General features: G+C 40.7%; 2 protein-coding genes across 4 annotated transcripts; one reads left to right on the forward strand and one right to left on the reverse strand.

The window, feature by feature from the left end:
• Positions 1-4,963: 4,963 nt before the first annotated feature.
• On the reverse strand, positions 4,964-105,984 carry hlcs (holocarboxylase synthetase). 3 transcript variants are annotated; one of them, XM_033032444.1, is made up of 12 exons: positions 105,712-105,842; positions 103,524-103,776; positions 99,906-100,052; positions 95,964-96,126; positions 93,226-94,226; positions 90,779-90,961; positions 80,360-80,631; positions 23,201-23,268; positions 21,465-21,625; positions 19,923-20,037; positions 16,235-16,448; positions 4,964-7,175 (listed from the first exon to the last, which is right to left on the reverse strand). In XM_033032444.1, exons 2-12 carry the CDS (start codon positions 103,596-103,598, stop codon positions 7,001-7,003), a joined length of 2,574 nt encoding a protein of 857 aa, XP_032888335.1. In that variant the 5' UTR covers positions 103,599-103,776; positions 105,712-105,842; the 3' UTR covers positions 4,964-7,000. The 3 variants fall into 3 exon arrangements, with proteins under 3 accessions (XP_032888335.1, XP_032888337.1, XP_032888334.1); XM_033032446.1 differs by lacking the exon at positions 105,712-105,842 and adding an exon at positions 103,896-104,170; XM_033032443.1 differs by lacking the exon at positions 103,524-103,776 and having other exon boundaries at positions 105,712-105,984.
• Positions 105,985-115,225: 9,241 nt separating this feature from the next.
• ripply3 (ripply transcriptional repressor 3) lies at positions 115,226-120,994 on the forward strand. Its single transcript, XM_033032448.1, has 4 exons — positions 115,226-115,495; positions 115,870-115,936; positions 119,142-119,203; positions 120,490-120,994. Exons 1-4 carry the CDS (start codon positions 115,395-115,397, stop codon positions 120,707-120,709), a joined length of 450 nt encoding a protein of 149 aa, XP_032888339.1. The 5' UTR covers positions 115,226-115,394; the 3' UTR covers positions 120,710-120,994.
• The last annotated feature ends 8,414 nt before the right edge of the window (positions 120,995-129,408 follow it).

Here is a 129,408-nt window from a genome sequence, read left to right on the forward strand (position 1 = left end):
ACAAAGGCTGTAGAGAAAGTAATCTAATGCCCCTGTCCCACATAGGAAACCTGAACGGAAACCTCGGAAGACTTTGCGCCCCACCCAAGGTTTCCGTGCGGTTCCCAGAGGTTGCAGGTGGTTGCCGGAGGTTGCAGGTAGTGGAAGCAGGTAGGGAGACTGACAAAAATTGACTGCATTTCGTTGTCTCTGTACTGTACACTGACATTTAAAGTTGAATCTGAATCTGAATCTGAAAGTCTCCAGAGGTTTCCGTTCAGGTTTCCTAAGTGGGACAGGGGCATAACCATTCATGGTCCAACACCACTTATTTTGCAAACAAATTTACCTTTTAATATTTTTTGTACATCCCATGGCTCAATTTCATCTAGTTTTCAAGGGTGAAAAACCAATGGATTTGCCTGTGAATGGTATTAATGTGTTTTTTTTCTCCTCTAACTAATGTCATTGTTTTTTTTCCTTTGGACATGAGATTTTGATAATCATCTTGAAACATACAGATTTGTGTGATGAATATTTTACTTATTTGCATTTTTCAGCCATATTAATAACCTGTGGTTTATTAAATTGTCGACCAGTATTAAACCATTATTGCATATCTTTATGCTTCGTAAAGAAACACAAGGTAGAATACATATTTTGACCAGCACCTGATGTTAAGACATTATCAATCTTTGAAGAATAACCATTTTATGATCACAAACATGCCTTCTATACAGTTGGATATAGCCATTTTGAACGGTAAAACATTCAAGCACAATAAATATAATATAATAATACATAAGTGCGTGGTATTGGAGGTAATTTATCAATACTGTTTGAGGTCTTTTAAGAGAGTAGAAATAAACAGGTAATTTTCAAGTCTAATGAAATGCTGGGGATTTAGCTGTTCAGTCTGGATAAAGGGATCAAATGTAATACATCCTTTTTGAGTAATTTTTTGAATAGTGAGAGATTAAAAGGTGTTTTAATCTGAGTATCCTGGATCTTGTACAAAGTCACCAAAAATGAGTCTGAAGGTGCAGCAAGTCATCAGAATTGCAAACACATGGGCCTTTATTACAACATTTCTGAAGCCTTGCCCCAGTTAAATAAAGTTCTGGTGAGACCACATCTGGAATAATGTGCACGGCGGGTCTGCTCTTCCTACCTAATGTACGATGCACTTGCAATGGGATTGCAGCAAATGTTCACCACATTGATTCCTGGGATGATGAGTTTGTTGTACCTGGCCAGAATAAGCTGCTTAGATCAGTCATGATCCTATCAAATGGCAGTGCCAGCTTGTGAGACAAGGTGACTGACTGCTGGTCCAACCTCCTTGTGTCTGAGAATAAATCTCTCCTTGTGAGTTTAGACACTCTCAATGAAATGTACAACATCCTTTTGGGACTTGATGGGAGAATGATATTTCACGTGGCTAGGCTGTCTATGAATAAGGAGTCACAGAGTCAAAATAAAGGGACAGCCATTTGGATAAAATAGGAAGTGTCTTCACCTCCAGAGCAGTGAATCTTTGGCACATTCTCCCCAACACCATCTCTCATTGGTTTATTTAATTTCCATTTTTACTTTTAGATACAGTATGGAAACAGGCCCTTTGACCCGCCGAGTTCACGCCAACCGCCAATCACTTGTACACACCAGATCAATGTTATCCCACTTTCACATCCACTCCCTACAAACTAGGGGTCATTTACAGAGGCCAATTATCCTACAAACCAGCAGGTCTATGGGATGTGGGAGGAAACAGGAGCATCCGGAGGAAGCCCACACAGTCACAGGGAGAACCAGCAAATTTCAGACAGCCAGCACATGAGGCCTAGTTCTCTGGTGCAGTGATGATGTAAGTCTACAAAAAGTAAGAGACTCATGGGTGTGGGGTTAGTGCAGGACAGTGGCATTGAGGTAAAATACTTGCCATGAACTAATCGAATGGTGGAATAGGCATGAGTGGCCAAATGGCCTACACCTGCTTCTATTTCTTATGCCATGTTCTTAGACAGAAATTGGATATAAATGTGTTTGTTCAGTAAAACTTAAAAGTGCTTCGAAGATGAAATGTTTCTAAGAGTTAACAATATTAAAGTGTACAGTATTTTACAGCTCAGATGTAAAGAAGAAACATATTTCTAATGACTTCATTTAGTTCCCTCCACCCCCAACATCTCCTTCAGGTCTGTTAAATAACATAACAGTAGGGTTCCTATGTTCTGTGTGGAAGGATTTGGTTGGATAGTGGGTAATGAAGCATATACAGGTCAGTGACAAATGATGTGTTTCAATGTAAAACTGCCTGCTGTCAAGACAATGAAAGGTCATGCACACAAGAAAGGAACCCATACATAGAGGAAACTAAGTTATTCCCACAAGTTCCACCTGTGCACTGACTTGTCCACACTTCATTAGCTTCCATCTGTTAGAGATTCAAACAGGAAATGAAATAATAATGCATTTTACATTGAAGAAAATTCTTATATTACAATTGTATCAGCATTTGTTTTTTGTTTAAAAACTGTCAAAATAAAATTGAGGAGGAGAAACAGTTGCTTTTCCCCAATTAGCTGAAACTATTAGGGCAGCCTCGCATACAACATTTTTCGTGACGCATTATCCTGTGGCAATTAATGTTTCTTTCTTTCCCCCATTATTTGTTCCTAATTTTTAAACTGGAGCCCGAAACTAATCAACGCCTTCATTTTGTTTTGTATAGTTTAGAGATACAGCCCGGCCAACTGAGTCCGCACTGACCAGCAATCCCCACACACTAACACCATCCTACACACACTAGAGACAATAAGCGAGTTCGGTATTTCAACTGCGCATGCCCAGGTCATAGGTCACTCGAGATAAACATTCTCGGCAGCTGAGCTGCTGAATGTATACAGACCTGCGTTTCATCCATAGTCAGGATCGAACCCGGGTCTCCGTCACTTCAAGCGCTGTTGAATTGGAATGTCCCCGCCCCCTCCCGAGTGTCCCATCCCTGCCGGGGTGATCCTGGACTAACGGGACACCAGCCCGGAGCAGTGGCGGCCCCAGACTTACAGCCAGCGTGGAGAAGAGCTAACTCCAGCTCAACCCTGCTCCAACTCCCGAGGAACTCGTTCCCCGACGGGCCGAGGTCCGTCAGCTGCACCTCTCGCCTTATCCAGTGGCTGCTGGTTAACCCCCTCGGTGCCGGCGAAAAAGCAGAGCACGAGTCATCAACGGGGATACACACAAAATGCTGCAGTAACTCAGCGGGTCAGGCAACATCTCTGCAGGAGGGTCTCGACCCGAAACGTCACCTATTTCTCCAAAGATGCTGCCAGGTTCAATCCTGATTACGGATAAAACGCAGATCTGTTCACACGCAGCAGCTCAGCTACCGAGAATGTTTCTCTGCCTGTCCAGTCTCTCCCCCTGTCTCCCACTCACATCTGCCCTCTCTTTCTCGCTGTTACACCCCGCTCTCCCGCTTCCTGGCACCCCCGTTCCTCAGATTAAATATATTTTTACACATAAATTATGAATAAAGATAAGAATGTTTACACAGTTTGTACAGCCAGCACTTCGGTCGCTTTTTCTTTATCGCGAATGCCCTTTGACAAATCCCATGATTCCTTGCGTTTTTCGGAATACCGAACTCGCTTATTTACATTTATACCAAGCCAATTAACCTACAAACCTGTACGTCTTTGGAGTGTGGGAGGAAACTGAACATTCTGGAAAGAAAAACCACACAGTTCTCAGGGAGAACATACAAACTCCGTACAGACAAGCACAGGTGGTCAGGATCGATCCCGGGGCTCTGGTGCGGTAAGGCAGTAGCTCTGCGTCTATGTCACCTTGCCGACACACATCTGAAGTGTAATAATTTAATTGTTGTCATCTAAGGGGAGAGCATCACCTATTCAAAAATAAATGGTGTTTGGTTGAAGGTATACCCATTCTTGCTCTTGCAAAATTTTATAATTCAGTGTCTGTACAAAGCCACTGAGATATGCACAGTAAACTTAGATGTTGCTTAGCATGTGTTTTGTCAGTTGCAAAGAAATATCAGTCATGGAAAAGTGTGCATCTCCCTTAATCATAAAACAGCCAATGATCACAAAAGAAAAAATTAAGGATAACAATCAGTGAACAGCTGTGAAGAATAAACTAAACAGTAATTTAGTTCCAAAAAATTAAGCACCAAAATTGTGTGGCAATTTAAAAAAATGGCCAATTGATCAACTGTTATGAATAGAGACGCAAGGAATTGCAGATGCTGATTTACAAAAAAGCCATAAATGCTGGAGTAACTCAGCAGTTAGTCATCATCTCTGAAGAAGGATCCCGACTCAAAATGTCGCCTATGTTCTGAAGAAGGGTCCCAACCTGAAACGTCACTTATCCATGTTCTCCGGTGAGTTGAGTTACTCCAGCACTTTGTGTCCTTTTGTATAAACCAATATCTGCAGTGCCTTGTTTCTACATCTCCAAAGGATGCTGCCTGACCCACAGAGATACTACAGAACTGTTAAAAATATCTGTTGGTCTCTAACTGTACAAAAGAATGACCATCTCATGAGAAGAACATTATATAGAAACCTAAAACAAATATCCAGGAAAGTTAAACTTGCCTACACAATTGATTTTTTTTGTGAATGGAAGGCTTACACATTTTCCAGTGGAAACTACATGAGAGACCCATTTTTTGAGAATGTTCTTGTGTACTTATCAGCTGAGTTCCATCATCGGAGTTCCATCATCCTGGCGAGAGGGCCTGAGCATCGGGCCACCCGTAGCGGCGACTGCGGAGGGCTGGGGAGGCCCCGAACAAGGGTGTACATCAAAGAACATCAACGAGGAGGATGACTGAACTTTGGGCTTTCCCTCACAGTAGGAAACGTTGATTCCGCTGTGCAGGGGATGTTTATGTTAAAATACTATTGTGTTTTGTTCTTTTTTATTCGTATGGCTGTATGGTGACCCCAAATTTCACTGTACCAATTGGTGCATGTGACAATAAATGTCTCTTGTCTCTTGTCTTGTCTTGAGTTAGCAGAACAGCATGAACCCAAACTTTGGGGGAAGAGTTAACACGTGAGTCAAATTGGTCACTTAAAGCATTTCACAGACACTGAGAAATCAGGAGTCTGAGGAAGGGTCTCGACCCGAAACATCACCCATTTCTCACCAGAGATGCTGCCTGTCCTGCTGAGTTACTCCAGCATGTTATGTCTACCTGAGAAATCATCTCCAGGTCAGTTATAAAAAATCGATTTATTTTTGTATAAACATCAAAAATAACACATTAAATTAACTTCAGAAGTAATTTTTCTATCAAACAAGTTAAAACCAAGACCTGTATTTTCAACATGTTACATATTTTACATATGAACATAGAAAAGATAACATTTCAATTGGAATATTTCCTTGTTGAATAAATACTAGTTTTTGTTTTTGAGGTTATTATTTTTCATTGAAAACTCAAAAATAATCATTCAGTGCAAACTTGTAGGAGTGTTTCCATGTTGAAGTAAAATTCTGAATGAAAGTCCTACCAAAACGATATCAACATAAGTTTCTATTATGCGCAATCAGGACAAGAAAATCTTGTTATAAAAACTTCCTAGCCTGTACTAACAAAGACTCTGAATATACAAGCTGCAATCAGCTGTATAAAGGCACAGTTATTGCTGTAATGATGGTATTCATCTACCTGTTGTGAGGAAAACATTAGGATAAATCATCAAGTATCAGACCACAGATGTGAATGAAGTGGGCAGCATATCTGAAGAGATTGGTGGGAAATTCCTGCTCAGAGCTCATTCCCATAAAACCTGCCAGATGTTCTCGGTGATCAGTACTCTTGTGTAATTTGCTCATTGGGTTTAGACTGATATTTGCCTGTTCAGACGTCAGTAGTGGCCTTCAGGCAGGTCCTGAGGAGTAGTTGCAAATAGGTAGAGCATTTAGAGGTTTACCAACCTGTTATGTAGCTACAAGTAAGAATTTCATTGTTCCATTGTTGGTACATACTGCAATTAAAAGGTTTTGACTCTCACATCAAAATAAGGGATAAATAGATAATTCTCTGCTGCGCTGAGAGCTAGGATTTTAAGTTAGGAGGTTGTGATGCTAGAAAAACAGTCAATCAGAGCATGTGTAAGTAAGAGGGTATTTCTTAATGCACCCCTGCATTAATCTTTCTTTATTGAAAACTGTCGCTAGTAATGTTTGGGTACCTTCTTGGTCTTAGTGTAGGGGATATCATTGAAACTTACTGAATAATGAAAGGCCCAGATAGAGTGGATGTGGAGAGGATGTTTCCACTAGTAAGAGAGGCTAAGACCAGTAGGGCACACTCAGTATAAAAGGACGCACCTTTACAATGGAGAGGAGGAGGAATTTATTTAGACAGAGGGTGGTGAATCTGTGGAATTTATTGCCACAGGCAGTATTGGAGGCCAAGTCATTGAGTATTTTAAAATCGGAGATCGATAGGTTTTTAATTTGTAAGAGTGTCAAGGGTTAAGGGGAGAAGGCAGGAGAATGGGGTTGAGAGGGAAAAATAGATTAGCCATGATCGAATGGCAAGCATACTAGATGGGCTGAATGGCCTTATTCTGCTCATATGTCTTATGGTTTTATGATGATATGAACCCTCAGGCACAGGAGATTACTTGTGAAATTGGTCCTATTTCCCTCCCATTTGAAGTGAAACAAGATACAATTTTTGGTTTTATTTACTTTACAAAACATAAAGATTGCTTCCTGTATGTGGGACAACTTTTACAAGCATCTTAACTAACTTTTTACCTGAACATATTTTACCAATACCCAAACCTCAGCAACTTTATATTCCCTCTGGCAAAAGACTGACCTCTCCATTACCAAGCAGAGTGCCCTGAAACGTCTGAAATTATGGCACTGCTGGTATAAAAGACTCACAGCATAAGTGAATTAAAAGGAACATATAATCTATCCAGCTGTTTTGGGACAGCAAATGCTCCACACATCCTGGTCCACTCTAATGCTGCTTGGTGATGATAAGATTACGAAGCATGTCAAACGAGTTCCCGTCAGGTTGCACTGTAACAATATTATTATCACCTTCCTGAAACACCTGAAGGAAGCCAGAATCATCCAGCCCAATAATCCACGCTGCAGGACCGTCCTCCTTCCATAATCGCACCTGTGTGCCACTTTAAAAAACAAACAGCAATTAGTAAAACCATCAAAGATCCGCATGTCTGCTGCAGACAATAATATCACAGTCTAAATCATTCAATCAGATGAATTCCTTTCCCATTCTGTAATATTTGGAGGGAAATTCTTACAAAATTCTTAAGGTGTTGGACAGGCTAGATGCAGGAAGATTGTTCCCGATGTTGGGGAAGTCCAGGACAAGGGGTCACAGTTTAAGGATAAAGGGGAAATCCTTTAGGACCGAGATGAGAAAAACATTTTTCACACAGAGAGTGGTGAATCTCTGGAACTCTCTGCCACAGAAGGTAGTTGAGGCCAGTTCATTGGCTATATTTAAGAGGGAGTTAGATGTGGCCCTTGTGGCTAAAGGGATCAGGGGGTATGGAGAGAAGGCAGGTACAGGATACTGAGTTGGATGATCAGCCATGATCACATTGAATTGCGGTGTAAGCTCAAAGGGCCGAATGGCCTACTCCTGCACCTATTTTCTATGTATCTATGTTTCTATGAAATGAGTAATAGAGTCACCGAGTAATACAACATGGCAACAGGCGCTTCGGCCCAACTTGCCCACACCGGCCAACATTAGAACCACCTACCCGCGTTTGGTCCATGTCCCTTTAAACCTGTCCTATCCATGTACCTGTCTAACTGTTTCTTAAACTTTAGGATAGTCCAGCCTCAACTACCTCCTCTGGCAGCTTGTTCCATTCACCCACCACCCTTTGTGTGTAAAAATTACCCCTCAGATTCACATTAAATCTTTTCCCCTTCACCTTAAACCTATGTTCTCGATTCACTTACTCTGGGCAAGAGACTCTGTGTATCTACCCCATCTATTCCTCTCATGATTTTATACACCTCTATAAGATCGCTCCTCATTCTCTTGCACTCCAAGGATTAGAGGCCCAGCCTACTCAACCTCTCCCTTAAGCTAAGACCTTGCAAAATTCTCGTAGTAGTGGGCTATATTATTGCTAGCTAGGTTCCGCACTGTCTAATTCCCTTAATAAATCACCACCTCGCCAATGCACTCCCTTTCTTAAAATCTATGGCTGAATCTTCCAACCCACCAAGTGATAGTTACAGGAGTTTATTTCCATTCAGAATGTAGTTGGATCAGTGTAGTTGCTTGGCATTTGCTGAAGGGCCAATCTTCTTCCTGCTGTCAAATTGGACCACTTGATGCTGGGAGCTTAACAACTAAGCCATGTGTCAATGAGTAGACTCCCTTCTAGATTCGACAGAGATTTTAACCTTACACCTGGTTGGGTGGGTGGCAAGAGGCTGAAGGAAGAGCATCTCTGGCTCAGTCAAGGATCTGGCGAGCTGGCGAGTATGGATGGGCGTGGTTGAACTTTGTCAAAGGCTTATTGAAAATGCAAGTATACCACATCTTCTGATTCTACCTTATCTATTTTAGCAGTTATATCCTTAAGAACACATGATCTGTCAGACATGATTTCCATTTCATAAATCCACGCCGACTGTCTAATTCCATTGATATTTTCTTAGTATCCTGTTCTCACATCATTTAAAATGGACTCGTATTTTTCTCCACTATTGACTTTTGACTAATTGACACGTAGTTCCCTTTTCACACTCTCCCTTTATTTTTAATAACCACTAAAAACCTCAGTCTTCGGGGTAGCACCTGTTTTAGTGTTCTCTATGAACCTTGTGTAAGTCAGGAGTATTGCTATTTTACATATTTCCGCATCACCAAACCATCCACGCAAAATGCCAGCAACACACCTCTGACCTGCCATGCTTTATCCATCCCCCACTCCCAGGGAGCGTTCCGACCCAAAACGTCACCCATCCATGTTCTCCAGGGATGCTGCCTAATCTCCTGAGTTGCCACACTTTGTGTCTTTCCTAAATTATGGCCTGTGGTCTTGGTGTTCTGACCTTAAAATAGGCCTCCAAGGCTGAAATGCTTAGGCACTCCTGATCTATACCGACAGAGCCAAATCAGCTATTTGATTCTACACGCCCCATGTCAGCTGCTTTGCAATGAGGACGGGAATGAGTGAAAGCTATTTTATTGAACAAAATAAAAAAGGAAAATTTAGGAAGTGAAAATAAAAGATAAACTGGATTCCAAACCAGCCCTGCATCATCTCCAGCCTAATTCACACCAACAGGTCAGTCAGACCATCTATTGTTGCTTCACATATACTAACTACAATTTCAATGACTGGATTAATTAGCTTTTAAAATAGGAAGGTTCAGAGTGCACAGCAAAGAAAAAAAGAATAAATCATTTGGTGCTTGTAGGCTCATTTACTCAGGCAGCTCTGTTCTCAACTGGTCACAAGAATTAATTTGGATGCAAATTTGTCAGCTCGTCAGCTAAACCACTGCGCTGCTGTCTGCTGAATTCACGCAGTGCCGTACCAACTGCAGGTAACTGGAAATGTTCAAATATCCTTGTATCATTTCTCAATCTTCACAGAAATTCTAAACGTTGCAGTCACTATGCATTACATTCACAGAAGTCCCATTGTGTTCCCGCACCGTACATCGAGGACAACATTGATTATTACATTCCAAAGCTGAAGAAAAGCCCAACCAGCAAACCGAGTTGCTTGGCAAGCAGATTTTCTGAGTAGATATCCAAGACTATATAAGGATATTTTGTGGGTCTTTTGAGGCATTGAAAGCTTGTAAAAATCTTCCTAACGTATATGGATTATGATGTAAAAATCAGATGCCAAAGGAAAACAAAATGAAATAAAACTGCAAGCATGTTTTTTAAAACGGTAAGACACATTGCCACCTCACAATTTCCCCTTGGCCTGTCTTTCCGCTGGATTGAAATTCAATACAAAACAAACTTAGTTTTATTTTCAGTTCCAACATCTGAATCTTTCCCTATTAAATCAAGTGTTTGCTTTCAACGTGAGTGCAGCCCAATGTTGTTTCTTCAGCACTCACTGTCCTTGGTCTCTAGTAAAATGCACTGCCAAATCATACTTTGTTCAGGCAGCTTTTCAATGTGGTCTTTGCAAACAGCTTACTCCAACATAGAACTGGTCGCCTTTTGTAGGGGACAGGAATTTCAAACAACACTGGGAGCATCTGTGTGCAAAGGCAGACCATGGACGTGAGCGGCTCGAAAGCCCTACTTTGTGCAATTCGTTCTTCAAATATTCTGCCCCGACCTCTGTTGCCAGTGTAAAACTTCAATGAGGCAGAGAAATGAAGAGAGGCAGTAAGGCAGATGGAATGGGAGGGAGATTCTGAAGGGATCAACTGAGGAAGCTAATCATATTACTTCACAGTGGTTGGTTTGAGATGTAGAAAGTTGTATTGAAGAGATTTTTTTTTAATCCAGAAAATGATCCTCGCCATAACGCTTGCCTAGAAAGTAGTTTCCTCCAGCCCCAGTTTCTTCACTATGTTAAAGTTTCAGAAACACACATCAGACCTGGATAGCTTGAATGTGGAGAGGATTTTGCCACTAGTGGGAGAGTCCAGGACCAGAGGCCATAGCCTCAGAATAAAAGAACGTACCTTTAGAAACGAGATGAGAAATAATTTCTTCAGTCGGAGGGTGGTGAATCTGTAGAATTAATTGCCACAGACCGCTGTTGGGGCCAAGTCAATGGATTGTTAAAAGGAAGTAATTGACAGATTCTTGCTTCGTAAGGGTGTCAGGGGTTATGCAGAGAAGGCAGAAGAATAGGGTTGACTGGGAATAGATAGAACAGCCATGATAGCATGGCAGAGTGGACTTGATGGGTGGAATGGCCAAATTCTTAGAGCCTATGAAACTGGGCTTAATTATCTGTTTTTAGATGACAAATGAGCCCCTGCATCCTAAAATGTCAACCAGGCTGCACATGTGTCTTTATGGATCAAATCATTAAATCAGAACATGAAGATGTTACCATACATAACAATGATCTGAAGCCACCCCCGTCGCCACTTCACACAGCTGAACATGGGTTCGGCAGTGGGAGAAGAACACATACCTGTGAGAAGATGGTCATTCTCTACTTAAAGTTAAGTCACAGATTGCCTCTGCTTGTTGGTGCGATTCTACAAGTGTCTGGTGCTTTGTACAGGTGTAAAGTTGGAAGCACCTGCATGGTATAGACTGGCAGGTGATGAAGGACATTTCACTCACTTTTTGGCTTTTGTGCAAACCAGTTGCTTCTAAACACAGGTGTAATAGCAGACGTTCCCCTAAAGAAAAATGCGGCGTGACTGGAAAAATGAGCAGAACAAGCTGTGGACAGTTGGAGGAGGCAAGAACAAAGAGAAAGATAAAGGGCCACATGAATTGTAGTTGAGGCCAGTTCATTGGCTATATTTAAGAGGGAGTTAGATGTGGCCCTTGTGGCTAAAGGGATTAGGGGGTATGGAGAGAAGGCAGGTACAGGATACTGAGTTGGATGATCAGCCATGATCATATTGAATGGCGGTGCAGGCTTGAAGGGCCGAATGGCCTACCCCTGCACCTAGTTTCTATGTTTCTATGAACTCACTTCGCAGGAAGCAATTTCTGACCTTCAGCATGGAGCAGCAGTTGTGAATTAATGATTGTGCCAAGGAAGCATCCCCGCCCACCATCATTACACCATGAAATTATCAGTTCATGTTTAGACTGCGCCCATGTACAGTTAAACTTGGAATGCATTTCCAGCAGTAATTCCCTACTTCTTTACAGATTGCCTCATCTCTGACATAACCTTCATAGGCAGCACAGTGGCGCAGCGGTAGAATTGCTGCCTTACAGCACCAGAGATCCATATTCGATCCCGACTACGGGTGCTGTCAATACGGAATTTGTACGTTCTCTCGGTGAGCACATGGATTTTTTTCTGGGTGCTCCAGGTTTCCTCCCACATTCCAAAGACTTAGAAGTTTGTAGGTTAATTGGCTTCTGTAAATTTCCCCCGAGTGTGTAGGATGCAAAAGTGGGACAACATGGAACTAGTATACAGGTGATCTTTGGTAGCGAGGTCTTGGTGGGCTGAAGGGCTAGTTTCTACAATGTATCTCTAAACTAAATCAATGATCAGACAACAACTCGAAGAATTTTTATGAAATTATTGTCTGTAAAACACTCTGAAAATTATGCTTTGTTGTACGAGGTGAGCATTTAATGAGATACTGAATTGTGCCAAGTAATTTATCTTCTATGAGAAAACTAATTTTACATCTATAATTCTCTCTAACAAATATTTCAACATGTAATGCATATTAAAGTAGTTACCTTTAATTAAAAAAGTTCCTGGTGTTTCAGCTTCTATCTTAATCTCTTGTTCAAATCTTTATTTTACATTCTAAGCTAAGCTAATATCTAAGCTATTAATTACAAATTATGATTTTTATGTTCAGGTTTGCAGTGTAAGAATTTGTCACAATGATTGACTGTGTTGCCAATTACATCACTATAGCTTTGTGCAAGGCACTGGAGAATTTGATGGCTCTGGGCCCATACTCACTGGTGTTTTGAAGGACGAGTGGAGAATCTCATTTAAATAGAATAGAATAGAATAGAATAGCCTTTTATTGTCATCCAGACCGAAGTCTGAACGAAATTTAAGCAGTCTTACATATAATACAATACAATAAAAAACAACAATAAACACATATTAACATCCACCACAGTGAGTCCACCCAACATCTCCTCACTGTGATGGAGGCAAAAGTCTTAGGGCTGCAGTCTCTTCCCTCCTCTTCTCCTTCTGCGCTGAGGCGATACCCCCCGGGCGATGTTAAAACCTGTCCTCGCGGCTCAAACACCGCGGCCCGGGGTAGTCGAAGCTGCCGCTCACCAGACCTGCTGACGCAGCCGCTGGCCCGCGGCCGAACCCCCGGTCTCAGGCCACCGCCGCCAGAACTGCCGTCCCAGCCCCCGGAGCCGTCCCAGCCCCCCGAGCCGGATCGCCCTCACGTGAGTACTGCCACCGTCTCAGCCTCGCGCCAGGCCGCCGCTCCTCCCTCGGGCCAGGCCGCCCCGACCGGGCACCGCTCCTCCCTCAGGCTGGGCCGCCCCGACCGGGCACCGCTCCTCCCTCAGGCTGGGCCGCCCCGACTGGGCGCCGCTCCTCCCTCAGGCTGGGCCGCCCCGACCGGGCACCGCTCCTCCCTCAGGCTGGGCCGCCCCGACCGGGCACCGCTCCTCCCTCAGGCTGGGCCGCCCCGACCGGGCACCGCTCCTCCCTCAGGCTGGGCCGCCCCGACCGGGCACCGCTCCTCCCTCAGGCTGGGAACGCCGTACCTCCCCGAGCTCGGCTACTCCGACGGGAGCACCGTTCCTTCCTCGGGCCGGCCGTCACAGCCCCTCACGAAAGCCCTGTTCCAGCCCCGAGCCGGGCCGCCCTCACGGGAGCGAGCTCAGTGCGAGTCCTGGCGGGCTCTGCCTCCTGAGCCTCGAGGTCGCCAGCTCCGCCATTAGGCCTCAGCGCAGACGGAGGCAGAGAAGGGGAATACGACAAAAAAGTCGCATTCCCCCGCAGGGAGTGACAGCAAGCCCCGTTTCAACCCCCCCCCCCCCCAAAACACAACTAAAAACCAAAACTAGACTAACCAAAACGAAAATAAACAACCCAAAAAACACAAAACAAACAGGACTGCCGGAGAGCCGCTGCAGCCAGAGCCGCGCCGCCACTAGCCAAACAATGAAGGGCCTGGGTAGAGTGGACGTGAAAAGGATGTTTCCAGTAATGGGAGAGTCTAGAATTAGAGGGCACAGCCTCAGAATAAAGGACGTACCTTTAGAATGGAGACGAGAAGGAATCTCTTTAGCTAGAGGGCGGTGAACCTGTGGAATTCAGTGTCCAAGGCCAAGTCATTGGGTATTTTTAAAGCAGAGAATGATTGGTTCTTGATTAGTAAGGGCGTCAAAAGTGATAGTGAGAAGGCAAGAGAATAGAGTTGGCTGGGAAAAATAGATTAGCCATGATTGAATAACAGAGTAGACTTGATGGGTCCAATGACCTAATCTGCTCCAATGTCTTATGAGGTCTATTCAGGTCTTAAATGATGCCTCACTGCAAACCAACATTGCAACAGAGGGGTCATCAGTGCACAGCACATTAGTTTTCAATGAAATTAGCTGCAGATGCTGCTATTTCTCAGCTAAATGCAATTCTCAAATGTGAAAGCAAAGTCCACGTATAGGATTTGTGCTGCAATAAGGATATCTTCATAAAAATCTGCAGCCATAGTTGAGAGCTCAGAGCAGAAGCATTGCTCTGTCTCTCGTGGATAATGGTTACACAGGAAGTTACTAATCACTCGAGAAACTGACAGTTCTCAGTGTCGGTAATAAGGAAGGAAGGCGTTAATCTATGAAGGGTTTTTGACTTGAAACATTCACCTTGTCTCTCTCACTGTGCTGCCAATCTACTGAGCATTTCCAGCACTTTGTTTTTATTTTACTTTCTCAGCATCTGCAGCTTTTCAATTCTCAGTGTCGGAAATACTTAGTGTACTGTGCTTGCAAAAGTGGTTGTGGACGTGAAGTCTATTTCGCAAGCGATTTTTTTTAAAGCGGCAAAAGGCAGGGAAAAAATACACTAGCTGAAGGGAACTGAAACAGGACATAAGAACAGGAACACAACCGTTTAGAAATACTGCCGCCATTTCAGATTTGCAATGAAACAGAAGTACATGGTCAGAAAACTGACCACAGTGCACCAGAGTCAAGCAGTTCAAAAACCATTTCTGCAAGAAGAAATTACATTGATGAATTTCTGGCATGAAAGCAAAATGGCTGATGCTACCAAATTCCAAAGAAGGACACATTGTGCTGAAGTAACTCAGCGGGTCAGGCAGCATCGCTGGAGAAAAAGGTACTGGTGATGTTTTGGGTGGAGATCCTACTGAAATTACGTCTTCAGTCTGAAGAAGGGTCCCAACCCAAAACATCACCAGTCCTTTTTCCTCCAGATATGTTGCCTGACCTGCTGAATTACTCCAGCACTTTGTGTCTATATTTAATTCAAACCAGCATCTGCAGTTCTTTGTTTCTGCCACCAAATTCTATGCTGATATACGCATATTTCATCAAGTTATAATCATGTTCTTAATATTAATAAACTGTAGTAATTAATTATTGGTTAATGGTGCTTGTATCAAGATGGCAAGAAGTATTTTCTTGACTTCATATAACTCAAGTCTACTAAAGGATTTGGCACGAGACTCATAGCAGCACTAAAACTGCAGTTCTGCATGTGCTTTGGAAAGAACTACATTGAATCTCCAGGAGGATGAGATTAATCTGTGAAATTAGCTTTGGACTAATGGACTTCAAAGGCATGGCAGCAGAGGGTTGCATGGGGAATTATGCGAACCTGACGAGGGAATCACATTATGAGCACAGGGTGAATCATTCAGGGAAGTGCTCAGTCAAAATTCCAGAGATGCAGAACTACTTCGCAAAGATTATTATGTTTCATGGCAGGCAAAGTTAATTTTCAATCTCATAACACTAAAAATTAACAACATCGATGGAATTTCTTGGCCAATGTTTTGGAAATTGTCCTGATCTTGGGAATTCGTCTGAAAGAGCTCATTTAAGTTGGAAGAAAAGCGTTTTGACAGACAAACAGACATCTATAAAGAATAGCATAATGTAATAAAAAGGATAGGCTCACACTAGTCTATATTCAACAATCGAAATATCAAGGAACCTCCTTGCCCGAGGTCATCTGCTGCCGGCCCTAAGTTGTCAAGATTTTTTTGCATTCAGTTGTATTTCTCCACTCTCCCGACTACAATCAGTCTGAAGAAGGGTCCCGACCCAAAACGTTACCTATCCATTTGCTACCTGGTCCGGAGTTACTCCAGCATTTTGTGCCTATCTTTATCTGTAAAGAATAACTGACCAACATGCTTTTAAAAGCATAATCACCCTATTAATAACCACGATCTCCCTTTGCACATCAAACCAGGACAGTGCATAGAGGAGGCTCCAGCGATCACCCTATTATTTTCAATTACATGTCTTCTATTGCAAGCAAGATACAATGGAATTGGATCCATTCTAGAGAATGCATACTTGCATTTTCTACAATTGGTTGATTTAACTAACCTGTGCACCCATCTCTTATAATAAAGTGGCAAAACTCCATTTGCCCCTTCGGTTTGGAAAGTGCTGATCAGATTTTCAAGGACCGTGACCGTTCTAGCCATCAACTGGTCTGTTCGCAGCAGCTGCAGATGTGTTCCGTGCACTTTGTTATGTTGTTGAATTATATCATTGATGCATATAGTTGGGTTACTGTTAGTTACGTTGAATCCACAGCCTTTTGAAGAAAAGTTAGCAAAGATCACAATTTGTTTCAGAATATGAAGTGGCAATCATGCTTAAGCGGATAAATATTATTTAGCAGTAATAATACTGGTTGTTACTGTTTCAGTAACTGCTAGCTTACTGTAACACATAGAAACATAGAAAATAGGTGCAGGAGTAGGCCATTCGGCCCTTCGAGCCTGCACCGCCATTCAATATGATCATGGCTGATCATCCAACTCAGTATCCTGTACCTGCCTTCTCTCCATACCCCCTGATCCCTTTAGCCACAAGGGCCACATCTAACTCCCTCTTAAATATAGACAATGAACAGGCCTCAACTACTTTCTGTGGCAGAGAATTCCACAGATTCACCACTCTCTGTGTGAAAAAAACGTTTCTCATCTCGGTCCTAAAAGACTTCCCCCTTATCCTTAAACTGTGACCCCTTGTTCTGGACTTCCCCAACATCGGGAACAATCTTCTTGCATCTAGCCTGGCCAACTCCTTAAGAATTTTGTAAGCTTCTATAAGATCCCCCCTCAATCTTCTAAATTCTAGCGAGTACAAGCCGAGTCTATCTAGTCTTTCTTCATATGAAAGTCCTGCCATCCCAGGAATCAGTCTGGTGAACCTTCTCTGCACTCCCTCTATGGCAAGAATGTATTTTTTCAGATTAGGAGACCAAAACTGTACGCAATACTCCAGGTGTGGTCTCACCAAGGCCCTGTACAACTGCAGTAGAACCTCCCTGCTCCTATACTAGAACCTTTTGCTATGAATGCTAACATACCATTCGCTTTTTTCACTGCCTGCTGCACCTGCATGCCTACTTTCAATGACTGGTGTACCATGACACCCAGGTCTCATTGCATCTCTCTTTTTCCTAATCGGCCACCATTCAGGTAATAGTCTACTTTCCTGTTCTTGCCACCAAAGTGGATAACCTCACATTTATCCGCATTATACTGCATCTGCCATGCATTTTCCCACTCACCCAACATATCCAAGCCACCTTGCAGCCTCCTAGCATCCTCCTCACAGCTAACACAGCCCCCCAGCTTTGTGTCATCCGCAAACTTGGAGATGTTGCATTCAATTCCCTCGTCCAAATCATTAATATATATTGTAAATAGCTGGGGTCCCAGCACTGAGCCTTGCGGTACACCACTAGTCGCTGCCTGCCATTCTGAAAAGGATCAGTTTACTACTACTCTTTGCTTCCTGTCTGCCAGCCAGTTCTCTATCCACATCAATACTGAATCCCCAATACCGTGTGCTTTAAGTTTGCATACTAATCTCTTATGTGGGACCTTGTCGAAAGCCTTCTGAAAGTCCAGATATAACTCTAATAGGTAAACATGGAAACATAGGTGCATAAGTAGGCCTGCATTTTCCCCATATCCTTTGATTCCTTTAGCACTAAGAGCTACTGTAAATCTAGCTCCCTCTTGAAAACATCCAGCTAATTGGCCTCCACTGCCTTTTGTGGCATAGAATTCCACAAATTCACAACTCTCTGGGTGAAAAAGGTCTTCCTCATCTCAGTCCTAAATGGCCTACCATTCGTAAACGGTGACCCCTGGTTCTGGACCCCCCAACATCCGGAACATTTTTCCTGCATCTAGCCTGTCCAATTCTGTAAGGATTGGACAGTTGGATAGTTATATGGATGGGAAAGGAATGGAGGGTTATGGTCTGAGCGCAGGTATATGGGACTAGGGGAGATTATGTGTTCGGCACGGACTAGAAGGGTCGAGATGGCCTGTTTCCGTGCTGTAATTGTTATATGGTTATATGGTTATATGATCTTACATGTTTCTAGAAGAGCTCCTCGCATCCTTCTAAATTCCAGTGAATACATGCCCAGTCGACCCATTCTTTCATCATATGTCAGTCCCACCATCCTGGGAATTAACCTGGTGAACCTAAACTGCACTCCCTCAATAGCAATAATGTTGTTGCTCAAATTAGGAGACCAAAATTGCACACAAAAAGTTGTGGTCTCACCAGCAAATGCAATTGGACCTCCTTGCTCCTAAACTCAAATCCTCTCGCAATGAAAGCCATTCTTAGCTTTCTTCACTGCCTGCTGTACCTGCAAGTTTACTTTCAGTGACTGATGTACAAGCACACCCAGGTCTCGTTGCACCTCCACTTTTCCAAATTTGACACTATTCAGATAACAAACTGCCTTCCTGTTCTTGCCACCAAAGTGGATAACCTCACATTCATCCACATTATATTGCATCTGCCATGCATCTGTCCATTCACCCAACCTATCCGAATCACCGTGCAGCCTCATAGCATCCTCCTTGCAGCTCACAACGTCACCCAGCTTTGAGTCATCTGCAAACTTGGAGATATCACGTGTAATTCCCTTGTCTAAATCGTTAATATATATATTGTAAATAACTGGGTCCCAGCACCGAGCCTTGCGGCACCCCACGAGTCCCTGCCTGCCATTCTGAAAAGGACCCGTTAATTCCTACTCTTTGCTTCCTGTCTGCCAACCAGTTCTCAATCCATGTCAATACCCTACCCCCAATACCATGTGCTCTAATTTTGCACACTAATCTCCTGTGTGGGACCTTGTCAAAGGCTTTTTGAAAGTCCAGATACACCACATCCACTGGCTTTCTCTTATCCATTCTACTTGTTACATCCTCAAAAAATTTCAGAAGTTTGGACAAGCATGATTTCCCCTTCATAAATCCATGCTGACTTTGACCGATCCTGTCACTGCTTTCTAAATGCACTGCTTTATTATCTTTAATAATCGACTCCAGCATCTTCCCCACTACCGATGTAAGGATAACTGGTCTATAATTCCCCATTTTCTCTCTCCTTTCTTAAAAAGTGGGGTTATATTGGCTACCCTCCAGTCCACAGGAACTGATCCAGAGTCGAGAGAACATTGGAAAATTATCACCAATGCATCCGCGATTTCTAGGGCCACCTACTTGAGTACTTTGGGATGCAGACCATCAGACCCTGGGGATTTATCTCAGTGAAGACAGAACCAAAGTACTTGTTTAACTGTTCTACCATTTCTTTGTTTCCCCATTATAAATTCACCTGTCTCTGACTGTAAGGGACCTAAATTTGTCTTCAATTTGAGATTCGCACTAAGGTTTTATGAATGGTCCATTGTTATATTTCTTTTCAATTTCCAAACAACATTCCCTCGCTCGTTTTACTATAAATAAACATATTATCAATGACAGAAAGAAGAACATTTTCTACTGTTATTTGTTCAATTTATAGCATATCCTTTGTAGAATTATCTGAATCACAAAAAATATCGAAAACACAAATTTATTCTCTAGAAGCATACCACTTCTGAAATAGTCAACTGATTTATATTCATTAAGAATTAAAAACGTTTAAAACGACATGAGTGGCAAACAAATGCAAGTTTAGTGAAACGACTTAGTTTTTAAAGAACATAAACTCTTCTCTCTTCATATTTCGATCTTGTACATACCAACAAGCATGTGAAAAGTTGTTCCCATCAAAGTAGAATTGACCAGGACACCACCCAGCTTCATGAGATTACTGAAGTAAATGTCATTTGGCCATTTAACCTTCAAGTCAATGTCCTAAACAAATGTGCATTACACAATATGTTAGTTTTTCATTAACAGAATACAATGCCGAAATAACAAACCAAGAAATAAAATATTAAATTTTAAAACGTGTAATTAAATACACCTCTGCAGATGCTCATGGCAATAATTTGAATTCAGGATGAAACCATCTAACCGCAACTATAATTATTAACCCTTCAAATTCTTGATAAAACGTTCCTTCCTTTCCCATCTTGCTTGATGTTGGCAATCATAAGATCATAAAAGATAGGAAAAGAATTAGAACATTCAGCCCATCAAGTTGACTCTGCCATTCAATCATGGCTGATCTATCTCTCCCTCCTAACCCCATTCTCCTGCCTTCTCCCCATAACCTCTGACACCTCTACTAATCAAGAATCTATCTATCTCAACCTTAAAAATATCCACTGACTTTGCCTCCACAGCCTTCTGTGGCAAAGAATTCCACAGATTCTCCACCTGCTGACTAAAGAAATTCCTCCTCCTCTCCTTCCTAAAAGAATGTCCTTTAATTTTGAGGCTTTGACCTCTAGTCCTAGACTCTCCCTCTAGTGGAAACATCCTCTCCACATCCACTCTCTCCAAGCCTATCACTATTCTGTATGTTTCAATGAGGTCCCCTCTCATTCTTCTAAACTCCAGCGAGTAGAGGCCCAGTGCCGTCAACGTATGTTAACTCATCGTATGTTAACCTGCTCATTCCTGGGATCATTCCAGTAAAATTCTTCTGGACCCTCTCCAGAGCCAGCATATCCTTCCTCAGATATGTTGCCCAACAATGCTCACAATTCAATTCAATATGATGTTGAAAAATAATGGGCGAGCTGGGTCATGCTGACAAATAGATTTCTCTATTATTTTGTTACATCAGCCTGGATCTTATTAAATAGAGGTTCAGTCTCAAAGTGCCATGTAAATTTCCCCAATTTTTCGCATGATGTTCATATAGTACTCTTCCACTGTTCTCCATTTTATACTGTTCATCTTCACTTCCCATTTTCTTATCTCTCTCCAATTCCATTTTCTTCCCAGCTTTCACATCTCACCGTGATTGATGTATCCAACATTTCCCCCAGCATTGTGCATATCTACCTCATCTCCCCTTCCATTTAACCTTCCCTCCAATTCCTTACCAACCTCCTCCTCCTATCTACCTTTCCTCATTCACTTCCTCTTCTCCCATTCCCTTTAATTTCCCTACTTTGCCATCTCCCTCCTCCGCTCCCTATGCTTTCTTACCTTCTCCATTCACCATCCACAATACATCAGACTTCCCACCTCTCCCCCCTGTGAATACAATTATCTCCCTCTCTTTATCTCTACTTGATTTGAATGTTCCATTGAACTGCAAGGGATATTTCTACAAGAAACTAAACATGGAACTTTTACATTGTGAAATAGCCGTAGGTTTAACAAACCTCATAACCTGGAATGGATAAGACAGACTCCACAGCAGCCAGTGCAACTAAATGCTGTAGGAATGAAATGTTCTGTCCAAGCTGAGAGTTCAATTGAATCCGAACTTGGATTGTGAACATGGCGCTGCCAATGGGACTAATCCATATATTTTGTCCACGACCTGAAAGATAAACCCAAATCACTATTAAAATAGATGCATCTAAAACATTTTGAGACAGGCCGGGCATATAAATATTCTGCATTTAAAATTGATCCTTTCATCGGTTTGACCCAAATCTGAATTCATCCCAAGATATTGGAATTCAATTTTCCCATTCTTTCGACATAACCATCCTTCTTGTCAGTGTTAACCCTTTCATTTGTGCTCTTTCCTGAGTAAGATAACTGTACATTAAAGCCAAACTAAAATCTTAAGTGCATTTCTAATGTAACAATGCCCCTGTCCCACTTAGGAAACCAAAACGGAAACCTCTGGAGACTTTGTGCCCCACCCAAGGTTTCCGTGCGGTTCCCGGAGGTTTTTGTCAGTCTCCCTACCTGCTTCCACTACCTGCAACCTCCGGCAACCACCTGCAACCTCCAGGAACCGCACGGAAACCTTGGGTGGGGCGCAAAGTCTCCAGAGGTTTCCGTTCAGGTTTTCTAAGTGGGACAGGGGAATTATTCAAAAGCATAGAACCAGCCTTTCCAAATTGATGTTTCTTCAATGTTTCTTCAGAGAATAATAGGTGCCTGGAACACGCTGCCAGGGAGTTGGTGGAAGTAGATCCAACGGTGATGTTTAAGAGGCATTTAGACAAACACTTGAACATGCAGGAAATGGAGGGATAAAGATCATGAGTAGGCAGAGAGGGTACAGACATCATAGGCCAAACAACCTGTTCTTGTGTTGTACTGATTTACATTCTAATATCACAATCACACAGCAATGAAACATATCTTTCAGTCCATTGTTCCATCATTTACTGGCCTGTCCAACTGTACGAGGTAATTCAAGAGTTCCCCCGAGTTACCCCTCATTCGAACTCGGAGAATTACAGTAATAGCCGCTCGTACGTACTCGGGGCTCTCGTGGACATTTTTCAACATGTTGAAATATAATTGTTGACTTAACCAGAAGTGTAAAGGGCCTGTCCCATGTACTTGTTGAAAAATCTTCACGAGTCTTCACGAGCTTAACGCGTTTCCCAAGTACCTGCCGTTAGCGTTACGAGCCGCTAAGAGACATCCCGAGCTCCGACGTACCCGCTACGTGTTTACCACGAGTTTGATTTTTTTTTAAACTCGGGAGAGCTCTTGAATTACCAAGTACATGGGACAGGCCCTTTACACTTCTGGTTAAGTCAACAATTATATTTTTGTTTTGAATTTAAAATACTCCATTTATATGTAAACTCCACGTCTCTTGAAAATTACTATTTAATTTGATTCCACCATTCTGATTTGCATTCCAAATTGTAATAACTGACTGGGCTAATACAATTTCAACACCCAAATGAATTCCCAACTTTTTGGAAAAAATCACAATTTTTATGCCACTAGAAACATTTTCTCTTTAACTCATCTATCAAATCCGTACAATATTCCAAACGGTTTATTGAATCTTCTGTCGACCTTCTCTGCTTTAAGATGAATAATTGTAGTTAACCTCCAAAGGCTTCAATTGTACTGTATTTTGCTTAAAAAAAAGTGATGTCTGAGGGTTGAAAGGAAAAAGGAATGAAAAACAACTGACCTTTGCCTTGTGTTTGTCGAACTGCAATAGCAATTAGCCCTACTTCCTCTGGCAACTGAAGCATCAACCTGTGAATTAAAGATGAAAAAGTGGTCAGCTGAAACAGGGAATGGATAATTGGAAACTCATTGTAACTGTTAAAGTATCTCGCAATTTAAGCCTAAAGTGAAAATCTATTGGGATTACGGCAAAGTCAACAATTAACAAGATCACAATTACTTCTTCCTTACATTTAATAGGACCCTTGGAACACATATTACTTCAATTTCAAAACACTTACTAAGTCAATTCTGGCCAAAAACATCTCTTCTTGCTTAATGACACATTACAGCCTAATAAATTTCAAATGTAATATCGTTACCAGCCTTCCCAACTCAAAGCTCAACCCTCATTATCAGGCACCGTAGCTCTCAAAGCAGGTTTGATACCTTTGCTGGAAAAAGGCTGGCCCATACCTGAACATTATACCCCAATATAACCAATGGAAAATACTGAACAATTTCATGGCTAAAATTACTTTCTGTTGGAGACAGAGACACCATCAGACTTAAATCCCAGAACGGTGACGAAATGGGGTGATGTCCAAGATTCCATTTACTCGATGTAATATTTGATTGAGAAAAATTACTTCAGCATAACGCCAGGATGCAAAATAAATTCACACAATAAATTTGTTGAAGTACTGCGACATTATTCTGGCAAATGTGGAACTACACTATCCAAACATCAGAGAAAAGAATGGCTGATTAAAATATTTTTGTTTTTTACACAAATGGGTATATTGACGAGGCATATTTTATGGGGCACAAATATACCGGTCCTCCTTTCCTAAGGTCAGGCTCTTGAGCTCGTCATTCATACCCTCATGTTTTATTGTTGTTTTATTGCTGTTTTGTTGCTAGGGTGCAAGAGGATTAGAGCCCATCAGCCTGAAGAAGGGTTTGACCAGAAACATTGTCAGTCCATTCCCTCCGCAAATGCTGCCTGACCTGCTAGGTTTCTCCATCACTTTGTGCTTTGCATTATGGGGTAAGGATTCGTGATTGAGTAGGGGTGGAAGGGCAGTGGTGGTTGGTAAAAAAAAAGTGGTTGTGTTTGTAGAAACGGATAGGAAGTGGCGGAAGGACTGGCATTTAATATTTAAGGCGAGAAGACAAATAGTTGGTGTTTGAGGATTGTTAACCATATGACCATATAACAATTACAGCACGGAAACAGGCCATCTCGGCCCTTCTAGTCCGTGCCAAACACTTATTTTCCCCTAGTCCCATCTACCTGCACTCAGACCATAACCCTCCATTTCTTTCCCGTCCATACATCTATCCAATATATTTTTAAATGATAAAATCGAACCTGCCTCCACCACTTCCACTGGAAGCTCATTCCACACAGCTACCACTCTCTGAGTAAAGAAGTTCCCCCTCATGTTATCCCTAAACTTCTGTCCCTTAATTCTCAAATCATGTCCTCTTGTTTGAATCTTCCCTACTCTCAATGGAAAAAGCTTATCCACATCAACTCTGTCTATCCCCCTCATCATTTTAAAGACCTCTATCAAGTCTCCCCTTAACCTTCTGCGCTCCAAAGAATAGAGACCTAACTTGTTTAACCTTTCTCTGTAACTTAGTTGCTGAAACCCAGACAACATTCTAGTAAATCTCCTCTGTACTCTCTCTATTTTGTTGATATCTTTCCTATAGTTAAGAGTGAGGATCAGCAGTTGTTGCTTGGGTATCAAACAAAAAGCCCTTCGGACTCAACCTCACACTGCAGAGAACATCTATATCTCGAACTATATTGTCCCGTACCAATACCTGTTTACTCCCCAACTTGAACAGGCCTTCATCTTATCCATTGAAACTGCATATTGGACATGTGGTCCTCTAATGCTATCTTCTGGATTCCCATACCTGCCCCACTCAAAGTAATTCCCAAATCTACATGTAAATTACCTAGTCCAACATGAGTAAACTGTCCACTCGAACAAAATGTTCTGGAGGCGAGAAAAAGGGAGAACAATTTGGGACTGCAACAAATGTCCACAGGAAGAGTGGAGTCCATAATAGCCCATTGTTGGCCGGGGAAGGTTATGATAACATGGATACAAGAATGAGAACAGTGGAACTGGTTCGACGACTAGATTGGGGGAGGGAGGGAGAGAGGAGAGAAAGCAGGTGTTACTTAAAATTAGAGAAATCAATATTCATACCGCTGGGTTGTAAATTGCACAAGCGAAATATGAGGTGCTGTTCCTCCAATTCCTCACTGAGATGTTGAGGCAGGGCAAAGTACAAACAATGGCTGTTACAAAGAGGAAGTGAGCCTTGGGATTGTTGAGAAATTGGACATTTGGTCAAAAACCTGGAGGTCATGAGTTCTTCACCAATTAAAATTATGGATGATTTACATTTTGGAGGGCTATGGCAAAAACAGGGGGAAAATGGTGTTACATTATATTTTCTGGAATGTAGCTGTACATGGCATTATCTTGCCCGCTGGTCATATTCCAGGCAATTTTAGGATTTTCAGTGATGTGGATTAGCTCTAACACTTAATATAAATCCTCATGGTTGACAAGAGGTTGTAATTTGAACTTCCTGCTCCGAGAAATGATGTAGAGCGAGTTACATTTGAGTAACTTAACCCTGACCACTTTATTTCCAATGGGAAATTGACAGCGTTCAACACCTATTCTTTATCAGGAGCCAGCACCCTCCCTTTTATCCTTTCTTGAATTTTCATTAGGCTAAAAGTGGCTTTTTCATCTGAAGAGCAAACAAAAGTGGGGTTATGGTGTGAATACAAAATCAGGCTTGCATCATTCCACGGCATGAAATATCAATATTCTCATAGAGCATAAAATACAGTATATTGCATTGTAGCTCATTTGTAACCAGCCTTTACTTGGTAATTTGATAATCATTGATATTCTTTTATTTAAGTTGATGCAAATCCTTTTGACAGCCTATTTCGTAAATCAGGCATGGATGATTCAGGAAAAGGCTGTCACCGTTATTCTCCAATGATGTCAGTGTGTATGGGTTTGCAACTGAGAATTTATATGACTGGCGAGCCAAATATCACTTCCATTTTCACATTAGTTGTTCATTATACCTCGTTTCAATTTCCTTTCAATATAAATTCATATTTTGTGAAATACGTATTTATTTTCCGCTGTCATTAAATGTGAAGCAGTCCCTCAACAAAACTTCAGAATTGTTCAGAGCTTTCCACCTGTGCGGTGAAAATCTAAAAAATAATGCTAACCTATATTGTACCCAAAAAAGAATTCTCAATCATTAAATATTTTCATGCAATGGGCAATATTGCGTCAAACATTGAAAATTGGAAGTGGAAATTTAGCTCGTGCTTTGATGCACTTGATCAGGTAGGGGAGTGGAGAAAAAAAGGAAACTCATATGATGGATGTATGTTTTGGGCTGCAGGCTAATAGGATATTGTTAAAAAGTTTGATAATAACCAATTGTGGCATTTGGACCATGACACACAGTTAGATGAAAAAAGACACACTCTAGAAAATTTGTGCAGAAAAATCAAAATTGCATGCAATATATATCTACATGCAACTTCCTTTCTTTTATACACAAGGAATAACACAAGGAATATACACAAGAAACAGGCCCTTCGGCCCAACTTGACCACGCCGACCAACATGCCCCATCAACACTATTCCCACCTGCCCACGATTGCCCCATAACCATCTAAACCTATCCTATTCATGTACCTGCCCAAATGTCTCTTAAACGTTATGATAATACCTGCCACAACTACCTCCTCTGGTAGCTCATTCCATATACTGACCACCTTATGTGTAAAAAAGTTACCCCTCAGGTTCCAATTAAATCTACCCCCTTCCCCCACTATAAATTCTACTTCTTCAATTTACATCCCCTATTGATTTTTCATTTTCCCCTTAAACTCTTCTTTCTTGCATTGTCATCTCATTTAATTAAGCTCCCTTGTCTTCAATCCCCTTTAAAACCCTTTATTTTTGATTCTTTCCTTTCTCATCTTTCAAATCTGCCTTTAAAACATGTCTTACTTACTGTTCTCCTATTTCTCAACATCTTAAAACTTGTTTCAACTCTAACTTTTTACTGTTCTGATGAAAGATTATACGAAGCTTTAATTTTGTTTCGCTCTTCTCAGATGCTGCCTGACCTATTGAGTACGTTGTAGCGGCACCAAACATGGTGAATAAAGGTGAAAAATCAGGTCGGTTCAAAGAGTCGTTTATTCAGTGGTGACACGTTAGGTTGATGCGCTAACTATATTACGTTGTTGCTGTAGCTGAGCGAGGTTGTTCTCTCGGGCTCAGCTACCGGTTGACTCCTCAAGGTCTCGAGGTGAGAGACCTTAAGTACCAGGACACTCCCTCTAGCCCATGACGCCACGTGCCCGCCCTCGTATCTCCTGACGAGGGTTCGAGCACGAGTGGCCCGTGATTAGGCTGACGCCACAACGTCCAGTTTTTTTCTGGATATGATAACTGCAATTTATAAGCTAAGCAAAAGAGCAACGTTATCAGTTACTCCATATGACACAATGGTGTCTGTGCTAAAGAGTAGTTATAATCTTGTGACAATCTTACAATCTTGAAAACAGCTTGAGTTTGCCTAGTGTTAATAATGAGAATGAGTTAATATTATGGAACTTCAGAGAACAAAATGCACTGATATGTCTCTTGGTAGTAGATTAAATAAATGGAGAGACAGTTTCTTCCCAGCTGTTATCAGGCAACTGAATCAAAGAGCGGTCCTGAACTCTTATCTACCATTGAAGACCCTCGGACTATCTTTAATCGGACGTTATTGGTTTTTATCTTGCACTAAATGTTATTCCTTTCATCATGTATCTGTACATTGTGGACGGCTGAATTGTAATCATGTATAGTCTTTCCGCTGACTGGTTAGCATGCAACAAAAACCTTTTCACTGTACTGTGGTACAAGTGACAATAAGTGAAGAGTAACAAAACTGAAGCTTCCAAATCATAGAATGTATTAAACCATTATCTCACATTGAACACTTAGCTGGTCAAATATTTTAGGTGTGTTTACAGTATCCAAAAATACTCACTTTATATTTTCCTTGGTTATGCCAGGAAAATGAAACAAATATGAGTGATACTTAAAAAGCTAATTATGTGCCATTTGGTGGCATTGTGAGGAATTGTATTGCATTTCAGTGCCACAGTTATTGCAGTGTGGGCGCTTCTTGCTGGAGGTACTTTGACGTGGGATTAACTTCCAGAGGAATGCATTAGTCATGCTAAACAGCAGCAAGCTTAGGCTAGCCTGATAGATTGCACCACACTTCAAATCAGAAAACCCTTTTATTGACAGCTTCTCATTGAGCGTCTAAGAGCATTAGTGTATTTAGGGGCTAGATGTTTTTTACCGTCTGAAGCTGATCTCATAATCATGGTATAAAATTAATTCAATGCTGCTTTACATGTTAATCCTTACAGGATTGATTTTGGGGTCACGGCAGTGCAGGATTGGAAAATGGAAAAATAGCACTTAAAATGACTCATTTCAGGCCTCATTCTCCACACTGACTAAAGTGCTGCTGTCCTTTCTTTCTGCATGGGACAATCCTCACTGTCCTATAGAAAAGATATACTCAATCACAGGATACTAAGTAAATGTAATCAAAATGAATGCCTCAGCCAAAAAAAAAGTTACAACAATATCCACGTATTTTAAATGATAAAACCTTCACTCAATCTCTGCAACCTCCTTCAGTTACACAAGCCTCCAAAATCTACAAGGATAGAATAAGCTAAATACACGTGAGACTCCGTAGATTCATAAAGATACAAGGAAACAACTAAAGGGAAGGAAATGGCATGATAAAAGAGAATTCAAAGAAATTAGGAGATAAAGGAAAAGAGGACCTTGAAATTAAATTATCAAGAAACATAACACAAATAATAAAATATTTCACAAACAGATCAATAGGTTTAGGTTTATTATTGTCACGTGTAATGAGGTACACTGAAAAGCTTTGTTTTGCACGCTGTCCAAACATATCAGATCAGATATATTATACATAAATACCATCAAGTAAAATTCAAGTACGATAAAATAAAGGTTAGATGTCGTGACCATGCCATAGGCAGAACACTTCCACAAAGAACAGAAAAAGCTAAAATATAAAATCATTGTTTTACTTCAGAAGTTAGCAAGGAAATTAAACAGATGGACATGACATTGGACAATAAGTGAATGAGCTAAGTGCATTTAAGATACAAAAAATAGTTTGATTAAACAAACTCAATATCAAAGCAAATAAAATTACAACTTTTGATGGATTGAATTTATGCATTCTATAGGAAACTAGGGAAGAGGTGGCAGTCATGACTACTCATATTTAATAATTTAGCTAAAAAAAAATGTGATATTAGAGGACTTGCAGATGGCAGTTGTAATGCCAATATTTATGATAGTGGATAAACCATTTCCAAGGAATTAAGGAACCGCCAGCTTGAAATCGGTTATAAGAACAAAGATTCAATCCCTTCTAAAGGAGAATAAAATATTCAGCAATGAAAAGTATAATTAGGATCAATCAGCATAGATTCTCAAAGGGCAAATATGGTTCGATCAACCTTCAATAAATGTTTGAAGAGGTAGCAGAGAGACTGGATAATGATACTGCAGTAGAGATTATTTATTTATATTTTCAACACACCTTCATCTAACCCATAACAGATGAATGAAGAAGTTCAGAAAATGTGGTGTTCGGGGCAAGTTGAAACTAGATGGGTTCCAGACAGAAAGCAGTATGTGGCCATAAAGTGTTCCTATTCACTGTGGAAGATGTGTTTTGGAGAGGTAACCAGAGGATTTATAAGGACAGGATAGTAGAAGTTGTCTAGCAATAAGTCCAGAAGTTTAGATCACATGTGATTGAAGGTGAGCTAGTATTATGGATCTTGGATACAAAATTGGCTTGGTGATACGAGGCAGAGAGCGGTAATGAAGGTCTGTAGCCAGTGGTGTGCCATGGGAATCTCATGCTAGGTCCAATGTTTTTTTGTCATCTACATTAACAATTTGGATGAGAATATAGGTACACTATCAGCAGGTTTGCAGATGACACCAAAGCTGGTGGTTCGGTGGACAATGATGAAGGTTGATTAAGATTAAAAGAGAATCCAGACCATCTGAAAAAGTGGACCAAGGAATGGCAGATGGAATTCAACTCAGACAAGTACGAAGTGCTGTATTTTGGGAAAATAAATCTAAGCAGGACCTACACAGTCAATGGTAGGTCCTTGAGGAATATTGTAGTACATGGAGTGTACAGTGTACAGATACATAGTTCCCTGAAAGTGGCAACAACGGATACGCAGGGTGGTGAAGAAGGCATTTGGTACACTTCTCTTCATCGATTAGGTCATTGAGCCTAAAAGTTTGGATGTCATGTTACAGTTATTGATGAGACCGCACTTGGAGTATTGTGCACAGTTCTGGCCATCAAGCTACAGGAAGAATGTTTCTCAGCTGGAAAAGGTGCATAAAAGATTCATAAGGATGTTGCCAGGACTCAGCTGGTTGAGTTATAAAGGGAGACTGGATTGGTTGCGGCTGTATTGGACCGAGATGAGAAAAACATGTTTCACACAGAGAGTGGCGAATCTCCGGAATTCGCTGCCACAGAAGGTAGTTGAGGCCAGTTCATTGGCTATATTTAAGAGGGAGTTAGATGTGGCCCTTGTGGCTAAAGGGATCAGGGAGTATGGAGGGAAGGCAGGTACAGGATACTGAGTTGGATGATCAGCCATGATCATATTGAATGGCGGTGCAGGCTCGAAGGGCCGAATGGCCTACTCCTGCACCTATTTTCTATGTTTCTATGTATTCTCTGGAGCATAGGACGCTGAGGGGTGACTTTATGAGGAATAAAAAATTATCACAATCACAATCACAGTAATACTTTATTAGCCAAGTATGTTTTGCAACATACGAGGAATTTCATTTGCCAAGTCACTCACACAAATAAAAAGCAACGAAACACACAAAACACATTTTAACATAAACATCCACCACAGTGACTCCTCCACAACTGGGATTCTACACAGCTTCTTTCCACAGGCAATAAAACTGGTTAACGGACTGTGTCCCCTCCCCATATATCATACACCAACACATCTAACCTCGCCCATACTTTGACAGCTAGGCACCTGTCAAAGCAAAGCCACTGTTTGGTCTGAATGTCTGTTTTTATTTCAATTTTTAGGCCTATTTTAGATATGGTAATTTTAATTTTAAAGCTATATGTATTTATTCTGTTTTTATTAACTGCACTGACGGGAACTGATTGAGAAACAATTTTTCGTTTCTTCTGTATATATAAGTACTCAGTTAAAATGACATTAAAGTAAATACTGAAATACTGAATTGATCACAGTTTTTTTCTTAAGGTGCACAATTAGAGAATGCAGGTTTAAGGCGAGAGGGGAAATAATAAAGGGGATCTGCGCAGCAAGATTTTCACACACAGGGTTATATAGAGAACCAGCTCCCAGAGGAAGTACTAGAGGCTGGTACAATTACAATGTTTAAAAGACATTTAGACGGGTACACGGATAGGAAAGGTTGAGTGTGTTATGGGCCAAATGCAGGGACTAGCTCAGCGAGGCACCTTGGCCAGCATGGACAAGCAACGCAGGCATCTTCCACACCTCTGAAGTGGAGTGAATGAAAGCCATCCTTGATCCCAAGAGACTGATGAAGTGGAAGAGACGGAAATAATGCTTCCATTTGTAATTAGATTATGGTTTCAAGAATGAAGTTCAGGATATACTTACACAGTCTATGGGTAGCAAAAAATGGGAAACTTTTTTTCTGCAATTGGGATGCAATGCCATACAAATTTCTAATTATAACTGATATTGAGCAGCAAAAGAGTATGAGGAAAGAGTCTGAAGAAGAGTCTCGACCCAAAACGTCACCTATTCCTTTGCTCCATAGATGCTGCATCACCCGTTGAGTTTCTCCAGCTTTTTTGTCTACCTGAGGAAACAGTGGTGATTAGTCCCCCTGCTGCTCCAGTTTCCTTCCACATCCCAAATATGTGCGGGTTGGTCGGTTAATTGCCTACTGTAAATTGCCTACAGTGTATCAATGAAAGTAGTATCTTTGGGAGTGGGAGTTGAATAGAATGTGGGAGCAGTGTAAACTGATGGTTGATGGTCAAAGCAGATTCAGTGGGTCGAAGGCATTCTTTCCATTTGGTACCTCTCTATGGCTTGAGTCATGAATCTAAGTGAATGTGGAACAGTTGTAAAGGAATGGTTTTGCCTTTCTCATGGTTTTACTTTGCTCTGTTCTCCAAAGTTACTTTCATCCAAATCTCTCATGCTTTTCCCATTTCTTTCAGTCAGCTAATGCTTGCCTGCCTTCTAAGCTTCAGTATTTCTTCCCCAAATGTCCTTGTTTCTGCATCTCTCCCAAAAAATTATCCAGGACCAAGCATTTGCTCATTTTCCATGACGTTTATATCTTCCACTATGCCATGGTGATTTTGCAGTGAGTGTTGTTGCCTTTCAGCTCTAGGGGCAAGGGTTCGATCCTGACCTCCGGTACTGTCTGCAGAATTTGCAAGTTCTCTGTATGGGTTTTCTCTGGTGCTCTAGTTTCATCCAACATTCCAAAGATGCGCTGATAAGCTAATTAATTTAGTTTGTTTAGAGATACAGCATGGAAACAGCCCCTTCGGCCCACTGAGTCCATACCGACCTTCGATCCCCATTTTCTAGGCCATCAAAATCGAGTCTCTGGTGCTGTAAAGCAGCAACTCTACTTCAGCGCCACCATGCCGCCCTGGTTATTGTTGATTACATATTACCACTGTGTAGGTTGGTGGCAAATTGGTAGGCAGGTGCAATAGTAAATGAAATGCTGGGATAAAGAGAGACTTGAGTTCTTTCCAAGAGCCAGCATGGATCCAAAGAGCCAAATGGCCTCCTTCTGTTTTTGTTCAACTAGATTTAACGATGTCAATGTGAAGTGTTTGGTGACACTATAAATATAACACACAAGTTATTACTGAATTATAGTTCTTAAATAATGCATTGCCATTACATTTAATTAATCACTGTTGCAATGATCCTGTTGTGAACCAATACATTTCAGAAGCCAGTTTTCTTTAACCTGAGAAATCAAATGAATTAAAATAATGGCATCCTGAAGGTTTGGACTTTGATGGGCACGCATGATAATATAAATCAAATCCCATGTCATATGTCCCAAAGATAATCTGGCCTAATAGCAGAAACAATGATGTGCTTGGATGTTTTCTGTATTAATTTTCTCTGATTTCCCCAAATGGAGTTTTTATAAACTCTCTTTATTTTTGGGTCTACATCAGTACTTCTCTGCTGTACGGCCCCACCCATCAACACCACTCCTTAAAGTGCTGGAATTCCTGCAGTCTTGGGAGCACTTACAGGGAGGAATGTATTCACAGCTGTTAGCCACCTTTTCCTTCTTTCCTACCTTCTGTATACATGTTTAAATGTTTGCAGCTCCGGTTTGGCTGACTTGAGAAGAGGTTAGCTAACACAGACATTCTGTTTGCATCAATATAAATGAAACTTCTTGAATGGTTTCAATGTTGAATGTCCCACCAACAAATGTTTTCTGGGGGAAGAATGGATGAAGAATGGATGCTTGCAGTGCAAGCGATATCTGGGGAGTTGTGCTCCTACATGAATGTCAAAAAACTGGTGAGAAAAACAAGTCTGCAATCATCGTGGTGATTATCAACCTAACTATAAATCAATATTTCTTGGAAATTAGCAACAGTTTGAAAGCAGTTTTGTCATTCTCCCCGAATAATTGCTTTAAAAAAAAATTCAGCCACTTAATGGTTGTGGCTCTTCTTTTGTTCAGCCCGAGCCGATCACATAGAAGCTGCAAAGCGCCCTGGTGTATTCATTTTCTCCTTGCGCTGGAGACCCCTTTGGTTTTATGTGGCTGTTGGGGACGATGGTGCTGGAGACCGGGATCCTTATTAAACTTCATCTTCGTGGTAAGAGGAATTGCAGAGTCCAGCTGGGCCTCCTGCCTGCATGCATCAAGAGTTAATTTTAGAGGACACACAGTCATCATGAACAAGTGCAGAAGGTTTTCTGGTGGTCCTGCCAAACAGCAAGAGCTCTTAATTAGCAGCAGTGCTCAATCAGACTGCTTAACCTGGTGGAGCTCTGGGAGGTCATGTTCCTGCCTTCTACAGAGGCACAACAGCAAGGCACAGGGAACTGACAGTAGGTTTTTTAAATGCATCATTAAATGTGCCTTTTTCTACTAGTGACTCAATTTACCGTCAGCTTTTAAGGCCAATTCTGCATTGTCTGGAATAACAGTGAAAATATTTTTTTAACTGGCATGTAAAAAAGAATGCAGTTTATACAGACTGTATATGAAAATTTAAGTGTTGTTTTTATAGTCTTTGTTTTTTCATCTACTTCAGAGCTCATTACACTCTCTCAAATTATAACAAAGCCCATTTACTGGAGAATACAACAATTTGAGAAATATTCCTCTAAACTGTCATGTGTGAATGCAGTATTAAATGAACATTTCCCTTTAAGTTACTGCACATTCAGTAGCTGAGATAGCATTGAAGCAATATAGTCATTAATTATCTTAAAATAGTGTCCAAGGTAATGTCAGGAGAGTTAAATAAATAAAATGATTCCCTGCACCTATTCACTCACAAATTCTACCATTTGAACAAAAAATGTTGTGTAAGATGAAGGCAAATGATTCCCACAAAGCTGAATGAGTCAGACTATATTGGGAGGGGGAGCAAAAGGTGGCAGTGTTCACAAGATGGCATGCATACTTCAGCTTTTGACATGTTATTACTAAGTTTTATCCAATTGTGATATGAAAAAATATCCTGAAAAACCAAACGAGAATAACAGGAGAGCAAGTCAGAATTTTCTGAATACTGAGGCAATGCAATTAGCCTCGCTAATGGAAATACAGGATTCTAAAACTGCATTCTTTCTGAAGGATATGTTTACATTGGAAAGTTATTGTTACTGGAACCAGACTAAACGCAATAAAATATAGTAAATTCAGTCTTGTAATCTGCAAAAAGCACTTTTGAAACAATCTAGTTTAAATGTGTGAGCAGTATGGCACTCCTTAACCGCAGGAACAGGAGTTCTCTGCAAGCTAGAAGAATTGGATTGAAGTACGGTAGAAAACTAATCTTTTTCGGAGGCATACATTGCTTTCTATGAAAGGAATATTTCACAAAATACGACAAAAATATTGAATAGTATATCTACTGTTGATATAATGTTACATTAACTCAGTAAAATGAAAGTTCTGTACACCAAATCACTCAAGAGATCATATATTATTATTTTACAACTTCTTGTGAAGCAGATCGATTTTGCAATAAAATCTAATTAAAGGGATCGACCAATAGGTGTATCAACATATGAAGTACTGTGCCTATGCCAAATATATAACTTATGTAAAGAAAGCCATACAACAATCTAATGAATGAAGATTGCAATTATACTGAATTTTGATAAACAGCTAAATAAAAATTCAGCGATTGATAGATTGATTGTGAAAAGGCAAATCAATCCAACTCTTTGGTGAAAAATCTGGAGGTTACAGTGAGCCAGGCATTGGCTCTCTCTTTTTATGGGCAGATATTGGTCATTTGGCTGCAAAGCATGAAAATGGAGCTACAACTGTTAAAAATTTATGTTAGTTCTGAAAGTGCAGGTTTGGAAATGCTATGAAGATTTCTGTTATCAAAGGCTCATGTACCATATTATTTTAACATCATGCGTGTATCACATGCGTGCAGTGTCATTATTCAAGTTAAAAGATGTAATTCTGTCGGAAAACAGAATCTTTCATTGCTTTTCACAGCACTCAGCTTTTAACTTTTCCCTTTCAGATTCTAATCAAATTTTGGGGATTTTCAACAATTCTATGTTTATGTCAAACTATCAGATGTCCCATGGAATTATTCAAGCTGGTTATAATATCATGAATGCTATTACTTCTGTACAAATTCGACTGCTAAAATAAAACTATATTTTACAAGGATAGGGTGTGGAACATTACGGACATTCGGCAAATTAGCAGGTGTTTGGAAATTTCAGGAACCTACTGAGTTAAAGCATTAACTAACTATATTGCTTTTGCTTTTTTTGATCACCATGTAATGAGAGCTACATTTCAAGGAGGGCAGAAAAAAAAATATATATTTGATACAATTTCTATACATCTTTGCTTCCTGACCTTTTCTAACAATGCTACAGAAGTAATTTTTTAACTGTTGAAAGGTATAATGGCGTATGGAATTGTAGTACACTGATATATAACTCTTTTCCATCAGAAAAGATTGTACTAAAGCTACCAAGTGCAGCTGAATCAAAAGATTTTCCCACAAGGATAATAAAGGTGTCATTAAAAGAATGGAGTCCTAGTTACCCTGTAACAATATGGGATTATTCTGAAAAACACTTTATTGTGAAATAGGTTTTCCAGCCATCACTGGGCATGGTGGCAAAAGCATAATATTTCTGCATTGATGCTTCAGTATATGCCATGCAATGTTAGTGGAATCAGTCTATTCATTTTTATGATATTTGAATTCAAACTCTTGGAACTTTCTGCAATTTGATTTTCAAATTATATCCTTCCAAATCAATATTTACATTTACATGCAGGTACAGTGTAGCTCTTAATGACACACCATGACACAGTGTAACATCTAAATTTGACTACCACCGAAACAACATCACATATTCATATTCTCCACTCATCACATATTCATATTCTCCACTCATCACATAATCTCTCCTCAAGTAATGGCTCTCACATTAACAAATGATATAAAAGCCTTTCCTCAGAACATAATACATACTTTCAAAAAAAGGGTGTTGTATAAATAAAATATACAGCCCATTTATTAAACAGTACACAGACTAGAGATCACACACTCCAACCAGCTGGTGGAGATGGAAAAAACAGGAACATAATCACTTAAAATTAAAAAAGCTATGCTCAATCTATTTTCAATGGTTTAAAATTCTAAATTAACCATCTCAATACACACTAATTTATTTTTCTTTGCCTTTAATTATTTTTGTTTAATCAACAGTTTAATATAGCAGTACTGTACAGCAGCAACAGTTGTTTAACAAGGACATACATTTGCCATGCGACATTCAGTAATTCCACTAAACTCTGATGTGTAGTCAGATTCTCTGCACATCAAGTAAACTTATAAAATCTGTCTGGTTACCACATGCCAGTACATTGTTAAAATACTTTTCTTAAGCAAAGGTTTCTTTTTTAAACAAAAAATCATCTTGATTGAATTGTCAGCCTATGATGTTTTTGAACAGCGAGAAAGACGGCTGCTTTCTCTGAACCCTCTATCCTGAGGACTAATGCAGTAATGTTTAGTCTGTCCTATTGACACAGCCCTTTGCATTATAAAAGGTTTCATCAGCTTCCCTTAGGAGGGAAATAAATTGGAATTCTTTGTAAACTGTTAACTAAATTCTAAAATGTTAAACTAATCCTGTGGGTACACATATATCAGACTAAGAATACCAAGGATTCTTGATGTTTTTCTGCACTTTAAACAGATTTGAACATTGGTTTATTCTGATATCTTAGACCAATTTCCCACCAACACTGTAGGCTGCAGGTTCCAATCTTATTCTAAAGTCAACAAGAAACTTTATTTAGACTGTAGTTGCAAATGTAATCCATTCCACAATCCTTAATCAATATATGCCACTTTAAATTATACAGATTTACAAATTTATAAAGTGGAACCATATAGCTCTAGGTTTTCAGATTAAAACATTATTCAGAGGAAATTTGAATAAAATAAAGGTAATGTAAGGCATACAAATCCTATCCTGCTGGAAGGTGTTAAAATGGACAAAAGCATCAAAGACCTTTGGAAGAATAATATAAAATATAATGAACCAAGAAAGTAAATGCATTAATGTGCATTAACAAATGCAAATTGAAAAAACAAACCCTTAATTTAGCCGCTGGAGTAATACAGTTAAGGCTTTCTTTTAAATGGAAGCCCTGATGCCTTTTCACTTGAAATTTTGCAGATCTCTTTAAATTTTTGCCATGGTGCTCTAACTTAAAACGATAACTATGAAATAGCAAGAAGTTGTAACACAAGCCCTCATTCTGCACTGAATAAAATAAGTAGAAACAGAAGAAAAATTATGTAGCCTGTAAATAAAAGGCTCATTGTTAACAATATTCTTCAGGGTTGAAACCTGAATTCAGCAACACCTTTAATACTGACAGTTAAAATGCTGTCACAGCTTGAGAATACTGCAAAGGTATTGCTACCTCAAACACTGTTGCGCACATTATGCTGAGATGGGAAAGATTTAATATGAACTTGGTCCCACAGAAGTTGGTACATAAATGAACAAGCTCCCAGAAATACCCGATTCCAAAGGCCCAGGTTCGATCCTGACCTCGGGTGCTGTCTGCATGGAGTTTGATTTCCCTGTTCTCAACATTCTCCCTGTTACCGCATGTTCTCCCCCAGACGCCCCCTGGTTTCCTTCCACATCCCAAAGACATGCTGGTTTGTAGGTTAATTGCCCTCTGTAAATTGCCCCTAGTGTGTAGGGAGTGGATGTGAAAGTGCAAAAACATAGAACTAGTGTGAACGGGTGATTCCTGGTCGTCATGGACACGGTGGGCTGAGGTGCTTGTTTCCGTGCTGTATATCTGAACTAAACTAAAAGAAGTGGTTAATGAAGGTGCAGTTACACCATTTAAGACATTTGGACAGGTATAGCGATAGAAAAGGTTTAGAGTGATATGGGTCAAATACAGGCAAATGGGAACTAGTATAGATGGGCATGTTGGTCAACATGGATAAAGTTGAGCATAAGGCCAGTTTCCATGCTGCAGGACTCTATGACTGGCTATTGGAGTGCTTTTTTTAAACTGGTCTACTAATTTATAATTCATCAGAAGCAAATGATACTGCAACCTTGTTAATGTCGAGTCAGCAATTTGAAATGAGCTTCATTAAAAGGGAAGGGTGCTAAAAATTACTGAACCCCTTCAGTTCCTCTCACCCTTACACCAGTAATGCATAAGGTAGAGTTCCACAGATATTTCCAATTCTACAGCCAGATGGTCATTCTTCACGGTCAAGACTAGGGACACTTCAGGCCTCTGTGCTCAGTTCCCTGCTCTAATGGACAATAATAAGTCAAAGTCCAGGAGAGAGATGGATAATCTGGTTGAGTGGTGCCAGGCCAATAACCTTGCTATCAACTTCAATAAGGCCAAGGATGTGATTGTTGACAAATGGACACAAAGCGCTGGAATATCTCAGCAGATCAGACAGCATCTTTTGGGAACATGGATAGGTGATGTTTCAGGTTATTGGAGGGATGGCGTTAGAGTCAACAACTTCAAATTCCTGGGCATGTTTTGTCCAGCACCCAACACATTGATGCGCACATACAGAAAGGGTTTGGTAATTTGAATACTCAACGAGTGCAGAAAGTGGCAGACATTGCCCTGTCCATCGTGGGTATAGACCTTCTGTGCCATCAAAGGGATTCGCAGAAAACACAGCCTCAACAAGGAGGACAATATAATCAAACATAAAAAATAGGTGCAGGAGTAGGCCATTTGGCCCTTCGAGCCAGCACCGCAATTCAATATGATCATGGCGGATCATTCAAAATCAGTACCCCATTCCGGCTTTTCCTCCATATCCTTTGATTCCCTTAGCCCAAGGGTTCCTAACCTGGGATAAATTTACCTCCAGGGGGGTAAATTTTGCCTACCCATGGGGTAAATTTGTTGATTCTGGATCTGTACATATTTTTTCTCATTGACTGACTGTGTTAGGTTCTGGTATACTGGTATCTGTTCATCATTAGTTGTTCATAAATAAGTGAAATAACATTGTTATGTGCTATTAAAGTTGCCAGGGGTAAACGGGACAAAAAAGGGTGGGAACCACTGCTTTAGCTTGAAGAGCTAAATCTCACTCTCTCTTGAAAACATCCAGTGAATTGGCCTCCACTGCCTTCTGTGGCAGAGAATTCTACAGATTTCCAACTCTCTGGGTGAAAAAGTTTTTCCTCATCTCAGTCCTAAATGGCCTATCCCTTATTCTTAAACTGTGACCCCTGGTTCTGGACTTCCCCAACATTGGGAACATTTTTCCTGCATCTAACCTGTCCAATCCCTTAAGAATTTTATATGTTTCTATAAAGACTCAAACAACCTTGCCATGGTCTCTTCTCGCCACTATCATCGGGACAGGGTTACAGGAGCCTGAGAACTGTTACCTCCAAGTTCAAGAACAGGCTTTTCCCATCAACTATCAAGTTCTTGAACTATTCTGCACAATCCTTCCTTAGCCCTGAACCACTATGAATTGTGCACTACAATGGTTGTTCTACATAATTGGTTTTGCACTATCACAGTCTGGTTTAACTGACTAATTCTATATTTATTTGTTGTTGCCCTCTAATGTGCCTGTAAAGCTCCAGCAAATAAGACTTCAATTGTTCTTGCTCCTATCCAGTGCATATGATTAATTGGCACTCTTCACACGGTCTTTTGACAATAATTATGATAACATATTAAGTGCTGACTCAACATAAATGCACACTTCTCTGGATGCATTGTTGATTGTGATCAGAAGTGAGGATATTGGCTGATGTCCTGCTGCCCAGCCTGGAGTCACTGAGCCAAATGAAGTACTTGAATGTGGCGCACACAGCAGTGAATGATTCTTGCAGCATAGCACATTTGCCAAAATGAAAAGCAGTCTTAAATAAGATACCCACATTTCCCAATAACACAGATGAAGTGCAAGACAAATTATGACTTTAGAAACATTCACTGAGATTCAGGACCAGGGAGAAGAGAATAAAAGTGTGGGGGTTGGCAGAGGCGGAAAACCCGGCGGGGCCAGAGGGGACTCGCCCCCCCCCCCATGTTTTGAGAGGTGGGGGACATCCCCCCCAAGGTTTTATGATCCCGATTTTAAAATATCCGTTTTTAGCGCTGGATTGAGCCTCCGAAGCCTCGCGAGTGTGTGTGAGTGTGCGCATGCGCGCGTGGCCGCCAGAAAATTGTGTCCCCCGTCCCCTCCATGTTTTGATAGTGAGTTCCGCTCTTGGGGGTTGGAGGGAGGGGGGGGGTGGAGGAAAGAAAAAGACTAACAAATATTAAGAAGCTTGTTGGAGATACTCCAGGTTATGGCTTTATGCAAGAAATATGACCTGAATTGAATGCTAATCCCCCCACCCCCCCCCCCCAAATGTGTTTTTAGAATTTATTCACATGTTCTCCAATTTGAAGAGATGCTTCTCTCTATAGGACTTGTACACCCTAAAGTTGTTTGCGAGAAATGCCACATAGAGAATTGTAGCACTAAATGAACATATGTCACGGTAAATTCTATGTAACTTATATTACATACATGTTCACATTCACTTTTTACAATGTTCTAACTGAGAAATTACCTAAATGTTTGGCAAACTCACTCTTAGATAGACTCATTCACTCTTAGATATCATATCGAAGAATCAGTCACCAAACCTGGCAATAATGCTCCTTTCTGTCTAGGTCAAAATTAAGGTACTAGTGTTGTCAACATGAAATACCGATGATATATGTCATCCCATAGTACTGAATAAAATAATTTCATCATGAACAACAAGAGAAAGAACAAAAGTAATTTTTAAAAGCATTGTTTCTTAGGATGTAAAAAACATAAAATAACAATAGAAGTATGCCGTACAGTCCTTGGTGCCTGCTCTATTATTCTGTTTTATCTTGACTTGGCCGACTTCATGCCATTAATCCCTAAAGCACCAATTTTTAAAGAAGATACAAGATATTATTCTAGAAAAAATAAGCATTAAAAATGAAACAACAGAATGTTCCTTCAATTTTTTGAATCAAAGGAACTCCTGGTACCATTCCTTTTCAAGACTATAAAAATACTGAATCCAGATCATTTTACCCAGCTTTCTCTGTATAAAATATCCTTTCCAATAAACACAAAGAACCATTGATGGAATTAATGTGCAGAACTTTCCATTGAATTATATATTCCCTGGATCTGATATTCATTATTTTCTTACCACTACTTTGGTAAGAATTGAATATTTTTGAGGGTTACAAAATTTGATCATACCACTCCGTGGTCCAAACTATGAAATTTATTTTGTTAAAATTTAATCTTTAATGTATTCCCTGAAAAGCCTGACGACAATGCTTGGCAATACACAGAAATAAGCCACAGCTTGAATCTCAGTCTCTTATACGTACTGATTTTCTCCAGAGAGTACCTCTTATTTCCAATGCCACCTGATCAATTCAACATTTAGGGAACCGCTTTGATGCCTTCAGGTAGATTATGCTTTTTTTTTTCAAGATGCACTCAAAATGTAGTTGCTTAAACCTTATTGATAAAACTGAGGAGATTAATATATTACAATCCCCGTTGGAAAAATATGCTGTGCGGTTACCGATTTTGCATTACTATTGTCATGGTATGGTTCTTTAATTAAAAAAATTATAATTCAGGGATTTTATATACATGCAACTCAGTTCAGACATTTGTTAAAATGGATTAACAATTAAAATTTGAAATTCGTACAAATCAAAATCCCAAAGCTTAGATCAATACAGCAGCAAATCTAAATTTAATTCACTGAAATCTTTTAATATAGTGCATTAGAATTCTTTGTTTTTAATAGGAAACCTCGTGCCCAGTGACTGTTTTGTTTTATTTAAAAATCAAATCTATTTCAATTATTTTTATTTTTAAAACATGACTAAAGGTAAAATATTGTTCAAGTAGGTAGCATCTACGATTGAAATTCCGAACAAGTCTCTCTCCAAAATCAGTCTGAAGAAGGGTCCTGACCTGAAACATCACCGATTCATGTTCTCTAGAGATGCTTCCGGTATCTTTGTGTCTTCCCTCCAAAATAGATACAATCAGCACCCTTTCTTAAAAGGAAAACAAGTATTCATTGTTTTTAAGAAAACATAAACCATTCGGCCCTAAAATCTGAATGTATAATTCAGATAGTAAGTCAGTCAATCTGATGAGACATGTGCTGACTATCCTTGCAGGATATATTTAGAGCAGTTAATATGAGAAAGGTAATAAGAGCATTTTCCAAGCACATGTAGTGGCCATGACAGGCACTGTGCATGATCTTGAAACAAAGAACTGCACATGCTGGTTAATACACAAAAGGACACCAAGTGCTGGAATAACTCAGCAGGTCAGGCAGCCCCTGACTCCCAGTCTGAAGAAGGGTCTCGACCAAAATCATTAGCTATTCCTTTTCTCCAGAAATACTGCCAGACCCGCTGTGTTACTCCAGCATTTTGCATCGTCTCTGGTTTAAAGCAGCATTAGCAGTTCCTCCCGACACATCTCTGGAGAACGTGGATAGATGACATTTCAGGTTGGGACCCTTCTTCAGACTTGAGTTCTGATGTTCTCCAGCGATGATGCCCAAGTTACTCCGCATTTAGTGCATGATCCTACAGTGCATGATCAACTATGTCTCCCCTCAACCTAGGATTATGGGTCATTGCCTGATCCATCTCCAAACATCAAAGGTCTAAGAGAACTGCTGAGAATTGAACTATTCCAAAATGTTGGCTCTCACCAGCCTACATAAAATTGATTATCTTTAAGATAACTGATTCCAAGAACTCCTCCCCCCCCACCTCCACTTTTTCCTGTCACATTTGGCTTGCAGCTGACATTCGGTTTAAAAATTGTTAGAATTTAGCTGATGTATTCAACTTCTGCAACTGGTCAAATAATTGAACAAAGGAAATTCCCAAATCCCAGACTAATGCAGAGAAGGGTGCACTGGTATAACCCTAACACTGGGTTATAATATTGAAAGACTGAAACTTTGACTCTTTCACCAAAAAATGAAATGAAAACCAACACTAATTTGTAAAAGGTATGTTAAACAGCAGTAAAATTAAAATGGGGGCAATGTGAGAAATTAAATGTCAACTGCAAGACAAACTTTAAGCAAATAAAAATAGAGTTTAAAGGTACACAAGTCAATCCTTCTGTCAAAGGATAATCATTGCCAGGTAGAATGGATTTTGGAATCATTCATGAGGTAAGCCGATGCTATGATTGAGAATAGAGCCATAATACTGATTTACATGAGAATGTTAATTGGATGTCGTCAGACAGACTGCACTGATTTCAAGGCCCCAATATTTTCAAAGACGACTGCTCTGTGTGTATCTTTGTAAACTACTCATAGGACATAGTATAGTATAGCACATGAACAGGCCCTTCAGCCCACAATGTTTGTGCCAAACATGATGCCAAGACCAACTCTCTATCTGCCTACGTGTAATGCATATTCCTCAATTCCCTTCATCTGTATGCTTATCCAAAGTGTCCTAAATGCCACTATCGTGTCTGCATCAAACACCACCACTGGCAACGTGTTCCAGGCACTAACCACCCACTGTGTAAAAAAAATTGCACCGTACATCTCCTTCTTACTCAAAAAGCTGTTGAAAAGAAAAGAAAAAAGAGACTGCAGATGCTGGAATATTGAGCAAAAAGCAAATGACTGGAGGAACTCAGCGGACCAGCGGAGGAAAATGGACTGGCAATGTTTCAGGTAGGAATCCTTCTTCAAGACCAGAAGGGTCCTGACCCAAAACGTCTTCTGTCCATGTGCATGAATCGCTGTTGAAAATAATAGGCAGGGAAGTAGGTAGATTTGATTTGTGTTTAATGTTTAATTTTTTTTTAAAGAATTTAAACGGATTACTTGAAAATTAAACATCTTTTGCACTAGAGCAACCAAAATAAAACTGATTATGAACCAACCTAATAAATGTCAAAAAAAGATTCCAAAACAAGCAAGAAAAACTGGTCATGGTGGGTGGTAATGCTTTTAAAAATATTCATATTTCAATAGTTTTATTTCACGAAATTTGGTAAATCTGGCAGTGAAAAACTACACCTGCCATATATCTCCCTGTAAATTGTTAACATAAGGGACTACTTATTTACTTGCTCACTGTACATACTTGTCACATTTGCCACATTTAACAATTTTTTGCATAAACTGATGAAAAATAATCCAGCAGATACAGCTATGTTCATATACCATTGCAGAAATACTGTTCATTTCAGTAAATTCTAAAAAAAGAGTTCTAACTGGTTTCAGGATTTTTGTTGTTGTTAACCTCCTACTTTTAAGTGCAGAAAGTGCTAAAAGGCAAAAATATAACATCTGCTTACAATTTAATACAATTGCAATTACATTACACAAGGTCAATTTGTTCAATTGAGTTATACATCAAGATCTACCATTTAGGGTTTTTATCCAGAACCTACTACTTTCTATCCGAGTACAAGTTGTTAAATGTCAATTTCAATTGAGGGTTGCAAGATGAATCAGGCCTGCACCCATCAAGATTTACCCAAGCAAAATAACAATATTATTTTAACAAGGTACTCAGATTTATTTAAATTCAAATTTATAGGCTTTTTTTTTACAGATTTTGAAACTCACACTATATTTCATTCCTCCACAATGCCATGCTGGTAAACTAATTTCAAATAACATATAATTTCAGCCTGGGTAGCCATGGGCAATGAGAGAGACAAGGTGAATGACATGCATTCCTATATGCACTCCAGCAAGAAATTGGAATAAGCCAGCAATATGTTAAAACATTTAATTAGTTTTTTTAATGAAGTATTATAGTCATAGAATCATACAGTGTGGAAAAGGCCCTTCGGCCCAACGCCCACACCGACAAACATGTCCTATCTGCACTAGTCCTACTTGCCTGCGTTTGGCCCATATCCCTCTAAACCTGTCCTATCCATGTATCTGTCTCATTATTTCTTAAACATTGCGATTATCCCTGCCTCAACTACCTCCTCTGGCAGCTCCTTCCATAGGCCCAACACCCTTTGTGTGAAAAGGTTACCCCTCAGATTCCTATTAAATCTTCCCCCTCCACCTTAAACCTATGTCTTCTTAATAAAAAGCATCAAGATAAAAGCCTATTACTCCATCCCTTGCCCATACATTGGAAAATCACCTAACTGTGCTCCTTCTTCTAGCTTATACATAGCAACTGAAGAGATCAGAGGAGGCGTTTGTACAGAGCTGGTCAGGGAGGGCAGAGGAGCAGTTCACGATAGTTTGGAGTCCATAGCCAGTGTGATGTTCAAAGTCTTGGCATTGGACCAAATAATACGTCACAGTAGTTTCCAAATTCGTAAGGAAATCTGTGAAAGAGTGCATTACTATCAAGACCATCTGAATGTTTCCTAACCAGAAGTCTAGGATGAGCCAGGAGGTCCACAATCTACTGAGGACTAGATCTTGGCCATTCAAGTCAGGCGATACAAGGCCATGTATGAAGTCCAGATACAAAGAGCCCATCAAGAAAGTGAGGAGACATTTTTGTTCTAAACTGGAGGATCAGATGGATGCTCGGTCTTGCATGCCATGACTTCCTGCAAGGTGAAACCGAGTCGCTCAAGCGACAGCATACTAACGGCATACTTCGATTTATACAACTGGATCTATCTACACTTTTACATCCAGCATGGATTTGATGCACAAATCATCTCAACTTAGTAATGAACGCAATGGTTTGCTCTTGAAATAAATATTGCAAAATATGCCATTAATTACTGGTCTACAATCAGTCATGTAAAAGTGGAAACTCAACATTCATGAGAGTTACATGAACGTGCTGTACTTGCGCACCCACTACTCCCACTATCCCACCCCCTTTCCCCTTCCACCCATATCCCTGACTTCACATTTCAATCATTTTCTTTCCTTATCTCACAGCCTTTTTGTCTTCTTCCATCTCTGGCCTTTGCCCACCCATCTGCCATTCAACCCCCCCCCCCCCCCTTGCCCTCACCAATATCCATCTGTCACTTACCAGGCTTTGTCCCACCCTCACCTCGCTTCCAGATTTCTCTCCCCACTACAATCAGTCTGACGAAGGGTCCCGATTGAACAGAGGGATCTAGGAATAACTGTGCACAGTTCCCTGAAGGTGGAATCTCATGTAGATAGGGTGGTAAAGAAAGCTTTTGGTGTGCTGGCCTTTATAAATCAGAGCATTGAGTATAGAAGTTGGGATGTAATGTAAAAATTGTACAAGGCATTGGCGAGGCCAATTCTGAAGTATGGTGTACAATTTTGGTCGCTTAATTATAGGAAGGATGTCAACAAAATAGAGAGAGTACAGAGGAGATTTACTAGAATGTTGCCTGGGTTTCAGCAACTAAGTTACAGAGAAAGGAACAAGTTAGGTCTTTATTCTTTGGAGCGCAGAAAGTTAAGGGGGGACTTGATAGAGGTCATGAGATGAGAGAGGGATAGACAGAGTTGACGTGGATAAGCTTTTCCCACTGAGAGTAGGGAAGATTCAAACAAGAGGACATGACTTGAGAATTAAGGGACAGAAGTTTTGGGGTAACATGAGGGGGAACTTCTTTACTCAGAGAGTGGTAGCTGTGTGGAATGAGCTTCCAGTGGAGGTGGTAGAGGCAGGTTCGATTTTATCATTTAAAAATAAATTGGATAGTTATATGGACGGGAAAGGAATGGAGGGTTATGGTCTGAGTGCAGGTAGATGGGACCAGGGGAGAATAAGTGTTCGGCACGGACTAGAAGGGCCGAGATGGCCTGTTTCCGTGCTGTAATTGTTATATGGTTATATGGTTATGATTTGAAACATCACCTATCCATGTCCATCAGAGATGAAACCTGCTGACTTTGTCTTGTTCTTTTCTAAACCAGCATCTACAGTGTCTCCACTTTTGTCTTTCTGTATCTAACTTGATTCTTTTTCTGACTTTTATTCTGCTGTTCTGTTTTTTCATTATTATTTCTATGTCATCATTCATCAAGACCACTAATGCTTTACTGCCATCACCATATCTTTGTTTCCAGAAATCCATGCAAGGATTTTCAAAAAGAACAATGAGTAAAAGTGGACAATTGGAAGCAAATTTTGGACCATTATGGGATTTATTAAAATCATTTCTATATATCGGGGATCTTGAGGAGATTCATTTTCAATACATATGGTATCAGCATTGTTAACTACTATTCTAGGCATTCAACTTTTATTGGGAAGTTTTCTGTTTATAATATTTTGGGTGGCACATATTATATTCTAATTTTTTCAAGCCCTTACCAATGGAGGTGTATATTTTTCAATTGCTATAAACTTCTTATACTAGAATAAGCAAAATGATGGAAATGCCAAAACAGAGATCAAAAATGACAGGATTACGATGGATTCATGCCTTTATTAAGTGCAGAGTGCTTTGCTCCATCTGGTTTGGCTTCTTAGTGATGATTGTTCTTTTAAGGGGATAGAAGCAAAGCATTTTTGTGGGCTCGACAAAATCTGCTCATCCAAGTTACAGCTTGGTTACTTCAGAAACTAATCATGGACCGAGCTTGATATCACCTACAAAGATGTACATAAAGGTTATAGTGTGGAAATATGGCATTTGCCCAAACCAGTCATGGTTCTATCATTCCAACAAATAGTGTCAATCATATTATCAGTTCAATATTCCTTTATTCTCTTTCGTTTCATCAGCCTGATCATAACTTCTTAATATATTTTGTGTTTCTTTTTCTTTTTTGCACCCACTATTTTCTTCCTTTATCTGTTATTTTGGTTCTCAAATAAACAAAATGAAAACAAGTACAAGGCTGAGAGCCCACAGCAAGAAACTGATTGTTCCTGGGAGATTGAGCTACTTTGCCATCTCTAAAGGATTTCAAAAATCTCTGCATTGAACCAAATATACATGCAAGCATTTGGAATACTCTAGTGGATGGTTTGTAAGAAAATAATTTCACTGTGCATTTTCACATGTGACAATAAAGCACCATTGTTGAACACATTGTCTGTATTGAGTAAAATAATTTGCACAAATGGCTAAAATACCAAATGACTAAAATATTGGTACACTGACAAAACATTTCAGGAATAGCTACTTCCCCACAGCCATCAGGCTATTAAACCTGGCTCGGACAAAACTCTGATTATTAATAACCACTTTCTGCTATTTGCACTTTATCAGTTTATTTATTCATGTGTGTATATATTTATATCATGGTATATGGACACATTTATCTGTTTTGTAGTAAATGCCTACTATTTTCTGTGTGCTTAAGCAAAGCAAGAATTTCATTGTCCTATACAGGGACACATGACAATAAACTCACTTGAACTTGAACATTTTGCGTAGTAAGAGATTGGAAATTTGTTTTTATATGGTGAAATCTGCTATAAGGAAACACACAATTTGTAAAAACGTTTTCTTAAAACTTTGGCAGTACAAGAAGCTTTAGATACGATGTTATTTTCTCTCAAGACAATTTTAAAATTATTAACAAATTTTCTTGATAAGGATGTTCTACTGTACATCTTGTTTTATACTTTAAGCTATGACCAGAACATCGCCGCAGGTTGCAAGTGCAGATTCTATGCATTCCACTTGCAATGATCCTTGGTAACATGTTCTGGTCTGGTAAATAAAATCTATTCACCATTATACCAGACTTCTATACAGAGAGTTCAAGCTCACATTACAGATGGCCAAACAAAATCGTAAATCTACAACAATTTTTGCATCTGTACTGTACATATGGTGCTGCACACAAAAAAGCCAGATGAAGATCACACTGCTCAGCTAAGCCACGTAGAAAAGCATACCATTTTTTCAACCTTAACACTCTCACAGCACAAAACAGACATCCTGAAACCTCTTTCATTAAGATATTGCTACATATTATTGACGTATATTTAATACTATATCGGCTAGGTTCAATTGGTAACAGTTTAATCTTTCAGTTTAAAAGGCTGAAGGTTCAATTACATTAAGAATTGATCATATAATCCAGTTAATGTTGTACTGATGAGGGTTATTTTACTGGAGGCACATGGCTCGTTGGGGATGGAGAATTTTAATACTAAAGCCAAGTCAGAGTTTAAAAGATTCCATTTAGCAATTTGTAAAGTTTTTCAAACCAAAAACTATTTATTATGATATTGCTGATTTGTGTAGCTAATGTGACATGTAGCAAGAATTGTTGTTAAATTAATGTAGTTCTCTGCACACAGAGTTGCAACCATGAGAAAATGAACATTGTATATCTTTTATTACTCACGGGTTTCATTACCAATTGATTTGCCTGCTGAATATTTATCTCTATTTTCAAAAACAACTGGAAATTTTACTTTGGAAAGCAGAGTTTCAATTCTTCAAATTAGGATTTTTTTTTTAAACTTAAATGCCTTTTCCACTTTATCTCTCTCTTGTTTCTCTTTAAATTCCCTCACTTTTCATACATGATTTTTTTATGAACTTAAATACTTCAAACTCCCTGATTCTGACATCACGGGTGTAGGAAGACTTTCATCTGATTGTTCCTTGAAATTCTGTTCTTTGTCCTGCCCACAATATGTCAACGATCTTCAAAAATTACACATTGCTAAAGTAGATGTCTTGTGCACCACAAGTTGCCATTCAAAACCCCACAATAAATCTTAAGTAATAAATGGCAGGTCATTCCTTCTGAAACTCCTGGCATGTAGGGCAGCAACAAAGGTCTTCCACTCAGTAGTGTTGATTCCTTCAGTTGCTGTTTCCATAACATATTTGTTTTACAAGACAGGGTTGTTAGCCCTGTGCTCAACCTCCAACCTGGAGGACCAGTGGATCGCTCTTCATCTCGCCCCTACCCTTTGACCTGTCCAGCATGGGAGACCCTAACAGGAGACGAATCTCCCACTGGCATAGCTCTAGGGGTCACTGAGACACACAAGCTCCCCGACCACGACAAGGTTGCTACCCAACGGGGACTTAGTAGCAGTAGAGACATCATAGTTAGCTGCAACAGTTCTTGGTTAGTTATAGACAATTGGGGTGATAGGGAGATGGGAATGGTGGGGTGCATAGATGTGCAAGCTCCTACTTGCACTTGCCCAATAAAACTGCTTGTTGGACAGATGTACTACAAGACCTCCAAAATTCCCCATACAATATACAGCTTGGAGTTGAGAGAAGGGGAAACAAAATCCAAAAAGTAATTTGCCATTTAAAAAAAAGTTAATGATGAATTTTGAAATTAAAAATGGAAATGCTGGAGATACTCAACAAGTTCGGGAGAATCATGGCAAGGGAAATAAAGCTAATTTTTGAGGAAACTTCATCAATTTGAAATTTTAATATTTTAATTCTCGAGGAAAGCTGCCCAACTTGGTGAGTATTTCCGGTGTTTTCTGACATCTGCAGCTTATTGCTTTTCCAACACCAATGGTTTTTCATGCACTCAATTTTTTTAGTCAACATACAAAGCATTTAGATGTCAACAGTTAAAGATTTATTCAATAAAGGATAGTTCTTAACTCGCAAAAATAAAAGACTGGTCCTGCTGGTAACCCTTTTCTCAAGCAGGGTGTCAACAATAAAACTATGCTCAGTTTATGAAATAATATTTAATAAGTAAAAGAAGAAAGAAGAAAACAGAAACTGCACATGCTCCTGTGACCTGACCATTCAACACTATAAGCAACACCAGATTATAAAAGCTAAGTATTTTTAATCTCAGAGGAACATTTCTCATCCCCTGGTTGTGGAAGTTTGATTTATATTCCCCCTATCCACCCCACCTGTATAGCACTGTACTTCACGACATCAACCTTACCTGGATACCCTTCAAATTCTTGTGCATGTGCCTGTTTCGAACAAGAGTAAGGTTCTATGAGATGGGGCCAGGGCAGGGGTGGTGATTTAAATAATTTTACAGCCTGTCACGTCTGTAACAGCGCCAGAGAGCTCTGAAAGTGCAGTTACCGCCAGTGAGAGCAGGCTAGTCCCTAGTGCCCAGGCATGGCATCAGGTAAGCCCAGCCCAAGATCATGTGGGGGCCAGAGGAAACAAACCAGCCGAGGTTGAGAGAGAGGCCCTATGTTCCATGTCAATAAATCTTTCAGTTCATTATATTTGGCCTATATGTAATAAGGGTGGCACAGCAACACAGCGGTAGTTGCTGCCTTACAGCCGGGTTCGATCCTGTCTACGAGTGCTGACTGTTTGGAGTTTGTATGTTCTTCTCATGACCACGTGAGTTTTCTCCAGGTGCCCCAGTTTCCTCCCACGCTCCAAAGACTTACAGGCTTGTAGGTTAATTAGCTTTGGTAAAAATTGTAAATTGTCCCCAGTGTGCAGGGAAGTGCTAGTGCACGTGGATCGCTGGTCGATGCGGACTCAGTGAACCAAAGAGCGGGGTTCCTTGCTGTATCTCTAAACTCTTACTTTGTGTTGCCTTTGTAACTGCTGCATTAGGTATTCCAGCACATCAAAATATTGTTTTCCCTAAATATATTGGAAACAATTAATATAGAGCGTACTGCCTATAAGCATCATATTTATTACCTGCTGTTCTTCAACATCTCCTCTGATTGACTGCACTCATGGTACTGACAATACATATGACAACTTAGAAAGCATTAAAAAAATTCTGGTAAATTTGCAAAGAAGCAATTATGAATAACTAACTTAATGTTAATCAGAGAATTTTTTTTAAATTAAAATTTTTTAAAAATAAGTTGAACATATTTTGAAGTCTAGTTCTATCATCCGAAATTAAAATTCTACAATAAAGCTTTAAAATAAAACATCAAAAATCATATACTTAACTTTCCCATCAGTGAGTGAGTGGCCTTTGTTATTGAAAACATTGCATGAACATTTTTTATTTCAAGGACCCAAAAGCCTGCAGTTAGATATTAGATTTTGCCTAGGCAATAAAGTATCAGATTCTGCACAGACTGAATATATGAAGTATGCAGTTTCCACATTCTGCAACAGGAGGACATTGTCAACCATAAGGTTACCGTGTTTACCCTCAGCTTCCTCCAATATTTACTTTGTCGTACTTCAATGTTATTTGAAGTAAAGCTGGAGGATAGATATCAGTTGCTTTATAATGAATCAGAAAGTCAGTGTGAATGAAAGTGTGGAATAAAGACTTCAAAAATGACAGACATTACTGGTTACATTTTCGTTCATATCTGGATTCATTTATTTTCATTGGCTAGTTTGCGTAGTTTTAAAAATCTTTTCATTGCAGACTGAAGTTACTTGGGTATCAATCAAGTTTTTTAGACTTTCATCTTTTACTTTAGTCTTTTTTAGTTTAACTTAGAGATACAGCGCGGAAACAGGTCCTTCAGCCCAACGAGTCCTCGCCGACCAGTGATCCACTTACACTATCACTATCCTGCACACTCGGGACAATTTACAATTTTTACTGAAGCCAATTAACCTATAAACCTGTAGATCTTTGGAGAAAACCCACGCGGTCAAGGGGAGAAAGTACAAACTCAGTACAGACAAGCACCCATAGTCAGAATCGAACCGGGTCTCTGGCACAGTAAAGCTGCAACTCGGCACCATCGTTCTGACATTGTTTTGAAATCAAGCAAAAGAGAGTCAAGTAACAAGTTAAACATCCACCTAGAAATTCAATTGTGGATTGAACGTTTTTCAAATATATTATTATTATTGGTATAGGTTTGATATTTGTCACGAGGTACAGTGAAAGGCTTTTGTTTACATGGTGTCCAATTAAAACTAAATTGCAGAGGATAATTGATCGCAAACTTTTAATGTGCAAACAGCGTTTTAAATCTTTGGACTGAGTGCGTCCTGGCGCTTAAGGCACATATTCACAAAGGAAGTTGGGCATTCACCAGTGACATTAATCAATGTGCTATGCTGCTAACCCAATTTTCACTGTGGGCATGCATGCAAATCCTTGCCTGCTGCAATTTTTTTTTTTAATTCTCCAAACTGATAATTTGAGCAAATTTATCCTGAGACACTTCCTATCCAAAATAAGGCTGCATGGTCATCATTGCTGAGATTATTCATCTTCCCACTTTTGCTATTGTAAGCATCCTGTCCTTTGTTGACGAAGAATTGAAAGATTATGAGCAGAAATCCATTTCCATTTCTTTTTCCTCAGCAACCATTTGAACCAAGTGGCATTTCCAAAAACAGTCACCAACTTTAACTCCTCATATTTCCTTTAAATCTATCCACTTTATCTACTTTATTTTCCTTTATTGTATTTAGTAAATCAGTCTTGTCTACTTCATCCACAAGGTTGTTTCCTACTTGATATATGAAATAGGAACAATGTACGTCACATGGAACTTTAAGTTTGCTCCAATACTTAATCTTACACCTGATCTGGCATTGTCCTCATCTTCATTTCCTGCCTGGTTTTCATAATCTTTGATTATGTAGTCAAAAAATCTTCCTCGGCTTTTAGCCTGTTTAATGGTTCAACTCTCTGGAGCCATTCCAAATATTTATTTCTATCAACTATAAATTACAGAGGCCTCAACAAAAATCCCGGAGGCACGGTAGGAGTTACTGCTTGCCGAATTGAAAATTACCAGATTATAACTCTACTTCGTTTTCTGTCTATTAACAGATCTACAGCTGAACCCCATTTAAAAACAAATGGGTTTACAGATCACCCTTACAGAATTCATAAAATCGCTACCAAAACTTTAAGAAATGCAATATAATTTGCTCTCATAGAATTGATATGAAAAGTTGTAAATAAATCAACTAAAAAATTATTTTATTTTCAACTTGCACTCTGTGCAGATGACACAGCTTTTATTTACGTTAAATCACAATGTAGACTGTTTTCTAGATACACAAAGTATGGTAGTCTGTATCCATGTTAGTGCATTACTCTCAACCCCACTTGTCCTCATTTTGTTAAGTAAGCTCTCATGTGACACTTACCCAGTGCCTCTTGGAAATAAAAAAAATAATGTGTACACTGGTTCCCCTTCGTCTATATTGTAATGTAATTCATTTTAAAAAAATGGTTTCTTTTCAATAAAATCATGATATGAGTTTTCTAATTGCCATATTATCACTGCCTTAATAATGGATCTCAACATTTACCCAACAACTAACGATTAGTTAATTGGTTACTGTTTCCTTTTCTTGGTCTCTGATTAGCCTCAGCTTTACTTTGACCAACTTATTATCATTTATATATTAGTAGGAGATGTTAGCCTTTTTTTTTCACCTGTTGCTTTTTCTTGTATGCCCTTCATCGATTTCCTATTGGATTCCTTTCTTTGTATAGGGACAAGAAAATGCAGATGCAAAAAAAGACACAATGGGCTGGAGTAACCCCAGCAGTTCAGGCAGCATGCCTGGAGAACACGAATAGGTGACATTTTGGGTCCTTCTACAAACTCTTTTCTCATGTTCTCTATTCTGCTTGATTCATAAGTTCATTATGAATCTAACATTTATAGTAAAACTGGGGTGGGAGATTGCAACCTTCACTGTTTCGACGAATGCAATCAACCTGGTGTGCACAATCAAATAAGATCAAATAGAACAAGTTGTCCTACAACTTTAGGCCATGCACGCCATACGTAAGAAGAAGATAGTAAAACTTGTATTGTTGTAGCTTCAATATCTTTAAACAGTCAGGAAGCACTAGTTTTACTGTTTCGTTGATCAATCACAGGAATATGTTAAGTTTCCTCCAAACTATCTCCTTCCTTAATTTTACAATTAAATGAAATTCTGCAGCAGCAACTCAATTCACCAACTTCCCACTTTACAATGTTCTTCTACAAACTGAATGACATTTCTAATGCTTTCATGTGCTGCAAAGATACTGTAGATGTCTGTGGGCACTATAAAATATAGAACATAGATATATGGATGTGGTTCTCTTTTGCTATATACTATTTTATATTCTCAGTTAAACATAATTACATTCTTCCTAGCTTTATTGATTAAAAAAAAATGTAATCACTAAAAAGAAAATTGCTCCAGATAACTATGCATTAGGAAGTTTAACCTAGATAATCTAATCATCCCCACCCTTTACTCTTATCCCTTTAAAATTGATCTAAAAGCGCTGCGAATGGTATTATTCAGTGTGGGAAAAAATAGATAATTTCGACCCAGTATTTCAGAAGGGAGGTTTGTGCTGGGAGAGGTCGGTTAATACAGAATTCAAGATTTTTTGTGTCTCTTTCTTAATCTAATTAGCCTTTAAGAGAGTATTTTCTGAGTGAACCCATTCCCACAACCATATCACGAGCAACACAAGGATACTTTTTAATCAAGATAGGATAAAACAATTTCTGATTAATAAATACTGAATAATCGGCATTGCCACTGGGAACAGGAACTCATTACATTTTGCACGGTGTATATTTAAGTATGAAAATGTTTAGAACATTTGCTGGAGAATTGAAAAGGCAAAATCCAGAACATGCACACGTTCTTTGATTTTAAGTGCCTTATTGCTTTGAATAGCAATAGATGTTTAAAGTAAAAGTACATATATGTTCTACAGTGTAGTCATTATTCCACAATATCCACCCTACATCTTTCAAAAGATGTAAAATCCGCAGGCCATTATTTCATGTTGGCTGGGTTCACTGGAAAATAAACTTCACAGCCTTTCTTTTGTAAGTGGCTCTTCAGCATTTCAAAGACTTCTAAAGCTAATAAGAGTATATGAGTTTACATTGCTTTAAATTGCAATGGCCAGCTTGCCAACTTAATATTGCTATACAGACAATTTAGTATTTGTTTAATTGAAGGTAGTTCTGTCTAAGTGTCCTACTTTTCCATTTACTTGCCTTTTAAAAATATTTTTATTTCGCCCTGCACCTACCTAAATGCATTTTCTGTTTGCACTCTACTTTAAAATTTTATACTTAGGTCTAGGAATATTGGTACCAAGCGAATATTTTAATTAAGGTAGAATAATTACATAACCTTGTGTAAACTTAACACTAACGTCACTCGAATTTTTACTCGGTTTACCAAACATAACTAATATGTCTTTCTTATAAAAAGGTGTATATTAATATACAACATTAAATAACTTAAGGTGATTTTTGTTTTCTCTCTTGGAAAATATTGGACATTTCCGTAAATAATAATCAAGACATCTTTTAACCAAAATTCTAATTTATATCAATGAATGCTTTGACAGTGATATGGAAAAGTGAGATGTGCAATGCAATATTTTCTTCTTTGACTCTAAATAATTCTAAAGAAAGAACATAAGGTTAATACCAGCTGGAATTGATATTCAGCAAAACCAGACGAGTAAGCTCAGCTTTAGTAACACTAGCATGAACCTGTTGAGGGATATGGGCCAAATGCAGGCGGATGGGACTAGCTCTGGAAAACAACTTGGTTGGCATGGACAACTTGAGCTGAAGGGCCTGTTTTCTATGTTGCGTAACTCTAAGCTATGGTTTGATAAGCATTAAGGAACCAGTCATTTTGTCTGGCAGAACCAGACCAGAGTTTGGCACAGGTGTTGTGGGATTTAGTGCCTTGGGAGATCCGCTATAAACATAGAGGAATTTGAGATGTTTAAAATATGGGAGGCAAAGTGAGGTTTGGTTTGCTAGCGGAAACCTGGGGGTCTTTTGGCCTTGAGAAGTGGTAGAGAGACTGGTCTGCCAGCACTGGGAGTATTATACCAATGCAATTTTGCAAGTTCTAAAACGTCTGTGCAAACATCAGTCGAGATAGTTGGCATGGGCATGGACTAGTTGGGCCAAAGAGCTTGTTTCTGTGCTGTACAAATCGACAAGACCTTTGACTTCAAATACAATCAATAGTTTAGTTTAGAGATACAGTGCGGAAACAGCCCCTTTGGCCCAGAGTCCGCGCCGACCAGTGATCCCCGCACACTACTATCCTACACACACTAGGCGCAATTTGTAATTTTACCCAGCCATTTATTTTTTTTATTTATTAGAAGCAAATGTACAAAAATAGAACCAACGACATATAAAATTATTCAGTTATTGTACAGCTTCAATTTTAACTTTTTAGCTTTGAGTTAGAGGAAAAGAAAGGAGAAAAAGCAAGAAAGAGAAAAAGTGAAATGTGCAAAGATAGAACCCCTAGACTACCAAGGTAGTGTAGCCAAAGAGTGAATAAAAGAAAGAAAGAAGAGAGGAATAGAAAAAATAAATAAATGGACAAAAAGAAAAAGAGAGAAAAAAGTGCTGATGTACCTGCCTCTCGTCCCTCCCCACCCACCTCACCCAACCTGTAATTAGATTTAAATCCAAAGTTGTGTTGCGCCATACTATCCTTATAATAAATCAATGAATGGTGTCCATGTCTTGGAAAAATGATCTGTTTTTTCTGCCAAGACAAGTCTAATATTTTCAAGATGTAGTGACTCGGACATGTTTATAATCCACATCTTAAGAGTAGGGACTGATGTATGTTTCCAAAATTTAAGTATTAGTCTTTTTGCCGTTATCAGGCTATAATTAAGAAAACGTCTTTGAAATAGTGATAGCTCAGAACAGGCTTCGAACCCGGGTCTCTGATGCTGTGAGGCAGCAATTCTACCGCCGTCCCACTGTGCCGTCCTCTCATGTTCAATTGCAAATGCAGTAAACAATAATAAGGCACAAATCCATGAACAACCCCTTCTTAAATAATAGCGGAGCTAAGTCAACATGAGTGCAAATGCCAAAGCCAAAATATTTACTCCTAGAGACAGAAGTGTGAAAGGATTAATCCACCTGTTTCTCTCATACAATAACAGGAAAAGGTAGAATACTTTCCTGTAGCAAAGACTATAGGCCTTGATAATATTCTAGCTGAGGTGCTGAAGGTATATACTCAAGAATGGGCTGCAGTTTTAGCCAAATTATTGCTGTACAACATTAACAAAAACTACCCAACATAATGAAAATTATCCATGACTGCCCTGTTTGCGAAAAGCAAGTCAAATGCTATCTGGGCAATTTCCAATCTTTCAGACAAAAGTTGAAATTGTTTAAGGAAGGGAAGCCCATTTGAGACATGGATGAGATGAAATTAGAGTATTATTTCACAGGGGGCGGAGCTTTGGGACATTTTTAAGGCAAAGATAAATAGATCCTGGATTTGCAAGGGGGTGAAAAGTAATGAATAAGCACAAATGCAAAATTAAGCTTACAGTGAAATGAGCCATGATCTCTCAAAATAAGGAGCAGGATCAAAGGGCCAAGTGACCTACTTCTGTTCCTAGTTGTATGTATGTAAGTGATATTGGAAATCATAATAATGAAATGGTGGACATGTTGGATCATTGCAGCAGAAGCACATACCAGACATACCAAGTACGCTAACGTTGAATCAGGGAGACAGACCACCAAAATTAACATATGAAAAGTATAAATAAGAAAGGCAAGTGGGCCAATGAGGAGTGACAAATTAGAGGGTTAGTTGGCTTCCATCCCTGACCTTAAGAAGAACTAAGTGAGTAAAAAGTTAGTAAGTAACATTATAGTTGGTCATTAACAAAAGTTGTCTAAATTTGGAAACTATTTCATTTTAGCAGACTGCTAAATTAAACAGTGTTCAAGAAGGAACTGCAGATGCTGGAAGATCCATTATTTAAAGATAGTTAGAATATAAACCGTTAACCATCCACCCATACACACGTGCTTTATCAATGAACTCCCTCACATCATAAGATGAAAAGCGGGCTCGTTCACTGATAAATGAATAATGTTCAATTCCATTCACAAGTCCGCCGCAAATAGTGTCATAGTGTCATACAGCGTGGAAACAGGCCCTTCGGAACAACCTGCCCACACCGACCAAATGAAGCAGCTCATGCCTGTATACAGTCTCCAAACAACTTTCAGGCATGGAGTGATGAATGGCAAGTAACTTTCATGTCACAAATGTGTCTGACAACGTCGAACTCCAACAAAAAGTAATCTAACCATGCAATGGCACTAGTGTATCCATTTCCCCCAGCATCAACATCCCGAGGGTGATGATTGTCCAGCAAATCAATTGGACCAGCCACCATCACTGGAAGGCCAGCAGAGGTTCAACAGGTTGGCTGGCTGCCATCCTCTCAAAGGGAATTAAGGATGGGTAATAAATATTGTCCTTGCTGGCGACACAAGATTAAAAAATAATAATTTAAAATAAATTACGAGATACATTGAAAGAGAAGCTTTTCAAGGGTTAAAAAAAAAAGAACAGTGGAGTAAGATTTATTGTATTGTACTTTAGTGCTAGCACTGATCAATGGGCTGAATGTGCTTTTATTCTTCTCTATGTTTCTATTGTATGAATTATACAAATGTGAAATATTACAGTGGGCCCATCTAAGCACATCACAGATTTGAAAACCAAACAAAAATTCTTGGAACATCATGGAACACTAATAAATTACTCACTGTCAGTATGAAAGAAAATCTTAGAGATTTCGCCCATTTTCCATTAACAAGAACACCGTCTTTCTGTAATTAGATCGAGGAGTCGAAGGGGGGAGGGGTAGGGGGGAGGGTGTAGGGGTTTAAGATTCTATAAATCAACAATATACCCACTATAAAATAGTGCAGTGGAATTGTGTTATCCTTGCGAACAATGGGCTTGTGAAAATAATGGGAAAGGTGTAAATAATTAACAATTACGGTTAGCGCTACAATGTTGGAGCAAATGTAATTTTAATAATAGTTTTTTTCATGCTTGGAATACAAGCACTTTTTGCAGTACATCGGGGTTTTCAAGGGGTTTTAATTATGAGAAATCAGAGAAGTTTACTGAATATTTTTGTCTATTCACCACAAGGACTATAAAGTGCTATTCATACTAAGACTTGAGTGAAAGCTGACATTGTTACACCAACAAATAAAGGCCAATGAACTGAAACATCTCCTGGTTCCCAGAAACTTCTGTAGTACAAAATACTAAACTATAATAACCAGCTACTATTTGCTCAAGGGCATTTGTCCCAATTAAAATCAGACACACTCCAAAGCAAAATGAGTTTTCACACCAGGTTATAGTTTTACCAGCACTGGGTTCACATCAAGTATGCTCTCAAAGTAGCCTATTTCCTATTAACTGAACAGGCAGAAGCTATCATCATGTCTAGCTTTAAACGCTTACCTGGTATGTATAAAATCATGAGAGGAACAGATTAGTTGGATACACAAAGTCTCTTGCCCAGAATGGGGGAATCGAGAACCACAGGGCACAGGTTTTAGGTGAAAGGGGAAACATTTTATAGGAATCTGAGGGGTAACTTTTTCACGCAAAGGGTGGTGGGTGTATGGAACGAACTGCTGGAGGAGGTAGTTCAGGCAGGAGCAATTGCAACGTTTAAGAAGCAATTAGACAGCTACATGGATAGGACAGGTTTAGAGAGATATGGGCCAAACGAAGGCAAGTGGAACTAGTGTAGCTGTGACATGTTGGTTGTTGTGAGCAAGTTGGGCCGAAGGGCCTGTTTCCGCACTGTATGATTCTATGATTCTATCGTAAGCACAATGTGCCTTCATTTCAGTGACAATGTTATTTAGATTTAATGTATGATATTAGGTTATAGACAATAGCCAATAGACAATAGACAATAGACAATAGGTGCAGGAGTAGGCCATTTGGCCCTTCGAGCCAGCACTGCCATTCAATGTGATCATGGCTGATCATTCCCAATCAGTACCCCGTTCCTGCCTTCTCCCCATATCCCCTGACTCCGCTATTTTTAAGAGCCCTATCTAGCTCTCTCTTGAAAGCATCCAGAGAACCTGCCTCCATCGCCCTCTGAGGCAGAGACTTCCACAGACTCACCACTCTCTGTGAGAAAAAGTGTTTCCTCGTCTCTGTTCTAAATGGCTTACTCCTTATTCTTAAACTGTGGCCCCTGGTTCTGGACTCCCCCAACATCGGGAACATGTTTCCTGCCTACTCCTGCACCTATTGTCTATTGTCTATTGTCCAAGCCCTTTAACAATCTTATATGTTTAAATGAGATCCCCTCTCATCCTTCTAAACTCCAGAGTGTACAAGCCCAGCTGCTCCATTCTCTCAGCATATGACAGTCCCGCCATCCCGGGAATTAACCTTGTAAACCTATGCTGCACTCCCTCAATAGCAAGAATGTCCTTCCTCAAATTAGGGGACCAAAACTGCACACAATACTCCAGGTGTGGGCTCACTAGGGCTCTGTACAACTGCCTCTTTGCTCCTATATTCGATTCCTCTTGTTATAAAGGCCAACATGCCATTCGCTTTCTTCACTGCCTGCATGCTTACTTTCATAGACTGATGTACAAGGACCCCCAGATCCCGTTGTACTTCCCCTTTTCCCAACTTGACGCCAGTGTTATAAGTGTTAAAGCTGCCATGCTCTAATGCAAGATGTTTATTTTCACTTATTTGTAAGAAGGTCCAAATAACCTCCAACACAAAAACTGATCTTCACTTGGTCACCCCGAGAAAATATATCAAACAAATTCTAACTCATTGTGAAAGGGATCACAGATCGGTGAAATGAAAAATCATTTGTTCATTAGAGTTGTATCTATATTAGGAAAATCAGTGCTGTAGGCTGTGCGGTTAGGAAAATCATGCAAAGCAGACCAGTTGAAAAGTTAGAGTTCAATGTTATATAGAACTGAGTGGTTGTCACAAGACATAACATTGACTCAGAGCATCAGAATCAGTTACCAACATCTTCCCAATATTTATTTCCAAATGTAGGGTGTTCCAAGAATTTTGGCTAAGGCCATAACACACAGAGGCGTTTCATGCTTTCCTAACCAGAGTGATGGCCATGGTGAGTCATTTCTTCATGCTACCTCACAAAGAACTTAGTAATAGATCACTATGGGTATAACATGAAAGGTCATACTAGTTCAGGCTAGTACTAATACCTAGAACATACAAAAAGCCTTGTACATGCTAGAATTTCGGCTTGTACACGCTAGAATTTAGAAGATTGAGGGGGATCTTATAGAAACTTACAAAATTCTTAAGAGGTTGGACAGGCTAGATGCAGGAAGATTATTCCCGATTTTGGGGAAGTCCAGAATTAGGGGTCACAGTTTAAGGATAAGAGGGAAGTCTTTTAGGACTGAGATGAGAAAATCATTTTTTACACAGAGTGGTGAATCTGTGGAATTCTCTGCCACAGAAGGTAGTTGAGGCCAGTTCATTGGCTATATTTAAGAGGGAGTTAGATGTGGCCCTTGTGGCTAAAGGGATCAGGGGGTATGGAGAGAAGGCAGGGATGGGATACTGAGTTGGATGATCAGCCATGATCATATTGAATGGCGGTGCAGGCTCGAAAGGCCGAATGGCGTACTCCTGCACCTATTTTCTATGTTTCTGAAGGGGCAAGTTTTTCCACACAGAGAGTGATAGGTATATGGAATGAACTGCCAGATGAAGTAGTAAAGGCGGGTACAATGAAAGTGTTTAAAATATATTTGGACACATTTAGGATAGGAAATGTTTAGAGGGATATGGGCTAAATGCAGGCAAATGGGACTAACACAAAAAAGCACGGTGTTTTCATCACAGACCAAAGTTGGGCCTGTGCTATATAACTCTACAACTAAGTCCAACACTTGGTTAAAACAAAAAAATTATACCCTTTCCTTTGCGGGAAACTAACATCAATATTGCAAAAGGGATTAGATATTAAATTATGTAAATCCAAATGTCCCATTGTAATCAAGAATCGCTCTCTTGAAAGGAGGTTAGTTTATACAGGATCACATATAAGCAGTTTCTTGTCTGATTTTTGCTGTAACTTCTTTCACTGTTAAAACCTGAAAATTATGCATTCCATTTTTCACCACCTCTGCCATCAGTCCATTGGTTTAGTTTAGTTTAGTTTAGAGCAACGGTACAGCACGGAAACAGGCCCTTCGACCCACGGAGTCCACCCCGACCAGCGATCCGCGCACTAACACTATCCTACACACACCAGGGACAATGTACATTTATACCAAGCCAATTAACCTACAAACCTGTACGTCTATGGAGTGTGGGAGGAAAACAAAGATCTTGGAGAAAACCCATGCAGTCACGGGCAGAACGTACAAACTCCATACAGACAGCACCTGTAGTCGGGATCGAACCTGGGTCGTTGGCGCTGCAAGGCAGCTACTCTACCGCTGCGCCACCATGCCGCTCCATTGGGTTATACATCATTTTAACACCACGATTAAAAAATGAGTCAAGAGTGCAGATAATAAAAATGGTTATGCAGAGCACAAACTCTACCATATAACTTCTGCCTGTCACAGCTAAGTTGGCAGAAAAGTTGTTTAACTCCACGATATGAAAAATGAGCACAGATTCCTACTCCATGACTAAAAAGCTTTACAATTTACAAGATAAATATACAAATTTATCAAAATGATTTAAAACTGTTGGAATAAGTTTTGTACGGAGAAAGTGAACTCTTACAGTCCATACTTACAGCAGCACAGTGGCACAGGGGTAGATGTGCTCTCTAAACTAAACTTGCGGTATTCATATAAATCCTTCTTCTAATGCAGCAGGCCTGCTTCAGAATTAAAGCACTATGATCTACATTTGGTGAGGTTGAAGTTAACATACCTCTTTTCAAGAAGGGCTGCAGGGAAAATGCTGGGAACTATAGGCCGGTGAGCTTAACATCTGTAGTTGGTAATAATAATAATAATATCTTTTATTGTCATTGCACATCAGTGCAACGAGATTTAGTATGCAGCTTCCAACCGATGTAAAAGAAAAGTAAAATAAATAAATAAGATGTGTGACGTGACCATCCGAGGGAGACAGTCCAGGGGGGATGGGGGGCACTTAGCAGGGCCGGTTCAGAGCCGCTATAGCTCTGGGAATAAAGCTGTTTCTGAGTCTGGAGGTTCGGGCGTAGAAGGCCTTGTAACGTCTGCCGGAGGGAAGTAGTTCAAACAGTCCGTTACAAGGGTGTGATGAGTCTTTATGGATGCTGACGGCCTTCCTGAGGCACCGTGTGCGGTAGATGCCCTCCAAGGCTGGTAGCGGTGTCCCAATAATCTTCTGCGCTCTGTGGACGACGTGCTGAAGAGCTCTTCTCTCCGCCTCCGTGCAGCTGAGATACCACACAGAGATGCCATACGTTAATATGCTCTCTGTGGTGCAGCGGTAGAACGTTGTCAGCATCTGTTGGGGCAGACCAGTCTTTTTTAATGTCCTCAGGAAGAACAGTCGTTGCTGTGCCTTCTTGACCAGTGCAGCGGTGTTGGTGGACCATGTGAGGTCCTCTGAAATGTGAGTGCCCAGAAACTTAAAGCTGGACACTCTCTCCACACTTTCCCCGTAAATGGAGATTGGGGCGTATTCTCCATTATGGGACCTCCTGAAGTCAATAATCAGCTCCTTGGTCTTGGAGGTGTGTAGTGTCAAGTTGTTACGTGCGCACCAGTCCGCCAGGTTCTGCATCTCCGCTCTGTATTTTGTTTCATCACCTTTGGTGATCAGCCCAATCACTGTTGTGTCGTCTGCAAACTTTACGATGGTGTTGGTGTCGAATGCAGGAACACAGTCGTGAGTGAAGAGGGAGTAGAGCATGGGGCTTAGTACACAGCCCTGTGGTGTGCCGGTGCTCAGGGTGATAGTGGAGGACAGGTGCGGGCCGAGTCTCACTGCCTGCAGTCGCTCCGTCAGAAAGTTCAGGATCCAATCGCATATCGGCGAGCTGAGGCCTAGCTGGTGGAGTTTGGTGGTGAGATTGGTGGGGATGACCGTATTGAATGCAGAGCTATAGTCAACGTACGTGCCCTGTCTGTCCAGGTGAGTCAGGACAGTGTGAAGAGCCAGAGAGATGGCATCCTCTGTTGATCTATTTGCCCTGTATGCAAATTGATGAGAGTTCAGTGAGGCAGGGATGCTGGATTTGATGTGGGAGAGGACCAGCCTTTCGAAGCACTTCATTGGGATTGGAGTTAGGGCAACCAGGCGGTTGTCGTTCAGGTTGGTGACTTTAGACTTTTTCGGCACCGGCACTATGGTGGCTGTTTTCAGGCACTTGGGGACCGTTGCCAGTTGCTGGAGAGTATTCTGAGGAATAGGATGTAGAGGCATTTGGATGGGCAAGGGCTGATTAGGGACAGTCAGCATGGTTTTGTACATGGGAGGTCGTGTCTCACAAATCTGATTGATTTTTTTGAAGACGTGAGAAAAAAGGTTGATGAAGGCAGAGCTGTAGATGTTGTGTACATGGACTTTAGTAAGGCATTCGACAAGGTGCCGCATGGTAGGCTGCTCTGGAAGGTTAGATCTCATAGGATCCATGGAGAGATAGCTGAATGGATAGCAAATTGGTAGGCCTCTGGGTAGTGTTTTAGAACAGAGGGATCTAGGAGTATAAGTGCATGGTTCCATGAAAGTTGAGTCGCAGGTAGATAAGGTGGTCAAAAATGCTTTTGGCACTGGCCTTCATCAGTCAGAGTATTGATTATAGAAGTTGGGAGGTCATGTTGCAGTTGTATAAGACGTTAGTGAGGCCGCATTTAGAATATTGTGTTCAGTTCAGGGCACCATGTTATAATAAAAGTATTGTCAAGCTTGAAAGGGTTCAGAAAAGATTTACAAGGATGTTGCCAGGATTAGAGGGTGTGAGCTATAGGGAGAGGTTCATGGAGCGTAGGAGGATGAAGTGAGATCTTATAGAAGTATACAAAATCATGAGAGGAATAGATCGGGTAGATGCACAAAGTATTTTACCCAGAGTAGGGGAATCGAGGACCAGAGGGCATAGAAACATAGAAAATAGGTGCAGGAGGAGGCCATTTGGCCCTTCAAGCCAGCACCGCCATTCATTGTGATCATGGCTGATCGTCCCCAATCAATAACCTGTGCCTGCCTTCTCCCCTTGATTCCACTAGGTTCAAGGTGAAGGGGAAGAGATTTAATAGGAATCAGAGGGGTAACGTTTTCACACAGAGGGTGGTGGGTGTATGGAACAAGTGCCAGAGGAGGTAGTTAAGGCTGGGACTATCCCATCGTTTAAGAAACAGTTGGACAGGTACATGGATAGGACAGGTTTGGAGGGTTATGGGCCAAGCGCAGGCAAGTAGGACTAGGGTAGCTGGGACATTGTTGACCTCTGTGGGCAAGTTGGGCCGCCTGTTTCCACACTGTATCACTCTATGACAATTTATCAATAACAGTTTTATAGGAAGGATATTTTACCTTTCATAGTGTAGCATAGCGCATGATGCATGTGCGATTGATTATGACAGTTGGAATATTCCTTCTTGAAAGACATGAATGTAAATGGGGCAAATGGGACTAATGGAGATAGGCATCACAGTCAGCATGCATGAATTGAGCTGTGGGCTCAATTCTGTGCTGTACAACTCTATGACTCTGACCCTACAAGAGACCAAAGAGTTTGGGGATTTCAGATATATATCTCTGTATACGTAGTAGGAACTAACTGCAGATGCTGTTTTAAACCAAAGATAGACACTAAAGCTGGATTAACTCAGCGGGACAGGCAGCATCTCTGGAGAGAAGGAATCGGTGATGTTTCAGGTCGAGACCCTTCTTCAGACTCATCTGAAGGGTCTCAACCCGAAACGTCACCCATTCCTTCTCACCAGAGATGCTGCCTGTCCCGAGGAGTTACTCCAGCATTTTGTGTCTATCTTCAGTATAAGTAGTCTCATGTTACTTAAAAGGTCTTTGGAGAGTAATCAAAATCAAAATACAGGGTTCGTTTCTAGAGGACAATAGGGGTGTAATGATGCAGTTATATGCTGTCTACTTATTTTCCTGATCTCCATGCGAGCTGATATTGAAAATGATTATCTTTTTATTGATTCCCGTTCTTTCAAAGCTGTTACATCAAAAAAATCTCACCTTGACTCTTCTGTTTTTGAAACCAGTCCAGTTTCAATTTAATCCTCTTCTAAAGTTCATAACCTTGTTGACTAACTTAAATCTCTCCTCATCTCTCCCCGAGCTCTATAAATGAATCTCCACTTCAATTTCCATTTACACCTCTTCATTCATGCCAGCTGATAGTATGAATACTTCGCTCACATCTAATAATAACCCATTCTTCCAAACTGCAGCCCTCATCTCCTCAAATTAATTTGTCTTTGATCCTTCTCATCCTGTGCACTACTGGCCCATTCTTCTCCTACTCAATACTGCAGATCTACTCTATCTGTGCCTCTCATAATTATATATCCTTTCTTCAGGCTGCTCCTAAGCCTCTGATGCTCTAGAGAAAACACACCAAGATTACTGCATGCTTTATTTGCCGCTCTCTATACTTGTGCTGCCACTTTCAGGGACCAATGGACTTCGTCCCTTCGTCCCTTACAATTCCTAAAGATCTTGTTACTTTATGTATAAACCTCAGACAGAACTAAATAAATATATAAGATGTGTAGGAAGGAACTGTAGATGCTGGTTTATGCTGAAAATGGACTCAATGTGCTGGAGTAACTCAGAGGGTCAGGCAACATCTTTGGATGGATGATGGTTTGGGTCGGAACCCTTCTTCTGTCTGAAGATATATATATGTTTATATAGCTGGTGTTTACACACACACACACACATATATATATATATATAGGATTGCTTTTGAACTTAAATATATTATATATATATATTTAAGTTCAAAAGCAATCCTACTTGATTTAACGAGAATCAAACCGACCTTGACCTGAGGACATATATCCCCTAAATCAGAAGCACACCAGCTAAACATTGATCTTAATTTTGTGATCTGTATAGCCCAATGTATGAAATGCATACAATGGCATCACTGATGAGAGTTCTGGTCCAGCACTACATTTGAGGTTTTAAATCAATCTGGGCAATGTAAGCAAAACATTCAACTAGAGTAATTCTATAACCACTCACAAACACCAGCTCTCCAATTTTCATCACAGGTTTGTATTATTCAATTAGTCTAGGTACGAGTTTAAAAAAGCAAACATCAAAAATAATAAAACATAACATGAAGCAAGCACTATCAACATAAGCCAGCTAATTTCATAAAGAATCAGGAAATACTAATCAGCAATTTTTTTTTGTTTGGTTACAAAAGCCTTGCACTATTTTCAATTCATTTTCAATTCATTTTTGCTCATTTTTAAAGCATGGGGCAAAATTTCAGAAACAATTTCTCAAACCATTATGACAGATATAATGGCTTCCACCTGTTTTTGAACCCAAGTGCTGACTGGCATCTTCACAGTATAAGTGGAAATGTAGACAAAGATCTCTGTAGGCTCTGGCTGCTCCACTGCTGTGAGGCCACTGAGGCATTAAATTAGTTCCACCCCACTAACTACCCTCCTGTGCTTTGGCTCCTTCAGGCCAAAGGTTTGCCACTGTTGTTATTACAGCAGGGTTAAGAACACACACTTAAATCAGCCTGGCATTTTGGAATTTCAAGCTGGTCTGCCCACCACTATCCTTCATCCAGTTTTTGACTATTCTAAAACTTTTGATGCTACTCTTTCAAATTGCCTGTATTGAAATCGAGCAGTAAAGACATTCTGTATTTGAGAGCAGGGCTTTTGTTCATTTTCTTCAACAAAATAAAGCAACAATTCTGTCACAGAATTACAATATTAGAGTAATATAGAATGTAAATTAGCTGAAGAGTCAGAAATTCAGTAAACATTCAGGCTTTAAAAAAAAATATTAGGTCAGGTCTTGTCGGTAATTCCAATCAAAAACAGCCGTGTTCAATCTAAACTGCCATTAAAACTGCAATAAATCCCAGACTGCTTAACATGCACTGTCCAAGACTAACTAGCCGATTTGGAAGGGGGGGGGGGAGGTTGTGGGAGGTGGTATGGAGCTTTTGCATTTTCAGCTTGAAATTATGCAATCTGGTGCATACTGTAGTGAGTCTTTTAACTTACACTTGAATGCAATATTTATGCTTTAAATTGGATTAGCTATGAATAAGGTTAGGCTAAATTACATTCCTAATTACATTCCACAGTAGAGCCAGGTTCTGATCAACAGGTGCAGCATGAATGATCTTAGTATATTCATGTATGGAAATCAGATTATAATCTAACACTTGGCCCATGTTGACCAACCTGGATCTCACTGCACACCTGGTACTACTCCTGACCCTGACTCCAGTTGCATACCTTCTCTCATTCCTGACCCTGAGTCCAGCCTTACACCTGGCACCCTAATCTACCCTGATCATAGCTGCTTACCTCCTTAGGTTCCCAGTGCTGAACACTCCCATTGTCCTAGCTTTGACTGCACATCTAGTACTATTCCAGACCTTGACTGGATGCACACTTGGCCTTGCTTCTAGCCCCTCTGCACTGACAATATAACTGGCCCACACATAAATGACAATAAATTGAATACAATACAATACAATACTGACCCCCTGGACTTAACCTATTACATTCAAGTCCACAGGTGCTTATCTAATGTGGTAATCTTTTATGGGGCACTTCACGGACCATTTTGCTACATCCATTGGCTTCCTTGTTATCTAACATGCTAGTTACTTTGTCAAAGAAGTCATCAATTGGTTGAACACAATTTCTCATCCATAAAATTATACTCACTCAGCTGTATAAGTATTCTGTTACCATTTCCTTCATGTTCCTAACAAACTGTCCTGAAGTCATTTTTACCCCCAATATTTTCAGTATTTTGCTGTCTTCCTCTCAGCTGGGACTTTTCCGAAATGCAAAGTCCAACTATATATTTAAGCAATATTATTCTATTAAATGTGATCTTGAGAGTACCTAATGTACTGTGGTATTCATAACACAACAATGGTAAAAAGATCTTTGTTTTGATTGCACCCATCAACATGCATACATTATTATATTACAGTTAATATGTACAGAGGGCACATTTTTGTTCCAATGCTCCCCATTCCCAATTACTTTTACATTGAAGTGATCGAAATCCAAGTGAAGTTTAAATGGCATTAGAAAAATAAAACCTCCGGAATGGATGATATTCATTACGTGGTTGGTTGGAGTCAGTATCAGCACAATTACTATATTAAACTTTGAATCTTCAGATGTCCTGGTTCAAGCCATACTTATACAGCTGAGTGAGTATAATTGTATGGATGAGAAATTGTGTTCAACCAATTGATGACTTCTTTGACAAAGTAACTAGCATGTTAGAAAACAAGGAAGCCAATGGATGTAGCAAATTTTGTAATACATTCTCCTCCTCCACTCCCTCCCTCCCTCTCCTTTTCCCTACCCTCAGTCACTCCCTCCCTCACCTCTCCCCTATCGCACTCCCCCACTAAACACAATGTTTAAATAACAATGTTTCTCCTCCCCTCCCCCATTCCCTTCCTATTCTTACAACAATGTAACACATCTCTCATTGCACTGGGTGGAACATTGTTGATTGGCAGCTTATGTAAATGAGATCCCATTGTGATGTCATTGTCAGGTGGAGAACTGTCCATGGCAGCTTATGTAAATGAGATCCCATTGCAATGTCACAGCTGCAAACTGCCAGAATCTGCCAGCAACTGCCACAGCACTTGTTCTCAAAATGGGGTTTTGTAAAGTTTTAAATGTCAATAACGTGAAATATAACTTGACACAAACCACCACAGCGCAAAAATTTTAGCACTATCGTGTACCATTTTGGCGTAGTTCCGGGATCACGTACGGATAGACAGATAGATAGATAAGAAGGGTGGTAGTATGTCACAAAAATCTTAAATAAAATTATAGTTTTTTTTAAGATACATGGAAAAATGTAGACAAATCCTATATCCTATATCCTACATTGAGGGGTTCTATAATCAAAATACTTCACGGCCATTTTATTGCTGTGCTTAGATTTTAAAAATCACTCCAGGCAATAAAGTGGCTCTCCTGATGGGTACTCAAGGCAATAAAGTGGCTCAAACTTCTCTTCTCAACCAATTATAAACCCTCTTAATCCTGATTTTCCAGATTTAACATTACATACTTTGTGCTTAGCCATCTTGAGAAAGAAACACAGCTGGAATAAGATATGTTCATAATTTCAGGTTGATCATACAAGAAGCTACACAAGGTAGGAGCAGAAATAGGTCACCAGGCCACACAAGCCTGCCATGTCATTCAATATATCTGATTGGATCTCTGCTGGCCTCGTATACTCTTCTGTGTGGGTTCCCCATATTCTTCAATCTTTCACATATTTATCTACCTCCACGTTAAGGATATCTAGTGATGTGGCCTCCACCACACTCAGAAAAGAGAGAATTCCAGAGATTCGCCAGTCTCTCAGAGAAGACATTTCTACACACCTCAGTTTTAAACCCGGCTCTTATGTTGTAGTTATGCCCCTCTGTGACTCTCCCACTAGTGAAAACAACTCAACAACTACCATGTCAAGCCCCCTTAGGATCTTATACATTTAAATAAGGTCACCCCTCATTCTTCTACATTCCAAGGAATACAAACCTAAACTGTCGACCAGTATCTGCAGGACGTCTGAAGAAGGGTTTCGGCCCGAAACGTCGCCTATTTCCTTCGCTCCATAGATGCTGCTGCACCCGCTGAGTTCCTCCAGCAATTTTGTGTACCGACCAGTATCTGCAGTTCCTTGTTTATACTCAATGGTTGGCATGGACCTGATGCACCAAAGTGCCTATTCCCATTAACATGGTGCATCTCCTTTGGGCTGCCTGCAATGCTGCTTTTTCTTTGTTTTCATGCAAGGGAGACAAAAGTATACACTGTGGTGCAGAGGACTCTGCAACATCTTAAACTCTACCCTCTTCACAATAAAGGCTAACATGCCATTTGCCTGCTCAATTTGTTGGGCCTTTCTGCTAACATTCTGTGTGGAATATTCTGTTATGGAATCACAAGGCCTTATCACAACATGCCGTTCTACCTATTTTCATATTCTTTCTTATTTCTTATTTGTTTTCCCTGAGCTATTTAAATATATATATTTTAGGTCAGTCAGAATCATGCAGCATGGGAATAGGCATTTTGGTGCATCAGGTCCATGCCAATCATTAAGTAGAAACAAGGAACTGCAGATGCCGGTTTACAAATAAAAAGACACAACGTGCTATGGTAAGTCAGTGAATCAGGACGTGGATAGGTGTCATATCTATACTAATCCCATTTCCCAGCACCATACTCTTCTGTACCATGGTGTTTCAGCTGCTCATGCAAATACTCAGAATCCCACTAACATCAGCGTTCTGTTCAGACTCTCAACTATCTTAAATGTTAATGTACAAGATACTCAATTTTAAAGCAAAAATAAGGCGTGTCTTCTGCCATATTCTTCTTTAATTTGTCTGATATTTCTAATCTGTTCTTCAACATATTTTTAACTTTAGCACCTTCACTCACTTTGTCCCTTCTGAGTCACTAATACGTCCAGATTACTTTAGTGACAAACAATTTGAACCTAATGCCTTTTGCTTTTGCCTTCATGAGAAAGGCATTGGTTTCCAGTTTCATTCAATATCCAAAAGGAACAAATCTTGCTACAAAAAAATACACGATACAGCTCAGAGGAGCAATTTTGCGCTCCTGTATACTAAACAAAATGGAAAATAATAAGCTTATGCAATGTTGGCAATGCACTGATCTATGTGGCTTCTAGAGCGACTATGCCTTGATTTTAAAATGTTCTTTCCTTTTTTTAAATGCTGTAACCACTCTCTGTAATCTTCTCCAGTGCTATCAGCTCTTCTTCAAATTTAGCTTTTAATTTATTCAGTCCATCAATGGAAGCCAATCCCAAGGTCTTAAACTCAGGCATTCCTTCAGTAATCCTCTCTAACTCTTTTCTTCCTCCAATGTGCTCTTTAAAATCTTCTCCTCTGACCCAACATTTGCTCATCTTTCCAAATTTGTCAACACTTAGCCGGGCATAAATTTCTCTTGTGAAGTGTTTTAAGGGCATTTCTGATGCGAAATACATATGTCATTGAAATACTATTGCTGTTTTGCAGATTATTATATTTGTACTTTTTTCATGGTAAAAGCTAGCAAAGTAAATCGAAGTGGTGAAATACACAGTGGGAAAAAAACAGAAAATGGTAGAAACTCACAAAGGTGAGGCAGCACTGTGGATAGATGAAGAGAGTTAGCATTTCAGGTCTGGAGACTCATCATCAAGTCTCCAAACTAAATTTTGATGTTTCCCTATCCTAGTACTTCACTCGGGGACTCTGTATTAAAATATGTGAGGATTGTTAAAGTGCAATATTTACATTAGATAGTACCTAATATCATCAGTATGTGCGTAGGCATGCCCATTGGACAGTATAAAAATATTTCACTGCATAACAATCTCACCTTTATTTCCCCAACTTCATTTTGTTTTCTTTCTAGGATTTTGTACTGATCCAAGTATTCTAATTTATTCTTTCTGTTAATTCCCTGATTGTTTATCCAGATGTAACATGATTCACTGAGTTCACGTTGATCTGAGATGTCCTACACTGCACCCCATACCATATCAGACTCCTGATAACCAAAAGTTGCTATGCAGAAGCCAACAAAAAGTCTGCAGGCAGCTGTAAGCATAATAAACAGTGATTCACCACTGGCCACAGGTGGTGAATGAACATGTTCAGTCCTCATGGGCCAAAAAATGCCAGTCTTACCAGCAACTCCTACATCCCATGCATGCTTTTTTTAAATAAGTCATTTAGATTTCACGCACCCAAGACTTAAGTAACTGGAATTCTGGTAGTTTCTATCAACATTCATTGACAGCTTTAAAATAGGAAAATTATCCCCGTGTAATTTTGTTAAGCTCAGCCTTAGGTATACAATCTTCTATTGGTGTTTAGACACTGGGTTTTGCAGGATGGTATTCAAGTAGTCAAATACATAACATGTTTAGCCTATACTTTAAGTCTGTATTTCATCCCCCTTTTGGTTTCCATTTCATGATCAAGCATATCCTCCATGTTAGGTCACAAGGCAGTCCATTTAATTTTGAATGCTACATTCAAATTAGTTTTCCCCTATGTTAAGTGGCAATTTATTTCAAAAACCCTGAATAGCTGTTTAAGCAAGCACAGCCTATATTACTGTGCCCCTAAACCTGTATCCAATTTCAGATTCTGTGCAAAAGAAAATTTCTACATGAACAAGATTTTTTTTAATGCTTCGAAACGTTACACCTTTGCCATTTACATTTTACTTTTCCCAATGGGAATTTAATCTCCTTTGGCCACATTCTAGTTTATGAGACAAAACCAAAAACTATTGTAGAAACAAAGAACTGCAGATACTGGTTTACAAAAAAAAGACACAAGTGCTGGAGTAACTTAGTGGATCAGGAAGCATCCCTGGAGAACATTGCTAGGTGACATTTCAGTTTGGGGCCCTTCATCTTGAATCTAATTGAATCAGTCTGAAGAAGGGTCCCGACCCAAAACGTCACCTATCCATGTTCTCCAGGGAAGCTGCCTGGCCTGCTGAATTATTCCAGCATTTTGTGTCTTTTATTTTCCAGAAACTATAGCATTCTGTAAAACGTTGCAAGTAAAAATGTCATTGTTTTGTTCCGGGACGTGACAATAAAATACTCTTGACTATTGACTCCCTGTCCAATAGTTTTGTTGAAATTTTGAGCAGTCATTTATGGTCCCATCATGTCTTTGGAATTAGCATTACCTCGGGAGTTCTTACGGAATCCATTTGTGTAAATTCCTTGCCAATTTAACTGAAGACTTGCACTTTAGCTTAGTTTAGATACAACACGGGAACAAGCCCTTCGGCCCACCGAGCCCGCGCCGACCAGTGACCACCCCATACACTAGCACTCTCCTACACACTGGGGACAATTTACAATCTTTACCGAAGCCAATTAACTTACAAACCTGCACATCTTTCAATGTGGAGGGAAACCGGAAGTCCTGGAGAAGACCCACGCGGTCACGGGGAGAATGTACAAACTCCATACAGTCAGCACCCGTAGTCAGGTTCGAACTCAGGTCTCTGGCACTGTAAGGCAACAACTCTACCGCTGCACCACTGTGCTGCCCATGTTTAACTCATTAATGTTAAACTCGTTTGCCAGTAAGCAAAATGCACAGCTACATCCTGTGCAATCTGTCACATGCCAGTTGGCATCTTTCTCAGACTGTCAAAGCGCTACACCTCTTCTAACGATAGTTTTTGCAATTCGAGAAACCTACTTGCAGGTTATGAGCTAATGAATATTAAAAATCTTCTACTGGTGCTTAGACAATACGTTATTGCAGGAAGACAATCAAGAGGATCATCGGGTAGAGCCAGCAATGGTTGCCTCACCAACAGTCTGTCTGTCCTTTCCGTCTTTGTGTTTAAATAGTATGTGTTAATTGTATGTTTTTAGTGTTCTTTACCTTGTTTTATGTGGGGAGGTGGGGATAATCTTCTAATCTCTTACGTCGACAGAGATGCGATTTTTTTCCGTATCGTATCTCCGTCTGTACTGCGGCCTAACATCGAGGAGTTGGCGGCCTTTGCTGGAGACCGATTTTGAGAGCTCCACCGTGGGGAGCCTGCGGGAATTTAACATCGCGGAGCCCGCGATCCCTTTGCCAGGGGTCGACCTCGGAGCTCCAACCTCGGAGCTTGCGGACTTTAATATCACGGAGCCCACGGTCTCTGGTCTGCGACTTCGGGAACTCCAAGCCACGGGAGTTTCGACCGCCCCGACGCGGGAGTTTAATTGGCCCGGCGCGGGAGTTTCGATCGCCACGGCGGAGGTGTTTCGATTGCCCCGACCGTGGGAGAATAAAGATGAAGACGATTGGACACTTTTGCCTTCCATCAGTGAGGAATGAGGGGATGTGTATGTTAACTTTTATGTAGTTGTGTGTCTTGTTGCTTTTTTTTCGTATGGCTGTATGGTGATTCGCATATCACTGTACCTTAAATGATACATGGGACAATAAAAGATCTTTGAAACTTTTGAAAGTGGTCTAGGATTAAGCACCCTATCCTCTATGACATTAAATCTAAATAATTATAAACAATTATAAACAAACTTGTTAATCTGTTTAAATCCATTAACATTTCAATACCAATGCACACCAAACAATCTGTTCAAAAGCTACAGTGACGTATAAATTACTCAAGGAGCAAAGCAGAACGCCAGGCAAACAGCTGTAGCACAAATGAATGAATGCCCACCACAAAATATTCCAACTCAAGTAATAGATTTCAATGTGAAAGGTGGCATGTGAATGATGGCATCGTTCTTGGTTTCTTCTTTCCAGATAGGGAGAAGTTCCATCCCAATATTCACTCTCAAATCTTACATGTTAAGATCAGTAAGTTTTGCTTTGCTGGGGAAAATAAACACAATAAAATACAATCCCTAAACAACAGGTATAGAAATAATTCTTGACTTTTTTTAATCAGATACCGACCTCCGTGTTGTAGGTATCTGATTACATGATTACCAAAATTCAGCCCAAGGCAGTGCTGACTGGAAGCACGGATTAATTTTACCATTGATGTCAACTTTCAATAAGAGGAAGCTTCTGGAGGATGGAAACCAATCCACGTTTCCAGGGTCTCAATGTGGACCTTGATTGTTAGTGTTGTACAAAGCTTTTGTTGAGTGGGCCTTACATTTAGGGACCATTAACTCACATGTTTCTGTCAATGTATCAAAAATGACTTGGAGCTTAGTATCTAAACATGCATTCTGAGCATTGTATACATACTGAGGTTGAGGTGATCTTGGTTCTCATAAGTTCATAAGTTCTAGGAGCAGAATGAGGCCATGTGGCCCATCAAGTCTACTCCGCCATTCATGATCTGCCTTTACGTATCAACCCCATTCTCCTGCCTTCTCCCCATAACACATGACGCCCTTACTATCAAGAATCTGTCAATCTCTGCCTTAAAAATATATTTTTTTGTTGAGATTCTGATGTGAAGGCAAAGTAGGTTGAACTGTTTCTTGTCTGCCCCATAAATTAGCCCACTCCAGTGGCAGAAAAAACAGAAAGTGGTGGAAACACTCAAAAGGCCAGGTTGTATCGATGGAACAATAATCTAGTTGGAGGCAATGTGCTGTGTAGCAGCAACAAAGTTTGGGGAAAATATGGGGATGATAATGCAACCTTGCTCGAAACTAGCCTGCATTAAGATTAGGCTTCTTGTGCACTTGCTAATTAAGATCACAGCTTCCATGCTGTCATATAGCAAATGTAAGATGGAAGCAATTCTCTGCAGGCAGCCAATTATGAGAAAAATACTACTACGAGTTACGATTATGATTTTTGTGAGTCAGAAGAAGGCCCAATTACCTGCATTTCCATTGGAGATCATGTCTATTATGCCCAGGGTGGAGTGAATCCACTCTGCGATTGAGCTACAATTCCTCAGTCAACTGGAAGGCAATGGTGAATGATTTTCCCTGTGGCAAACACCCCTGAAAACCCACTGTAGTTATCACAATTAGATTTGTCCCCATTCTTGATGGCCTTGATTAAAAGGTCTCGGAGATTCCCTCAAACATCCTTTTCTCCAACAGATATGTCAGATTGTTCATCTCAGCATGGAGGGGGAGCTTTCTGGAGCGCTAGTAAGGGTGTTGTGGGCTGAAGGGACCGGTTTCCAGTGGGCTAATATGGACATTGTGGGCCGAATGGATCATTAGGCTGGCGGCTCAGTCACTCAAGCCTGTTGTGCTGGCAGCTCACTCACTCACGGCTGGTGGGCTGGCAGTTGACACACGGCTATTCCTTGAAATTCCATTTCAAGCAGGGTGCAAGGCCACCAATTTCAAGTGCAGTTTCATACCACTTCAAGCAGGGTGCAAGGTCACCAAATTCAAGTGCAGTTTCATACCACTTCAAGCAGGGTGCAAGGCAACCAAATTCAAGTGCAGTTTCATACCATTTCAAGCAGGGTGCAAAGCCACATAAGGCAGCTAGTCGTGACCTCTCCCTCCCCATCTTGCAGAGACAGAGCCACACCCACACTTCCGGGTTTTATAGTCCCTCCCTCCAGAAGGGACGTGGCCTTCATGGCATGATTGACAGGGGAGAGAACCTCAACATTTTTTAAACACTAATAACTTTTATTTTTCATCGATAGGAAAATCCTTGGCACCCGAGGAGCGGTGGGGGACTCTGAGTAAGATGGCCAAAAATCACAGCCGCACGTTGTAGCGTTTTTTCTAAAATCAATATAAAGTGCAAACCGGAAGTGGTCAAGATTAGACTTTTAATTATATAGAAGGCAAGGCAACTTTAATTAGGCAAGGCAACTTTAATTAGGCACGGCAACTTTAATTAGGCAAGGCAACTTTAATTAGGCAACACAGCTTTCGCATTTCCAAACCAAAGTCAACACAGCTTTAGCATTTCCAAACCAAAGGCAACACAGCTTTAGCATTTCCAAACTATATTTTCAAACCACATTAAGGGCACTGACAGGTCAGTAAAACCACTCACAATTTAATAGACATGTGTTCTGTGTTATTCACACCTCAGACTGAGAGACGTGACCCTCTTGCTCCCCCCATCTTGCGGAGACTGACTGAGGCACTCAACACTTCCGGGTTTTATAGGCCTTCCGGAAGTGGTGTAGCCTTCAGGAGAGAGAATCTCAACATTTTTTAAACACTAATAACTCTTTTATTTTTAATCGATGGGAAAAATCCTCTTGTCCTGCTCAGCGGAGGGGGACTGAGTAAAATGGCCAAAAATTACTGCCGTAAGTGGCAGCGTTTTTTCTAAAATCAATATACAGAACAACAGGAAGTGGTCAAGATCAGACTTTTAGCAATATAGATAGATATCTTGATATTTGGGATAATGTTATATGGAGATGCCATTGAATTGCAATTTACATTCGGAAGTAGACAGATTCCTGGAATGGAAATTTTTAAAACAGCAGCAAAAATCTTAGAATGCCATGAAAAAATGCAATTCACATTCCATCACTTTTTAACAGTGGTCATATCTATAGTAAAAGCAAATACATGTTCCAAATCATCCATCACAGTTGCATTAATCACTTTTAGTGCCCAAAGACATTAATTATGCTATTGATGTATAAACAGTATGTGAGGTAGAAATGAAACAGAAAGAACTGGTCAGCTGGAAAAGTGCTTCTTCACAATAAACGCTCACTTTTATTAAAGCATGACTTTAATCTCTTAAAGCAGACTTAAAGCAGACTCATATCAGATGTCACCTTACCCATCAAATACGTCCATCGTAGTTGGGATCACTTCACTGAAGAAAATTAATTGACCCAACAGTTGTGTTTGAAGATTTTCACAGTAGATTTTCACGTCAAAATATTCCGATGAAAATTTATGTGAATCCACAATGAGTGGCAAGGAGCTGGGTGTGGCCTCCAATCCAGGTTGATGCTTTGTTACAACTTTCAAAGATATCTTTGGCAATTTAAGCACACCTTCTTCATCCAGTTGTGGCCGCAGCCATCTAAGGAAAGTACGCTGAGTCTCCTGAAAACATAAAAAAATTGAAGTTTCAATAAAATTATAATTCAGTGAACGGTTCAGATCAGCTAATTTTAATCTGTAAGTAAATTAGTATACATGGAAGTGACTTCATATGAAAACAATCTAACCTAATCTGAAATCATTAGCAATGCAATATATACACCTATCATTTGCCAAACTTTTTTGTGCCCCCACCTCTCTTCCAGCTTTCTCCTCCATACTACAATCAGCCCGAAGAAGAGTCCAAACACGAAACATCACCTGTCCATTATTCACCATAGATGCTGCCTGACCCACTGAGTTACTCCTGGACATTGTACCTTTTTTTGTAAACCAGCATCTGCAGTTCCTCGTGTCCACAATATATTACACTGTTGGATTTCTGCTGAGGTCTACCTTTCTGACATTTATTGCCAACAGAATTACAAATCATTCACTGCTTTTGTTTTTATTAATGTCTCATGTTAACAGAATCCGTCCAATATGCCCACATTATTTTTAAAACAAGATTTGCAACGGTGGCCTATTTCAGGATATGGCATAGTTGGATGCAGGATGAAGCTTTCCACTTAGGCTCAAAAACATGTTATCCCAAATGAACGGGAACATTCTCGAATGTATTAGAGTGAAAGTTTCTATTTCCCAGGCCAGCCATCCTTCATACTTCTGGGCAAGGCTGATAATTTATGTCGTATCAAGACAATTTTCCATTGTTGGACCATATTAAATTAACAGTAGTTTGAAACCGAATACAACTTGATCTAGAAACTAAAAGCTGGCAAACTGACAAGAATTTAATCCTATCAACCTGAGGTAAATTTGAATGTGCCCTAAAAGCAGAAGACAAATAAAATCCACTAGAGTTTCTTCTCCCCGCCAATATTTTTTGAATATGTTAATATAATTGCCAATCCAGGCAAATAGATCTATGTAAAAATTAAATCAGCTATGTAGTCCATATAAATCATATGGATATTTTTATTGATAGTGGCAGTGAGGATTGGCATAGTGAGCTGAGGAGAAAATACCTGAACAGCTTTGGCACTTGCTCTCATGACTTCAGGGGGGAAAATAAAAAAACCATGTTGCAATAATTTAACCTGCCTGTAATTTATAAGGCAAACCTGCACTGTGTACCAGAGTTACAGGCCAAGTTCACACTGCAGATATAGTAAATTTCCGAACCAGGAGGAACACTAAGCAGACTATTTTTACAGCTACTGCAGTTACAATGAATGATCTGGAAGCAATCTTACAAGCAGCCTGCACTCATCAGCAAAATGTTTATTGTGACAAAGTGGCCAAGCTCAAAGGTTAAATGTCACCTTCAAACTACTGACATACCTAAAAAGGAATGAATACAAGTTTTTACATGTGAAAACAGTACGTTTTTGTATTCTGGAGATCCATATAAAAATGTTAGGAATACCAAACAATTTGATTATAATACTCACTGGATCTGTATATTTATAAAGCCTCCATTTCTTCACAAAAATCCAAATCCAAACCGCCCAAAGGCATATTAACTAAAGATTTTTAACAATGCTTTCAATTCTGGAACCGCTGTGATTCTTAAACTACATAAGGTTGAACAGCATCCAATCTAGTACAAATAACTACTTTTAAGTGTAATGTTAAATAAGACTAACAGCAATAACTCTCTTCCCCTTTACCAATTACTATAATTATTATCACAATTAAACACTTATAGAACAAAGTGAACGCATCAATTCAAGCACCACAACTATTACAAATATCTTATACAAATGTTGAAATGTTTGTTTTGCCCAGACCTCATTGAAGCATACACATACACAAAATAAAAGGAACCGAGAAAATTGTTCCAGGTAATTTGTAAGCTGTAAAGTGGGGGAGGGCGTGTTTAAATACGAAGGGACATAAATTATAAATTTGGGTGGCAGGAGTGAAAAGCAAAGTCAGGCAGAACATTTCCATCTGAAGAATTTACCAAAGAAATCAAGTAATGTTACAAAGAAACAAACAGTAAAATGGTAACACGAGTCAAAAGCAAATAGATTGCGGGGTATGATGGCAGATAAGTGGAGTTGATCCAAATATAATAAGTGGAGCTGCTGAAACCAATGATAATTCATTAATAGACTACATTGTTCCAAATAATGCTTTACTAAAACAAAACATGGTACACAGATTAAGGAATCCAAAAAAAGTCTTAAAGGGTATTTATTTATTTATTTATTAGTTATTTATGAGGCTACTTATACAAATGTCAGACTGCAGCAGAGCATTTCCCAAGTAAATGGTGGTGATGACGATAACACTGACAGACAAAAGGAGAATGATTGTTTTGCCCATAATCACCCTCCTCCAAAATAGCTGAAAGAAAATGCACTTCTTTTTATATTATCAAATAGCACTTCTGTTTAACTATAATGGTGTTTGTTCCCTCAGTTCACTGCTCATAATTACACTACTCTTCTTTTGTCACGAAAGGTGGGGCTGCTTTAGGAAGCTGTCAAGTTGCTCTTTGGTCGATCCATCTTAACATGGTGCAGAACACTAAGGACATCCTCCTTTCCACTACTATAGCATCTGTCAAATGTATTCAAGTAACCGATGTCGGAAAAAGAAAATGCTGGAAACACTCAGCTGGTAAGGCAGAATATGCAGAGAACACAACCAAATTTAGTACCTAAAAAAGGCTGTAATAACTCAGCGGGTCAGGTAGCATCTCCAGAGAGTATGGATAGGTGACCTTTCGGGTCGTGACCCAAAGCTTCACCTATCCATGTTCTCCACAGTTGCTGCCTGACCCACTGAGTTACTCCAGCACTTTGTGCTTTTTTTTGTAAACCTGCATTTGAGAAAAATACTACTACGAGTTACGATTATGATTTTTGTGAGTCAGAAGAAGGCCCAATTACCTGCATTTCCATTGGAGATCATGTCTATTATGCCCAGGGTGGAGTGAATCCACTCTGCGATTGAGCTACAATTCCTCAGTCAACTGGAAGGCAATGGTGAATGATTTTCCCTGTGGCAAACACCCCTGAAAACCCACTGTAGTTATCACAATTAGATTTGTCCCCATTCTTGATGGCCTTGATTAAAAGGTCTCGGAGATTCCCTCAAACATCCTTTTCTCCAACAGATATGTCAGATTGTTCATCTCAGCATGGAGGGGGAGCTTTCTGGAGCGCTAGTAAGGGTGTTGTGGTCTGAAGGGACCGGTTTCCAGTGGGCTAATATGGACATTGTGGGCAGAATGAATCTCCTCGTTTCTAATTTAGCACCTGTAATAAATGGGAAGAGCAGAAATGTTAACCATTCCCTTTCTCCATTGGTATGGTCTGACCTACAGAGAGTTTTCAGCTTTATCCAGCTATTTTGTGATTTCCATAACCTGTAACATTTTGTTTTAGTTTGATAATAAAGTTGATACTATTTAATAAAATGCTTCAAGGTGGATCAGAAGTAGTTACAAATAGCAAATGGCAGGGCTGCATAAATTTACAGAAAGGTGGCAGCAGACGGTAAACTTAAAATTGCACACTGAAAATTGACCACGTTGGCCTTCGAAAAGCAGTTAATCACGAAAGTTCAGCAGCATCTTTAGTGTTATACTAGACCAAGTGCAGACCCATTGGGTCTGTTCCCCCAATGTGCGGTTGCGGGGGGGGGGGGGGGGGGGGGCAGGGCAGGAGGGGGGAGGGGGGGGGCGGCATGTGGCATCACACACACTAACAACCACCCCGCACACACGCTAACTACCCCCCTTGATATTATATTAATATTATTAATTTGCTCCTTTTACCCCATAACCGCCCTATCCACTGGCGCATAGCCCCCAACTTGCAGGCGCGTCTAGAGAGGGGGGTGGGGGGCAGAGAGAGAATGGGGAGAGACAGAGAGAGAGGGGCAGAGACAGAAGGGCTCATAGATATATGATATGATATGATGTAATATAAATCCGCATTATGCGACAAGAAACGTTTTCCACTCTCATCAACTGTTGAAATAGTTTTATGGAGGAATAATTAACGTTCTGGAGGTGTGCCGATGTTGATACTCTGCCCTATGAATCAGAATAGTATGGTTTCAGTGACAACTTCAGAGCACAATATCCAAGCTGGCAATTTAAGGGAGTGTTATACTCTTTCAGATGTGCTCTTAAAACAAAGCCATACCTGACGTCGTGGTATCCCCTCAATATTTTACAAACATCAGCTGAGTAGTTGTTTTTTGGCATGTCAAACATCTGTCCCTCAATCATCGTCGTTAAAACAGGTTACCTAGTCTTTAAAGGTACACAAAATTGCTGGGGAAACTCAGCGGGTGCAGCAGCATCTATGGAGCGAAAGAAATAGGCGACGTTTCGGGCCGAAACCCTTCTTCAGACTGAAGAAGGGTTTCGGCCCGAAACGTCGCCTATTTCCTTCGCTCCATAGATGCTGCTGCACCCGCTGAGTTTCCCCAGCAATTTTGTGTACCTTCGATATTCCAGCATCTGCAGTTCCCTTTTGAATACCTGGTCTTTATCTCATTGCTGATTTGTGACTTTCCTGCCACATTTCTTACCAAATAACACTGCCTGAATTTCAAGATTACTTTGCTGATATTCAATCACTTTCGGAATAATCTGAGATTGTAAATAGGTATACATATAATTTATATGTTCTTCCTTCTGGTTTGAATGTGCTATCCCATTCTCAAACAAATGTCCCACAATTTCACACGCTGCAGATTAATTCACCTTCTTGGATTTTCAATGATTAAATATAGCAATTTACTATGTTTACCATGATTACTACGTTTTCAATTCCTAGACGCCCAGTGCCTCATCTTTACCATGGACATCCAGTCCCTTTACATAGAAACATAGAAATTAGGTGCAGGAGTAGGCCATTCGGCCCTTCGAGCCTGCACCGCCATTCAATATGATCATGGCTGATCATCCAACTCAGTATCCCGTACCTGCCTTCTCTCCATACCCTCTGATCCCCTTAGCCACAAGGGCCACATCTAACTCCCTCTTAAATATAGCCAATGAACTGGCCTCGACTACCCTCTGTGGCAGGGAGTTCCAGAGATTCACCACTCTGTGTGAAAAAAGTTCTTCTCATCTCGGTTTTAAAGGATTTCCCCCTTATCCTTAAGCTGTGACCCCTTGTCCTGGACTTCCCCAACATCGGGAGCAATCTTCCTGCATCTAGCCTGTCCAACCCCTTAAGAATTTTGTAAGTTTCTATAAGATCCCCTCTCAATCTCCTAAATTCTAGAGAGTATAAACCAAGTCTATCCAGTCTTTCTTCATAAGACAGTCCTGACATCCCAGGAATCAGTCTGGTGAACCTTCTCTGCACTCCCTCTATGGCAATAATGTCCTTCCTCAGATTTGGAGACCAAAACTGTACGCAATACTCCAGGTGTGGTCTCACCAAGACCCTGTACAACTGCAGTAGAACCTCCCTGCTCCTATACTCAAATCCTTTTGCTATGAAAGCTAACATACCATTCGCTTTCTTCACTGCCTGCTGCACCTGCATGCCTACTTTCAATGACTGGTGTATCATGACACCCAGGTCTCGCTGCATCTCCCCTTTTCCTAGTCGGCCACCATTTAGATAATAGTCTGCTTTCCTGTTTTTGCCACCAAAATGGATAACCTCACATTTATCCACATTATACTGCATCTGCCAAACATTTGCCCACTCACCCAGCCTATCCAAGTCACCTTGCAGTCTCCTAGCATCCTCCTCACAGCTAACACTGCCCCCCAGCTTAGTGTCATCCGCAAACTTGGAGATATTGCCTTCAATTCCCTCATCCAGATCATTAATATATATTGTAAATAGCTGGGGTCCCAGCACTGAGCCTTGCGGCACCCCACTAGTCACTGCCTGCCATTGTGAAAAGGACCCGTTTACTCCTATTCTTTGCTTCCTGTTTGCCAACCAGTTCTCTATCCACATCAATACTGAACCCCCAATGCCGTGTGCTTTAAGTTTGTAAACTAATCTCTTATGTGGGACCTTGTCGAAAGCCTTCTGGAAGTCCAGATACACCACATCCACTGGTTCTCCCCTATCCACGCTACTAGTTACATCCTCGAAAAATTCTATAAGATTCGTCAGACATGATTTACCTTTTGTAAATCCATGCTGACTTTGTCCAATGATTTCACCACTTTCCAAATGTGCTGCTATCCCATCTTTAATAACTGACTCTAGCAGTTTCCCCACTACCGATGTTAGACTAACTGGTCTGTAATTCCCCGTTTTCTCTCTCCCTCCCTTCTTAAAAAGTGGGGTTACGTTTGCTACCCGCCAATCCTCAGGAACTACTCCAGAATCTAAAGAGTTTTGAAAGATTATTACTAATGCATCCACTATTTCTGGAGCTACTTCCTTAAGTACTCTGGGATGCAGCCTATCTGGCCCTGGGGATTTACCGGCCTTTAATCCATTTAATTTACCCAACACCACTTCCCGGCTAACCTGGATTTCACTCAATTCCTCCAACTCCTTTGACCCGCGGTCCCCTGCTATTTCCGGCAGATTATTTATGTCTTCCTTAGTGAAGACGGAACCAAAGTAGTTATTCAATTGGTCCGCCATATCCTTGTTCCCCATGATCAACTCACCTGTTTCTGACTGCAAGGGACCTACATTTGTTTTAACTAATCTCTTTCTTTTCACATATCTATAAAAACTTTTGCAGTCAGTTTTTACGTTCCCTGCCAGTTTTCTTTCATAATCTATTTTTCCTTTCCTAATTAAGCCCTTTGTCCTCCTCTGCTGGTCTCTGAATTTCTCCCAGTCCTCCGGTATGCTGCTTTTTCTGGCTAATTTGTACGCATCATCCTTCGCTTTGATACTATCCCTGATTTCCCTTGTTATCCACGGATGCACTACCTTCCCTGATTTCTTCTTTTGCCAAACTGGGATGAACAATTTTTGTAGTTCATCCATGCAGTCTTTAAATGTCTTCCATTGCATATCCATCCCCCACCAGGGTGGTCTCAGGGCTCAAAAAGAAAGAAGGGTCCCGACCCGAAACGTGACCTATCTATGTTCTCCATAGATGCTGCCTGACCCACTGAGTTATTCCAGCACTTTGTGCCTTATTTTGTAAACCAGCATCTGCTGTTCTTTGTGTCTCCATCGTGACTTACTAGTTGCCTTAAAAGGCAAGTCACCATGACAAAGGAAAGTAGCAACTTGTGAACAATTAGGTGCTTAGATCAAACTTAATGACAGCTCATCCCACACTTAGGTTCCATTCTCCCTTCCTGTAGTTAGTCTGTGCTTATGTCTAGAGTGGGGACTCAACTGATACTGAACATCTGGCATCTTGTTGGAGTAGATGTAGGGGTGAAAGCATTCGGAAAATTCTTGATTCCACTCCTTTTATTTCTCAATCCAAGAAATCAGATACTTAACTTAATCTACATTGCAATATAATTTTAACAGCAAACCAAATCCCTCTGTAGAAGCATCTATTGAATCTAGGTGACAATGACCTGTTGGAATATCTTAGAAGTCCTTATGAAACAAATAATGACTTTGTCTGCCGGTTTCTGAAACCATCATAGGAATTAGAAAGGGTAGTCTGAACACACTGTGTTTAAAAAAAAACAAGCAAATGGTGAATAAGACAAAAGAGCAAAATATCAGTATTTTAATACAAAGACTAAAGATTTCACCTTTATGTAATGTTGATTCCTATCAATATATTGTCATCAATATATAGAATTCAAAACAACTTCGCTCAAAAGATTAATTATTAGCCCTGTTTATCCCCAATCATATTGCTTTGAACAAATGGAAAGATTTCTATTCAGACATTTTCTCAGCCTAGATCAAAACTTGTTACTCGTTTCAATTCAAATTAGTATTCATATTTAATATCTAAATTAATGCACAGAACTCAAGGGCGGCACAGTGGCAGAGTTGCTGCCTTACAGTGCTTACAGCGTCTGAGACCCGGGTTTGATCTCGACCATGGGTGTTGTCTGTACATAGTTTGAACGTTCTCCCCGTGATCACGTGGGTTTTCTCTGAGATTTTCGGTTTCCTCCCGTACTCCAAAGACTTACAGTTTTGTAAGTAGCCACATGAAGTTTAGTAGGTTAATTGGTTTGGTGTGAAATTGTCCCTAGTGTGTGTAGGGTGGCATTAATGTGCGGGGATTGCTGGTCGATGCGGACTCAGTGGGCCGAAGAGCCTGTTTCTGCACTGTATCTCTAAACGAAACTAAACAAAAACTAAACTACAGTTGCAGTAGGAATTGCTGTTGCTATCACATTTAGCTTTTTTTTGCTAACATGGTAAACTGATGATAGTTATATATTAAATAAATAAAATTGATCTGCCAGAAGTTCAGAGTTGTCTGATTTTGTACACATCATGGTTCTATATACACTAACAATCGCACACTTTCAGGTATCAGACATGACATTTTTAGCCATACAGTGCCTCCTTGTGGAGTACAAAATATCAAACTATCGCAATCAAAAAACAATAGCAACCTGATTTATTTTTAATTGCTTATCAAAATTCAGACAAATTAAAAATGAATGGGACTTCAAATGTTGAAATGTCAAATGGCAAATTTAGGGGGCACTTTGTTTAACTGCGAGTGATTCTTAAATTAAATACATTCCAAACAAATTATAAGGGAAACATATGTTTGTATCAATTCTTTCTTGAATTGCCCTGCTATCATTGATTATAACGTTATTGAAGGTTGATCACAGCTTAATTTTTTTAATGTAACGAATGAAAGTACTTCATAACAGCATAGGCTAGCAAATGCATTTAAATACTCCTTTAAAGGTCAGATTTCTTACACAGGAGCTGAGAAAATTAGGGAGTAGGCTGGAAGAATCAAGGTAAATAAAGCCAGACTGTTTTCAATGGATAATGTGACATTATCAAGAAGACAGTGTATACGTTTTAAAAATAAGATTAAAATTAAAAAAAATAGATGTGGAGAATGATCAAAACAAAATTCTAGGCCATACTTACTTTCTGAAAGAGACCTAAATAGGAATTATAAAGGGTAGTCTGAACAGACTATGATAAAAAGCATGAGAACCAACGGGAGATGTAAATAAAATATGTGAAATCAGAATTAGCAAGATTGGCCATTTTTTGTGTTGTTCCCTTTCTATTCCTTTTGAGCACAAAGCAGAGATTTAGCAAATAATGTCAGCAAGGTTGCTCCTTTCAATCTAAGATGCTCATTCCAAATTAAATGATAATTCTACGGCATGAGATTGGGGTTGAGAGGGAAAGATAGATCAGCCATGATTGAATGGCGGAGTGGACTTGGTGGGCAGAATGGCCTAATTCTGCTCCTATGAACTTAAATTAGAGCAGTGACGAACATGGATTTGCCCCGGATACCCTTAAGTAAAGAATAGGGAGAAACTGAAGGAAGGATCATAATCAGCTGGGGAAATATACAGAGTGTATGCATCCCATCACTGTGGGAAGAGTGAAAATAGAGGGAATACAATGCAGTCTCGCTGATTAATTAAAAAGTTGTTATTTTGCAAGTAAATGGAAATTAATTTAGAGTTATAAAATGAAAGGCTACCTTTGGGGGGGATAAAGAGCATTGACAATCCAATATATTTCCTAAGCAGTAAGATTGATTGAAATATGAAGGATTGCTTAAAACAATAAAGTTTAACTTCCTTGACAAATGATTGTGACACTTTGTACTACAGTACATAAAATCCACTGTACATGTGATAGTACAATTGCATATTAGTCCTGGAATATAGCATGGATTATGCATTGTTCTAACAATTAACTCAGATTAAAAATGATAGTGATACAATACAATACAATTAATTTATTGTCATTTGAACCTCAAAAGAAGTTCAAACAAAAATGAGAGAGAATAAGTATTCACACCCTAGATTTTCACCATGTGCCAAAATTAATCTACCCTTGTTAACTAACTGCATAAAATTCCACCCTAAAATTTCTATAAGAGTAGAGATTCAGCAACTCTGAATAGAAAATGGCCAAAGTTTACTCCACAAGCTTAAATCAAAAAGTTCAAACCAAAAGACCTTGATACAATTATCTGTGAAGTATTTATACCTGTCCTCTCCAGAAGTCAAGAGCCCTTTGATCCACTTAAATTATATATTTACCTCTGCCTTGGCCAACAGATGCACTGGGGTCAATGGTGGTATTTCAGAAAGTCCACAACTAAGTTGTAAATGTTTCAGGATTTCTGTCAGTACTTCATATCGTAGTGCATTGCTCTGTTTAAGTGCCGTGAAATCCTCTTGCACTTGGATCTCAGTTGAATCAGGAGGGATTTCAAGATGAACCTATGTGTGCATTACACGAAAAAGAATCAGTTTATTCAGTAAATAAAAAAATCAGAAATCTCTACGTAGCATCATATATTGTGTATCGGATTTGCTCAGGGAGGATATCTAATCATGATCAAACTTGTTCCAATACCACCACTAATTCCCCTTTACTCTGATCTCCTCTTACTACACATTACCTGCAGCCAGTGACACACAACCTGCTCCTCATTCATTGATAGTCACAGTCATTGAGTCATAGAGTTATAGAGCATGGAAACAGGAGGTTCAATACGTGGATATGTGACGTTTCGGGTCAGGACCCTTCTTGAGGCTCGATACATGATGTTTCGGGTCTGAAGAAGGGTCCCGACCCGAAACCTCACCTATCCATGTTCTCCATGGATGTTGGCTGACCAGCTGAGTTACTCCAGCATTTAGTGTCTTTTTTATAACTTAACATCTTCTCTTCTGAAGATGGAACATCTACCATATAACCATATAACAATTACAGCACGGAAACAGGCCATCTCGGCCCTTCTAGTCCGTGCCGAACACGTATTCTCCCCTAGTCCCATCTACCTGCACTCAGACCATAACCCTCCATTCCTTTCCCGTCCATATAACTATCCAATTTATTTTTAAATGATAACATCGAACCTGCCTCCACCACCTTCACTGGAAGCTCATTCCACACAGCTACCACTCTCTGAGTAAAGAGGTTCCCCCTCATGTTACCCCTAAACTTCTGTCCCTTAATTCTCAAGTCATGTCCTCTTGTTTGAATCTACCCTACTCTCAGTGGGAAAAGCTTATCCACGTCAACTCTGTCCATCCCTCTCATCATTTTAAAGACCTCTATCAAGTCCCCCCTTAACCTTCTGCGCTCCAAAGAATAAAGACCTAACTTGTTCAACCTTTCTCTGTAACTTAGTTGCTGAAACCCAGGCAACATTCTAGTAAATCTCCTCTGTACTCTCTCTATTTTGTTGACATCCTTCCTATAATTGGGCGGCCAATTATATACATCTGACACTGTAATATTCTGTATTGGGCCGCAATATGAGCCAAAATTGTTGACTTATGCCTGGAGCTCATATGTATGTTGTGGAAATTGAAACTTTGGCCCACCGGGTGGTGCCGGCAATGGCTGCGTCGCCAACAGTCTGCCTGTCCTTTCTTATGTTTTGTTATTTTAAGTACGTGTTAAAGAGTATGTTTAGTGTTCCTGGGTTTGTTTTATGGGGAGGGGGACTGGGGGAAACTTTTTTCAATCCCTTACCTCGACGGAGATGCATTTTTTTTCCGTATCGTATTTCCGTCCCCACTGCGGCCTTTCCTGGAGTCAACCGCGGGCACGGGCATATCATCGTGGAGCTTGCGATCCCTCTGCCGGGGATCGACTGTAGAGCCTGTGGACTTTAACATTGCGGAGCCCGTAGTCCCTGGTTCGAGACCAATTCTGGAACTCCAAGCCGCGGAGAGTTTCAACCGTCCCGATCTGGGAGTTTCGATCACCCCGACGTGAGGGCTTCGGATCGCCGGCTGAGGGAGCTTTGATCGCCCTGACTGCGGTTGGTCCGACAGCGGGAGAATAAAGAGGGAGACGATTGGACTTTATTACCTTCCATCACAGTGAGGAATGTGGGATGCCTCTGTGGTGGATGTTTACGTTAACTTTTATTTTACATGGCTGTGTGTCTTGTTGCTTTTCACTTAGTATGGCTGTATGGTAACTCAAATTTCACTGTACATTAATTAGTACATGTGGCAATAAACTGATCTTGAAACCTTGAAACCATTTCCATGTTGACCTTTTTGCCCATCTAAACTAATCCTGTTTGCCCACATTAGGTCCGAAACCTTCTCTACATTGTCTATTCAAGTGCTGTCTATTCAAGGGTCCCATCACCAATCTCTTAAAATAGTGATTGTATCCGACTCCACCACCTCTTGTAACAGTGAGTTTGAGGTATCAAACATTCTGTGTAAAAATCGTTCCTCTCCAACTCCCTTTTAAACTCTTCCTTGTACTTTAACCTTTTGCTGACTTGTTTTTGATATGAGAAAAGCATCCTTCTAACACCACCGCCTCCTATCACCAAGCCAGTTTTGGATACAATTACCCTGCTCGCTTTAGATCTCATGTGGTTCTGAACCAGCTTACCATCACTTCCAGTCAGGAATATGGACAAACAATAAATAATGTTAATCTAAATACCAAAAATTGTATTTCTTACAAAAATGCAATTTCTTACAAATAATTTTTTTAATTACTTTACCTGGCAGAGAACAGCTTCTCCTCCTTTTTCTCCGTAGGATAGACGTACAATCACCATGTCTTTTTCAAGATCAGTCAAACTTCCCAACAACTCAAGATCTTTTGTGGCATTCTCTGTGCTATTCACCTCTTTTAAGAAAATGTTGCCACTGGTAAAAGCATCCAGGATTACATCAGTGCCATCAGATTTCGTGAAGCTAAACCTGTGAATCTTTTCCTTCAATTCATTTTTATGAGATATTTTGATCTCACCAAAACAAAATGGCGTGCAGAGTCCCAAGATTTTCCCACCTTTGGACAAGTAACTCATGAATTGTCCATTCATTTGTTCAGACACAGGCTTGTCACAGGCCACAACCAGTAACAAAGAATTATCAGCCCAAGGCTCTTTCAGAATCTGTTCTTCGAGAAGAGGATAGATAGCATACCTATCATTGTCAAGGCAATCAATTAAAATAGACTTTACTTGCTGAAACTTCGTCAAGTACTGACTGTAATTGGATCCAACATATATCAACACATTGGGAGGCTTCCCACTCTTGTTATTTTGCCTTGTATTTTCCATTAAATTGTCCTCTCCTATTACCGTTTCATCAGAGCTTCCACAATAGTCATCAGAGAGGTCCAGTAGATTTTCTGCCGAGGCATATCTGACTGATTCAATGGTACTGTTTTCCATCTCCAAACACTCAGAGCAACTGGCAAGGTGAAGATGGTGGCTTTGAAGTTCCATTCCTTCTTGGGATGTGTGGAACTCTTTACTATGAACTTCTGTGATTTCTGCCATGTCTAGTTGTTGGGCCTTCCCAGAACTAGCTGCACAATAGCAATCACCGAATGAACCCACAGTTGCCTCATTCGTCAGCTTGCTAGAAGTATCTTTAGCAGAGGTCTCATCTACAATATCTTGGATCTGAGGATCTCCTGGTTTCTTGCTCGCTTTTTCAAACACAGCATTTGATTGCAGTAACTTCATTTGAACTGATTCATTAATCTGCAAAGCTGAAAGGAAAAAAAAATACATGAAATAAATACGTGAATGCGGATATTATTTATTCTGAAAAGTAAAATGTAGCTAGCAAAATAAAATAAGATTTCACCAAGCATTTTCCAATAGTGTCAAGGATTAATAGAAATATTTTTCATGGATTAATGGAAATATTTCAGAATGAGCTTCACCAGTGCATACACGAAACTTGGACTTATCATCAACTCCAAGAAGACTCAGTGTTCAAGAAGGAACTGCAGATGCTGGAAAATCGAAGGTAGACAAAAATGCTGGAGAAACTCAGTGGGTGCGGCAGCATCTATGGAGCGAAGGAAATAGGCAGTTTGAAAAGAAAGGCAGTTTTGAAATAGGTCTGTAGTTGCTTGGCAAGGTGGGTTCGAGGTTAGTTTTTTTCAGGAGTGGCTGGACCACCACATGCTTGAAGCAGGTAGGAACAGTGTCAGTGGCCAGAGAACTGTTGAAGATGGCGAGGATGCTGGGACCGGCTATTATAATGACATCCTTCAGACGGGCAGAGGGGACAATGCCAAAGAAGGTAACATTAGGGAACATTGGTTAACAAAGAAAATTGAAGGATCAAGAGTCAAGAGTGTTTAATTGTCATATGTTACAGGCATGGAACAATGAAATGCTTACTTGCTACAGCTTTATATACCCATTAATACAACACAAATAAATATACAATGATCAATGATACAATAAATCAATAATCAGTAATACTAAGTAACCTGACCATAATAGTGCAAAGCCAAACTAAAAAATGTAAGCAATCTAAAGTCCATGGTAGATCCCAGTTGCTGAGGTAGGGCTGTGGTGAAGTGTTCAAGAGCCTGATGGTTGCAAGGGAAAAACAATTATTGAAATTGGGTATCACGGTTCTCAAGCTCCTGTGCCTTCTTCCGAATGAAAATAGTGAGACGAGAGCGTGATTTCCATCAGAAGCAAGGTAACATGTCAGGCATAGGCATTTAGTACCAAAAGTCCTTTGAGTTTTATAGGCGATAAAGGAGAAAAGAAAGAAATTAAGAAAGAAAAAAAGAGCTGAAATCCCTTGGAAACCAGGATTAAGGAGTATCCTAAAATATTTTACGTACATTAGAAGTAAAAACTAGCCAGGATTAAAGTAGGTCTAAACGGGAAAACTAAGGGGAGCCAGGGTATATGAGTGGGACCCTAAATGAATACTTCTCAGCGTTATTCACCAGGGAGAGGGATGTGTTTGTGGGGAGGTAGAGGACGTGTATACTGATATTTTTTAATATACAACTCTGACTCATATACAATTCATACCCTGTGATCATTCACTACTTGTAGGAAAGGAAGGAAGCACACAGTTAAAGCTGGATGTAAGGCAATGCTCCAACTTGTATTTAATGTAATTCCAACATAAATAGTGGCTTCCCCATACATATAACCATTCATATTTTGAAGAAAAAAAACTATTAAATAGTCACATAAAGTCATAATGGTTACAGCCTTGCCCTAAAAATAAGTTTAGATACAATGCATTAGCAGAATGGAATAAATGTGTAGCTATACATTCATCTTTTAATTTAATATTTGAAAATGTGATGAAGATAATACTTGCCCTGGCTGAATGATAATGTGACAATGCAAAGTTATTTGCAATTAATTTATGAAAGAAGCAGCCCAAATAGTGGCATGATTGCTCAATAACTACATTACAATAGATTGAAATCTAACACCAAGTGAAAGCAAAAGACACTCACAAATAATTTTTCGAGGTACCATTCCATCATCCATCTGTAGTCTGTTCTCCATGAAGGCTACTCCAAGTCTGCTAAAATCATCCACGTTCGTTTCAGCAATTAACTTGTAGGGATCCCCGAGTAAATATGCCAATGGTGTGCACAAGTCAGAATATTTTATAATCTAAGCGAAAGAGGTTTGTGATGAGATACGACTTTAAGCAATCACCACACTCGGTCAAGCATTAGGTGACCACTTTGCTATCCTCTGAAGCAATGTTCATTAGTCTTTCTCATTATCAGTGTGTTCTTTAGGATTTCAATAAAGAGAAATAGTGGCATCTGAAAACATGATATTCATGAACATATTGGACAGGGCAGATTAGTACCGTATGTACAATGAACAATTTGAGAAAATAACCTAATAGTATTATGTGAGGATTGTACTGATTCTGCGTTTAAAATATGTTAAGTTTCAGTAACATGAGACCCAAGTCTTTGTCCCGCTCTGTCATGAGTGCCTGGAAAGGGAGATTCAGGCCCACTGTGTTCAGACACTAGTATAGTAAATAAACCTGATAACTGCCAGGATTGTCAAGAGAGATTGATTTATTGGGGCGGGTTATGGGCTGGGGCAATTGGGACTAAAGATCATATACCTGTACATAATAAGAATGATTCCCCGAAAGCACAGTAGATCCCAATGGGAAAAACATTCGTTAATAATAATCTGCATTTTTGTAACATCTTTAAATTATAAAACATTATTTAGCGTCTCACAGGTTTTTTATTTTAATTAAATAACATTTAGCACGATGACGCAGAAGAGGTTTGGGATAGCAGATAGGGACAATCTGAACCAAAACAGTAAGGCGTGATGTATTCTAAATAGGGATAAAGCAATGCAAAGATTATGAGAACAAATTCAAATTTTAGAGTTTATACAGTTGAGGACACAAGCGCGAACATAGACGATGGCAGTAGAGTGTATGGCGAGCCACTACCTCACAGCACCAGAGACCCAGATGCAATCTTGACCCCAGGTGCTGTATGTGTAGAGTTCTCCCTCAGGATATTCAAATTTTCACCCACATCTCACGGTCATGTGGATTGGTAGGTTAATTAGCCATCGTAAATTGCCCACCGTGTGTCAGTGAATGGCAGAATCTTGGGGAGTGGCAATGGCTGTATGGTAATTCGCATATTACTGTACCTTAAGGTACATGTGACAATAAAAGACGGTTGAAACCTTTGGATGAGACTCGCACCGCAAGGCGACGGTGCCATGCAGCTGGGACCCGGCAGCGATAGTGGAGAGGTCGGTGTTGCGGTCGATGGGGGCACTGACTGACGGACGAGGCCGGACAAAATGTGTAGGAATGAACTGCAGATGTGCTGGTTTAAATCGAAGGTAGATACAAAATGCTGGAGCAACTCAGCGGGACAGGCAGCATCTCTGGAGAGAAGGAATGGGTGACCTTTTGGGTCGTGACCCATTTTCAGAGGATGGACCACGTGGAGTGCGGACGCCACTGCCGATGGAAGGAACAATGGAGGACCCGGCATGGAGGGACCGCCATGAGGGGGGGGAGGGGGAGAACAAATGGGGACCTGGCGCGGATACTGTGTATACTTTGCAACTTTGTCATCGCCCTAATGTGGTGACTATTTGCATACCTTGGGTATGCAAGCAAAGAATTTCACAGTGACTTATCACATGTGACAAGAAAGCATTCATTCATTCATTCATTCATTCGTTCAACAGATGATTAGTATATTTGGGTAGTTGTTGATTGGCGCGGTCTGTGGGAACTGAAGGGCCTGTTTCCATGCTGTATGACTTTATAATTTAGTTGGGAAATTATAGCACAGAGTTCTCTGTGGATTGCAGATCTATATTAGATTATAGAAAAGGGTGGTTTAATTAATCTTTTCTATAATGATAAAAGATTAATAGATGGAAAAAGTTACTGGTTAGGTTCTTGGAAAGAGCCTCCCTGCTTCTCAAGCCTAACCTATTATTCAATATGATCATGCTTGATCTACACTAGTTCCTAACTCCTCTTCTGTGCCATTTCCCTCCCATATAACCATATAACAATTACAGCACGGAAACAGGCCATCTCGACCCTCTAGTCCGTGCTGAACACGTATTCTCCCCTAGTCCCATATACCTGCGCTCAGACCATAACCCTCCATTCCTTTCCCGTCCATATAACTATCCAATTTATTTTTAAATGATAAAAACGAACCTGCCTCCACCACTTCCACTGGAAGCTCATTCCACACAGCTACCACTCTCCGAGTAAAGAAATTCCCTCTCATGTTTCCCCTAAACTTCTGTCCCTTAATTCTCAAGTCATGTCCTCTTGTTTGAATCTTCCCTACTCTCAATGGGAAAAGCTTATCCACGTCAACTCTGTCTATCCCTCTCATCATTTTAAAGACCTCTATCAAGTCCCCCCTTAACCTTCTGCGCTCCAAAGAATAAAGCCCTAACTTGTTCAACCTTTCTCTGTAACTTAGTTGCTGAAACCAAGGCAACATTCTAGTAAATCTCCTCTGTACTCTCTCTATTTTGTTGACATCCTTCCTATAATTAGGCGACCAAAATTGTACACCATACTCCAGAATTGGCCTCACCAATGCCTTGTACAATTTTAACATTACATCCCAACTTCTATACTCAATGCTCTGATTTATAAAGGCCAGCACTACCAAAGCTTTCTTTACCACCCTATCTACATGAGATTCCACTTTCAGGGAACTGTGCACAGTTATTCCCAGATCCCTCTGTTCACCTGCATTCTTCAATTCCCTACCATTTACCATGTACGTCCTATTTTGATTTGTCCTGCCAAGAAGTAGCACCTCACACTTATCAGCATTAAACTCCATCTGCCATCTTTCAGCCCACTCTTCCAACTGGCATAAATCTCTCTGTAGACTTTGAAAATCTACTTCATTATCCACAACCCCACGTATCTTAGTATCATCTGCATACTTACTGATCCAATTTACCACACCATCATCCAGATCATTGATGTACATGACAAACAACAGTGGACCCAACACAGATCCCTGTGGCACCCCACTAGTCACTGGCCTCCAACCTGTCAAACAACCATCCACCATTACTCTCTGGCATCTCCCATTCAGCCACTGTTGAATCCATCTTGCTACTCCACCATTAATACCCAACAATCGAATCTTCTTAACCACCCTTCCGTGAGGAACCTTGTCAAAGGCCTTACTGAAGTCCATATACAACATCCACTGCTTTCTTTACCTTCATCAATTTCCCGAGTAACCTCTTCAAAAAATTCAAGAAGATTAGTCAAACATGACCTTCCAGGCACAAATCCATGTTGACTGTTCCTAATCAGACCCTGTTTATCCAGGGTCTGATTAGGAACCAGTCCTCAATTCCCAGTCCTCAATTCCCCAAACTTTCAAAAATGTTTCTACCCCAACTGTCAATACCCACAATGATTTAGTTTCCACAACCCTCCAGGATACAGAGTGCCAGAAAGTCAACTTTAGACTTTAGCTTTTAGAGATAGAGCGTAGAAACAGGCCCTTCGGCCCACCCGAGTCCACACTGACCAGTGATCACTCGTACACTGGCACTGCCCTACACACTCAGGACAGTTTACAATTTTACAGAAGCCAGTTAACCTGCAAACCTGCACATTTTTGGAGTGTGGGAGGAACCCGGATCACCCGAAAAGCCACAGGGTCACAGGGAGAACATAAAAAAATCTCCGAACAAACGGCACCCATTGTCAGGATTGAACCTAGGTCTCTGATGCTATGAGGTAGCAACTCTAAAGACTGCGCCACTGTACCGCCCAAATTAACAACCTCTAAATTTCAAAAGGTCCACTTTAATCAAGGAAAATTCAAACTTTACTTTTAAAAGATCTTCTGATTTAAATGTTTTGTTTCTAATTAACTGCTTACCTTTTCAGAAGGAACGGAGATAGAATCAAAACAGACATTTTCCAATGCAGCTTCTATTAGAAAGACAATATGCTTTCCATGCTGAGTATATTCAGGGTTAGCTATCTTGGGCTCATATAGTGACCATTTACTCAGATCATCAGAAAGCTGAAAAAATAAATACAAATTACAAAATTGTAAAGCATAGCCAGCAATATAATTTAACGCTTCTAACTTCAGTCTGCTGAGCAGTAAAAGATCTGATACAAAATTAACAGGTCATTCTAAACAAATAAGCAAAGATGACATAATAATTAAAAAGCAGAAAAAAGAGAATTGAAACGCCCATGAAAGATACTTAATCATGAAAAGCTAAAACGGAAAAATTTAATGAAACACAAAACTTTCTACTGTTATACATATCTTCCACATTTTGCTTATTTTTAAGTTAATTTTGAGCAAGGTCAGCATATCCCAGTCTGCTCTTGAAAAGATAGCTTTGAATGACTGCAGTCCTTGTGTTGAAGGATCTCCCATAGTAGTGTCAGACAGAATTCCAGGACTCAGCAGTATATCACTAAATCAGGATAATATTGGTTGGGTAGAACTTGCAGGTAGTGACTTCTCCTTGCACAAATTGCTCTTCTTAGTTTGGTTTAGTTTAGCGATACAGTTTAGAAACAGGCCCTTCGGCCCACCGTGTCCACGCCAACCATCAATCACCCATTCACACTATGTTATTCCAATTTCTCATCCACTCCCTACACACTATGGACAATTTACAGAGGCCATTTGTGATGTGGGGGAAAACCGGAGAGCCTGGAGGAAACCCATGCGGACACAGGGAGAACCTGCAAACTCCACACCGACAGCATTCGAGGTCAGGATCGAACCTGGGTCTCTGGTGCTGTAAGGTAACTGCTTGACCAACTGCACCACTGTGCCGCGCTTGCAAATGGCAGAGCTTGTTAGTTTGGAAAGAGCTGTTGCAATAGTCTTTACAAAATTGTTGTAAAGCATTGGTGGATTGTACACATTGGAATCCCAGTGCACTGGAAGGAATAAATGCTTAGATGGGTGGACTGGATGCAAATAAGCAGAAGGAAACTGTCAAGCTTCTTCACATGTTGTTGGAGCTATACTTTTCCATATTTGCAGGGAATTCCTAACATGTGCTTTGTGGTTAGTGAAAAGACCTTGGGTAGATAGATGGCAAGTCACTTACTGAAACATGCCTTACAACCAATCGTTCTAATGGTAACTATCTGTATGGCTCTGAGAGATATTGAATGCTATAGGCCAGTTAAATTTTAATTCACTGGAACTTGTGGTAAGTAGTGTTCATTTCGCACCCTATCCAATGTCCGAATGTTTCTGTGTTTTGCAAACAAAGACTAATATCTGAGTGGTTCAATTGAAAGTGTACATGCACTAGCTCCACTGCTGACATTATGGTGGTGGGAGGTCAAAATGAAGTAGCTGGAGATGGTTGAGTTTACTTTGCAGCAATGCCTCGGAGCCTGAGATGAATGGTTTCCAAGAACCCGTACCATACAACTTTGTGCACAATATGATTTCAGCCAGCAGAAAGTTTTACCCTTGATTTCCAATGACAAAAACCTCCACAGTCATGATGCCCTGAAGTCAGGTTCTCACCTCACCCCTGGAAATTAGTTTATTGCTCATGTTTGGACTAAGTCTCCAATGAGGTCTGGAGCTGAGAGGTCCTGGTGGAACATTAGGAAGAAGGTTGCTAGTGTTTAAGTACTTTACAATGGCAGTGTTATACAATACCTAGTATTAACACTATCTCATGTCTGACTTCTTCTTATCGAGTCCACATCACAAGATTAGAAATTGTTCTGCCAGAGCAGAAAACACTTCTCGGCATCTGCATACAGTGGCGTCTTGCGCTTCTTGTGCGTGGTGGAGGAAAGATTGGTGGAAACAGGGCCACGACATGAACGCTCTTTCCTTAACCCCTGCTGATGACCAATAGGGAAGCAATTCACCAAATTGGATTTAGTATAATTCTGTTCCCTAGTTATCCCTATTCTAAGTTTGCAACCTCACTTTGCACTGATGCCACCAATTTTACCATCATTCCACCTATTCAATTGAGATGCCAAGTCATTAGCTCAAGACCCCCTTGCTCCACTATTCTAATTGTTGCCATTTTGTACTCCATTTAACCTAATCTGCAACCTAGACATGACATTGTTGCTCACGTTACTTGCGTCACATCAATAGCTTAATATGAAACTCCTATCTGCATGGACTGCTCTGGTAATTGTCAGCATTAAATCCAAGGACTGAAAGTCTCTTAAATTGTCTTAGCAATATATTATATTCTTACATTACTCCAAGGATGTTGTCAGATACAGATGTTGACGAACACTGCCTTGTTGGTATAAAAGCAAACAAGTATGCATGTAAGAAATACAAAACACATGCACAAGATGTGGTAAGTTTTCAATGAAACCATTTACAACAGATCCTGCTTCAAAAAAAATAGGAATCTGATGTCAGATATGTGTATTTGACTAGATCCATGCAAAGAAAAATGTAAATAGATCACATGTGCTAATGCTTTGAATCAATCATAATTACAATTAAAGACTAAGTCCAATACAACAAATTTTATTTTCAAATATTTTAAATATTTATTCAGTAAATAATCTTTACAAATATTAATTTTACGTACAAAATGTTGGCTTATAAAATATATAAATATTTATTGCACAATCATTTATGACACATCAGTTTATTTATTAAAACTATTTCCGAGTTTAGTTCCACTTCACCGGGGCTTTCAGTCACAGAACCAACATTATCATAAATGATCAGATTACCCTTAAAATGATCAACGACAACCATTTAGCATTTCTGCAGATTCTCTTTTGACTTTGTTTCTCCCCAGATGTGTCTTGCAAATACAAAACAGCAAATCAAAACCACCTCTGAAAATATTTTTTTTTAAAGAGGTGCCACATTAACACCACTGCTTTGAAGCTCAATTTCATTTTAATATATAATTAACTGGTAGAGACATGATTGGGGGGGGAAACACCCATCACTGTCATTTGGACGGAACTGACAAACTTGCAGAACTCCAATTATTATGCCTCTGCAAACCTTTTCCACCTGAGGCATATGGGGGATTGTGACCACACGTCGGAAGCCATTTTCACGTCTCAAAGACGTGATAGTTCAAGGAATTAGTCAAGGTCCATCCATCTTATACACCATCTTGACAAAAATATTCAGTGCTTTCAGTTCTAGAAATACAAAGCATCTAGCTGACACTTTAAGAGCTCAGCCTCTGATGGTTTTCTACTACACTAAAAGTCAAAATAAAATATTTTGATTGCCATCTTATAATATGCAAGCATGTATTATTCTTCCTGTAGATTGTGAAACAAGTTCCGTTCCAGGGCACTTGCTTCAATATAGCTCTCCATCACAGTGATTACATTCTCTACAGGTTGTCTGTTATGCTGAACGAAGATTCTTGATGTTCAATGCATTAATGCTTCTGTTCCTCTATACACCTGCAATACACAGGATGATACGATTCAACATTGTCCCACCATTCTCTGAAAAATTAAAAGTTTGCAAAAAGCAATCAGCATCACATACTTTCATACTGCCATCATCAACTGTCCTGGATAGGTAGACAAAAATGCTGGAGAAACTCAGCGGGTGAGGCAGCATCTATGGAGCGAATGAAATAGGCAACGTTTCGGGTCGAGACCCTTCTTCAGACTCTTCTCTTAACTCCACATCTATTCTCAAGCAAGAGTGCAGTTCTAGCTGTAATCAGGCTTGTAAACTCCAACTTCATCAGCTTCAGACCCAATTAACTCTTCCAAGGGCAAAGGGAGGTCATACCCTGTTGAACAATGAATATGTATTATTAGAACTATAACCAATAACATTTTAACGTGGAAATTTTCAACACGTTTAATATTTGTAGGCGAATTGAATTGAATTGAATTGAATTGAATTTACCTTTTATGAATCCCTAGATGGTCTCCAAAAGTGCAAGCAGTTCTAACTTGCAATGGGGGAGCTTGAAGGTTTTCATATTGTTGTTGTACTGTCCTTTGTCATGCAATACCGCACAAAACCCTGGCCTTTCCATTGTTGCTCTACCTTTGACTGGATATTGTTAATTAATTAGCCGATATTGATGTGGCACCGTTTAGTGGCTTCCGCATTTGTATTACTCATCAGTGCAAGGACGGTTATGTTTCCTTTGTAATCACATGTGCCGATCCTGATATACTGTAGTTATCGGGCAAAGTTCATGTTTCAGTTCCCCAATCTAAACATCAAGCAAACCTTCATTAAACCTACAAAATGTTGTTCTGCAAAATTCTTGTCATTTATCATCTTGAATTGAGACGTGCTCTTTACATTTTCCTACAATTAATTGCAACACATGTAAAATGCTACTCAAATAATAAAGATGATTTTGATGTTTTATCCTTGTCGATGTATTGGCAAAGTGAATCATGCTAGTTCTCACCCATGCACGTACCCAGAGCTTGTCAGAAAGGAACATTACATACAAACATAACAGGACACCTCCAGTCGGAACCTTGAGTAATAAGCAAAGTGCTGGGGGAAAACCAGCGGCTCAGACAGAATCGTTAGAGGGAATGGACGGGCAATGTTTCGGATCAAGACTCATCTTCAGACTAAAGACCCGTCCCGACCCAAAATGTCGTCTGTCCATTCCCTCCACAGATACTGGCTGACCTCCTGAGTTCCTCCAGTATTTTATTTATTACTCAGGTACAAATTCAGTTTGTCCATTTTAAAGTGCACAGAGCTCCCCACAACTATGGATATGACCTCACTTATACTGATTGAAAGAACGTAGAACATAAAACACGACAGCACATGGGCAGGCCCGATAAGCCCACATTGTCTGTCTGAACATCATGCCAAAATAATTTCCTCTGCCTGCATGAAATCCATATCCCTCCATTCCCTGCATATGCATGTAGCTATCTAAAAGACTTAAAACGCAACTATCATATTTGCTTTCACCACCACCCCTGGCAATGCATTCCAGACACCCACTATTCTCTGTGTAAAAAAAAACTTGCCATGCACGCCTGCTTTCAGCTTTATCCCTCTGACCTTAAAGCTATGCTCTTGTCTTTGACATTTCCACAATGGGGGAAAAGGGACTGACGACGTCGTTATCTATACCTCTCAGAATTGTACATACCATCAGGCCATCTACCTGCATGCTTACTTTCAATGACTGATGAATAAGCACACCCAGGTCACGTTGCACCTCCCCTTTTCTTAATCTGACACCATTCAGATAATAATCTGCTTTATTATTCTTTCCACAAAAAGGTCAACCTCACATTTATCCATATTATATTGCATCTGCCATGCACCTATCTGCCCACTCACCCAACCTATCCAAGTCACCCTGCACAGTCTCATAGCATCCTCATCGCAGCTCATACTGCCACCCAGTTTTGTGTCATCCGCAAACTTGGAGATGTCACATTTAATTCCCCTGTCTAAATCGTTAAAATACATTGTAAACTGGGATCCCAGCACCGAGCCTTGCGGCATCCCACTAGTCACTGCCTGCCATTCTGAAAAGCCCCGTCGACCCTTCCTTTCACCCATTCTCTCCGTCTGAAGAAGGATCTCGACCTGAAATGTCACCTATTCCATTTCTCCAGAGATGCTGCCTGACCAGCTGAGTTACTCCAGCTTTGTGTGTCTATCTTTGGTGTGAACCGGCATCTGCAGAGACCACAACAACAAAGTACGTGTGGAGTTAGTTGTTCACCTTTTGGGGCTCGGCCAGCAGGAAAGCCCTGTCGGCCAGCCGGACACAGACCTTCTCCACAGGCGCTGTGGGCGCGACGGCCCGTGACCGGCAGTCGGTGTCCGGCGGCGGCGGCAGCACGACAAAGGCAAGGCTGGTGTGTCGGTGGAAGCGCCGCACGGCCCGGCAGATGATCATGGCGTAGCATTTCTGGAAGCGAAGCCACAGGTAAAGGTAGCACAACGTGATCAACATGGCGGGCGGGCGGCCGCTCACCGTCATCACGTCATCACGTCACCTCATCGCCCGGCGCTGACCCCGCCCCTCCCACGGCTGTTCTGTCAATCACCGCCCCAGACTATCCCCGTCTCCCTGCGCTGACTCCGCCCCCGGCGCTGAACACGCCCCTTGTGCTGACCCCGCCTCCCCCTGGCGGGGCTGTCAATCAAAGACCTTATAGCAGAGCAAGATAGACCACTCCTGCAAAATGCAATGGGCTGACGTGTAGTACGCAACGGAGCGGAACGTGGGCCTTTTTTTCATCCATTTCAGTAACCTGACCAGACCCGACAAGCAGTGTAATCAACGTTGTGGGGGAACAGTTTGTGTTAATAAATTATAATTCTGAAAATGAGGAGATTTTCACCAAATAACTTTTATTTCTACGAGGATGTTTCCGTAATGGGTTTACGTATACGCACTAGTATCTTTGCTCCGCTATGGGATCTTTGGTGTGGACCTAAGCCGGTTACGGAAATGGGGCCGAAAATTACCCATGAATCTGCCCATGACCGTACTACGTCTTTTTCGTCGAGTGATCTATCTTGCTTGCTCTAGGATCTTTGCTGTCAATCGCCGACCCACAAACTAACCCTGCCCTCTGACACTAATCCCCACCCCGCCTTCACCGAATGGGTGGCACGGTGGTGCAGTGGTAGAGTTGCTGCTACAGCGCTTGCAGCGCCAGAGACGCGGGTTCTGGGTCTGGTTCGATTCCGACTACGGGTCATAAGGGAGAGGAGTAGAATTAGGCTATTCGGCCCATCGTCCACACCGCCATTCAATCATGGTTGATCTATCCCTCCCTCCAAACCCCATTCTTGCCTTCTCCCCATAACCTCTGACACCCGTACTAATCAAAAATCTATCTCTGCCTTAAAAATATCCACTGACTTGGCCTCTACTGCCTTCTGTGGCAAAGAATTCTACAGGTTCATCACCCTCTGACTAAACAAATTCCTCCTCATCTCGTTATCTCCGTGACCACGTGGGTTTTCTCCGAGATCTTCGGTTTCCTCCCGGTTTGTATTAACCTACAAACCTACAGGTTTGTAGGTTAATTGGCTTGGGTTTGTATATGGTATAAGTGTATTAATGTCCCTGGTGTGTGTCGGTTTGTGTTAATGTGCGGGGTCGGTGCGGACTAGGATTGAATTTATCAATCTCAAATATCCATTGACTTGGCCTCCACAACCGTCTGTGGCAATGAATTCCACAGATTTACCACCCTCTAACTAAAGAAATTCCTCCTCATCCCCTTCCTAATGATATGTCCTTTTTTACTGATGCTATACCCTCTGTTCCTAGACTCTCTCACTAGTGGAAACATCCTCTCCACATCCACTCTATCCAGGCCTTTCACTATTCAGTAAGTTTCAATGAGGTCCCCTCATTTATAAAGCATTTGATAAAGTACTAGTTTTCAAAATTGAAGAGCATGGGATTGACCTTAAGATTTGATGACCAGAATGAGGCCATTCTGTCCATCGAATCTGCTCTGCCATTTAATCATGGTTGATCTAATTTTCCCTCTCAACCCCAATCTCCTGCCTTCTCCCCGTAGCCTTCAGCACCCTTACTAATTACGAACATCAATCTCCATTCTAAAAATACCCAATGACTTAGGCTCCACAACTGTTTGGCAATGAATTCCACAGATTCAACACCCTCTGCCTATATAAATTCCCCCTCATTTCCATTCTAATGGTACATCCTTTTATTCTGAGTCATCAGTCAACTTTTTTTTATTTTAATTACATAATTTCTGCTTTCAAATTTCAAACCCAACCCCTTCATTCTTTCCCAAAACTTGTCTGTCTTTGTCAGTCTATTCCTTTCACGGATGCTGCCTGACCCACTGGGTTCCTCCAGTGCTTTGTTTTTATGCTCAAGTTTCCAGCACCTGCAGTTTCTTGTGTTTATATATTGGATAATGGAGGTCTTTCCCAGTACTCACCCTGCAATACATGTATTTACCACCAGATGGCTCTGTGAGGCAAACAATATGGGCTTGGGTGGACACAAAATGCTGGAGATGAAAGATGAATGAGAAGATGAGAAAGAGAGAAAAAATAATTTATATGTGTTGGTGTTTGTTCATTATTGCCACCTCAAATAAGATACAAAGAAAAACATTGTTTTGCGTGCTAACCAGACCGGTATGAAAGAGAAACTGCAAAATAAACCAAAATGTGTGCAATAGGGAAATAAACAGTGTGGGATATAGTGCTACTGGTAGGGCAGATTCAAGGGTTGCAACAGGATTTCATTGAAAGCGTTAACAATTTTGAACACTACATTTATAATAGAACATTTTGCATAAAAAGTAAATAAATGTAATTCCTTATTATAGTATGTGAACACTTGGCTTCAATGGCAAAATCTGTTGAAATATGCAACCCCCAGGAGATCACGCGGTTCTTGGGGTGGAGAGGGGTGATAGCGGTATAAAGGGGAGGGTAGTGTCTTGTGTTCTGTGTCTTGTGTCTACTGTTTGTGGGTAAGTGTGTCTGATTAGTGTTCAGCCATGAGCGAATGGCGGTGCGGGCTCGACGGACCTGGTGGTCTACTCTCGCACCTACTTTCTATGTTTCTATGTTAACATAATTTGAGATGAAAAGGGTGAATTTATTTTGTTTGACTTTTAACCATAACTTCCACAATTCAAGCGAAGATAGGGAAGCGGAAATAATTAATTGGAACTCAAATAAAAGGTCAAATAAAACATCCCCAGGTAAGTGCTAATTTAAAAGATTCCAGTCAAACACAAGTATTTACTCATGACAGATCCAGTCACCTCAACTCAGTGAATATAATCCAGAACTATCCTATTACAAAATAACTCTCTGTGGCTGAGAGTGATAAATATCCCAAGGAGTCAACCAGAAACCTGCAGTCATGAAATTCCTGTATTGGTGAAAGGCCAAGTTAGGGTAGAGGCGACAATAAGCACCTCCATTATTCCAGCATTTTGTGTCTATGTTCATTGACAATTAGCATAGATACAAAGATTAAAACAAACATTTGCCATATTCATTATGATTTTTTTTACTGAGAGGATGGAAAAGTAAATCAAATGCGACAAACTGGAGGTTAAAATCTGGAAACGACCTTGCATTGTAGCTTGATAAATACAGGCAAGACTCCTTGTATTGGCAGAAAATTCTCACCTCTATTTCTCCGAAGGCTTTAAATCATGGAAGAGCAGGCAAAGGGTCATCATGCTCTTGCATCATCCAGAGATAGAGAGCTTAGTGACGTGTCAATGCCAGCAAGATGAAAGAGCTTGTAATGACTTCAGGAAGAATGGTGGAGTATATGCCACCACACATCGGCACGGACTTGAAGGGCCGAGATGGCCTGTTTCCGTGTTGTAATTGTTATATAGTTATATGCCCCAATCAGCATCAGAGGTGGAGAAGTACAAATTGTTGAGAGCTTCAAATTCCTTGGAGTTAATATTACCAATAATCTGTCATGGACCAACAACAACGTGCCAGACAAAAGTCACACAAATGCCTTGACCTCCTGAGGAAACTAAAGGAATTAGACATGTCTCCAGTGACCCTTACAAACTTTTACAGATGCACCATAGAAAGCATACTGTCAGGTTGCATCACAGCTTGGTAAAAAAAATGCAGAGTTGCAGATGTAGCCCAATCCATCACACAGACCAGACTTCCCTCAATTTATTCCATGTCTCCGAAAAGCAGACTTGTCCCACACAAGACATTGCGTCCTCTCCCTGCTCCCATCCGGCAGTAGGTACAGAAGCTTGAAAGCATGCATTACCAGACTCAGGAACAGCTAACAGCTTCTTCCCCTCTGTTAATAGGCTTTTGAACCGTCCTTCCATAAGCTAGGAGGGTACTGTCCGATTCACCTCTACCCATTGAGGATATTGGATTTGGTCTATGGAACTGATGCGCTACAATGCTGAGGTGGAAGATTGCAACCTTCATGTCGTCCACCCTGTTTCGACTAATGCAATCAACTTGACGTGCACAAACGGAAGATCAAATAGAACAAGTTGTCCAACAAGGTTAGGCTGTGCACGCCACACAAAAGAAGAAGAAAAAGAAGCTACAATACTGAGAAGTATATTCTGCACCCTGTATCTTTCCTTTGCTTTATCTATTGTACTTGAGTTTGACTTGATTGTGTTTATGTATAGTATATCTGATCTGTTAGGATGGCAGGCAAAGCAAAGCTTTACACAGGGTACCTTGGTACATGTGACAATAATAAACCTAAACCTCATGCTGTAAATTAATTCATTGGCAGTCAGTTCATTGTGAGCTTGCCAGAGCTCTCATGCTTCAAATTAAACTTTCTTTGGGCAACATACAAATATTGTAGGACCAGTCACTGACTAGTGATCAAAGTGATGGTCTGGGTGATGTTCCCCTTCCTAATCCAAGGGTGCCGAGTCTAGCCTAATAGGCTGACATTAGTGGTCTCAACACAGACCATAATTAAAAACAGGGACATCTTATACACCTATGCTGTTCATATCAGCTGAAGAAGACTACAACATTAAACATTATCGGCTACCAGAATGACACAAAATAGTAAAAGGCTTGGATAGAGTGCATGAGAGGATGTTTCCACTAGTGGGAAAGTCTAGGACTAGAGGTCATAGCCTCAGAATAAAAGGATGTTCTTCTAGGAAAGAGATGAGGAGGAATTTCTTTAGTCAGAGGGTGGCGAATCTATGGAATTCTTTGCCACAGAAAGCTGTGGAGGCAAAGTCAGTGGATATATTTAAGGCAGAGAAAGATAGATTCTTGATTAGTATGGGTGTCAGAGGTTATGGGGAGAAGGCAGGAGAATGGGGTTAGGAGGGAGAGATAGATCAGCTATGATTGAATGGCAGAGTAGACTTGATGGGCTGAATGGCCTAATTCTTCCACTCCTGTCTTTTATGATCATATGAAATACTCCTTGGTACATAAAACAGGATCTCTTTCAGAACTTTGCAAGATCTGATTGAGGAGAATCTAATCAGTAATTTTCTGGAGAGATATTTACTGGTTTAAACTCTGCACCCCAGCAGCTTTCCTCTCCCTTCTGTTTCCTAACACTTGTGCCGCACTCTGCTGTCAACTAATTTTCTATGGAATCTCTGCCATTTGCCCATCTGTAAACCAACCTATTGCAATGCTAATGGCCCTGTCCCACTTAGGCTATTTTTTAGGCGACTACAGGCAACTAGGCTGTCGCCACATGGTCACCGGGGTGTCGCCTGTACGGTCGTGAGTAGTCTCCTCAGACGCCCAAAGAATCGTAGCGTCTTTCTGGTCGCTGCTGGATTTTTTAACATGTTCAAACTTTTTTGGCGACAGCGTGCTTGATGCCAATGAGCGTAGCTTGACTTCTCCTGACGTAGGTGCTGTCGTAGGTTGTCGCCAGGATGAAGTAGGTTGTCATCAGGTGACGTAGGTTGTCGCCGGTGCTGATTTTGGTGAATTCCATTGGCGACTATCTATGTCAACCGGCGACAGGTTACTGGCGACTGAATTGTCTTCAGTTGTCGCCGACAGGGTCGTAGCTTGTCGCAGGTGGATGTAGGTTGACTTCGGTTGTTGTAGGTTGTCGCCTGTGTGGTCGTAGGTTGTCGTGGGTGTGGTCGTAGGTGGATGTCCTAATGGGTCGCCGGTTGTTGTAGCTTGACGTCGACTAGGTGGTAGGTTGTGGTAGACAAAATAATTTTATAGTTATAAGAGCAGAATTAGGCCATTTGGCTCATCAAGTCTACTCTGCCATTCAATCATGGCTGATCTATCTTTCCTTTTCAACCGCATTCTCCTGCCTTCTCCCCATAACCCCTGACACCCGTGCTAATTAAGAATCTGTCAATCTCCGTGTTACAAAAATCCATTGACTTGGCCTCTGTGGCAATGAATTCCCCAGATTCGCCACCCTCTGACTATAGTTTATTATTGTCCCGTGTACCGAGATACAGTGAAAAGCTTGGTTTGCCTGCTGCCCAGTCAAATAATACTATACATGAATACAATCACACACAAGTAAAGAAATGGAGCTATTGTAGTGGATAATAGATCCTCTTCTGGGACCAGTGCCCTTCAGTTCAGTTCAGTTTAGTTTTAAAGAAGGAACTGCAGATGCTGGAAAATCGAAGGTACACAAAAATGCTGGAGAAACTCAGCGGGTGCAGCAGCATCTATGGAGCGAAGGAGATAGGCAACGTTTCGTGCCGAAACGTTGCCTATCTCCTTCGCTCCATAGATGCTGCTGCACCCGCTGAGTTTCTCCAGCATTTTTGTGTACCTTCCAATTCAGTTTAGTTTATTGTTGTGTGTACCGAGGTACAGTGAAAAGCTTTTGTTTCGTTTTGTTTCATTGCAACATGTTGCAAATATCCACTAGCAATTAAAATATTCTCCAGCATTCATTTCAATCCAGAGTTAGTACACTCCATACCTGTAAAAGGGGAGCTGTTTAAAAGTAACTAGACCAATCATCACATCATTACAAATATTTAGTATTTAAATGTATCCCCCACTTAAAACTGGATTCCCCTCCTTTAAATACACCAATGATGTCAGGTTTCCCGTTTTGTAACGGAGTTCACTGATATCCTCACTTTTACTCTCATCCTGAATTCCTGCTCACGCAACACATGGTGGAGAAATACAGCGGAGAATGGCGCTTCAGAGAGACATCCGTCTGTTACACTGCAAACATGTTTTGTTTTCCGAGATATCCTTCTCACGTTTATCACGACCCACTGAGGCGAAAAGATTTAACCTTTCTGGGCTTCCGGGAATTCAACGAGCCAAGGGACTCTGGTGGTGAAGTATCGTACAGTCTGCAAAATACCTTGTATTTGACGCGCGACAAAGCTAATGGCAAGGGGTTGTTTCGTCTCATGTGAAATACATTGCAGACTGATGTAGATACAATGATATGGACATAGACTGACGTGCACCGTGTGTCCATCTCGACAGAGAGCATTAGTGTATCCCATGGTAGCGGATGGTATGTTTATAATCCTATCGGGAAGGAATGGGAGAACCCCTTCAGAAAGCAGCAGACACCGTCTCTAGGTTCAACCGAAGAGAAACACAAAATACTGGGGTAACTCGGCGGGTCAGGCAGCATCTCTGGAGAAAAGGAATAGGTGATGTTTCCGGTCGAGACCCTTCTTCAGTGAGAGTCAGGGAAGAGGGAAACTAGAGGCATGAAAGGGTACAAAGAACAAATGAATGAAATATATGAAAAGAACAAATCAAAACCAGCAACGATGATCAAGGAAAGTCTGAATGGGGAAAGGTGGCGGGATGCATGTGGCCAGACCCGATATTATTTAGGTTGCCTTAGCCTCGCTCGTTATAGTTTAAAACCAATTTACATTTTTATGTTTGAAGTTTTACATTTTTAAGTTCAATTTTTTTTAAGTTTAACATTTTTTTATCGTAAATATTCAGTTTTAAATCACACTAAATTCTCAACCTGTGTCATTGTCATGCAGCAAGCAAGACAGCGTGGAAACAGACCCTTCGGCCCAACTTGCCCACACCGCCCAACATGTCCCTGCTACACTAGTCCCACCTGTCCGCGTTTGGTCCCTCCAAACCTGACCTATCTTTGTAACTGGATGCTTTGTCAATGTTTTTGACCGAGAGACACGAGGAACCACAGACGCTGGAAGCTCGAGCAACCATAATGTGTAACTTCTCTCCAGAGATGCGGCCTGACCCGCTGATTTACTCCAGCATTTTGTGTCCATCTTTGTATACTGTAACTCTGCGGGTCAGGCAGCATCTGTGGGGGGGAATGGACAAGCAACGTTTCCGGTCTGGACCCTTCTTCAGAATGATTGAAGCAGGGGGAACAGTTAAATGGAGCAGAGAGGATGCATTCAGTGTAGTGAGGATTATTGATCTCTTGAGGGGGAGAAGGTTGGGGCGCATGGAAGACTGAAATAAGCGCAATTGTCTAACGAACACATACATGTGTAGGAAGAAACTGCAGATGCTGGTTTACACCGAAGGTCGACACAAAATGCTGGAGTAACTCAGTGGGACAGACAGCATCTCTGGGGAAAAGGAATAGGTGACGTTTCGGAGACCCTTCTTCAGACTGCTAAAAGACTAAAAATAAATGTCTTGTCAGAAGTAAAAATAATAAAGTTCTGAAGCGTTTAAGAAAAGTGTGCCGGGGCTCAATATGTCAGGGACAGTCTGAAGAAGGGTCTCGACCCGAAACGTCACCCATTCCTTCCTAGAATGCCGACTGTCATATAAGGATAGATTGAAAAGACTAGGCTTGTATTCACTGGAGTTTAGAAGGATGAGGGGGTTCTTACAGAAACATATAAAATTATAAAAAGGACTGGACAAGCTAGATGCAGGAAAAATGTTCCCAATGTTGGGCGAGTCCAGAACCAGGGGCCACAGTCTTGGAATAAAGGGGAGGTCATTTAAGAAGAGGTGAGTAAAAACTTTTCCACCCAGAGAGTTGTGAATTTATGGAATTCCCTGCCACAGAGGGCAGTGGAGGCCAAGTCACTGGATGGATTTAAGAGAGAGTTAGATAGAGCTCTAGGGGCTAGTGGAGTCGAGGGATATGGGGAGAAAGCATGCACGGGTTATTGTTAGGGGACGATCAGCCATGATCACAATGAATGGCGGTGCTGGCTCGAAGGGCCGAATGGCCTCCTCCTGCACCTATTTTCTATGTTTCTATGTTTCTCTCCGGATATGCTTCCTATCCCGCTGTGTTACTCCAGCATTTTGTGTCTACCTTCGATTTAAACCAGCATCTCCTTGGGCAAGACACTTCACCCACCTTTGCCTATGTGTGAATGTGTGTGAGTGATTGGTGGTGGTCGGAGGGGCCGTAGGCGCAGAATGGCAGCCACGCTTCCGTCAGTCTGCCCCAGGGCAGCTGTGGCTACAGAAGTAGCTTACCACCACCGAGTGTGACTGAGGAGTGAATGAATAATGCGATGTAAAGCGCCTTGAGTATTAGAAAGGCGCTATATAAATCCCATCCATTATTATTATTATTATTATTATCTACAGTTCTTTCTTACACATGTTAGGGGGAATGTCTGACTCTGCCAATTAAATTCTCAGAATAAGAATAGTGAGAATAAGTTACTCCGGCACCTTGTGTCTGCCAGAATAAGAATGCGTTTCAGATAAACTTTGTGGAATTAGCTGCGACTTGTGGAGTGGAATGTGTAGGGACGCACATGGTGTATCTACATCAAAACGCTTCAGCTAAACAGCTCCGCCAGAATCCCAGGCGCTACTGCAGAGATGCTGTAACGTGACAAATGGAAACTCACGCCCTCCAGCCCCTGGGGTGGGTTTGTTTGTGCTGTTTAAAAGACCCGGGGCATCGGCGAGAGGATGTCACTTTGTTACTCGACTGACTAGCTCAGCGGTGATATCATGGAATCTGCACTTTATTATGTCCGGGCCAAGACAGCATTGAGCTGCCGCTACTGCAGAGAGAGGCAGGCGGAAGCAGGGAACGCGGGCCAGGCTCAGAGGTAAGGAGGTACCGCTCTCCATTGCACTAGAAAGCAGTCGCCGTACAGAAAACTCCCCATTTTAAAACAAAACTTTGACCAACCCCCTCGGCCGAATGCCGGCGTAAATGTTAAAGTGGCAACAGCCAATTTATGTTTAGCAATAAAGCGATTACAATTGTTCTAGAATTCATAAAGTGAAAAACAAAACAAAACTGAGGGTCATGTTAATACCGTTTTAATTAACTTTAACAAATAGCAAATTCGGCTGTTTCCATTATCTGCGTGTGTTGTCCTAATGTTGCTAATCATGAGACGATGTGCTGTGCAAACTGGCATTAAGACTTTGTGTTTCTTTTCCGGATTAATTTATTTTTCACCTCCTTTGTGTACAGTACCTCTGCCTTATGGAGGCCCTGGGTAATGACAGCGAGAGACTCGGAAAACCACAGACGGAGCCCGGTAAGGAAGTGATTGCAGCTGCTGGTTTAAACCGTAGATAGACACAAAAAGCTGGAGTAACTCAGCGGGACAAGCAGCATCTCTGGAGAGAAGGGATGGGCGATGTTTCGGATCGAGACCCTTCTTCAGAAACGTCACCCATTCCTTCTCTCCAGAGATGCTGCCTGTCCCGCTGAGTTACTCCAGAATGTTGTGTCTGTCTAAAGACATGATTGTTCGCTTCACCATCTGTTTACCTCTCTTTACGCGTTTCCCCACATCCTCAACACCACACGGACAGTCGACTCCGGAATAAAAACAAAAAGAGTTAAAAAAAACACCGGGTTTTGTCAGTATCTTAGAAAAGATTGTTTCATCATAACTTCAGACATAAGTTCACTTTCACAAACTTATTATGTCATTTATTGTTATTTATACTGATTCAACCTTTTCTACGTTTCTTACCCCGAGAAAACCCACCAGTTTCTGTCGGATGCTTATAAATAGTTTTTGTATATATTTTCATTGTATTGTTGAATGTTTTTGACATTTTAGGCGGTTGCTCCAAACCGTGAATAACCAGCGTGTATAATGCGTAAAACAATTGGCCTCAACATTTCCTCTTGGGGAGAATGTCTCGACAACTCGGTTGACTATTTGGAAGAATTTACGGATTTATCCGATGGCCGTAGGCGCTGAGTTAGGTCAGGTAGTCGTTCAGAAAATACCATCCAAAAATGAGCTCAGTGGAATTGCACGGGATTGAACCACGGGTCGTAGTTTGGGTAATAAATGAGTTGCATTGCGGTGAGTTATTAATAGCGATAGCGTTATGCGAGGGCCAATTAATGCCGGAGTCTCCTGAGGATCAGTTTTATAACGAGCATTCCTCTTCACTATTTTAATGGTCTGACAAAGCCATTGGGAAATGATCCGCAATCACGTTCATTAGTGTTAGAAATATGTGTAATAGCCTGAAACTAGGATTTAGAACAAATTTGAACCATGTGGACCGAGGTATTGCGAGGAGCTCAATCTGTGCTTAGCAGGTGTCTTTCAATATAAACAAGTGCTGGATGATTCATTTGGCAAGGGTAGTAATTGCAAACATGCTCGCAGCATAAAGGGTTGTAAACTCAAAGTTGCCGAGCAACAGAAACATGTGAGGTTACAGTTCATGGATGAATGATGGTCGATCCCAGTGTTCTAGAGGAAAATGGGATTGGGGATGTACTGCTAGGATAATTATATTTTAAAAAATCAAGGATGCTCCCCACTTTTAAGTGATTTTGCTCCAATTGTCTTGAGAATATTGTGCACAGGAACATTGTTTAATTGTATTTTCAGCTCCTGTATTCATTTTGCAAAATATGTATACATAAAGTTTGGAGAATTTCACTGAGTTCTTAAAATGACAACTCAATCTAATTTCTGAATGGATAGGGTGTATAACAGAAATTTTGAGTAAGTTATAAAGACACCGATTTAGGTTCGATGCCAGGGGGGGGGGGGGGGGGGGGGTTGTGTGGAAAGGTACTAACCACTGGAATGAGATCACTTTGTGAGCTAGGTGTGGATTGTCTGCAAATGCTCTAAAGAAAGTTGGATGCGTTTCTGCAAGAAGGAACATATTCTTGAATTTCAGAAAATAAATGGGTTCAAAAAATAAGCGAAGCCGGACCTGGAACTTTCTTTCTCGGAATAGATTCGAATTTTACAGCCCTGCTCAACAAATGTACCCAGGAATTTTTGCCTCTTGCAGGAAAGTGTATTGTTCCAATAGAGCTTTCATTTTAGAAATAGAAGAGAAATAGAAGACCTGTTTATGTGGAACCTTTCATGACCTGGATATTATGAAATACTCTAAAGCCATTCAAGTCTGTCACTGCTGTAACATGGGAAATGCTGCAGACAATAAGCACACAATAAGCTCCTACACATAGTATTGCAAGGGATAGACTCATATTGGACATGTCATACGGGGTAATCCTCTTCTAGAAAATAGTGCTATTGAATCCTTGATATCTTCTTGAAATAGTAAAAATGGTGGTTACATAGAAACATAGAAAATAGGTGCAGGATTAAGCCATTCGGCCCCTCGAGCCAGCACCGCCGTTCATTGCGATCATGGCTGATCGTCCCCTATCAATAACCCGTATCTGCCTTCTCCCCATATCCCTTGACTCCACAAGCCCCTAGAGCTAGTGGTTGAATCTTATCTAGTAGTTCAGTACTCCCACAGTCATATACAAGTTTGCGAAAGATCAGATGTCAGAAATGAGACTGAACCCATGGGTGTATGGTCAGAAGTAAAATTGCTATCAATTGAGACACAGCTGATGTGCTCAGATGAGAGAGGTTAAGATGACCAAGTTCTTTTTTTTAACCTCAATTTTTCTTAGATACATTTTCCCACAGTATATATGTGGCATTTTTGTTTTTAACTATGATTATGTATACCCATCTTTTTTTGTGTGTGGATAGGCGGTGTGTTAATCAGATTATCTGATTTGTTTTATACTATTTTGCTAAACGGATCTACTAAAACATTTCATGCCACTGACATGGAGGGTTCGGAACAATTTACGGAGGTGCAATAATGTCATTGTTCTATCTGGGACACATGACAACAAACCCTCTTGACTTGACTTGAAGTGCCTCAGGCATGGGCTGAGGTCGGGTTTTGAGAACGATTTTGATTAGACTGAAGGGTTTTTGGGATGCAACCCTGGAGACCATGGCGGTGCAGGTGGAACGTGTGGAGCATAGGGAAGAGGATGAGGCAGGACTGTGGAGGGGTCTGCAAAAAGATCAGCGATTTCCACCACTCCACGAACCAAGGGAGATTTTAAGGAAAGCAAGATTAAAGCACAACCGAGTGCAAATGTTACACAGTCAAACAGCAATCTGTTAAATTGCAAATAGACACAAAATGCTGGAGTAACTCAGCGGGACAGGCAACATCTCTAGAGAGAAGGAACGGGCAACGTTTCGGGTCGAGACCCTTCTTCAGACTAAATTGCAAACTCGGCTGTGATCCAGCCACAATTCATTGTATCAGGAAGACACTGGTTTGCAGCCTTGAATAGAATCGACCATGGCTTTAAAAAAATCTGACGCGAGGCTGATTTTGCTTTGCGTTTTAGATTGGTGGCTATGATAATGTGCAATGCTCTATGATATTTTTTCATGTTACATTTATAAAATAAATTATTTTACTTCGCAGTTTGCTTCAGACGGCGATGGTTCGGGGAGCAAGCAATCCTTGGGATTTAAACACCCAGTCAGGTGAGCAACAGCCATTCCCGGCTCCGCTGCCGAGTTTTGTCCCGCAATCTTTATTTTACAAGGTCATTTTCAGTAGTTGGTAACCTGGCGAATTAAGACAAAAACGTCTACATTTATTGCATTTTTACATTTATGGCGTCAATAAAATTACAGCGTTTGTTAATTATTAGAATACAGTCATAGAGTCAAACAGCTCGGAAACAGACTCTTCGGCCCAACTTGTCCATGCACGTGACCAAGATGCCCCAATTTATACTAGTCCTAGTCCCTCGTGCCCGCGTTTGGCCCATATCCTTCTAAACCATTTCCTATCTACGTACCTGTCCAAATGTTTTTAAAATGTTGTTATAGTACTTGCCTCAACTACCCGAAACGTCACCTATTTCTTTTGGGGTATGAAGGAACTGCAGATGCTGGTTTACACAGAAATTCTTTTCTCTGGAGATGCTTCCTGGTCTGCTGAATTACTCCACCACTCGTGTCTACCTCCTCTGGCAGCTCGTTCCATATACCCACCACACTGTGTGAAGAAAAGTTGCTCATCGGATTCCTATTAAATCTTGCCCCTCTTATCTTAAACCTTACGTTCTCTGTTTTCTGACCCCCCCCCCTCCCCCACACACACACACCCACATACTCTGATTAAATGATTATGCATTCAATCTACCTCCCCCAGGATGTTATAATGCATTCAATATTAAAATAATTGAATGCATTGTTCTAATATTGACAGGACACAAAGGGCTGGAGTAACCCAGCAGATCAGGCATCAACTCTGGAGAACATGGATAGGAGACTTTTTGGGTAGAAACATGGAAACATAGAAAAGAGGTGCAGGAGTCGGCCATTCGGCCCTTTGAGCCAGCACCGCTATTCAATATGATCACGGCTGATCATCCAAAATCAGTACCCCGTTCCCACTTTCTCCCCATATCCCTTGATTTCGATAGCCCTAAAAGCTCTAACTCTCTCGTAAAAACATGTATACATTCTAATATATTTATCTCAAGTCAAGAGTCGCCAAAAGTGTTTTATTGTCGTATGTCCCCGATAGAACAATGTAATTCTTACTTGCAGCAGCACAACAGAATATGTAAACGTAGTCGACTGTAAACAATATAATAAAGTTCAGTGTGTGGCTATATACACATACTCTCTCTCACACACACATGTATAGCTGTGTAGGTGTGCAGGTATGTCGGTGTACATTTATTTATTTATGTAAACCATGTCTCGACTGATTCTGAATCAGTTGGTTTATCGTTTCTTCGTGTTTCACTCCCTAGATTGTACCTACCCCGATCCAAGGCCGATCACTACTTGCATATGATGGGAGAAAAGGTTCTGTCCAGTTTCCCTGTTCAGGCAACCATGCACTTTTACAACGACGATTCGGATACGGAAGAGGAGTTGGAGGAGGAGGAGGAGCAGGAGGATCCTATCTTTTCCCTTGACCTAGAATCGGAAAATGCTCCGGAAACAACGGAGATGTTTTGGAAACAGTGAGGGGAGTCAGGGGAGGAGATGGATCGGCTTCAAAGCGGAAAGGCTGTCTTCTGAAAGTGATATCGTGACAACAAAAACGGAGAATCCAACTGAACTCCCGGCTCTCAGCTCCTCCAGTTCAATTGTAGCTACAACGGATGCGGTCGCTATTATTGTTTGCATTGATCGTTGCAAGGAAATGACAATTTGCACTGTTGTGTTTGTATATACGGAGATATTTTTTACGTTTATTTTATTACTGTAAGTTTAAAAATAAACTTTCACCTGGAGTTAAGATTGAATGCAGAACAACCAACTAAGCAATAATTATTACTAAATGAGTAAATTGTTATATACCATTAAGCTTTGAAAACCCCCCTATAATTGATAAAAAATCATGAGTAGGATAAATAAGGTGCATGCAGAATCTTTAAACCCAGAATAGGGGAATCAAGAACCAGAGGATATAGGCTTAGGGTGAGAGGGGAAAGATTTAATATAACAAGAGGGTTTCAGTATAGGAGTAAAGAGGTCCTTCTGCAGTTCTATGGGGCTCTGGGGAGACCACATCTGGAGTATTGTGTACAGTTTTGGTCTCCTAATCTAAGGAAGGACATCCTTGTGATTGAGGCAGTGCAGCGTAGGTTCACGGGATTGATCCCTGGAATGGCGGGACTGTCATGTGAGGAACGATTGAAAAGACTAGGCTTGTATTCACTGGAGTTTAGAAGGATGAGGGGGTATCTTTTAGAAACATATAAAATTATAAAAGGACTGGACAAGCTAGATGCAGGAAAAATGTTCCCAATGTTGGGCGAGTCCAGAACCAGGGGCCACAGTCTTAAAATAAAGGGGAGGCCATTTAAGACTGAGGTGAGAAAAACGTTTTCATCCAGAGAGTTGTGAATTTGTGGAATTCCCTGCCACAGAGGGCAGTGGAGGCCAAGTCACTGGATGGATTTAAGAGAGAGTTAGATAGAGCTCTAGGGGCTAGTGGAATCAAGGGATATGGGGAGAAGGCAGGCACGGGTTATTGATTGGGGACGATCAGCCATGATGATCACAATGAATGGCGGTGCTGGCTCGAAGGGCCGAATGGCCTCCTCCTGCACCTATTTTCTATGAACTGGAGAGGCACTTTTTTTCACAAAGAGTGTATATGGAATGAGCTGCCAGAGGAGGTAGTTAAGGCATGTACGATAAAAACTTTAAAAAGTCATTTGGATAGGTACATAAATAGCTAGGGTTCAGAGGGATATGTGGCTGATGTGGGCAGGTGGAACAAGCAAAGATGGGAAACCTTGGTCTGTATAGGGCAAGTTGGGCCAAAGGTACCGTTTCTATGCTCGATGACTGTATGGATCATTGTGCAGGGTTCCCAATGCCAATGGAAAGTGCTGTGGTTTCAACCATTATCTCCCATTGGAACTTTCTTTGGATTTTGGCCGCGACATGAACATTGATGAAAAGTAAAAGCTCCACAAATACAGTATATTTATCAAGTTGGCACATCATGAGTGTGCAGGTAAAGACTCACATGATACCACAGTAGAGCTGAAGAATCTCTAAAAGCAAAGCACAGTCAAGAAGAGGAGATTTAACTCATTGTGAACTTGTCCAGTTCAATGGCAGCATGTCACTTTGGCCTGGTCTTGCAATTGGACCAGGTGTATCTTTACATTCTGAGGTGTTAGCTCTGAACTTCCAGTCATTAAAATAAAAGGGGAAATTATACTCAAATAAACTTTAACTGCATTTTGCAGACACAAGAACCCAAGGAAATAGGAACAAAAGTAGGTTATTTGTGAATTCAGAGAAAACACCATTCAATATGATTGTGGCTGATTGTTACTCAACTCCTCTTTTGTGACAATTCTTCACCCCCCCCCCCCCCCCCCCCCTCCACCCTTTCTCAATTTGTCAAGTATGTGTCTACCTCAACTTTAAATGATCCAGCTCCCATCCCCTGCCCAGGCACAGAATTCCAGAAACTCACCACACTCTGAGAGAAGAAACTTCTATATGCCTCTGTTTTAAAGGGTTGGCTTCTTGTTTAGAGTTACACCCCATTATTCAAGACTGTCCCACTTACAATCAAATATACTAGAGCAATCTACCCTGTCAAACCCCCTTTGGACCTCATAAGTCAAATAAGATTTCCCCTCATTCTACTAAACTGCAGGAACAACAATGCTCAAACTATTTAGTCTCTCTTGGTGATTTTGCACTATCTCCAATGTCACCATATCATTCTCAAGGTAAGATATACCAGGTGAGGCCTCATTGAAATTCCCATAAAGACCTAGAGGTACAGTACACAGTTCCATGAAAGTGGCAACACAGGTAGACGGGGTGATGGAAAGACATTTGGCATGCTTTCCTTCATCGGTCAGGGCATTGAGTACAAGAGTTAAGAAATCATCTTACAGCTGTGTAAGACATTGGTGAGACTGCACATTGGAGTATTATGTGCAGATCTGGTCATCTGATTTTTAAGCTGGATAGAGTGCAGAAAAGATTCACAAGGGCGATTCTGAGTGAGCGTCTGGATGGGGAGGGTTTCTCCCCCTGGAGTGTAGAAGGCTGGGGAGAGACCATATGGAGGTATATAAAAACATGAGGGGCAAAGGTTAGATGGATGGTCTTGGGCTTCTTGGGTAGGGGAGTCTTAAAGAGATGGACATAGGTTTAAGGTGAGAGAAGAAAACTTGAAAGGGGACACGAGGGCAGCTATTTCACACTGAAGGTGTTGAATATGTGGAATAAGCTGCCAGAGGCAGTGGTAGAGGCTGGTTCAATTACAATATTTAAAAACACATTTGGACATGTACTGTACATGGATAGAAAATGCTGAGAGGAATACGGGCCAAATGCGGGTAAATAAGATTAGCTCAGATGGGCAATTTGGGTGGCATGGGCAAATTGGGCCAGAGGACCTGTTTCTTGCTCACTTTATGACCTCAACCATAGATCCCAACCTCCCAAAGTAGATCTCCCCAACTCACCCATCAACACAACCTCCAGAGGCACAAACATCGAAACATATAATTGTTGACTGACAAGATTATTCCGTTCTGCCTGGAGTTGATTCATTGACGAGTGGCACAGTGGTGTAGCATTAGAGTTGCTGCCTTACATTGCCAGAGACCTGGGTTCGATCCTGACCACGGAAGCTGTCTGTGTGGAGTTTGTATGTTCTCCCTGGGTTTTCTCCGGGTGCTCCAGTTTCCCCCCACACTCCAAAGATGTACAGGTTAATTGGCTTTGATAAAATTATTCCTAATGTGTAGGATAGTGCTAATGTACGGGGATCACTGGTCCGCACAGACTGGGTGTGCCGAAGGGCATGTTTCCATGCTGTATCAATCAATCCATGCTCAATCAGATGACACCATGTCATTTCCACTTCCCATAACTCTATAAACTGAAACGATTTCTTAATAGCATATCATAGAAAATATCAGCTTTATGAAGTAGGAACTTTGGCTAGCTAGTTGGCCCTTTAGTATCCAAGATTTGAACCTTATTTATGTGTCTATTACCTGACTTTTTTTACGGGCATTTATAATTATTTCATATTTTAAAAATACAACTGATTGAATTAGCGAGCTTGCTTATATCACAGCTATTTCAATCATGTTTAGTATTCAATGTTTAGTCTTGCTTAGTTTAGAGATACACTGGCCCACTGAGTCCGCGCCTACCAACAATCACCTTTACACTAGTTCTATCCTATAATAATAATGTCTTTATTTATATAGCACATTTTTAGTCAACTTGCATTGACCCCAAAGTGCTTCACACAATTACTTCCATACAGACAGGCAAAGGTGGGTGAAGTGTCTTGCCCAAGGACACACACAGGCAAAGGTGGGTGAAGTGTCTTGCCCAAGGACACAACGACAGTATGCACTCCAAGCGGGATTCGAACCAGCTACCTTCCGGTTGCCAGCCGAACACTTAGCCTATTGTGCCATCTGTCATCCTACACACTAGGAGTCAATTAATTTACAAACTGCACGTCTTTGGAATATGGGAGGAAACTGGAGCCCGGAGAAAACCCACGCGGTCACAGGGAGAATGTACTCACATTGTACTGACAGCACCCATAGTAAGGATTGAACCCGGGGCTATATTTAAGAGGGAGTTAGATGTGGCCCTTGTGGCTAAAGGGTATGGAGAGAAGGCAGGTACAGGATACTGAGTTGGATGATCAGCCATGATCATATTGAATGGCGGTGCAGGCTCGAAGGGCCGAATGGCCGAATCCTGCACCTATTTTGTATATTTCTACGTCTCTGGCGATGTTAAGCAGCAACTCCACCACTGCGCCACCATACTAACACTTTGCTGATAATAATTGCCAGTCTCTTACAGTTTTAATGCAGAATTTTATCCAGGGCTTGGGAAACACCCTAATTAGGATATGAAAGTATCAGGAGGCCACATTCCCATAAAAAGACACAAAGTGCTGGCCCAAGCGGGCCAGGCAGCATCTCTGGAGAACATGGATAAGTGACTTTTCGGGTCGGGACCCTTCTTCAGACTCACTTGTTCACTTTTACATGTTGTGGATCTTTTTCCTGTCCTCAAGTTACTCTGGCGAGGAAGTGATGGTCATTTTGGCGCAGGGGATAAAACCGTTCATGTCATTTTGAAAATGATAAATGACTTCAGGGGTCAAGACATGCTATTGAACTCAGCCTATTGACATATGCCTAAGGAACCCGGTTGCTATTTCTTAAACAACAAGACAAAAACATGTTTTAAAGATGGTCTAAAAAAGAGCAGAAAGGAATGGTAAGGTGATAGCCAAAGAGATTTGGGGTGGAAATTTCAAATTGCAGGATCTGCATGGATGAAGGCACAGTTACTAATAGCCAGACAAAGAGCTGTGGAAGCAGAAATACCCCGAGTAAGATGAACATGAAGCATTTAAAAGGTTGGAAATGGTGGTAGAGTCATGTTGGCGAGAAACCATTAATTACTGTAAACAGGAAGATGCTTTTGTTTAATGTGAGTTGTGGGAATGAATTAGGAGAAAATTCAAACCAGTGAGCACTGGAATAATGGATGAGTGAACAATGAGGAATTAGTTAATGGAGTCCTAGAGTCATACAGCGTGGAAACTGGCCCTTCGGCCCATCTTGCCCACGCTGACCAACATGTCCCCATCTAATCTAGTCCCACCTGACTGTTGTTAAGGTCATAAGTCATGTGATAGGAGTAGAATTAGGCCATTCGGCCCATCAAGTCTACTCCGCCATTCAATCATGGCTGTTCTATCTCTCCCTCCTAGCACCATTCTCCTGCCTTCTCCCCATAACCCCTGTACTAATCAAGAATCTATCTCTCTGACTTAAAAAAATATCCACTGATTTGGCCTCCACAGCCTTCTGTGACAATTAATTTCACCATTTTGGTCCATATTCCTCCAGACCTACCATGTCCAGGTACCTATCTAAATGTTTCTTAAATATTGCAATAATACCTGCATCAATTACCTCCTTCGGCAGCTCATTCCATACACCCACCACCTTTGTGTAAAATAGGTACCCTTCAGGCTTCCATTAAATATGCCCCCCCCCCCCACTCCGCTCACTGAAATCCATATCCTCTGGACCCATAGTTATGGATAATTGTATTGAATTTTATGAAGCATGATGGAAACCTGGCCATTAGGAAGCTTAAAATATCAATATCATTTGAGAATGCCACTAATTTAGAAATCAGACAGATTAGTGTCTTTGTTTTAGGCATTCAACACACAAAATCCAATATCACCCAGAGAAAACCTAAATGCCCCTGTCCCACTTATGCCCCTATCCCACTTAGGAAACCTGAACGGAAACCTCTGGAGACTTTGTGCCCCACCCAAGGTTTCCGTGCGGTTCCCGGAGGTTGCAGGCGGTTGCCGGAGGTTGCAGGTAGTGGAAGCAGGTAGGGAGACTGACAAAAACCTCTGATGTGTCTGACATTATTGTAGTGTCAGATGTGCATGATAGGATGATGCGTCATTGGCTCTAAACCTTTGACTCTCTACCAGGTGAAACTGGAGCTCCGACATTGGGACAACATCTTGCACGTGAATGCCACAAAGAACGAGAATCATGCTTAAAACATCAATGTGCCTCCATTCTGACTGCAATGTTTTAATCAGAATATCTGATAGTAGTAAGAGGAATGGGGAGGATGGTGCACGATTTTATTTAGCGAATGCAAAGTCCTTTAGCCAAGCAGTTGCCTCTTGATCTGCTGTATGAAGGGTGACAAGTCCTCCTTTGAGTCTTTGTTGAGGGCATGCTTCAATGATGTGTTGCATTGTTTGCTGCTCTCCACAAGCACACCATGGGGTTGGGCTGCTGCCCCATTTGTGAAGGCTGGCCAAGCAGGGGCCATGTCCAGTCCTGAATCTATTCAGTGTCGTCCACTGCTTCCTTGGGAGATTGGTGCCAGGGACCGGTAGGGTGGGGTCTGACACCAGATGTTTATTTGGGACGTCCTTGGACTCCCATTCCCTTTTCCAAGCTGATTGGATGGTGAAATCAGCTGGTGGTGGGTTCTTCCAAATTGGTCGTCTAGATGGAAGTCGAGCAGTGGGTGGGTTGAAGATGTCCATGTGAATTGGCAGGTGAGGGGAGTTTTTGGTCTTTTGGAGCATCCTTTGAGTGAGGACTACTCGCCGGATGTGTGGAGGGGCTATGTTGGATAGGACAGGGAGCCAGGGGAGTGGTGTTGAGCGGATTGGTACAATGGTGCAACAGGTAGCACTGCCTTGCACTTTCAGTGACCCAGGTTCAATCCTGACCTCCAGTGCTATCTATGCAGAGTTTGAGCATTCTCCCTGGCCTGTGTGGTTCAACATTGTCGCCGGTGCACCAGCACATCCTAAGGCCATCTGAGCAACAGTGTACTTGAAGGTCATGATCTGAAACACAGAAGCTCCTCATCTTCCTTGCCTCTTTGAAACTTGCCTTCCTAAGATATGGACCTGAAACCTCTGGAAAGGTAAAATCAATGCTACATCTCAAAAAACCTGATTGTCCACAGGTGGGATGGGTGAACAAATGTCAATGTCCTCTCCAAGTCAACATCTCCAGCATTGAAACACTATTTTCATTAATTAGGTTATTCTCATGTCTGACTTCAGTCTCCAAATGCAAGCATTCTGAGCTCAGTCTTGGGAAAAGATTACCAGGTGAGAAAACAAACTCAATGCTGGTATTTATTTATAGAGGGCTTGTATACAAAAACAGGGATGTAATGCTGAGGCTCTATAAGGCGCTGGTAAGGCCGCATTTGGAATATTGTGAGCAATTCTGGGCACCATATCTGAGGAAGGATGCGCTGGCTCTGGAGAGGGTCCAGAGGAGGTTTACAAGAATGATCCCAGGAATGAGCAGGTTAACCTATGATGAGCGTTTGTTGACACTGGGCCTGTAATGTTTAGAAGAATGAGGGGGGGACTTCATTGAAACATACAGAATAGTGAAATGCTTGGGTAGAGTGGATGTGGAGAGGATGTTTCCACTAGTGGGAGAGTCTTGGACTAGAGGTCATAGCCTCAGAATTAAAGGACATTATTAGGACGGAAATGAGGCGAAATTTCTTTAGTCAGAGGGTGGTGAATCTGTGGAATTCTTTGCCATAGAAGGCTGTGGAGGTCGTATTTTAAGGCATAGATAGATAGATAGATTCGTGATTAGTACAGGTGTGAGAGGTTATGGGGAAAAAGCAGGAGAATGGGGTTCGGGGGTAGAGATAGATCAGCCATGATTGAATGGTGGAGTAGACTTGATGGGCCGAATGGCCTTATTCTACTCCTATCACTTATGACCTTATGACCTCTCGGAGTGGAGAAACATTTAGGGAAGGATTCAAGAACATACTCTGGGAGTAGGGGGAAGCTCAGCCTCAATAAAACACAACGTTCTAGAGTAAGTCTGAGTCAGAGAGCATATCTAGAGGACATGGATAGACGATGTTTCATGTTAGCGCGAATCTTCAGACTCTGATTACTCAAGATTCCAACATCTGTAGTTACCAGTGGAATAGTGTAAAGCGGGCATCCAAATTAGTCATAGTTGGACAGCAGAAACAGGCCCTTCAACCCATCATGTCTATTCCAGCCATTTTGCCCATCTATACTAACCCTATTTACCAGCAAATTATTCAAATGCCTGACTGGTCAAGTACCTCCCGTTTCATCTGTGGCAGAGTGCTGATGACTACATCAAACCCACAGAACAGGGTGGCAAGTCATCCTTGATCCCAAGCTAAAGAACATTTTACATGCTTCTGAAGTTAGGGCAGTCATGGTGAATCTCAGAATGGTCTGCTTTAGTCAACATTATAAAAGAAAGTCAAACGAATAAAGAGCACAAAACATTATATTTACTAAAAAGCAATTTACCTAAGATTCATGGAAGAGTCAAGGAAAGTTGTTCCTTTTAGATTATGCTTTGACTTTTAAGTTGGAATATTATCAAACAAGTGATTTTTAAGCATACTCTCAATAATTGAATTCAAACCTTGTCCACTATTTTGTAGATATTTCTTTATCATGTATCTATGGCTTGATCGTAAGCATTATTGTCTTTCTGCTGGCTGGTTAGAACATAACAAAAGACCCACTGAGTTTCCCCAGCACTTTTGTCTACCTTCGATTTTCCAGCATCTGCAGTTCCTTCTTAAAAGCTTTTCTCTGTACCTCGGTACAT

This window comes from Amblyraja radiata, chromosome 14 (assembly GCF_010909765.2).
Source record: "Amblyraja radiata isolate CabotCenter1 chromosome 14, sAmbRad1.1.pri, whole genome shotgun sequence".
In the NCBI taxonomy this organism is placed as follows: domain Eukaryota; kingdom Metazoa; phylum Chordata; class Chondrichthyes; order Rajiformes; family Rajidae; genus Amblyraja; species Amblyraja radiata.

Coding starts and splice junctions, on each gene's coding strand:
- hlcs (XM_033032443.1), bottom strand. CDS start 105,972: ATGACGGTGAGCGGCCGCCCGCCCGCCATGTTGATCACGTTGTGCTAC. Junction 100,053..105,711: donor TGCTGGCCGAGCCCCAAAAG/GTGAACAACTAA, acceptor TTATTTTTTCAG/CTTTCTGATGATCTGAGTAA. Junction 90,962..93,225: donor GAGAAGCTGTTCTCTGCCAG/GTAAAGTAATTA, acceptor ATGCACACATAG/GTTCATCTTGAAATCCCTCC.
- ripply3 (XM_033032448.1), top strand. CDS start 115,395: ATGGAATCTGCACTTTATTATGTCCGGGCCAAGACAGCATTGAGCTGC. Junction 115,496..115,869: donor AACGCGGGCCAGGCTCAGAG/GTAAGGAGGTAC, acceptor CTTTGTGTACAG/TACCTCTGCCTTATGGAGGC. Junction 115,937..119,141: donor AAAACCACAGACGGAGCCCG/GTAAGGAAGTGA, acceptor TTTACTTCGCAG/TTTGCTTCAGACGGCGATGG.